Source organism: Hypomesus nipponensis, chromosome 21 (assembly GCF_054491055.1).
Source record: "Hypomesus nipponensis isolate SF chromosome 21, ASM5449105v1, whole genome shotgun sequence".
Taxonomy (NCBI): Eukaryota; Metazoa; Chordata; class Actinopteri; order Osmeriformes; family Osmeridae; genus Hypomesus; species Hypomesus nipponensis.
In genome coordinates this window covers 10,388,407-10,510,302 of record NC_140381.1, presented here as the reverse complement: position 1 = coordinate 10,510,302, position 121,896 = coordinate 10,388,407, and the positions used below count along the sequence as shown (strand labels likewise).

The 121,896-nt window shown below is 44.4% G+C and overlaps 10 protein-coding genes and 1 long non-coding RNA gene across 23 annotated transcripts; 5 read left to right on the top strand and 6 right to left on the bottom strand.

Annotated features, from left to right (window-relative positions):
• Window positions 1-2,578: 2,578 nt before the first annotated feature.
• actr2a (actin related protein 2a) lies at window positions 2,579-11,282 on the bottom strand. Its single transcript, XM_084684826.1, has 9 exons — window positions 11,124-11,282; window positions 9,099-9,209; window positions 7,369-7,584; window positions 6,575-6,647; window positions 5,875-6,011; window positions 5,490-5,639; window positions 3,872-4,017; window positions 3,481-3,613; window positions 2,579-2,927 (listed from the first exon to the last, which is right to left on the bottom strand). The coding sequence occupies exons 1-9, from the start codon at window positions 11,169-11,171 to the stop codon at window positions 2,757-2,759; spliced, it is 1,185 nt and encodes a 394-aa protein (XP_084540952.1). The 5' UTR covers window positions 11,172-11,282; the 3' UTR covers window positions 2,579-2,756.
• Window positions 11,283-11,904: 622 nt separating this feature from the next.
• LOC146237945 (ras-related protein ORAB-1-like) lies at window positions 11,905-15,466 on the top strand. Of its 2 annotated transcripts, XM_084684830.1 has the most exons (6): window positions 11,905-12,086; window positions 12,929-13,001; window positions 13,088-13,183; window positions 13,290-13,385; window positions 13,616-13,747; window positions 13,936-15,466. In XM_084684830.1, exons 1-6 carry the CDS (start codon window positions 12,073-12,075, stop codon window positions 14,131-14,133), a joined length of 609 nt encoding a protein of 202 aa, XP_084540956.1. In that variant the 5' UTR covers window positions 11,905-12,072; the 3' UTR covers window positions 14,134-15,466. The 2 variants fall into 2 exon arrangements, with proteins under 2 accessions (XP_084540956.1, XP_084540955.1); XM_084684829.1 differs by lacking the exon at window positions 11,905-12,086 and having other exon boundaries at window positions 12,484-13,001.
• On the top strand, window positions 14,364-27,511 carry LOC146237944 (SERTA domain-containing protein 2-like). 2 transcript variants are annotated; one of them, XM_084684828.1, is made up of 2 exons: window positions 14,364-14,440; window positions 25,263-27,511. In XM_084684828.1, the coding sequence occupies exon 2, from the start codon at window positions 25,267-25,269 to the stop codon at window positions 26,293-26,295; it is 1,029 nt and encodes a 342-aa protein (XP_084540954.1). In that variant the 5' UTR covers window positions 14,364-14,440; window positions 25,263-25,266; the 3' UTR covers window positions 26,296-27,511. The 2 variants fall into 2 exon arrangements, with proteins under 2 accessions (XP_084540954.1, XP_084540953.1); XM_084684827.1 differs by lacking the exon at window positions 14,364-14,440 and adding an exon at window positions 20,152-20,558.
• Window positions 27,512-28,251: 740 nt separating this feature from the next.
• aftpha (aftiphilin a) lies at window positions 28,252-37,580 on the bottom strand. 4 transcript variants are annotated; one of them, XM_084684822.1, is made up of 10 exons: window positions 37,421-37,580; window positions 34,156-35,881; window positions 33,544-33,707; window positions 33,199-33,325; window positions 32,787-32,843; window positions 32,159-32,281; window positions 31,732-31,795; window positions 30,862-30,945; window positions 30,213-30,336; window positions 28,252-29,723 (listed from the first exon to the last, which is right to left on the bottom strand). In XM_084684822.1, the coding sequence occupies exons 2-10, from the start codon at window positions 35,836-35,838 to the stop codon at window positions 29,579-29,581; spliced, it is 2,571 nt and encodes an 856-aa protein (XP_084540948.1). In that variant the 5' UTR covers window positions 35,839-35,881; window positions 37,421-37,580; the 3' UTR covers window positions 28,252-29,578. The 4 variants fall into 4 exon arrangements, with proteins under 4 accessions (XP_084540948.1, XP_084540949.1, XP_084540950.1 ...); XM_084684823.1 differs by having other exon boundaries at window positions 31,732-31,792; XM_084684824.1 differs by lacking the exon at window positions 30,862-30,945.
• Window positions 37,581-37,624: 44 nt separating this feature from the next.
• Window positions 37,625-40,340, top strand: LOC146237942 (uncharacterized). 3 transcript variants are annotated; one of them, XR_014740514.1, is made up of 3 exons: window positions 37,625-37,666; window positions 39,048-39,140; window positions 39,337-40,340. It is a non-coding gene; the product is annotated as an uncharacterized LOC146237942 (long non-coding RNA). The 3 variants fall into 3 exon arrangements; XR_014740515.1 differs by having other exon boundaries at window positions 37,660-37,795; XR_014740513.1 differs by lacking the exon at window positions 37,625-37,666 and adding an exon at window positions 38,103-38,235.
• On the bottom strand, window positions 38,453-45,376 carry LOC146237941 (galectin-related protein-like). Its single transcript, XM_084684882.1, has 5 exons — window positions 45,139-45,376; window positions 40,026-40,100; window positions 39,822-39,910; window positions 39,384-39,567; window positions 38,453-39,135 (listed from the first exon to the last, which is right to left on the bottom strand). Exons 1-5 carry the CDS (start codon window positions 45,169-45,171, stop codon window positions 38,992-38,994), a joined length of 525 nt encoding a protein of 174 aa, XP_084541008.1. The 5' UTR covers window positions 45,172-45,376; the 3' UTR covers window positions 38,453-38,991.
• Window positions 44,905-62,561, top strand: LOC146237940 (E3 ubiquitin-protein ligase pellino homolog 1). Of its 3 annotated transcripts, none has more exons than XM_084684879.1 (7): window positions 44,905-44,934; window positions 55,539-55,725; window positions 57,043-57,172; window positions 57,483-57,584; window positions 58,633-58,830; window positions 59,104-59,292; window positions 61,000-62,561. In XM_084684879.1, the coding sequence occupies exons 2-7, from the start codon at window positions 55,640-55,642 to the stop codon at window positions 61,582-61,584; spliced, it is 1,290 nt and encodes a 429-aa protein (XP_084541005.1). In that variant the 5' UTR covers window positions 44,905-44,934; window positions 55,539-55,639; the 3' UTR covers window positions 61,585-62,561. The 3 variants fall into 3 exon arrangements, with proteins under 3 accessions (XP_084541005.1, XP_084541006.1, XP_084541007.1); XM_084684880.1 differs by lacking the exon at window positions 44,905-44,934 and adding an exon at window positions 48,195-48,408; XM_084684881.1 differs by lacking the exon at window positions 44,905-44,934 and having other exon boundaries at window positions 55,120-55,725.
• A 237-nt stretch (window positions 62,562-62,798) lies between these two features.
• Window positions 62,799-74,307, top strand: vps54 (VPS54 subunit of GARP complex). Of its 2 annotated transcripts, XM_084686180.1 has the most exons (24): window positions 62,799-62,919; window positions 64,286-64,463; window positions 65,009-65,250; window positions 65,560-65,644; window positions 65,794-65,828; window positions 66,150-66,281; window positions 66,726-67,111; window positions 67,573-67,699; window positions 67,854-67,883; window positions 68,198-68,305; window positions 68,457-68,512; window positions 68,822-68,918; window positions 69,297-69,718; window positions 69,917-70,046; window positions 70,334-70,515; window positions 70,664-70,776; window positions 70,898-70,961; window positions 71,087-71,192; window positions 71,323-71,410; window positions 71,802-71,923; window positions 72,045-72,125; window positions 72,312-72,419; window positions 72,525-72,619; window positions 72,824-74,307. In XM_084686180.1, the coding sequence occupies exons 2-24, from the start codon at window positions 64,316-64,318 to the stop codon at window positions 72,927-72,929; spliced, it is 3,063 nt and encodes a 1,020-aa protein (XP_084542306.1). In that variant the 5' UTR covers window positions 62,799-62,919; window positions 64,286-64,315; the 3' UTR covers window positions 72,930-74,307. The 2 variants fall into 2 exon arrangements, with proteins under 2 accessions (XP_084542306.1, XP_084542305.1); XM_084686179.1 differs by lacking the exon at window positions 67,854-67,883.
• A 1,073-nt stretch (window positions 74,308-75,380) lies between these two features.
• Window positions 75,381-84,867, bottom strand: LOC146237938 (UTP--glucose-1-phosphate uridylyltransferase-like). Of its 2 annotated transcripts, none has more exons than XM_084686182.1 (10): window positions 84,656-84,867; window positions 82,984-83,099; window positions 81,633-81,740; window positions 77,985-78,170; window positions 77,640-77,773; window positions 77,099-77,396; window positions 76,604-76,801; window positions 76,113-76,355; window positions 75,907-76,011; window positions 75,381-75,800 (listed from the first exon to the last, which is right to left on the bottom strand). In XM_084686182.1, exons 2-10 carry the CDS (start codon window positions 83,080-83,082, stop codon window positions 75,693-75,695), a joined length of 1,479 nt encoding a protein of 492 aa, XP_084542308.1. In that variant the 5' UTR covers window positions 83,083-83,099; window positions 84,656-84,867; the 3' UTR covers window positions 75,381-75,692. The 2 variants fall into 2 exon arrangements, with proteins under 2 accessions (XP_084542308.1, XP_084542307.1); XM_084686181.1 differs by lacking the exon at window positions 84,656-84,867 and adding an exon at window positions 83,951-84,264.
• Window positions 84,868-85,647: 780 nt separating this feature from the next.
• On the bottom strand, window positions 85,648-91,656 carry LOC146237937 (malate dehydrogenase, cytoplasmic-like). Its single transcript, XM_084686183.1, has 9 exons — window positions 91,499-91,656; window positions 90,593-90,691; window positions 90,288-90,384; window positions 89,138-89,313; window positions 87,855-87,977; window positions 87,530-87,706; window positions 86,749-86,862; window positions 86,292-86,381; window positions 85,648-86,104 (listed from the first exon to the last, which is right to left on the bottom strand). Exons 1-9 carry the CDS (start codon window positions 91,499-91,501, stop codon window positions 85,982-85,984), a joined length of 1,002 nt encoding a protein of 333 aa, XP_084542309.1. The 5' UTR covers window positions 91,502-91,656; the 3' UTR covers window positions 85,648-85,981.
• An 18,307-nt stretch (window positions 91,657-109,963) lies between these two features.
• Window positions 109,964-115,104, bottom strand: LOC146237936 (homeobox protein OTX1-like). Of its 2 annotated transcripts, XM_084684999.1 has the most exons (4): window positions 114,704-115,104; window positions 112,567-112,742; window positions 112,062-112,213; window positions 109,964-111,420 (listed from the first exon to the last, which is right to left on the bottom strand). In XM_084684999.1, the coding sequence occupies exons 2-4, from the start codon at window positions 112,661-112,663 to the stop codon at window positions 110,635-110,637; spliced, it is 1,035 nt and encodes a 344-aa protein (XP_084541125.1). In that variant the 5' UTR covers window positions 112,664-112,742; window positions 114,704-115,104; the 3' UTR covers window positions 109,964-110,634. The 2 variants fall into 2 exon arrangements, with proteins under 2 accessions (XP_084541125.1, XP_084541124.1); XM_084684998.1 differs by lacking the exon at window positions 114,704-115,104 and having other exon boundaries at window positions 112,567-113,432.
• Between the last annotated feature and the right edge of the window lie 6,792 nt (window positions 115,105-121,896).

The following is a 121,896-nucleotide window of genomic DNA, read 5'->3' as shown; positions in this document are numbered from 1 at the left end:
AAAGGGAATCACTCTTGTGTGGAAAGGCCATTGCCTTGGAGACCTTGATGGGTGGGAATTCCAAGCTCAGCTCTACGGCAACGATGCACATCAAAGAGAGCGGCCGAACAGGCTTGGTTCTGCAACGGTGCATCTCCAGAAAAGCTCCAAAGTTCCATCCTAAATCCCCCCTCTCACCCCACCTAGCATTCCCCAAACTATATACAAATCTTTTGTACTTTTAACATTCTATGCTCCTATCACATTTTTGCCATAAATACAACACTTCTTTTATGGTCAAGTCTGGTCAAAGTGTTGACAACAACATACCACACACTCCACAAATCGAGTCTGTATGGTTGGGTGCCAAAAAGGAAGCCATTACTCAAGTAAACTCCACTTGTCTCAATTTAAAAATAGGCAAAAACATTCAAGAGACTGTAGATGTGGTGAAAACCTTTGTGGTGTGACAAAACTAAAACGAGACTCTCTGTCCTAAATGTAGAGCATTCAGTGCAAACCCAACTTGGCACATCATTCCAAGAACACAGTGATGGAGCATCATGTTATGGGGATGTCTATGCCCACCTGTTATGATAGATGGAAAGACAAATGGAGTGATGTCGAGAAGATCTTTGAAGGAAAACCTGCTGCCAGCATTAACTAGGATAGTGGTGCACCTTTTAGCATGACAAGCCATGGCACACCGCCAAAACAACACTGGATAGGCTAAGGAACTAGACAGTAAATGCCCTAGAATGGCCCAATTAAAACTCCTACAAAAAGTGTAATGAAGAAGTTGCGGCAAGATTGCTCTGATAAAATATTGCCAAATGTAGGTTTCCAATTTGTACAAACCTATCTCAACACTCACAGTGCTGTGAGTGTTTCCCCCAAGCATTTCAGGTGGGTGATTTATGTTTAAGTTTTGTATTTTTCCTCTTTCTACTAGATGTATTCCCTTAAAAGTGTGAAGTAAGGTGTGTGTTTACGATTGGGAAAAATCCTTATGTAAATGTATAAATCCCTGAGGTTCTCAAGGCACTGTATAAGTATGTGAATGTTATTCATGTCCCTCCCCCAATTCAGTCTTATTTGGGAACACTGTCGACGACAATGTCACAAGTATTTATGGTGACCACATGTTCCCGTCTGAAAGACAGAGCACCACCAGGTACTTATAAATCACTTTGCTTTATTTAAATCAGCGGTAGGCAGTTACAGTATGAACAGAAACAAAACTAAAATCAAAAACAAAAGGAAACAACCAAAATAAGATCCAGCTACAATAACTGCACTTAGCACTGGATGACCGTTTTGCTGAGAGAAATGTAGACATATATATTGTGTATGAAGTGCGGCCGATATACATATGAGAACCAATAGGAAAAAACGTAAATACCAGCTTTTACGCGGTCTTCATGTCTACTGACACCAAATTCTTATTATTACAAATATTTCAATACCCCACAACAAACCCCCTTTCCCATTTTTACCCAAGACCCACAAATTAAATCTTCAATAGTGCCTGAGACCAGAGAAGAGTTCCTGTTGGTCTCAGAATAATGACTTCCTTTTAAAAACCGGATATGGTTTCCTTTTGCTCTTAGCAACTGATCTGAGACGTGTAGTTTTGTTTTCCTCATAATTGTTAAGGATGTGGATATGATAGAGAAGATCTGCATCTAGATCAGTCACTAAGGGCAGAAAGTAAACTAAACCTTCAGACACTACGACTTGTTTGTCCAATAACCATCACGGTGTCCTTTATGCAACCCATTCTCACTCTTTAATTGAGAGAGCAATGGGGAATAATGCACTGCAAATAAACAAAAATAACATACAAACAACAGTCCAACAGAAAGAAGGCAAAACATATCCTCCAAAAACAGAAAGCAAGTCGGCAAAGTATGTGAACAAAACTTTAAAGAAAAGATGACCAGTCCCCTGCTGGAATTTAAAACATGACAGATTATGCCATCAATGGAATGAAATGCCTTTTATATCGTGAGGGAATGGCAACTTATTTGTATTTATTTTTTCCTTCTTCATCAAGCTCTGTGTGATCCATGGTGGCTGACTGGATTTCATAACCGGATATCGAGGCGAAGGAGATCAGAGAGACCCCAACACTGACCTCTCGTGACCTCCTCACAACCTTCATAAAGCGTTACTTCAAACTTTAGTCCCCCATCGATGCTTGTGTTGGATCAATGAGATCAATTTTTTTGGGGAAAAAACAGAGTACCCGTCAAATAAAGGAGCATCAAGAGGAGTAAGCAAACATCCTGAAAAAAAAAAAAAGACAAATATAGGTGTAAGGGAAGATTTACAAAATGGGGCGGGACTGCCTCGACAAGGGCCCGTAAATCCTAAATTCCCAACAACACAGGGCATTTGATAGCCTTTACAAATGGATCACTAATAATTCCTGGGATCACTGTTTGACTCAATAAAGTAGGCAGGCGATTAAAACTATTCCCAGGTGAGTTGTTGGCACTCAACCCCGAACCCCCACCCCCCCACCCCCCAAGCCCTCCACCCAACCCCACCTTTCAACCCAAACAACCTGCCCCCCCCCCTACCCCCCCCCCCCACACACACACACACACACACCTCCCTCACTGAACGGCGGCCATAAAAAAAAAAAAAAAAAGGCTGAGTGAAACGAGGAGAAAGGTTGCGAGTGGCTGTGGAGAGGAAGGGAGTGACCAGTGGATGTCAGGTGGACGTGGAGGAAGGAGAGGTGGGGCTGAGCCACCTCTGGAGGGGCCACTCTATCTGACGGTGACTCCCAACTTCTCCAGCACGCGCATCCCCTTCTCCTGGTACTCTTCTCGCGTCAGCCAGAAGTTGTCCTTGTCTTTCATGATGTCTGCCAGCACGGCCCCGCCCAGGAACACCATGTGCTTGCGCCGAGGGGGGTCCTCGATCCGGATCTTGAATTTCTGCGAGGAGACGGAAAATAAAACGGGTGGCGCGTTAAGAGGAGGAGGAGAAATGTCTATTAGTCCACCCCCCCTCTCCCTCTTACTAAAAATAGGTGTTAGATTGTCTTATAATTACAGGTTGGAAAAGCCATCTCCCCGAACGAGGAGAAGGCCTTTCGTTGCAGATGCTGCAAATGGGCAATCATTGTGCCAAATCGGGTAAGAAGCGTCTTGGGGTGCCAGGAAAGCGGACAATGAGACATTATGTTTTCATCTCGTTGTCAAGCGCATGATTTAAAAAACGGTCCCATGACAAAGATAGTTACTCCTCACTGTTCGAGGCGAGTTCTTGACTCATAGCCCCCCATTTGAGACAACACTGCCTCCTGGTGGCCCATCAAACAACTGCATCACACCCTTTCACAGACGTTCAGCCAAGCATTCTGACAATCTCCATATACTGCAGGCTGTAAATGCAGTTCATACTCCGATGTACCTCAAAACATGCTTGAGATATACATGAGTAACACGGGTTTGCGACGGGCGCTCATGTTTGCCCTCGCATTCTCACCGAGAGCTTATCGACGTCTCCCTTCAGCACGCGCTCCAGGTACAGCTGTTTGAGCTCGCGCTCCAGTCGAGAGGGCAGGCCGGGGTACATGGTGGAGCCGCCGGACAGAACGATGTGTTTGTAGAACTCAGACCTGACGGATGAAGCAGAAGAAGAAGAACGGGTGTTCGCGAAACAAGGCATCAACCAAAGAAGAATGTATAGGAGGACAAGTTGAAGCAAGAAAAAAAAGAGGAGAAAAAAAAAGAAAGAAGAACAAGATCAGAGCAGAAGCGTTGGGGTTAGGCGTCGTTATTTCGGAGGGCTGCGATATTTCCACATTAGTAACTGCTGACGTCTGCTAACGGTCCAACAGAGGCGGACGGAGGCAGGGAGGTCAGTCGCGAGGTACCTGGTGTCGATATCGGCCGCCTGGATGGTGTTGAAGAGCAGCTCGGCCACTCCGACGCCCTCCACGTTGATGAGGTGGGGCTGGAACAGGGCCTCGGGGGCCTCAAACCGCTCACCTCCGACCTTTATCAGCCTGCCATCGGGGAGCTGGGGAAAGGAGGCGGACCACAGGGTCAGCCTACACGTCAACACCACAACCTTACGCCTTCCTTGGCGTTCTCCTGCTTTATATAAAGTCGATTTGTTTACCTTGGAGAGTAATCCAACACTCCGGTTTCACCTTGACCCACGCTTTTATATCAGCAAAAAAAATGCTTTCAGGTGAAAGGTTGTGAGTTTTTGTCATTCATTTTGTCATGAATATGCATTTTTGGGGGGGGTTCCCCGAAATGCTCAAAGTGATTATCTCAAGTATCGTACACAACCCTTCCTTGTGATGAGGAAACAGTACCCACAAAGTGCACCACTATGTCCCGATTTCTTGTAATGTTTTTAACCACTTGGGCCAAAAATATATAGGATTTTACCACCATATATTTTGAGCAAATAATTAAAATCAAGACCAGGATCAATGTGTGGGAGTATTAAACGTTAAATATTTGGTTTCAAAAAAACAAAATTGTGTGTAGATTAACAGAACCATAAACAGTGAAGTAAGCAAGACTGGCTTCAATGGACAGTGTTGTGGCAACCAAAGACAACTTTGGACTTAATTCCACTAATCTGAAGTGGCTTAACAGTATACCGGTAACGTATGTCTACGTTATCTGGCAAACATCAACAGACCAGGTTTGGACAATGGCTAGCTGGCTAGCGATACTGAGGAGCTAGCCAAACTCTGTGGACGAAGCTCCTGACACAGAAGACCTTTTACAAAGCGTGACGGACCACTGTGGGAGGGAGCATAAAGGACCCATTGACGGCTCTGAGTCTGGAGACCAGAGAAGGAAACAGAAACCAGTACAGCACGTGGCGTGGGAGTCTGGCCTGCACAGGAAATGATGTCAAGCCCGTGGATGGGCCGGGAGGGGCGGGTTGGGTAGAGCCCTTCTTCCAACGCTACAGTGGTGCTCCTTGTTCCGTCCCGCCTCGGGCCTGCGTCTCTAGACGATTTGGGTCTGGGGGAAACGGGGAGGTGTGCCGGACCTCACGTACGGAAAATTCCACTCCAATGGTTTACATCTCGGGGACTTGCGGCTCTCTTGCGGTTTACCTCGGAGTCGTGAAGGGATGTGTGCACGTGGTCGAGTATCCTGTGGGCTCCCAGAGCTCGCTTCAGGAGGTTCCCTCCCCACCCCTAGACAACGTGGTCTCCACTCCTCTCCATTTCCATTTTGACCCTGACCGTCGACCCATTGAACCCGGGAGATGTCAACGGTTAACACCTAAACAAACTGCCTGTCAAGTATGAGGTTGTCCTCAACAGGGGAACAAATTGGAAGGGCTACAAAAGAGATTTTTCACCCCTCAACCTTTCCGAGGCTTCTACTGTAGATAAGTCGAGACAAGAAAATGGAAGTGGAAACCCACCGTTATCTATGACCACCCCCCTGTTTGCTAGGAAAGAACCGTAGAAACCTAAGCAGTGAGGTGGGAAGGTGTGGGGTGGCCATACTGACCGTGTAGGACTCCACGAGCACGGTGGTCTCCAGGGCCAGCTTCTGCTCTTGCTCGATGTTGTAGCCCACGTAGCACAGCTTCTCCTTCATCATCCTCACCGTCTCAAAGTCGGCCGAATGGTTGAAGGCGTAGCCCCTCAACAACAGCAACTGGAGAGCAGTCGAATAAAGAGCCACAGGTCAGGGAAAAAAAGGCCTCTCTTTGTGCTGCCTCGAAGAAATGACGACGTGAAATGTGGTTGTCAGGGTTAGGTTTTACAATGTTTCAATGGTAAACCTACCCATGTCCCCATTGTGAACACACACACACACACTTTTTTTTAATGAAACACGTGAAGGGAAGAGTGGCCAAGGAAGCCAAGAGGTGGTGACATTGAAGGCTGACCTTGATGAGGTAGCGTGTGATGTCCCTTCCTGCAATGTCCAGGCGCCTGGTCAAGTGGGGCAGCGAGAACCCTTCATACACGGGGCAGATGTGGGTGACGCCATCGCCGGAGTCCACCACCACACCAGTCAACAGACCTGAAGGACCACAATAACGGCCATGAGTACAACCCTAACTATCCTTCCCCCTTTATTCTGCACAATAACATTCACACGTAGTATTGCTTGGAGCCGATGACCATCGTGAGCAATAACATTCCCTTACACGGCGCGTATTTTCCGCCGCAAACAAAGCGCGCATATTTATTATCGACGCGGTCTGCCACGCGACGCCTGTGCATGAGGGGAAAGTGCGAGGCGACTCCTGGCGACTGCAAATTCGACTCTCGTGTCGCCAGTGAAAGGGTCATACATGAGGGTCGCACACAGGCAGACTGTGTTCCTCCCGCAGCTGGGTCAGACAGAACCCCATGCGGACAGACACGCTCTCTCGTCAGCAGTCTTGATCTTGGTCAAGAAAGATCACAATGAAAGCGGGTATTTGATGAGGACGGAGGCTGAAGCTTCACTTTGGCTCACTTTGTAGTAGGCTCTTTAATATCTGCTCCACGTAACTCGGTGAGGTCACATTTTGCGGTCTCCCAATAGGTTACCCATCTTCTTTTTTGTGGCCTCGGTAGGCTTTCAAGTGGTAAACCTACCTTGAGCGTAGAGGGTGAGCACAGCCTGGATGGCAATGTAAACTCCTGAGAACTGGTACGTCTCAAACATCACCTGCGGCAAGACAGAAAAAAAGTGTCAATTCATTGCTTAAAAAAAAAAAAAAATCTGTCAATTGCCATGGACACAAAAAGCATACACAAAGGACAAATAACCCAGAAATCATAAACGTTCCTAAAAAATCTATTTTATAAAAGGTTTATAGTCTTTGGATGGGGTTCAAATGGTTGCCAAGGGCACCACGCATTGAGCTCTGTATTGACATCCCTCTGAGGTTGGCCTTATAAACAGTGACTGACAGCCACAGAGAGCGGTTGCTAGGGCTGTGTTAGTCAGAATACATGACAGTTTGGAGATGTACCCTCCTCACCTCTATGGCGGGGTTTTGCCTAGTTGGCATCGAGAATAACTGCAGTGAGTCCTTAATGTACAACACATTTCACTATACCTGTTTTAAATGATCAAACACATTTGTGAATAAAAGAATAAATGCAGTGACAGAACAAGTTTTAAGTGCCCACTCTGAGTGGGAAGTATATAGGGGTCATCCACCTAAGACATGGAACCACTGCTTTTGCTGATCCACTATTTAAGCTTCAAAATATCATTTTAGTTTCAGCACTAAAGGGTCTGGCTTGAGGAATTAGAGTGTTAAACAAAGTCCTCCCCCCCCCCCACGGATACATTTTGTAATTGCCGGTGCCATGTCCGATCGCAAAAATCGCCCCCCCATTTTTGGACGCGCACGCGAATCGAAGCGGTTCCGCGCACCCACCTCGATGATCTTCTCCCGGTTCTTGGTGGGGTTCATCGGCGGCTCGGTGAGCAGGATCTTGCAGTTGCGCGAGTCGATGTTGAGCTTCTCGGGGCCGAAGGTGTAGTCCCACAGGTGCTTCATGTCGTCCCAGTTCCTGACGATGCCGTTCTCCATGGGGTAGTTCACCTCCAGCATGGAGCGCAGCTCGCTCGCCTCATCCCCAACCATCAGGTCCTGAAAGGAGCATGTGTCCAAGGTCGAGTTAGCCGGAAAGGTTATGGCTTCCGAGCGGTCTAATAGCCGCGTGGAGAGTGCGCTGCAGACCACGCTAGGCTCGATAGATGGATAGAGGATTAGGACACTGGGTTTGTCATGTTTGCACATGCATCACCTCAAAATGCACTGCAGGACACACTTGACGCAATCCCTCAAAGAGGAACTCGATCCACGCCTCACAACTCACATGCCACAATACATGAAAGACTCGAGGCTTTTTGTAAATGGAAGTTATTAAGCACACTCAGCAAACTCCTACTTTGGTCCTGCAGTTCCTCACCTACAGGTCCCTCTTCTTGTGTTGTGTGGACATTAAGTATGTGATCAGTGTCATGAGGACAGTGGACTGATGCAAAGATTGTAAGGCTGCCAGATTGTAAGGCTGCCAGATTGTAAGGCTGCCAGATTGTAAGGCTGCCAGATACCATCACGATTTCCTTCTGCAATTATTGCTGTCCGAGCTGCAGCCCAAACTATTTCACATGTTCAAATTTGTTAGTCAAATGTTTAACAGGAAATACAACAACAACAAATGGTTGGCAAGACGAACATAGAAGTAATAGTAATAGAAGTAAGTTAATGCAAAACAATCCACAGAGGAAAGGCAATCCATTTAATTTGAGAGATGACAAGCTGGCTCACCTCTGCCTCTAAAGAGCAGACAACAGAGCCTGAGTAACTGAAAAAACTCACGCAAGCACACCCCATTCACACTTACCATCTTTCTGTTATTCTACCTCAACCATAGAGAGAGAGAGAGAGAGAGAGAGAGAGAGAGAGAGAGAGAGAGAGAGAGAGATAGGTGAAAGAAGGTCAAAAGATGGAGGAAGAACAGAGGCACTGGGTCACCTGTGAAATGTGGATGTGTGTGTTTGTGAAGCATGCTCCACCTATTTGGAGATAAATATGCACTTATCAAGATGAAATGTTTATATGAGTAACACTATCCACCTCAAGGTCAGGTGCGGAATCTAGAATAAGTCAACAAATTGGGAAATATTTATTGTTCTGCGCGTGTTCCCTGAGGACACCAACATAGAAAGATACTTGACACAAATTATGGATGTAGAAGGAATGATCAAATATAATTGTGAGGTGTATCAGAGTAACATGCTGCATTAATCAAGTGGTTGGTCTGAAAAGGAATCAAGAGGGCATCTCTGGGCAAATGGTCGTTTTGTAGTCTAGTAGGTTTGTTCCAACATAAGTCCACAGGCAGACATTTGAGCACTTCGCTCTTCATTGAGTCAGTACACATGATTTGGGTACGTGTGAAATCAGAGATCAGCAAATGAATGACACTAAAACAATTTCCTTTCAAGGAAAAAATAACCCTGACTGACAGGAATGATGCAAGTAGACTTTAGATAATGGGCGCCAACACAGTTTGGTTTTGAACGCAGCTGGTTTGTAAGATCTGAAACACACGCATTTCTTCAAGTAGCCTATAGATGTAGCCTATGGAGTCTTACCTTGATTTCAATGTTTCCCACTTTGGCTGTGGAGCGAATGATTGGCCTGCCAACCAACGCAGGGAATATGTGCTCTGGGAAGTTGGAGCCTGCATAGCCGCACTTGACAAACTATGATAGAAGGGAGAGAGACAACCATTAATAAAGTGTGATTGTCTTTGCTGTTTAAACTGCAGCGCCCACGCACATTTTGATTGTCTCGGCCTTTGAATTATTTGATTGATTTACGGTTATACGTTAGGTCTACAAAAATATACATTCCTTCCTTCATTGACCAAACATCAGTGAATATACAGGGAAAGGCTGAGGGAAAATTACTGTCAACTTTTAGTCTTCATTATAACATCGCCTTTTAGACCCTTGACTGTGCCTAGACACATCAATAGTGCAGTAATGCTCCAGTCAAACTGGCCAGAAGTTACAATCCACTCTAACTGGCTGAGTGTCTGAAACGTTTCAGAAAGGAGGGAGGAACAAAGCAGTGCTATCAGTTCCAAATCAATTCCAGATCTGCTTCATCTGCAGCATATCTGAGGGATTAGGTAAACCATACAACGCTTATATCCTGTATCTTCTAATGTATTGGTTATTAACTGCCTTTTCGTAAAATCAAATGTTTTAACATGTATACATTACTGCCCAAGAGGTATTGTGGACTTAATTACAAGTTATTAATTTAGTTTTAAAAAGGATCAAGTTTAATTTACACAAATATAAATGTTCGGTCATATCAATTTAGCTATAAATAGCCACCTGGTAGCTGCAAGATTCGAGCAAAAGGATGTAGACTTTATGACACCCCGTGTAGTTGGTGTCAATTCTTTAACCCAAAACGGTGCTGACTATTAGAAAAAATATATATATAGTTTACGTTTGGTTATCTTTATATTTTTAATTGATAAAAGAAAACCCAATTGGAATTAATTTAACCGCGACCGACATATTTATAAGCGAATAGTAATTGTTCTGATAACTCCTTACATGGAAGAAAGATTTCTTACTTCCTCACTCTTGAAGTATAAGACATGCGCTCTACGATCTACAGTTCGAGACCACTTCATACTAGCTCGTAATAGATAACACATGTGTCATATATTTCGCAGAACAGACATTAAAATAACCCTTGTATAAAGGTAACATTCTTACAATGTATAAGTTAATCAGATTGTATCCAAGTATTCAATTAAACGCCAAAGATGCTGTCAGACACTTCCTATAAGTTCAAAGGAGGTTCGACGAGGGCGGGGCTATAAAGTCGACATCCTTTGTGAACAGTTGCTAGGTATTTATACTATAGAATGTCAGAAGTGTCTGTCGACGTGTTTATTTAAAAAAAAAATGCATTTGTTCTTTGTATTCATTAAAAATGTCTGTCCTTCCACGTTGTATTGGTGAGCATGAAGCATGTGGTGACGGTCAAAGGGAGAAGCCGACGAGCTATATAGCTCGTGCTTCCGTTCTGTATGGCCACAAAGATACCACAGAGCCGTACAGTTAATTCTACAATGTATCGACCATGGCACAATGATGGCATTTAGGTGGAATTGACGGTGAGAATAGAATATAGTACTGTTTTGGGGGCGCCAACTACGATGGTTTACTTAAGGTATATCATCAGGTAGCCAGCTAGCTAGCAGGCTAACGTTAGCAGATTTCAGTTCGCAATGTCAGCAGGAGATAAAATCTTAATTGACAGCTACCCTTATTTGGATTTACAGTAGTTACAAAACAGTCTGATAGCTAATACTAAGATGCATTTGGTCACATTCAACCTAAAACACAAACGTATATACATTCGTAGAGAATGCATCGCTAATTCAGCAGATGAAGCTGACAGACACATTCCTTTGACAACCCACCCAGTCAACACTAGCCACATAAGCTAGCTAGCCAACGATGAAATAGGCTAGTAAGCAATGTTACTTCCTGTTTCTGATCATTCTCATCTTCACTGTCAAAATTGGCCGCAGATAAGCCGGTATCCACAAATTATCATGACGTACTGTGTTCTGCATAGTAACTTACCCCGGTTCCATTGTCGCAAACGACTACTTTTCTTCCCTGGCTGTCCATTTTTACGAATCCTGAAACCAGTAGCCCTCCTCTGCACAACTTTCTTCGTCAAGGCGGAAATCACCACCCCGGCACTAAAGCAAAAGGGCTTCTTCCGGAATGTATGACACATGCCCATGTTGCACACCACCTATGAGAGTAAAGTAGTGGCAACGCCTTTTTATACACCTTTATGAATGTCTGTTTTCTTTGCCCAAATTCGATTACAAAAAGAATACAATTTTGCAATTTCATTTATATATTTTTTCAATGTTTGTTCCACATTTTAAAACAGATTAGGCCTACTTCGAGGTGGTTTTTAAACAGAAACAGACAGAACATCTACGGTACCCAGTGAGTCAGTGGTCAACTTCTGTTCTTAACTTCTGCAGTCTCTCTATCCTTAAAATGGTAGGGATCAACGTCTTTACCATTTAACAAATGGTGCAATTTGTTTGGACAATTCGCCGACTGTAATACGTTTCTCACAACAACTATGGTTCCAAAACACTTTCTTATCATCTAACTTATTCCTTATAACATCCAGCTTTTAGAAAATACCCTAATTTGGGTTTACGTGTAGTAGGTAAGGCTGTGATTCTAAATCACACGATGTGACATTCATGACATTGTACTGACCCTGGCTGGTAAGAGACCTAGACCAAAGCACAGTTTCGTTCGATTGTGTCCCTGTGTATGCACACTACAATATCCATGATCCTCTAAGTTTGGTATTTCCTGGTGAGCCTGGCAGCCATATTTGATTCGATTATGCTGTTCTCGCTGCGACAACCTAGCAAACTAGTTTAGTTGTTCTAGATTAAAGGCGTTCGTTTTCAGTGGATTATATATATATCAAGGTTATCAACGACAAAGAATAACAGTACCTGAAGTAATAACTGATAATTGTGTTTAGTCAACGATGAATCCTGAATAGTAAGTGCCACTTTTTGGTGACGATGACAGCTTGGTTTTAGTGTAAGGTTGCTAGCTAGTGTAGCTCGCTAGCGTTTATGTAAAACCAACGTCAGCTGCTTTGTCTTTTTACTGACATAATGTACACACTGAGCGATAGCAGCTAGCTAATGTCATGCTAAATGTAGACCACTTGGACGTAGACACGTTAGAAGTAACGATTTCAGATGACTTTAATGCATTTTTATGTTAATACTTTGACAGATCAGTCGGAATTCGAGTACAAATGTTAGCTAGACTAGCTAGCACCAGCTAGCGAACTACTAGCAATAGACGCTCCTGTGCTAGCCTAGCATGTCCATAGCTATTGGTAAATCGACTTGCTTTGTTGATGTTTTGCTGTTAGCAGACTAGCCTAGTTTGCCAGCTGTCTGATGAAGTTGTTGACTGCTAACACACAACTGGCTAGTCTAGCTTAGCTCAACTAAGTCATGAGCCTAAATAACTTGACATTTCAGTCTATTTAACACTACTACTCTAACTTTTACATCACATACGATAAGCAAATGTAAAAGAAAGTGAGCTAGTTCTTAATCTATGTAGTTTTAATTAGCTAGACATTAAACTCCAGGGGTAGAGCTCACTTTGATCTCACTAATTTCTTACAATTGGACAGTTACCGTAGAATATAGACTACGTTAGCGAACATTATTAACTACTTTTATAACATATTGCGGTAGCCTAATATGTAATGCGCATAGAGTATAATTTATCCTGTATTTCTGTTTAAAATGATATTTGTTTTAAATCGTCATGGACACTTTGGTGGCGAAATATGTGATATATCTGCCCTGCTCTTTTAGTGACTATTTATTCAAGCTGCTTCTAATCGGCGATTCTGGCGTTGGAAAGTCATGCCTCCTTTTGCGGTTTGCCGTAAGTACTGCCTTACATGTTGTGTGTGTAACCAGCCTTCGACGTTCCACGAATAGCTGAACTCATACTTTCGCTTTCCCCTCCAGGATGACACCTACACAGAGAGCTACATTAGTACTATTGGAGTGGATTTTAAGATAAGGACCATAGAGCTGGACGGGAAGACCATCAAACTTCAAATCGTAAGCAAACAAGGGAGTAGGGCACATTGATTGAGTTGTGTTCCCTTTAAATGACACATTTGGTTGTGTTTTGTCTCATGGTGTGACTGATTTCACTTTTCTTTAGTGGGATACAGCTGGCCAGGAACGGTTCCGCACCATCACGTCTAGTTACTACAGAGGAGCACATGGCATTATTGTAGTTTATGATGTCACAGACCAGGTCAGTTGATCCTATTCTTTCTCTCACCCCCCCTCTCCCTCGCTCTCTTTCTCTGTCTATCTCACTCCCTTCATCCCTCTCTCTCCATCTGTTACGAGATCTTATAATATTTTCCAGATATGTTTAGTAATGTGCATAGGATGCATGTTTACTACTATGCATTGTGGATTTAGATGTTTAGGTGCTGAGTTGACATCTCCTGTATTTCCCCCTTCATTTGGCGTCTCCAGGAGTCCTTCAACAATGTCAAACAGTGGCTACAGGAGATAGACCGTTATGCCAGTGAGAATGTCAACAAGTTGTTAGTAGGCAACAAATGTGACCTGACGACAAAGAAGGTGGTGGACTACACGACGGCCAAGGTATTGATCAAGCAGGCCGTAGGTGGAGGGGTCAGCATGTCCTGACATTTCCCATTGGTCTATTTATCCCTTCATCATCACCTTCCGTCCTTCATTCCTCTCTCTCTCTCTGTTTTCCCTCTCTCCCCCCCTATCTCACCCTCTCTGGCGTTCTCAATGTTCTTCTTCTCCCCTGGGTCCTTCGTCAGGAGTTTGCTGACAACCTGGGGATCCCCTTCCTCGAGACCAGCGCCAAGAGTGCCACCAATGTGGAGCAGGCCTTCATGACCATGGCGGCCGAGATCAAGAAGAGGATGGGCCCCGGCGCCACCGCCGGTGGCTCGGAGAAGTCCAACGTCAAGATCCAAAGCACGCCAGTCAAGACTTCCTCTGGGGGCTGCTGCTGAAGCCTCAACAACCCTAATGCTCTTCCACTCATCCCTCCTCCCTCCACCAACCCCCCACCCCCACCCCCCTCCTACCTCCACCAACCCCCCCCCACCCCACCACCCCTAACCTATCTCAAAAGTTAGCAAGCTCCACAGGGATGGAAAGAAAGAACAGAAATAGGGTAATAGAAAGTAAGTGAGAGAGAGGAAGAGGGAGAGAGGGAAGACTGAGAGAGGGAAGACCGAGTGACCTGGGTTGTAATTGTGTGTGCAGCCGCAATACCAGAAAAAAAAGTCCCCCCACCTCCAGGTCAGCAATAGAACGGTAAGCCCATCCACAACTACATAAACGACTGGGCTTGTTTTTTGTTTTGTTTTTTTTACATACTAACCACGTACACACACATTCATACATATATACACACACATACATGGATACATATATACATACCAATAATTCTGGCAACATTGAATTCAAATTTTAAATGCGTATAAACAAATTATGAATGAGAGAAAGTTAAGTAAAACAATAATTTGCCCAACATGCTTCAGGTAGAAAAAGTCATTTTTCTAAGATGGTTATGTATTATTTCACTGTGTTCAGCAGCATGACATGGACTGTATAGCCTTCCAAGAAGAATTAGTAAGCTCTTCAATTGTTAGCACATGCTTAATTAGCATCATGTATGTCGGCCCAACAGATCACACACATAATGCATCTGGAATGCGCTCATGACGGAAGCACATTTTGCGCAATGTCATCAGTCCAAATATCTTTTTGAGGGGCGGGGGGGAACATTTAATGTCATTTGGTCCAGCGTCACAATGTTGCCCCCAATCGATGTGCCAGTGCCTTGTGTGGCAAGATACAATATGCCTTTGGCGCGCTGTGTGGTTTGCATATCCTTTATGCTTTATAGAATAGACTTACTAGCGACTTGCTCTTATTTCGTAGATGGGTTAATTTATGTGATACAGTAGTAGGAAACATTCCTGTATATATTAGCCAATGTGTTTTTCTTTGTCAGCTGACATCCATGATGCTACATTACCATGGGCTACGTTAGCGGTGTTGAATGCAGTTTGTTTTTTCCCTCGGCTAATGTTTCTCAACCAACAGCACAACAAAGATTCACTATCCAAACAACAACAAAAAAAATCAAATCTTCAAACTGTATATATTTATACATATATGTAAGAGTTAACTAATCCTGTAGAGAAGCAAGTGAAATGAATGACATGACAAGTAGCTGGAATTCATAATCTCGGCACGTGATCTGTGGCTGCGGACATGACATTTTTGTGGCACAATGTCTACTATTAAACAATGAAGGAGATCTTTGATAAACAATGGTCTCATTGGGGTTTCTTTCTATACACATACACACATTCTGAATGCCCTTTTTCACATAGCATAGTTTCTAAATGGAAAGTATTCCTACACTGCAAGGTACAATGATCTTTGCCCTAGATATAGTCCCCACTACAGCGTGCTGTTTCCATTTTTCTTTTTTTATTGAAACTTTTACAAGCCTGTTCCAACACATCTAAACTAAATGTTAATTTTTACCTACAGTAACTTTACATTAATTAGTGGCTCATACAATTATAAATAGATAACTAGTATACCAATGTTTCACTACACAAAACAAGCCAAGAGTTGTCAAACCACCTGGGAATCAGTTACTGCTGTGTGCCAATAGAGGTCACCATTAGCTCTTGTTGGCCTGCAGGCCTCAACATGTCTCTCATACTGCAGTTGCAGCACTTGAAATCTGACACTGAAGTTTACCTATTACTCAGTTATTCCGTTCCATCATCACACTTTGCAAACATCTTTCGGAAAGTACAGTGACTTTGCCATGTATCAGTCATTATTAACTTACTAATATATGAAGGTTTATGTTGAGATTACCATCAAGTGTTGCTGGTGGAAGTTATTGATACCCCCATAATCTGTACTGCATTTTAACTTTTGTGGAATTTGCATTCTAAAACCAACAAGTCTGCATGCCAGATCATCCCGCGATCGGTACACATTGTGTGCCAGTTTGATTAACATCTGGCGCACTCAACAGTGCGGTCGAGGTGGCGTGATGCCCGCTGCTCCAAATGTGCCCTGGTGTTACCCAACAGAGCCCCCTTAGACACAAGCACCCAGACTGAAGAAAAGGCACACTCTTAGCTGCTTGGTGTGCTGCTTGTGCCCTCCCCCCACTAGCCCTCCATAATTATGTCAAGCAAGCATAGTAAAAAAAAAAAAAAAAAAAAAAAAAAAGCCATGTGAAGTCAGGTCCTTGTTCACCCACAGTCCTCTCTTTAGGCACAACCCCAATTTGCTTTTAAGTGAAAACAAAACATACATTCAGTCAGTCAGTGCAGACAAAGAGCTAGATGTTTTGGTGTGAGGTTTTAAGGGAGTGAGGGGGCGGAGAGAGGAGGGGTTAGGGAGATGGTTTGGAGCGAGCGGGGAGTGTGTGGGGGGTGGGGGGCAGTAGTTGGGCCTGTTTGCCGGCTTTATTTGTTCTCGGTTGCCGGGCAATGGAAGGGGGAAAGCATCTGTGACAGCTGTAGAGGCTGTAGCCTTTCACCCAATCTACTGAAGAAGCCCTGAAGGTAGAATACTAAAAGAGAAAAGGGAGGGTGAAGAGACGGAGAAAGGAAAAAGGGGAGCTAGTGAGCCCATGTGTGAAGTTCAGTGTGAAGAGACAATACCCACTTAGCTGAAACGGCAATCTGAGCTGGGTACATGTTTAAAAAAGATAGTCAAACCCCCATTATGTCAACTGCGACTCGTTCATCCCCTACTCAGCCAAGTAGCTTGTGCACTTGGTTAAAGCGTTGCCCAACAGTTTGTAGTTTAACATCATCAGATTCTGTTGGAGGTGTCAGAGGGAAGGGGGGGGGGGGGGGGGGTGACACTGTGCCAAGTCCAACCAGTGAGAGTGCGCGCTGGCCCAGAAGGGTCCCATTTGGATGCTCGACACCCTCCCGAACAATAGCCAAGTGTGCAGCAAAGCACACAGTAAAGTCCTCTGTGGATGATTCAGTGTTGAGCAGGCTGCTCTGACAACAGCAGTCCGCGATGACTGCCTGCGTGGCTGCGTATGTTCCGGTTACAGTGGACAGCTCGGAGCATTATGCATCAAAACTGTGTTACTGTTCGACACTTTGGCCTAACGCTCAAGCACCCATGAATTTTAATCTGCATGACGAACGGCGCCTGACTAATTTGAATGACACCTGTTCTTTTAAAACTAGGCTTCCTACTTATGTTTAATTCACACCTGTTTTTTGTTGTTGTTGTTTTTTTTAGCTGATCTATATAGGTCAAGACAAGCAAACAAAAGAAACCTTACTTCTTTTGGTTCGTGATGTCACGAAGAGTGCAAAATGGTTTGACTTGAGTGTTTACTTAACCTACATTGGCATATACATTCCCCCGGAGTAGTTACTCAGCCCGTAAACAGACATAACTCACTCCTGACTGTCCCAATAGACACAGTCATTATCTTGTCCTGGCTAATGCATAGCTAAACTGACTTGTAAAGTCACATCTCTACTGTGCGTCTTAGTTTGTTTTTAACTCAAATAAGTTGTCGTCTGTTTGCGCTGCTGATCTTTAACACTGAATTAAGCTAAGTAGTGACCTCCAGGGAAAATATTTGTACTGTATTTCTAGAACAATACATGCTATCTAAATGTACTGTCAAGTCTGTTTCTATTTTAATTTGGCTGCTAAACGAAAGACTGTTCTACTTTTAACCTTCATGCCCAACTTTCTAAAGATACACACTTTTATTTTCATTCCTTGGCCTGAATTCACAGCAGTTGCTTTGGTCAAACTAAATCAACGATAGGTGGTAGGACCAGGTTAGAGAAAAAGAGAGAAAAAACACAAGGGGATTAATGGATGCTTGTCACACAGGAGCTAGGTTTAAAAAACACTGTCGCTCATTTTCTTATCCTTGCGTGGGCCCCTTAAATGTTCTCCCGGTGCAGGATGGAGAGGAGGGTGGGTGCAGGGTTTCTCAAGAGTTACACTTACATTTAGCAGACGCTCTTATCCAGAGTGACTTACCGTAAGTACAGGGACATTACCCCCGAGGCAAGTAGGGTGAAGTGCCTTGCCCAAGGACACGTCATTTGGCCAGGGAATCGAACCGGCAACCTTCTGATTAATAGCCCAATTCCCGAACCTCTCAGCCATCTGACCCGCTGAGTTAATTCCAAACCTCCGTGGCTCTTTTTTAGTTGGAGTCTACATATCTGTACCAATGGAGGGGGAATTTGGGAAGGGAGCCTGCCTCGATTTCCGTGGCAACGTGATAAATAAAAAGAGTGCTTTGTGCCAGTCGTGCGTTTCTGTGTGGTGGAACAGGCACCAGAGGTCTCTGTGGCAGGGGCTCAAGCATTTACAGTCAAACTAACTCAGGACTTGTCAAATATCAAACCAGTTCTATCTTGGGGAAATAAATTCACTCATGTTTTAGTCTGAAGTCTCCCCCCCCCCCCTCCTCCTTTTCAGACTATGCTTAATTAAAATTGCTTCCAGTTGCTTAATAGTACAACCAATCACACTCCACATCTTGGTTTTTGTCTCCCCGTTCCTCCAGTCCAGTTGGGTTCCACCAAAGTTGTTTAGATTCAATTGCTCTCGGATCGGTCGATTCAGAGGTAACCCCGAGACCTCCATTGCTCACTCAAGCCTATAAAGTTGTTTCCATGCGTAATTACAAGCCACGCGTAACAAGATGTCTATTTCCTGCAGTGGGACCTCTGATTGGGCCTGAATTATGGTCCTAAAGCCCCTCTGTTCAGTCAGGTCTGTGGGTGGATGGTGAAACATGAGAAGGTGACCATGACCACGCGAGCCCCAGCAGAACTGTCTATCTGAACCGGTGCCAAGCCCAAAAATAGGAGAGAGGCTCTGGCTGTGGCAACCCCAATGCCCTCTCTCTCGCCCCTGCCTACAAGACAGAGGATTCAGACCTGGCTGTTGCGTCTTTCCACCAGTGTCTGGCATTGTCACCTCAGCTGGTGTCCTTCACTGTGTTGAATTAGCGGGGGTAATTATCAAAGCACAGTTTGTAAGACAAGTCCAATTGCACAGTAGTTGCAAAAGCTAAACACTTCTGGCCTAGGGATTTGGTGGTACTTTCTTGTTACTCTGCACAAGCAAAACGAACAACCTTTGTCATCAAACAATTTTCCATCCAGCATGACTTAGACCTCAGGGAATTCCCAGTGGTTTCTATCATAAACGGTATTGCACGCTATATCTGATGGGTTAGGATCTTGTATCTTCTGTCATATGGGATGCCGCAAGAGCAGTGGATGATGTGTATCCTTGGTCACAGATGGAATTACCACATCTCCTACCTCTGTGAGGGGAATCAGCTGCTGGCTGGTGTTGGAAAATCCACTGCTTTTTATTCCTGCCATCTGGTGGCAATTATGTCATGCTCGGCCTAACTTGGGGGTAACCACCATACTACTGAACAGCTGCCTGAGAATGGAGTAGGATTATCACGTCATTCTTTCCAAACTGAAAAGTGTCCCCATACATTGTTTTTTTTAATACTTGTAACCAGCCCTTTTGATGCCCATTTCATTCTGTATTAGCTCCCATTGGTTCTAAGAAATGTTAAAAAAAAAAAAAAAACACTTTAAAAAAAATTGATATAATTGTCTCCTGATATTTTGCTGTTTACAAGGCAAGTATGTCACCATAGGAGGAAGAATGGACCATCTTCTATAGCCATGTTCAGTAATGATTTTAGTAAATTAGTTTAAATATTGATTTTTATGCCTGGATTTAGGTGCTACACAGGCATCTTGTAAATTACAATATGGTAATTCTTAAAGCATATAATGCTTCAAGCTGACAAAGAGAGCTTGATTTTTTAATACCAAGATGTCCAAAGTTAAATTGCTTGGATGCTTTGCATATTTGTGGTTGCACACTTGCAGTGGGTGTTGTTGGTAGGATAGCCTACTCGTAAGGAAGCCTTGGTGACAAACGATTGTGCTGAATTACAGGTTTCATATGTTTGGAAATATACGTTCTAAAGATCTTACACTGATTTGAGATTAAGCAACGAAAGATTCCAAGCAATTTTAATGTTTAAGGAAATATTTTTGTAAGTGAAGAAGAGGCGGATCTTATCGAAGTAAGCACAGTCGGTTGAGAACGTAACTTCACTTTACGTCATACTCAGTGCCTGCTGTTCTGTGAACGGTGGTGGTCGGTGACTGATCTCCTCGGCCTCCGGTAGCTCGCCATTGTGTCAAGATCCGCGACTGTCTGGAGAACACCGAGGATAATGCAAGTGTAGAGCGACAGGAAGAGTTCGATGTCCATCTTTCCTTTCCATATATTTGTTCTTGGCGTCACATTGACCCCAATGCCGGATTTGAATCCCTTGCTGGAAGTACATGTGGTAAGTTAATGATTTCACTGCTTGTGCTACTGTTCACTCGAATGAAACATAGTTCGCCATAACGAAATGTTATATATGTTCAGGCTGCCTATATTTGAAGAAGTTAACACATTAGATTTTGTTTCTCAATTAACAAAAATATTTTGTCGCATTTTATCGCTGGGCTGTTGTCTTGAGCATTCGTGTAACTGCACAAGCGCAGCTTTTGTCAGGTTTTACAGATATTGGCCATAATGACACATTATTTCACTGTTTAAACATTTTCACACATCTGTGCGCCCGCAGTTTTCTCATTTCGAAACATTTTGTTAGGCATGGCCCCCAGTTCAGAGAGCGAACGTTTGAGTACTTTGTGGCAGGTGGCGGTGAGTAGGCTATGGCGCCCCCATCACAGCCCATATCTGTGGCGTTTGGCTTTGGAGGTTGGGGGCAGCTGCTCTGACAGGTTTCGAGATGGGTCACCAGCAGTTCATGTATTGAGATGATTAAGCTTGCCTACTACAAAAATTCGAAACCGTCCGTTAAGACATGCCTACTAAGCCAGAAGTTAATAATGGATGTAGGCTACAAGTGCAGATGGGTATTTGTGTAAATTACTGTATTTGTCTACTCACAGCCTTAATCATTCCTGTTCACTGGAAGTATTTTTTTTAATGACGGGGTGACAATGGTGACACCCACGCACACCGTAGTTTCGGTTTTCATAATGGACTCATGTTGGCCTACAACAACGACATGATAACTTGTTGGGGCCATTTAAACGAGCAATAGGAGGGGCTTATCGCCAGTGCAACTTTGTTCAGTGAGAACTGAAGTCCATGTGGGTCTTAGTACAATTGCTACTTTGTGAGTATTATGTAAGGTAAGGCTGGGGGGTGTTTTTTTTCACATTTGAGACTTGTCCACAATGTGTCATAGTTGTAAGATATTGACAGACTTGTTACGTTTTGAGTATTGCAGTATGAGTAGTCTTTTTTTAATGAGCCATGGATTCTGGAAGCGAAAGTATAAGGCTGAAAGTTAGGTAACTTAAAACCCACAAAAATTAAGGTTTACGTAAGCCTTTGTATACATTCTCAAACAATTTGACACGCCTTACAGCAAAACAACTGTGGATCCTGCATTCTTAGAGGAACTATTGACTTAGTGCCTTTTCCTTAGACTTTTGTCAAACTCAATTTTAATCTTTGGAAATATGGCATATTTTAACAATGTTAGACCTGCTGCAAGAAATAGCAATGCAGACTGAAGACATCAGTAATCTGATCTTGAATTAGGAAATCATTGTTAATTACTGACATTGTCAATGGAACATTACAAAGATGGCCAAATGACAATATACAGTAACTCTTAGCTAAGGGGAAGGAAAGCCTATTAAAGCATTCACTTTTAGTGACTAAAGTCCACCTTCCTTCAACCTCATGCTGGCTGCCCCAGTTTCCAGTAATGTGTTTGTTCCTTTTTTCATTTCTTAAAGACAAGAAAGGAAGTTCACCTAAACATTTCAGCCAAATTGGCTCTGAAAGCCCCTCCTTTCTGCAATCAATCAAACTAACTCACCATCTCCCAAACACGTCCCAATAAATCAGGTCTACAAGCACCCACTTGCCTGCACGAGCAACCTGGGCAAACAAAACCTAATGCCAGTCTGCCTGGCTTCTGACTGTGGTTTCTCGCATGACCAGAGCCTAACAGTGATCCTTGTCTTCTTTAACTGGTATGGATTATCCTCTTCCAGGAACCTTGGGGCACATTTAAAACAAAAATAAAATGCTTGCTCAGCGTACATGCAGGTAGTGTGGAAAAACGACTATTAAGCGTTGATGACTAATTCTCAGACTGTGCTGCACGGCTGTGTACCGCGAGGTGCCAGAATTGCTTAGTAAATGTGCCATAAACAATTTCTTTGTCTTTGATCAAAGAGATCTACAGGCCACCTATTCGGGGTGACAAGGCCTGCACGGCAAGAGATGGGTGGGGATACGGCCTTCTCCTAGCGCTCCAACCTCCTTTTGGAGGAGAATCAAGTGACACTTCGCTGTCGTTCAGGACAGATGAAGCGTTCCGATGGAGCGCGCCAGGCGTGCTGCGTTAACGGCTGATTATTGATATGGCGGTGTGTGAGAATGCACACGTTCCGGGGGTTCGAGGGGAGTTCACACAGGGACATTTGAAAGAGGTGCGCGAGTGCCATTGGTGTAAGCTGGTTGAGGCCTTGAGCGGGGTATGGAGATGGGGTAGGGGACTCGCCATGTTGCAGTAATGGTGTTGTAACCGGACACCATTCCTTATTGTTTTGGTCAAAAGAAAGGTATGTGGCCTCCTTAGCTCTGATGCCGCTGCAGCCTTTCGCCCTATGGACAGCCAATGGCTGTCTTAACCTCAATCTGATTCCCCCCCTCTCTCTGTCTCTCTCTCTGTCTCTGTCTGTCTCTCTCTGTCTCTCTCTGTCTCTCTCTCTGTCTCTCTCTCTGTCTCTCTCTCTGTCTCTGTATCACTCTCTCTTTCACGTTCCCATCCTCACTTTCTTTGTTAGCCCAGTCCACTCTATTATCTCCATCCATCCTTCTATCTCCCCACCCATCGCCCATCCTCAGACAGTGTCAGCAGATGGCAACCTCGAAGGGCCCCACGTGTGAAAAGAATGAGTGAGCGGAGCAGTGGAGGGGGGGCGGGTGGGGGTGGGGGGGGGGTGGATGAATAATGCTTTGGGATGGGGGAGGTACGTGGAAGATATGTCCCGATTGGTATTTTTGTCAAGACGTCTACCGCACAGTGTAGCCTACACCGTGTGAACGTCACACTGCTCCTCTCGCGCGCGCGTGCGGAACTCGCCCTCACCTTCACTTTCATCCCTAAGCTGCGGCACCGGCTATAGCAGGCGGAATGGAGAAACAATTTGTTCTTTCTTGCCTCTCTACTCCAGCTCTCCCCCTCCCCCTCCTTCTCTCATCTGTCCATCCTCCCTCCCTCCTCCCTCCCTCCTCCCTCCTTCCCTCCCTCACTGGCTCTCTGGATTCCCAGCTGACCATGTTCGTCATGGTAACAGGCGAGCGTGGATCTTGCCACGGCAGCGCTTGCACTTCCTGTGTGTGTGTGTGTGTGTGTGTGGCCTAGGGGTATTTGGTGTGCCGTGCTCACAGTATTCAGAGTCCAAGATTGGTGTGTGTGAGGCTTTCAAATAGTCTCTCTTTCTCTCACACACACACATACACACACACACACACACGCACGTTCACACTGAGATATAGGTATGCAGCAGAAGAAAAATAGGCTTATGAAACAGGAGTCCCGAATCTTGTCTTTTTCTCTGGCTTTCACAATGGCAGCACATTGCCCAACCAGTCAAGAGGCAAACTCTAACAGCCTGCTCAGTTTGTGCAGTGGGATAGAATTACACATGGCTGAAACAAAGCTCTCCGGGAGAGGTGTACTCCATCTTAGGTGACAGTTTAGCTTGGCCTAGTGTACGGTCTTGTGGGTTGTGCATCAGAGTATTATCTTTTACTATCTTTACTGTGGATTTCCCTCCTTTCTTTGCCTGAGGACACTTGACACAAAATGAGAGTGATAAATCACAGACAAAACGGGTTAAGCTTTGATTGGGGATGTTAAAAGGCTCCAGGAGGCAAGACGTGTGATGTAGGGAATCTTTATGGTGGTTTTTGGAGGAAATAAGATATAATAATCCATTGAGCAATGTTTTCACCTTGCGTTAGACAGTCCACCTCTGGTGGCGCTGGTGTCTTGAATATGCCCATATTTGACCAACAACTTTGAGGCGACGTGTCGATCCGAGCGCTCCCGTCGTTTGGACGGAAGCCGAACATTTCCTGTGCTGACATGTGTCCTGTGTTCTGATTGAGTCAAGTGTGTGTGTGTGGGGGGGGGGGGGGAGGGGGAGGTCTGCCACCCACGAAGTCAGCTGACTCCACCTCACACGGGAGCCGGTCAGCTGATGTTCAAACCCACCTCTAAACCCCCCCACCCCCCAACACACCCACACACCCACACACACACAGTGTCAGCGGCTGTGTCTGCTCGACAGTCTCACTTTTTGTCACTTGTGTTTGTGGAGGAAACGGGCCCGACTTCCAGGAAACTTCGCTATGAGGAACGTTAGATGTTTGAGTTCCACTAAAGCTGTTTTTGCCGAAAAGGGCGCGTGAACAAAGGGGCTTTTCTCCTTGAGCCTCGCGTTGAACTGTCAAGATCTCTTTCCTATCAGTTGTCTCGGTAGCGTCTCACTTGTGGAAAACTCTTGAGGTTCCCGTAAATGACAACTTGAAATGTAACTTGACTTGTATGTCACGTACTGTCTTATCTAAAGGAATGTTCTGATAATAAAGTGTCAGTGTCAGTGACAATATCAATGTCAATAGTTTGTTGGTGTCTGGAAGGCAGCTGTAAATCAGACATGGTTAGGTCCTATTTGTCAAATTTTGTTGACTTCACTGTTAATTTCATAATATGCAGCCTTAATTTTTTTGTACACATTATCCTGGGATGGCATATTTCCTTCCAGATCCCAATCATAACTTTGATCCAAAAAGTCACAAAAGGGGCAAAACACAAACTTTCCAAATGAGGCGAAACGTACAGCACCGTAGTGTATGTACTGTAGATGCATTACGAGTAAACGAGTAAATGATAATTGTATCAAACTAATATATTTGACTGACGAAGCTCCTTTCTGGCCCACAGATATATGTTGGGTAACGGTGCGAAGCGCAAACTGGAAGAGGATGAGTTGGAGGACGGCCGGAACGTTCTGGCAGCGGGGGGTGGTGGACCATCTAGGGCGTCCTACACCCTCCAGCGGCAGACCATCCTCAACATTTCCCTGATGAAGCTGTACGGGCCCCGTACAGCGGCCGAACCGGGCCTCAAGCGCCGTGTCCTGATCAACAACATGATCCGCCGCATCCACGACGAGTTCAAGGAGGAGGGCGGCCTGAGGGCGCTCTTCTTCTCCGTGGCGCCCGCCACGCAGAGCGTCGCCATGGAGGAGGACGAAGGCTACCACGAAGCCCCGCACTCGCCCTTCGGCGGCGTCCTCTCCTCATCGCTGCCCGGCCTGTCGCCGCTCGACGCCTGCCTGACCCCGGCCTCGCTCCTGGAGGACGACCCGCCTCTGTTTTTCGCCTTGCCGCCGTCCTCGCCCCACCCCGGCCTCCACCCCCACTCCTCTCCCAGGCCGCCGCCCCTGCCGTCGCCCAAAGACAGCTTCGCCTCGGCCTTGGAAGAGATCGAGGAGCTGTGCCCGACCTCGTTGACGACTTCCGCTACCTCCCCCTCCCTCCCCACTCCCTCCGCTCCCTCACAGACTACCCGGGTAGCGTCCGTGGCAACAAACATGAAGGATGAGGGGAAAGCCCCGAGCCCTCGGGGTCCAAACCCGCTTATGCAGGAGGAAGGCAGCGCTGCGAAAGCCGCCGAGCCCCTTCCACCCAGCAATACAGACACATCGTCCTCCTCCGGGGCCTTCCTCACAGACTTTGCCCTGGACGACATTCTGTTCACGGACATCGACACCTCCATGTATGACTTCAACCCCGGCGGCTCAGCCCCAAACTCCAAAATGGCCCCCGTGGCGTCTACAGATGACCTTGTCAAGACCATATCTACCTTTGGCGGGGGAGGGGGGAGTTCGCCCTCCCCTCTGTCCCAAAACCAGACGTTCAAAATGGACCTCGCTGAGCTGGACCACATCATGGAAGTGCTGGTGGGGTCTTGAGTGACAGTTTGATACACCAAAACAAATGTCACCTTTCAAGGTTACTAAAAAAAGTCCCTCCCCCCTGTACAGTTTTATACTCATGTCCGTAAATTGTAAAAACAATGTCATCATCTTGAGTCTTTATTTTTTATTTTTTGACTACACTGTGCATGCAAAACAACAAGCTTGCTTTCCAGAATGGAAAAACTGATTTTGAATGTATGGAACGCATTTCTTATTACTGTCTGAGTGCCTTAGAGTGTCAGAGTCCCACCATTCTGCTTTCAGTTTCTCAGCGACTTTTGTTTCCATAATGCATACAAGCACAGCTCACTCTGGGAATGCAGTATTTCTTATCGAGCAGTTGCATCCAAAATTCTAAGGCTAAGGAGGGTGTTTTTGCATATGCAGTATGCATTATAACCTTGTAGCGCTTCAGTTAAACCAAGCCAGTTTTAACGCACTTAATGCACTGCAAGCATGTGCTTAAGGTCGCTTGATGTTTGAATTGGTTAATACATTTTGCAATATGGCTTAAATACTTCAATGTTGTCATTTCAACAGGCTAAAGAAATTTGTCATGACTTAGAAAATATTTGATGACTATTTAGTCAGAAATAGATGTTATTAGTTGATACGATGCAAGATGTTTGACTGAATTGTCTTATCTTGATTGTTGAAGTGTTACTTTAACACTGAATGCTGTCGTCTACATTTTATCCATCGATTATTTTAAAAGTTCAGTTATTTAATCAAACTTTTGACACGGTTGTTGTCAGTCTATGCCTTATGTTTTTAATTATTTGGAATTTGATCAAAATAGGATTTCTACACTAGTCTCATTTTTTACAGTTCAGAATTGCCGCCAAGAAATTACAAATGGTTCATTAATTTTATTTGAAGTATTACGAAGTTATTTATTACCTTGCATTTACAGTGTACATATATTTATTCTAACATGACACTAACATTTTTGGGTTGTACAGAACATGGAACGTATTCAGCTAGAAATATAGACAAGTGTATAGTGTGTGTAATGACATGCTGTGGAACATTTTCTTATGTGGGAGAGAAATCAGGAATTCTTGGGCTTTACCGCTGACTTTGAATCTGTGCCTTGTTCTATGCAACATATATTCATTTGTCAAAAAAATTATGTACAATGTGCATACTACCTTGATGCAATTACACTTTTGTAGTTTTATTTTCTACAATAAATTGAAAAAAAAGGAAAGTGTGTTGTAGTATTACTCCTGTGGAGGTGCAAATGGAACCATTCTCCCGATCCTTTGATTTTGCCAATATCTCAAGTTCACTGTACTACGTTACTAAAACATGTATTTCATAGCACAGTGATAGTATTATTTGTAGTATGGTGTAGGGGTGTACGGTATAACTTTACCACACCATTGAATTTCCCCATGTTGAGTTCCCAGAGGAAATTGTTGCCAACTCCACCTGTGTGTTATGTAGATGTTTTTGTGAAAGTGTCCCAGACACTTTGAAAAGGGTCATTGAATGCAAAACCGAGTTTACCTTGTCATAGTTGAATAACGACAGTTTGGTAGGTAAAAGACATACAGTGAACCTCAAAGTCCATTGAGACCTGTTTCCTATGCAAATCTCACAATTTGAAACTGCAGCTGTAAAATGGGCGGTTTCCAAAAAAAACACAAGTTGACGTAAACTAACCAGTGTGCAGGTTATCTAAATATTCATGAGCATACCACAAAAGGGAGAACCTAGTTTCATTTTAGGGCTATTTCACAGGGTTGCATTAGGGCACATAAAACAGCACCCAGGCCATTTTCAGCCCAACCAATGTTACATATCTTACTAGGAGATCTTAAGGAACAGTGTGAAATACCCTATAAAATCATTATATGACCCTTTTAAAGATGTAAGAAGGGAGAAACAAGAAATGAATAGCTGCTATATATATACATAGTCTAATGCAATGACAACAATGCCGTATTTCTCTTAAATTATTTTAATTTCTTGTGTACACTAAAAGTAAATTTACACACTTAGTCTGAAAAGAACCCGGGCATGCATGTTAACCTTTTTACAGGCTCATCACGTGATTCATTTTTTCCATAGGAATTTTCCCATACATTTTACAGTCCATAGTTTTACTGTACACAGTCTAAAGCCACAGTGAACTATGATTACATCCATTTCATCTTTACAATGTGCAAAATCCTCCTGGGAACAGGTTGAGTGGTACAACATAACAAATAGCAAAAGAAATAAAGAAAAGGGAATAGACAATGACAGCGAAACCACAAAAAGCACTTCATAACTATAACTGTAACTGAACACATGGAAGCAGAAATTGGTCCCATAATTCCCTTATGATGTACATCTACCTCCAATCAGCTACTGATGTCAGAATTCGTTCAGTGTTTTTTGTCAGTGGTTAAAACCATAAACATCCCTCTTTTCACCTCCCCAAAGAAAAAATTGAAAAGGAAAGAGGGAAACAAAAATTGATTATAAAAAAATATATATACTAACACAAAATACAGCCAACTGACAATGTCATAGTTGTCGACTGACTGGTAATGGGAGGCTACAATTGAATCACAAGTAACCAACGGGTGTACTGGAACAACAGCGCATTTTAGCCTTAGGGTTAAGAAATATGGGTTAAAAATCTAGGCCCTATGTAAAATGACTAAAGAAAAACTAAGGCTATTAACAATGGGTAAAACATTCAGCTGGATTTTGCAGGCAGTGTGGTTTCAAGTCATTATATATCTATGTATTTATATATTTATATTTGTATAAGTATATAAGTTGTATATATTCCATTTTAATTTATTTGACCTTTGCTTGAAGAACTTAAACCAGTGTTTCATTTTCCACACAAAGACAAACATGTATACACTCCCAGCACAAAAGAATAACAAAAAATCTCTAATAGTCCCTGATTATATACACATTGATTCTCCTATTATAAATGATACACCTTTTCTAGGACCTTGATCTATAAATTAACAAACAAACTAACATCTCTGTAAATAATATTTTCACTCCTACTATTAATGCAGCTTGCTCACAGGCTTGGCCTGTTCCAGGTCTGACAAAGCCATTTCCAATATTGATGGACAAGGTGATAAAAAAAAAAATTATGATTAAAAATCGACTGAAATAAAAAAAGTTGAGAAAAAGGAACGACGGGTAAACGACGATGGCCACCGTAAAGTCAAAGAGCAAACGACAGGAAGCGACAAGGTGGTGATGGAGGAGGAGGAGGAGGAGGAGGGCTTTTGGGGGAGTTTTGAGGGGGGAGGGGGGGTCAGTCCGACATGGGTTCTGAGCAGCCCAGGGGTGTAAGCGTGGTGGGAAACATCAGGACCTTGGCCTGCATGAAGGACAGGTCAGGCAGACACGCAATCACCTTCGCCGCCTCCTCACTCAAGTTCTCCTCTTTCCGGGGTTTTCTGTTGAGAAAAGAAAACAAGATTGTTGACCTGTGCTTCTAAACCATTTCCTTTTGATGCAAGCGATGATGTTATGGCCATGTTAAATAGATAAGTTATCTGGGCTTACAGGCTGAGAGAGTGTAGGCTGGACTTTGGCCCTCCAGCTCAATGTAAATGTAATAGTAGTTAAAGTTAGGGTGTGCAAAATTGTGGATTTTGAAAAAAGGCTCCATCTAGTGTTTCAACATCTCAGTGTAAAGATAGGGCATTTGTTTTGGCCATACAAAAACTATCCCTGACCCCTTTTCCTTTGGTCGATAAAAAACCCCCACACCTAAGCTATCACTGCATATCCCATATGCAAAGTCTGAGACACTCGGACAGCAAATTTGAGGGATTAGACAACCAATCAAATCAATTCCATTTCAGACCACATTTCAGACCATTGATTGGTCTGTTCATGTCTCTCTTTGTCTACCGTGACATGCTATTCTAACGGTCACCCACCTTGTTGAGGTGCTGGTTTTATCCATGGTGGACATAAGGCGGGCAAAGGCATCTGCCACTCGGCTTCCAGAGCCACTGGGATCCATTTTGGCTGTGGTCAACTCATACAGCTCCGGGTCAACTCCTTTTCAAGCAAACACACACATGCACACAGACACGCACTAAATGGAATTGAAAAACATTTGAGCAGATCAAATAACTTGCTAAAAGCGACTTTGTTTAAAAAGTTCCTCGCTCGGGATTAAATGAGTTGGCTACTGAAAGCCTCATGATCATGCCACCCCGTCATCCATGCATTGTCTTATTCCATCTGTTAGACCAACCGATAAAAACAGAATGGGCTTGATTTGGAGAAGAAAAAAAAAGCAGGCAAAAGAAGAGTCAGTCAATTGGAAAAAAACATTCATCATTAACAAGAGGAAACAGTAGAGAAAAGGAAAGGAAGGGACTTCTGACCCAGCTCAAATACAACTTGCAAATACTTAACAAATATTTTCGGTGCTCGGTTTACCCAAATCGGAACTGTCCAGAAAAATCTCTATGCGTGTGACAGACCCTCACGCACCTCAAATACTTTCAGGTATTTACACGTTATGTCATCCATGTATTTCACCCCGGCTGCCAGGGAAGAGAATCCTGTGCTGCTGACCTGGGATGGAGGTGGAGCCGCTAGAGCCAGAGTCCTCCACGGGCCCAAAGAAATCGAGGTTGAGCAGAGAGGAGCCTCCGCTCGCTTGACATTCAACATGGCGGGCCGAGGCGGGAGAGGGTTAACAAACGGAGAAGAGTCAGAGAAGAGACGCACATGAAGACATGCTGCTTGTTATTAGTCGAAGAGGGAGTTTAAGTGGCGTGAAATGGAGCCTTGTTAATTACAAAAGTGAGTTCTGGAAGATTTTTTTTTTGGGGGGGGGGGGGATTGGTGATTCGCCGTGGATGGTAAAAATAACGAATGGTGATTTGTATTGCATAGTATGTCATTAAGAGGTTTTCAATATTTGACAAGTTCAAGTGAGAGAAAGGTAGAGGGAGTGAGATTCGGTTTGGGGAAACAGCTGCTTTCACTGCAGTCATAAGGAAATGGTTTGATGAACAGTGGAGATGTCAAATTCAGAGATGGATATAAACATCAATCAACTCAAAGGACTAATGCCAAAAATCACATTATATTACTAATTAAAACGTAGGCAATACTCCATCAAAAGTCACCCTTGTTTTAAACACAATCACTTCTCATTTTTAATCGGTCTCTTTGATTAGTCTCTTTATAACAACTTCATCAAGCAATCCACTTGACATTTATTATCTTTACCTTGAGTTACAGGGACTAACGAGCATAGGGAGTGACGACAAAATGGAGACTAGTAAATGACTGTGCTATGAATATAAAGAAAAAGCCAGCACAGAAAGAAAATAAAGGAGTGGTGGAGAGAATAGACTGGTTGGACTCCTGTCAGGAGCCTGGGGGGAAACCTTCAAGGCATTGGGTTGTGGAGGTGGTTTGAGGGGAGGGACCTACCATCCAGGGGGTTAGTAAGGCCACTGCTGCTCCAGTCAAACTGGACGGGCGGGAGTGTTTCCTGCTGACAAGAGGGGAATGGGCGTTGGCCGTGAGGAAGGTGGCAAGCGCTTGGTTATGGAACACAGCTAATCATCGACTTATATATGTGCAGGGTATTGCACAAATCTGATTTCCACTGTAAATCCACTTCAAGATGTAGCTAAGCTTCACATAGAATGTGCTGTCAAAACTATTGCAAACGGGCTACTCTGTGAAAAGGACATACTGTACAGTATGTTAAATATACAGTATTTACACACGGTAACTTCCTTCACTTAATCGTCATTCATATGTAATCATGGATCAACAATTCTAGCATGCATGAGTCGGGCAGGTGAACTCAAATGTCTTGCTCAGCTGCGGGCCCTTGGATTGTTTGGGCTACCTGCGCTGTGTCCGGGGGACAGGTGCTTATCTCAGGGGCCGCTGGAGGCGCTTGTGCTATGGACGCAATCATCTCAGCGGCCGAAATGGGTTTCACAGGTTCTTTGGTGGGTTCCAGCATGCCCTATGGTTTATAGAGAAAGACGGGGTTTCAATATCAGGGTATTAAAAAGGGGATTGTCATTTTATTCATGCCGAAATGTTAGCAGACACAAATCAGGCCATGCACCACTGGTGTTAACACAGTAGGTATGAGGCCGGCTGAAGAAAAGTCATGTAATTAAATGACGGTTCCTTTCGCAAGATATACATGTAAATGAGCATTATATAACATATGGTTAGTGGATATGTGTCCTTCTGCAAAAGTGGGAAAACAAACAATTCATAGTCAGGCTTAACATACCGTTATTGGCTGGGTTTCCCAGATTCGTAAAGAAGCTCTTAACGCTAAGAGCTTCTTAAGAACGTTCATAAGAAGCTCTTAGCGTTAAGAGCTTCTTAACGAATCGGGGAAACCCGGCCATTGTCAGTGACTAAAGTTGACGTTTTGAGATCAATAACTGATAAATGAACCCCTTGGTTTTGTCTTTCAGTTCCGAGCAGAGAGTCTAGACACAGGGTCAACTCACCAGGCTGGCAGCATACATGGGGACGATCACTGGCTGCTTCTTCTGACCTGTGAACAGCTGTGGAGGAAACAAAAGAGAAAAGTTACAGTACACATTACTAATAATGATCAAGAACCTGCCACTAACCATAACCTTAGCGACTCTTTGATTGTATCCCAACAGAGTTGGTGTTTAAAAATCAACAGGGCCTTAAAAAAAGCCCACGGTTGCAAGGATTTATTTGGACAAACGGGAAATTAAAACATTGCTCTGCTCGTGTAACTGATAAGCTACAACTGACACAGATGACTGATATTAAGGTGTCCTTTCAGAATAGTTTTGGGCTGCACGCCAATGCTGAGACATTCATAAATTAAACAAGGTCACAGGAAGGGCGGAGAGAGTGAATCGGATGACTGCCAGCACAACTCACAATGTTCCTGGTGTCGATGCCCAGAGAACAGAGCAGGGTTTTGTTGCTGTGGGAGCCCCCCCACTGGTGCCTCAGACCAAAGGAATTGTGGATGTCCTGCAGCTGCCTCCACACGTCCCACAATCTCCTGCAGACGCGGAAATCAGATTCGTCAGGATTCCAAAGCGATGGAGGACTAGTCAATACCGCCAACGTGATGACCCCCCAACTACAACTACGTCATACCCCTTGCACCACAGAGTCACAAACAACTTCCGACACGACCCGGAAATCGCACGACGCTGTGCTTTGGACAGAGAGGATATCAAATGTTACCGGGGCTACCACGGGAAAGATCTCGCTCACCTGTTGTTATCTGTGGCGCTGCCCTTCCCATCTTCCTCCTGCTGTAACCTCTCGGGAGGCTCCAGACGGGTCTTCAGGGACAGCACCTCCTCCCCCACCAGAGGGACAGGTGTCTCTGGGAAGGTGGCCTGAAAGAGCTTCTCCAGGCGGCAGGACAACGATGCCTAAGAATGGAACAGGCACACAGCATTTGGTCCTTTCGGAGACTTTGACACATTCGTCCTCTCCCATAGCCCACGATATGAGCGCATTTCCACAATGATTAGCGAGGATGGAGGCTCACGCAACGGGCAGAAGCTGCCACTGCTTTTAGTTAAGTGACCAAACATGTATTTCAATGATAAAGAGAAATGGTTTAATCTACTTGAGGGTCTGGAATACCCTGCCAGTTTACATTCCTGAGGGAGGGAAGGGGGGGGAGGAGGAGGGCAGGTGTTGGCCCTGTGCTTCGGTTATAAACGTCATCAAGTGTGTCAGACATGCCTTTCGAGCGCCCAGGAGCAAGGATGGTTGAGTAAAGCGACATGAAACCTCAGCTTCACTGGAAAGGAAGACAGTCCTCCCCAGCGTTGCTCAAAAGCATTCCAGCTACGCAAGCCAAAAAAAACTCACCGACAGACTCTCCCTCCTACTGGTGTCATCCCTGACGGATGGAAAAGATGTCCCAGCGCCGCTCTCTTGCCACTCGTCTTCCCTCTTCTCCGACGGCGCGGCGCTCTGTTCCCCCCCAAACGCCGCCCAGGAGTCTCCCTCCCCTTGACCTTGTTCTGGCTCGTGAAAGGCGTTCCAGCCGGCGTTGGTGTCCCCGGCGACGGCGGCCGAGCTAAAATCGGCAAAACTGTCGCTGCCGGGGAAATCGGGGAACTCCTCCCTGTCCTCCGTGTCCTTGTCGACGGGAGGGTTTTGGGGGCTATCGAAATCGCCAAAGTCCTCATCGTCCCCCAGTTCCTGCGCGGGTACAGCGTTCGAGCCGGCCGAAACACGGTCTTCCTGCATCTCGGGCTGTTCGAAATCGGCGAAACCCCGTCCGCCGAACGAGCCCACGTCCCCAAAGTCTCCAAAGTCTTCGTCGTCCTCGGCCAGTTGACTGTGGCCGACGGGGGTGGCCATCTCCTCCTGCAGGGGTGGTGACGGTACCGAACCCGTAGTGCTCATGTCCCCATACTCCTCTAGGGCTTCGGTCGACAGCGGACGTCCGAACGACGTCTCCGTCTCCGTCTCCGTCTCCGTCTCGTTTCCGGAACCCTTCTCGTCCGCTTGCTCTCCTTCCCCGTCTCCGCCAGCGTCTGGCGAAACTCCGTTCTCCTCGATGAGTGCCTCGTCTGACCCTTCGGAACCCGTGCCATTCTGGGCCACGGGTTCCCTAGTGCAAAGTGCGTCCGAGCTTGAGGGCTCCGGCGCAAAGGCTGCGTCCCTATCTTCAGTGTTGCCGTCCGTGTGAAAAACCCTGTCCCCATTGCTCAGTCTGTCAGGGGCCGCGGCAGGATGACAAATGGAATCGGGCCCCGGAGTGTCTGCGTTGGTTCCGTGGCAGTCCCTGACGATGTCCTCTGAGCCGCTCTCCTGCCCCGTGTTTGAATTCCGTCGGTAGGCCCCTTCTGCACGACAATCGCCCCCCTCTGTGCAATCCGTGTTTTCACTCGGGTTGGTCGACTGGCTGAGGTGTCCTTGAATGTCTGCATTCGAAAAAGCGGCGAAATCCGCAAAATCGTCTTCTTCCGGGCTAGGAGGGCACTCGTCTGGACTCTCTGTGGCGGTTCCTTTCGGGTGAGGGTGGACAGCATGCTGCGAGGAGAAGGGGATTTCCTGCACTTCGAAAGAGGCAAAGCCATTTGTTAGGACTTCCACGACACCGCCATTGCAATCCGAAGGTTCGTTGTCAGTTAGGGTATTCCTGTCAAGGTCCAGAGAATTCAAGTGATGGTTGGGTGGCGAGTGGTCAGCAAGCCTTTTCAGGTCCTCAGTGTTGACAGTTCGGTCAGAAGGACTGCCATCCCCTCCCGGCACAACCCCATTGGTCTTTGAGAGGTCTTCTGCAGGACCCCGACTTACAGAACCACAGCTCAGGTTAGAGTTTGCAACCACACCTCTGTTGTTGAGGAGCTCGGGCGGCGAGGTGGCGGTCAAGGCTTGGTTCTGGTTGAAGGTAGCTGGGGTGTCAAACTCTGTGAAGCTGACACTGTTGGGGACACCGGAAAACCCACCAAAGTCACCAAACTCATCGTCCTCTTCTTCGGCACCGTCCTCCATAGGGGGTGGAGAAGATGAGTACATACGTATCACATCTGGCTCCATGGTCCTGAAGCAATCACACACGTCCTTGAGGTTACAAGTACCGCTGTGAAGACAGGGAGATGCACTTGTGTTAGTGTTCATATGATGGAGAACAGCGAGAAGCAAAAACTTCTTAAATTCCCTTACAGGATTTGGAAAATGCAATAAAAATAAAAATACACAATTGGACAGGTTAATCCTTGGAATACAATAAGGATACTGATACTAAATGCTATACCAATGACTAATCCATTGCAATCTGAGAGGTTTTTGGAAGGGCAGAGGTCTCTTGATGGCACTCTTGGGCCTTACCTATTGCCCTTGTCTATAATTGTGTTGCTAACGGCTTAACTCAAATTAAATTACTGAGGCTCTCTGGACTTAAAGTGGACATATTGTTTTCAAATGAACAGTAATCAAGTGCTAAGAGGGAAGTAGAAAACTTAGCTAGACCTAACAGAAAGTGATCCACTCTAACTGGGTTAAAGCAGAGAAAACAAGGTTTAGTGTTTTCTGAATAAAATCACATGCATCCGTTACTACGGGATGACTGAATTGACCCCAAATAGGAATAATATAGTGTACATTCTCTGTGCCTTTTCATGCAAATTACAATGTTCCACTTTTGATCCTAAATACTATGGAGCTTGATTTTATTTTGTAAGTGCAACATTACCAACTAGGCTACGTTAAAACTTTTGGTGAAGAAAAACAAATCAACGTTACCGATACCGCGATTAAGCATGATGGACCATATGTTTTCCTGACATACATTCAAATCCTTAACAAGTGCTAGTAAAAAACAAGAAAGAAATGAAACACTTATCCATCAGCTTTTGTGCCACCACTTGGTATGTTAACTAACTTAGCTATAACTAGTCAAGACTTCAAATTAAGGCTAATGGTCACGGTCTCCTGTCAGTTTGTTGTGATGTTTGACAGTTTCAGTTCAGACAGTAGCTAGCTAGAGCTAAATAGCTTGCTAGCTTGGGGAAGCTACTACCTAGCATTATGTGGTGTGCATTCGCACTTATTACCTTCATCTAACTAGGCATTTAAAATGTAGATTTAGCTACCTAAATAATCATATATTATTATAACATTATCTCACTATTATTATGCTCACCATAAATGAAACCAGGTACTACAGCACCATTAGAGCTAGCTAGCTGGCAAGCTAGACTGAACTGGCTAGCTTGCTTTCCAGCTAGGCCACGGAAAACACCTTAAAGATCCAACACCAGCCCAGACAGGATTGGGCGAGGACAGCTAGTCTAGCTAGGCTAGCTGAAACCTACTAGCTACAGCTATTATTACTGCTACTGCTAGCAAAAACACAACACAGGTCATCATTGCCCGCTCACCACACAGTTGGCTTTAGCGAGAGAGGTTGTCAGTCTATGGTTACAAATGTCAATATCATTAATTAAGCCTGCAACAAATTATGTCGCTATGTTTCTTAGAAAGGATTATACACTTTCTTAGCTATCCAATGCTAGTGCTAGCATCATTACCAAGTTTGCAGCCCAGTAACGTTAGCTAGTAGCTAGCTTTCAGGTGTATCCGGGTTTGTTACTGCACACAAACACACAATTAATCATACCTTATTATCTTGACGCTTCATTTTCATGGTTCACATGAAGTAGACACTTGCTATAGAATGTAGATCATAGCCAGCGAAACATTACGTTGGGAAACGGTTTGCATTAAAGACAAAACTATTGTTGAGTCAGCCGGTTATGATGATCCTACTTTGCTTTCTCTCGTCGAATATTACCCAGCATGCAACAAGAGCTTTGGTGTGGCAGGCAGGCAGGACTCGCCCACTGCTTGCGAGGCAGGAGACAAGGTAAGTCTTTATCGTTGTATGTCCTAAACTTTAGGACCTAAACAGTACCAGAGTGGTCTAAAGATCATATTACAAGGAGGGATTTCCAACTCTTTTGAATCATCATTAAATCAACTTCACCTATTGCAGGTCAGTGTCTTAATTATGTAGCCTAATCAATTTCATTCAGGTTGCTGCAATCTGGTCCACAAGAATTATTGCCAAATGCTTAAAAAAAGCTACTTACCTGCATTCTTAACGTAACTGATACAGCTCAAAGTCTTATTAATTATCATCAGTTAAGAAGTAGCGATTAAACAGTGAAGACAAGCCCCATGAGCCTCTCAGTGTCTCCCCGGGTGCCTGAAACGAGGGCCTGGCGCAGAAACTGGTGGTCCTTGAACCTGGCGCAGAGCTCCAGTGTCACGTTAGCGGGCATGTCCTCTGCTGTGCCACAGCCGCATGTTAAACTGATGACAAACCTGAAGACCCACATAAACAGTCCCAGAGTGGTCTAAAAATCGTACTACAAGGAGGGATTTCCAACTCTTTTGAATCATCATTAATCAAATCAACTTCACCTATTGCAGGTCAGTGTCTTCATAATGTAAACAATTTCATTCAGGTTGCTGCCATCTGGTCCACAAGAATGATTGCCAAATGCTTAAAAAAGGCTACTTACCTGCATTCTTAACGTAACTGATACAGCTCAAAATCCTATTCACTATTATCAGTTAAGAAGTAGCGATTAAACAGTGAAGACAACTGAATTACACGTAACTATTTAATACAATTAAAATAAGACCAAGAGATTGATGGGACAAGCCCCATAACAGTCACTTATTTATCTAATAAATAAACATAGTTGAAACACACCCAGTGATATATCATATCAAAGTCACACTATATTTGTTGTTGTTTACCACTAATTTAACTGTTTGCCTACCACTATTTTCTGACTGTCCATTGTTAGTCATCAATCTGTTATCACAGTTGCTTACTTATTCATGAAAATACATACATTGATTAAGTCTCATTTGACCAGTAAATGCATTAAGGCATAACACAGACACAATTACAGACAAGGGCATCAGTATCAAAAAATGGATGATCTGGTTTGGACATTTTTAGTAGGCTATACTTTCTGTCCAAGCCTTGTGAACTCAAGGCCATTCTGAATAAACAAAATCACACATAATTAGCTGCATGATTCAATGCTGCTTGAAAGGCTATTTGTTGTTGACGTTTTGTATTTTTTTGTTTTGTCTCAAGATGCATAGGAAAACATTGCTTGCATGATCTTAACTCTAGTGAGGTCCATTCAATGCTAACTTTCTTTTTTTGATTCAACCCAGTTTGGTAATTTTAACACTCCCCTTGATCCATAATGTATCAATTTCAGGGAGTTTTGGCACTCTGTGGTAAAAGTCAAAGAGCTGGTGTCCATCCACGAATATACGGAATCGCAGCTGTTCACAATGGATCTCGATCTGAGGTTAGAGAAGATAAAGTTTAAAGTCATTCTGTCTTTGGCTTCTAATAAATCCTCTGAAAACAGTTAATCTGGCAGTTTGGGTTTCCACAACTACTTCCATGTAAAAAAAATCACTTTAATGTGGTTTAAAAAAGTCACTTTAATGTTGTCAAAGATCTTTGTTCTAACTTGTTTACTCCTCTCCTGTTTATTACAGGATTCTGAAACAGTGATGTAACAAAGGCCACAAAGAAGTGTTTGTACCCGGAACGGCTGATCCCCAATGAAGGGGAAGTAGGGGATGAGCCTCTCAGTGTCTCCCCAGGTGCCTGAGACGCGGGCCTGGCGCAGAAACTGGTGGTCCTTGAACCTGGCGCAGAGCTCCAGTGCCACGTTAGCGGGCATGTCCTCTGCCGTGCCACAGCCGCATGTTAAACTGATGACAAACCTGAAGACCCACACAAGGAAAGTGTCTTATTATTGGGTGTACAAGCTGTAAACAAGGCACAATCTCTCTCTCTCTCTCATATATTTATGTATTAGTAGTATACAGTAGTAACTGGCCGGGGATTTAATCTCAAAAGCCTGCCATAACTGCCCTTCTATCTGGACTGCTTGGGAATCAATAGCGCTAGTAGAATGAGGTATATTCATATCATGACAATAGCCTACTGTTCATATCTGAGAATGAGTTAGACCTACTTGTTGGGGTGAGGATCCACAATTCCCATTACAATGACTTTCTTCCCCGGCCTCATTCCACCTCTGACACAACCTCTGAAAGGGACCGACTAGGCACAGACATATCACACACACATTTTTTTAAAATGTATTCCTTATAATCTGTTGTCCATTGTCTAAATACAGAATAGATATCTTGCCAGGATTTTCTCATCATATTCTTACCAGATAATGTTCAGGAGAGATAGGTCTACATTTATCCACTTTACTTCTGTTAGAATGGTCATCAGATACATAATTCTTTAGGGGGAAAAAGAAAGTATGAATACAACATTAGTTAGCCAATTTATTGATGTTTAGATAGTTATAAGCCTAATGGAAACTAAAATATTTGTTGCATTGGATGGAAAGCACTTTTTACAGCTGAGACAATACACTAACGCTAAGTCAAAGCATCTTTTATGTTTTTCAGATGGGTAAACGCAAAGCTGCATCATCTGTCACAACTTTTGCAAGCTATTCTAGCTACATGATGTCCTGAGCCATGTAGTGATAGTTGTATATATAGAAACTAACCACTAGGTGTCAGTATTATTATTATACTTACCGGAAATATAGACAGACACAGAGTTAGACCATGACATGTGCTGTTGCTGTTCCTGCTCGCAACCTGCAAGTGAATTAAAGATAAGTTTACTTACAAACAGTTTCTTCATTGAAATAAGAAACATTACATGGTACCAGGAGTGGGGTTAATCACCAACATCGACAGTCGTCATGGAAAGTGTTAAACCGCCTGACGCTGTAAACTGGACTGGAAACATTGATCACGAATGGCGTATGTTCAAGCAGAGATTCACGCTGTACTTGCAAGCAGTGGGCTTGGATGGAGCGTCGGATGCACGCAAGATTGCATTGCTTCTCACCGTCGCGGGACCTCAGTCAATCGAAGTGTTTAACACACTCGTGTTTGCACAGGCCGAGGACAAAGGCAAATATGACGTGGTGGTGGAAAAGTTTGATGTGCACTGCACACCAAGAAAAAACGAGACTTTTGAGAGGTATGTTTTTCGCTCTCGTCTACAACAACAAGGAGAGACGTTTGACAGTTTCTTAGTTGATTTAAAGTTGAAAGCTAAAACATGCAATTTCGGACTGTTGCAAGATTCAATGGTCCGTGACCAAATTGTGTTCGGCATCAATGATAAAAAAGTGAGAGAGAGGCTTTTAAGAGAGACGGAGCTAACCTTGAATGAAGCAGTGCGGATATGTCAGGCCAGTGAGATAGCTATTCAGCATGCTAAAACCTTTGGTGAACTTACAAAGATGAGCGGGAGTGACAATTCAGCCGTAGCTGCAGTAACAGAGAAGCAGACAAGCGGAATGAGTAAACTGAAACAGCAGAAAGAACTGTTTAACTGTAAGAGATGTGGCAAAAGACACATGCCAAAACAGTGCCCAGCTTATGGCAAAGTCTGTGCTAAATGTAAAGGGCAGAATCATTTTGCCAAACAATGCTTTTCAAAAGGTGGACAAAGTCAAAGAGAGCGTGTGCATGCAGTGGAAGAAACATCCCTCAGTGACACATTCTTCGTTGGAATGGTGCAGAAGGCCGATATCAGTCAAGAAAGAACAGAACAGGCTGATGTGAATAGTGTTGCACGGGACAAGTGGATGACTGCTCTGGAAATAAATGGAGTAACAGTATCACTCAAGCTAGACACAGGAGCAAAAGTCAATCTGATCTCAGAGTATGATGTCAGAGCAATGAAAATCAAGCCGCGCATAAGTCAGAAAACTGTGCAACTCAAAGCCTATAATGGCCAGAACATTCCAACAAAAGGAACATGTACTCTCAGAGTAAAAGTTAAAAACGGAGAACATTACCTCATGTTTGTGGTTGTTCCAGATGGCCATGATTCTGTGTTGGGAGATAAGGCATGTGAAGATCTGGGTCTGGTAAGAAGAGTATACACCATAAATAATGGAGAAACACAGAACAGTGTGGAACAAATCGTGAAACAGTTTCCAGACATCTTTGAAGGGTTTGGAGTATTACCATTCACCTACAAAATACAGTTGAAAAAAGATGCCCAGCCAGTAGTTCACGCACCCAGACGGGTTCCAGCACCACTTCGTGAAAAGCTGAGGCAAGAGCTGGATAAAATGACAACAATGGGAGTCATAGAAAAAGTGGAAGAGCCTACGGAGTGGGTTAATTCAATGGTGTGTGTGAAGAAAGCCAATGGTGATCTACGTATTTGTATGGATCCAAAGGACTTGAATGCAAACATACAGAGAGAACATTATCAGATTCCAACACGGGAGGAAATTATAAGTGAGATGGCAGGTGCTAAGTTTTTTACGAAGCTGGATGCATCTCAGGGCTTTTGGCAGCTGAAACTACATGAGGACAGCACGAGGTACTGCACATTCAACACGCCCTTTGGCCGCTACTCCTTCTTAAGGATGCCGTTTGGAATTTCCTCAGCTCCTGAAGTATTCCACAGGGCTATGGAACACGTAATCGAAGGCATCGAGGGTGTGCGTGTTTATGTGGACGACATTGTATTGTGGGGATCCACAATAGAACAGCACAACAAGAGGCTCATGGACGTCCTACATCGTGTAAGGAAGTATGGGCTCAAGTTAAATAGGAACAAGTGTCAGTTTGGAGCGAAGGAAATCACGTTCCTTGGAGATACGCTGTCTGAAAGGGGTGTGGAACCTGACAAGAGTAAGATACAGGCAATACTCAAAATGCCCAGACCCACAGACAGAAAAGCGGTATTGAGAGTGATGGGGATGATCAACTTCGTTGGGAAGTTCATACCTAATCTGTCTTCAAAAACTGTTTATTTGAGAGAACTGTTGTGCGATAAAGGCGAGTTCAAATGGACAGCTGATCATGACCAAGAATGGGGACGACTGAAGACTCTCCTCACCACAGAGCCTGTTCTGACGTTCTTTGACCCGACAAAGAAGACAAAGATCTCGACGGATGCATCCAAAGATGGAATGGGTGCAGTTCTACTGCAGGCGGATGGAGAGAATTGGAGGCCAGTCGCATATGCCTCGAGAACGATGACTCCGACGGAAGGTCGCTATGCACAGATTGAAAAAGAGTGCCTGGGCTTAGTGTATGGATTGGAGAAATTTCACGGCTATGTGTACGGCTTACCAACATTTGTGGCAGAGACAGATCACAAACCATTAATTGCCATCATTAAAAAGAACTTGAACCAAATGTCTCCAAGAATCCAGCGAATGATGATGCGACTGCAGAGGTATGATATGGAGCTAATGTACACTCGAGGGAAGCATCTAGTTCTGGCGGACGCTCTTTCCAGAGCTGTGGAACAGAGTGTAAATTGTGAAAGTTCCACAGAGGCTGATGTAACTCAACATGTGAACATGGTAGCTGAAGCTCTTCCAGTCACAGACACAAAACTCAAACAGATTGCAGTGGAGACTGGAAAAGATAAATGTCTGCAATTGGTCATCAAACATCTGAATGAAGGTTGGCCTGGAGGACAGTGTGCTCAGTACTACAACATCAGAACAGAGTTGAGTGTTGTTAATGGATTTCTGCTAAGACAAGACAGGATCATTATCCCTCAGTCACTGCGACAGGAGATGTTAAAAAAACTGCACGAGGGACACCTTGGGGCCGAGAAATGTAAAAGAAGGGCTAGAACTGCAATCTACTGGCCCGGAATAAACGCAGACATCGACAAGATGGTGTCAACCTGTGATACGTGCTTGAAGCATCATGCTAAGCAACAAAAGGAGCCAATGATCATCACTGATCCACCGGATGAACCATGGCAGAAAGTTGGGACTGACTTATTCTTTCTGGACGGAAGAAACTATTTGCTGGTGATAGACTATCTGTCAAATTACCCAGAGATTGCGTTGCTATCCAATACATCTTCTGCTTGTGTGATAACACACATGAAATCCATCTTTGCGAGACACGGCATTCCGCAGGTGGTTTGCAGTGATAATGGGCCATGCTACAGTGGAAGGGACTTCCAGAAGTTTGCTGAGGAATATGGGTTTCAACATGTGACATCGAGCCCATTATATCCGCAGTCGAACGGAAAGGCAGAGAAAGGAGTTCACATTGTGAAACTACTACTCAAGAAAGCAGTGGACAGTCAATCAGATCCTTATTTAGCTCTGCTGAATTACCGTGCTTCTCCACTAGAACACGGTGTGTCTCCTGCTGAAATACTGATGGGGCGCAGATTACAAACCACACTTCCGTGCTTGGCAACACAAAACAAGAGAAAGTACCTGAAAAGAAAACAAAAGCACCTGAAACTGAGACAGAAAGCGAACTATGACAAGGCATCAAAAAGCCTAGAACCACTCTCCATTAATGACACGGTAAGACTTGAGGATTCCAATACCTGGACTAAAAAAGCCACAGTCCTGGAGGAGGTGAAGCCAAGGTCTTACACTGTCAGGACAGAAGATGGTCAGATCCTGAGGAGAAACCGGAGAAGTCTGCTGAAAACAAAAGAGACAGCAGAGAATACACATACAGGTGACACTGACTGTGCAGAGTCAACATCTGAAACACTTCCAGTACAGCATCACAATGAGCAAGCTACAGAAATGCATTCACCTGTGCTGAGAAGATCCGATCGCACAGTCAAGCCTCCTGATAGACTGAACCTCTGAATATTGCTTAAACAGATCAGAAGCATTAGAATGTTCATAAATGAAAAGATAACAGAAAATGTAATCAGTTGATTATTGTTACTTTGATGGTAAAGCAAACAATTCTGGAGATTGTTATTTGATATTATACATCCTGTATAATGGGTACAGTGCTTACTTAGTGGTTAGATAATCTAGAAGTCATTAGTTGTAATAACTTGTTCTTTATGTCTAATGGAGAGAGGATGTAGTGATAGTTGTATATATAGAAACTAACCACTAGGTGTCAGTATTATTATTATACTTACCGGAAATATAGACAGACACAGAGTTAGACCATGACATGTGCTGTTGCTGTTCCTGCTCGCAACCTGCAAGTGAATTAAAGATAAGTTTACTTACAAACAGTTTCTTCATTGAAATAAGAAACATTACAAGCCATAGCCTAACGGAATTATGACGGGAGGTAGGCTAGTTGTACTAAGTTGGACCACATTCCACTGAAAATGAGTGTCAAAGTAGCTTTGCCTCATCGGTGACTTTTGTTTTGAGCCCATGAGTTCCAAGGCACCTGATTAAGTATTTTAGACAATTGTAATGGAAACCTTTAACAAAAGTATCAGCTATTTCAATAACATGGAATACGTTTAAACAAATATGACCTACTTACATTTGTGTCCTTTACTGTAAACCCTTCCGCCATCTTGACCAAGTGAATAGGCTAATTGCTCAGCTGAGCTGCGCTCAACTAGTTTGCGCTCCTGTCGGTCTCTTCAGATAGGTTTAAGCGCAGCTTGCTAGCCCAGGTAGGAAGGTGTGTCAGCAATGTGATGCTGGAATTTGGTATACAATTGCGAAAGGAAGCTGTGTCTTGCCTGCTACCCACTTATTCTACTCCAAGGGCTGACGCAGTCAAACATTGTAATCCTAGTCGAGTCCTTAGTATAACTAGCTCTGTTTGTTCTCTTTATTTTGTATTTTTTACTCCGTCAATTACTGTGTAGATGGGCCTTGACCTCCAGCCCCGGCCATAATTTAGGAATAATTTGAGTACAAGCGAAAGAGGAAGCCATTATGGAAAAGCATAAAAGAAAGAAAATATTGATGTTGTTAAACAATTTATTGGAGAAAACCTTGCAAACTCATTAATTACATTTTTTATATCGTCTCATTCCTTCAAAAAGAGTGATGGAGTGCAACTTAATTAGGCTATAGACTATGTGAAATAATTGAAATAATAACAGAGTTTCGGATTAAGAATTTAATTAAAAGGCCTTCTGAATAATTAATATTTAGGAAAGATACCTGTAGGCCTATCTCTGAGTAAGTAGCCTAACCTATAATAGTAGATGCTATATTGAAAATATCTGAAATATCAGGGCCTAATCGTCTGTTTTGACTTTTATTGGTCTGTGCAATTTCACTAAAAGAACACTAGATGGAACTATTTGTTAATTACGACATTCCGGCCCCATGCAGTACATTCGCACACAGCTATGCCTGCATGAATTATAAATGTGCTTGCCTCCTAACCATACAAGTAGTCCTTTATAATTAAGCAATGACAACCCTAAACAAATACAATATAGTGCAGGTGTAACCTTGGACAAATGGCATTGGATCACACTTGTATACTAAACACAGGCAGAGCGAAACGTCCTTCTGAACGCCTCATCTTAGATAGTCACTGTATTCAGTGACCTTGATGAGCCATGGATAAGATATCAGATAACCAGAGCACCTGGTTGATAGAAAGACAAAGAAAGAGCGAGAGAGACAGGCAGTCTGACAGACCAAGAAAGAGAAGAGAAAGAAAGAAAATAAAGACACAAAGCAACCGGGCTGAGTTATAGTCAAATGAATCAGTCAATCAATACTTTGAAGATTGTATTTCCACATAACAAGATAAAGATGCAGATAACAATGACAAACACAGAAGACAACATATGTGGTTACTTTAAAAAGGCTGTCGCATTCTCAATGTCACTTTTGATAGTTTCAATTTTAGGTCATAAATGACAGAGGTGTTTGGCTGGTCATTCAAAAAGCGGATTTGACAGTCAAACATATTGGTTCTTAACCAAAGTTGTGCATGGTAACTTCCCTTTCTGACAAAGTATATCCGGAAGTGATATCAATTCACTTTCAAGTATAAGTAGGCTACAGTTCTTCATCATTGTGTCCCAGTGATGATGTGTCAATAAACAGTTAGTGTTAGGAAGAACCATTAAACACATAATTCTCCCTCTGCAACTTGAGCATGAGTAAAAGAGAACATTGAAAGGACATCCGGAAGAGGTTATTAAACATCAGCATCATCCCGTTCAAATTGTGTCATAACCAGCTTTTTTCCCCTTTCCTTTAACTCAACAAAGCTGTCATCACCCACACAATACAATTTCAACCCACATAGCCCCATAAAGAGGTTATTGTGCAGTGGATTCACTGGGATGACTATGCTAAAAAGCATATTATGCAGCTATTGTCTGCATTAGTTTTCCTCCCCCATCCATTCCAACTGTGCTGTTCAAAAATGAACTATTGGGAACTTAGACCATTGGAACACCTTGTTTTTTGTTTGTAGGCCTACAGCACACCCAGGATATGTTCAAGCACAAGGAACGTCTCTATCTCTCTTGCCTTTTGAGACACACCCACATTCACAATCTGCACTCACAGAACACACACCCTCACACACACGCATTCACACACTCTCATAGACTGAGGAATTAGGCCACTATGGAGATGTTATTTGTGCCTTCCAAATTTGGGAGTTTAAACTGCGTAAACATAACACTGTTCATGGTTACAGTCTCCATGGCAGCATGACAACACCAGACATGGAACGGTCCAAACATTTGGCAGTCTGGAAATTCAGTATTTGCTAGTCTTAGCAGTTCACAACATTTTTATTACGTAGCCTAATACCATGGAACTAGCGCTGGATTATATTCTTAAGGGTGTGTTCACAGGTTTGGTTAAATTAAAACAAACTCTGGTGCGATATTGCTCTGTTAGTGCGGTTCATTTGAACAAGTGTGAACGCTGCCATCTGAACCTTGGTGCACACCTAACAATCGGACCTTTAGACTGCTTGAAAAGTAGGCTAGTGTCTCGGTCCACTTCCAAATGAATCATAAAAGCTGTCCAATCAAGTTGTGACCTTATCCTTATGCCGTATGTGTTTCTGTTCGGAGAGAACACGACCTCTTAAAAGGACTCAAGTCTGCGCTGTTGCTATTGGATTGGTAGGCCTATGTGTTTTTATGATTCACACGCAGTGATCACCTCCTTCAGGTTTGTGGACAGGGTGTGCAAAGCGCTTACAAAAACAAAAAAACAATGTAGAAACGCTATAGGTGCGCAGTTATGTCATAACCTGGGTGTGAAGGGTGTGCACGCGAATGTAGGCATATCAGTGTGCCTTGAGAGTTTATAAAATATATAAATGTTGATGTAATTTAACTTACACAAATGAGATACAAGGACCTGTTCACAACAACTTTCGATTGTATTATTTATTTGCGCACACGTGCGTTTGCAAGTCTAACGAACTACAAAACCCATAGAGCGTTTCGAAGTGTTTAATGACGTAACCCAGTTTGCGGCGCTTGGCGTGTGTGTGTGTGTGTGAGAGAGAGAGAGAGAGAGAGAGAGAGAGAGAGAGAGAGAGAGACAGACAGAGCGAGACAGAGAGAGAGAGAGAGAGAGGGAGAGAGAGAGATAGAGAGAGAGCACCCATGCTACTGACTCCGTGATTGCTAGATAAAGTAGAGTTTGAATCTGAATAGAACGCAGATTAATTGTCAGTTGATAATACATGCTGAACTATTGAGACTTAAGGTCTGAACACGCAGGAGCTGTTTTATGATTTTTGTTAACCCCGGTGTTGGATAGCCCTAGTTCTGTTTCGTGCGAAACGATGCTTTCAGCCTGTTAGGTAAGTCGAGTTGGTGTTTAATTGTTGGGATTTCGTTTTGAATTTATGGGGAGCAAGCATATTGTGGGAATCCGGTTTCTTTGTATGAATGCATACTTTTACTCAGAAGGATGTCCGTTTTATTCACTCGTAGACCAATTGAAAAATCATTGGTAAGTCAAAGAACAATGGCAATATTTCCCTTAGTCAGCAATAATGTTACTGATGTTGATTTTGTTTGATATCACATAGCACAGCCAAGCGATAACTTATAAGTATTTAACTACTTATTAATGAAATTGGTATGGTTGTCTTTGTTAAACCCATACAGCACTTTAAAATACGCGTTGAGTGTTGTTGGTTGTGTACTATAAAGGGGTCTCTCTTTCCCTTGTGCGGCTGACAAGCCGGTTTGGCTCGCTCAGGGAAAGCCCAGCTGGGGGCTATTGTTCCGACAACATAAACTGATTTGCATGCATCATCTCGCTTGAGCATCTGGCTTCATGAGCCCCTCTTTTGTTCCCCGAAAATTTGCCCCATTTGTTCAACTGCCCAGTCACATTTATTGCAGGTTGTCGTTTGCAATTGTAGTGCTTTGTGTGCTTTATCATTCTCCATGACTTTCGTCTATACTGTATACTTCTGCTAGCATCCGTTGACACTGCCTTCCAGTTGTCCTGAAACGCCTGACTGCTCCTTACTGTGGACTGCAACTGTGTCTGTTTATAAATAACAGCATCATATCACTATCCCCTGGTTTTCCATTCCTGAAATGGCCCAGATCTCTTCCTTTATTGAATCATGTCTGTGGTTGGAGTACTCAGAAAACCTGATAACAAGCTCTCACCCCCTGGTATGACAGCATTTTCAGGAAGGATCATCTTTCACTGACATCAGTTATACAAGTGCATTTGTTTGGGGACCAAGCCTATAGGATGGGTGTGTATTGCGTGGCTTGATTGGGGAATAAAAACAATTGTGGGGTGACCGAAGGTTATTCAGTGTGAACAACACAGGATTTCAGAGGACAGCTATTGGATAGTATCAAGTTACAGTTCCTCGCTAAGGCAGTCAAAATGGGTACACGTGGAGTTAACAGCTTTACTTGAAGCACTAAAAAGCCACATTAGTACTCATTCATACTGTCAAAAGTCTCACAAGGACCTACTTTGACTTACATTTATGAATGTTTATGTGGGACTTCTTGCTTCTATGGAGTGGTTCTACGAATGTCCCAGTGCCTATAAAGGGGCCTCTGTGTGTACAATGAGGGGTTTATTGTACAGGTTCGTACTCACAGTGTTTGGTTTGTAGGTTTCTGAGACTTGTTTGATTATATGTGTAACAGAGAGTCACTGAACAAAAGATCCCGCACGTCAACTGACCGCTTAAACCTTCTTGTAATTAAGCTTGATGAATCAGCATGACGTTTTTGCTGGCATCCATCGCAGCTCTGTCCCAGAATAGGCCGTAAATCCGTCTACTTTCGAGGTCTGTCTCAGACCTAGGCTTTGCCAGAGTCAAGCAGCAAGCCCCTCTGAACTGTCTCTGGGGATACAAAGGCATTTTTAATTGTTCTTCTCCTCCCCACATTCCTTTCTAGGCTTCCGCCCCTCCTTTCTTCCCTCTCGTTATCAAACTCTGGTCGATGTCTTTGACAGACTCATTCATGGGCAGCTAAAATCCACTGCCTGCTATCTCTCTCTCTCTCCCTCTCCGTCTCTCCCTGAACTTGGGAGAGGGTCTGGCCCTTTCCGTTTCTGGGGTACAAGGAAAACACAGAGCTCGGTTGTTTGTTTAGTACCCCGGTTCAATCATTTGCACCAGTCAGACTGGTCATGACCGAAAGGAAAACATTCAGCATTCTAAGTATTAAGTAAGGGAAATTGCTCCCTTTGACAATTCTGTAAAAAAAAAAAAAAAACCTTTTTAAGGAAAGAAGAGAAATTATATCTTAACAATAAAGAACCTTTTCCTTGAATAGCTTGTTTATATGTCTTTGGGTGTTGTGTGTGACTCTCAATAAATAATTAATGGGGGTGGCTGAAATTTCAACTACCATTATCCATCTGCTCGTTCGGCACGGTCCAGACGTTATTCCACGTAGTGAGGCTAGCTGGCAGCTCTCCTTCTCCCCGCGATGCATACAATCGAAAAGCATACCTCTCCGTTTAAATGAACTGGAAAGAGTCTGTCTCTCTCTTCCTCGATTTCCCTCTCTCTCTCCACTGCTCAAACACATTTTGTCCGTCTTCAGCAGGCCCTAAGCTTATTAGCTCAGGGTACTGACCCCTTTATGAATGGTAAGTATTGATGTGTGGTGTTTGGAACTGAGTTTGCCCCTTCCGTGATAATCTCTTTTTAGAGACGGACGGGCTGTAAAATCGGTCACTCACAGATGATAGTGACCCTTTCATTCGTTCATGAAACATATCACCTCCAACCTCTTTTAAATGTAGCATTCGGACCTCAGTGAAGTGTTTGTAAGACCTATGCCTCATGGGACTTGGCCAGGATACATATCTGTGAAGAAAAAGAACATTTGCCAACCAGCAAAAATGGAAATGGGAACTTTGCTTTGTTAAGACTGGTTGTTTTTGGATTTACCGTCTTCCGGTACATTCCCTAGTTGTGTTTATTGGGGCTACTGAAGGATTTGTTAAGCATACACTTGCAGAGGCTAATGCAGAATTTGTAAAGCACCCTCTTGCAGAAAGAGCATTTGTTTTGTACACATTATTTTTCTTTGTTGTAATGCTGCTTCCCAGTAAAACAGATTGGTCGGGTTCTGTGACACCACAGACAGCCGTGAGGTCGATATTATTCATCCCAACAGTGGGACCGGAGGTTGTTACGTCTTAATCACGGGAGGCCTGGGGTGCACAAAAGTGCTTCTGTTGCGGAGAAGTGAAGTCACTTTAAAAGTCGTCCTCCTTGTCTCGTAGAGGGTGGGTCTGTACTAGCTGTTAAGCCTGCCCCATTATCCAGTTACAGGGCAGTGAATGGGCCTCTGTCCCCTGTAGTTAACTGGCTTTATTCATGGACAGGGAATAAACAGAAAGTGTGACTTCGAAGGATGCCTCCTTTTCGGTTATCCGGTTGGCATTATCTTGTCTTTTGATTTTATTTTTCAATTGCCTCCGGGGGGTTACATGGTGTATAGTAAGCAAAGGTGCCACATTGTTCACTGGTGACTAAAAGTGGTCTATTGAAATATAGGCTGATCTGGTCTAGTAGCCTGCAATGCACAGGTGGCCAAGTCTCTGTGATGAGGAGGATGGTAAAGCGCTGGGTCATGTCATCATCTTGGTTAGCTCATTAAGACCACTAGTATACGATCTGTGGTTATTCATTGTCGGGGAAACAATCTTGATACCATCCCTTAGCATGGTTGGTGTAATACATACGAGGATAGTAGATATATGCCGGCTTGTGTACTCGGTTCCTGACTAGGTCTACCTATATAGAATAATTCAACCTGGCATCCTTTTTGGTCTTTCTACCCAGCTACTAATGCTCATTCTGGGGAGACGACAGGTTTATTTTATCCCTGCTGCTAGTCTGATTCTGGCACGGTCTGCCTAAGGGGCGGAGCTGTGACATGGAACCTCAGAACAGTGGTGGTACTATCTCGCTCTTTGAGGTGTTGGCTGTTCCGTTTGGCACACGAGGTCACATTCACTGGCTGCCAGTTCTGTCTGACAGCCACGGGTGAGCACGGCGTGAGCCTCATAGGATTTATTGATCTAATAGCTCGCCTAGCAGGACAGTCTTTGTTCAACCCCAAATACGGTCAAAAAGTGTAGAAAAGAGAAGTGACCTGCAGCATGAAACCTTTTTTGGGGTGTAAATAATTGCGGCTTGGTACTAGTTTTGATCTTTTTTAATTTGTGGAGGCTTCTAAACCTGTTTTTAACTCTGCAATAGGTGGATTAATTGGTTAAATCCAGCACAATAGTTCATAACTGATATATTAAATATGCAGTAATTAACCTAGCTAGTGCATTAATAACAAGACAAGCGCTTTCTCAAACAGATGGAGAATGTCTCTGTTTAGAATAAGAGAATGATGTACAACCAATATGAAAGAAAAAGGGTTGTTAAATGTTGTTGAAACATTCTAATTTAGAAAAACTCACAACTACATGGTGTCACCACTCGAGTAAGTGGCAATACTGTCATAAACGCTCATCAAATTTGACTATGAGGCATCAACTGTGATGAATGTAAAGGTGTAAGTGTTTATGGTGGCTCTGCAGTCTCTTCATGTGTAGTTGGTCCACTGGTATGGTGGAGGTGTTTCACACCTGTTGGAGGTGTTTCACACCTGTTGGAGGTGTTTCACACCTGCAACAAAAGTTGGCAGACCAACCATGCAAAGCTTGGCCATGATGAAACGTTAAGCTGATTTTAGACGACCAAGAAGACGCCAAAAGAAGCTGATCTTCTGGTGATGGATCGACGCGGAGCCTTCTTGGACGAAAGAACATAGAGTAGGTCCAACATGTTGATAGCTTCAGAAAGGAACTGATGGCTAATTCTTAGTTTTGGAGGTATGAGGCCTACTACCCCAAGAAACCCTCGTTCTCCTTCGATCAAATGGCCGTTTTCTCAGCTGGAACATCCTGGTCCCTATTTCCCCCTCTTCAGCCCATAAGAAGTGCCAAGCTTCCAGCATGTGGAGCGACTTTGAGAAGTACCCAAGACATGAACTTTCAGAATGGTCTCCAGGAGCCTGACCTCGCCATTCCTGTGTGGGACTTGTGTGGGAGATATACGAGACCAGGACCATGGCCAGTGAGAGACCAGGAATTGGATTGTTTTTCCTTCTTTACTCTTTTATAGCATTTCCGGCATTTCCTTTTTCTTTGTTCAGTCCTATTGCGGTCTCTGACCTTTTTGCATCAGATAACTGGTTAGACCTTTATCTAACTTTACCTGTACTATTAAGTCAGCCACTGGAAAGTATTTGCCATCTAATAACATCTGAATTGAAAATCTGTCAATATTGAATCATCCTGCATTTCAGAAGCACTAGACTAATGACGTAGAATGCAACACCGAATATGTCATTACTTACACAGGAAGAAGCATTCAATTAGCATGTTTTTACCCTTTGCACCTGAATCTCAAATTATTCAGTTCTCACACTACTTTCACACACCATCATTTATAATTAGCAGGCAAGAAAAAAAGAAAAAAATGGGAACTCTAAGACACACCCACAGATCTGTAACACGCAGACAAGTATTGTCTTACTCAAGTGGGATATCTTTCTGCAGACAGTCAAGGTGTTAGTTACCACCAGATGGTGGTTTCTGATTAAATCTAACAGACACATCTTCAAACGGTGATCTGTCATAACGAAATGAGGAGGAAAGCCTGTTTCTTGGTCTCTTTTGCTGAAATGACTCGATTGTTATCTGTTGGCAGTAGTTTGACCTGTAATTGAGGCTTTTTGGGATCTTTCATCTCTGTTGATCTCTTTCCTTTTTAGTTTATTTAAACCTTTGTAGACACTTTTCAGATATTTTCCTCTTTGCCTTTGCTGGCTGTAAAGAGTTGATAACGTTTTTTAGTGTATTTTACACATAACATCCCAAAGTGCTTAACAATAATTTCAAATGCCACGGGTTGGAGGGTAACCTTTTGTACCGCTAAAACGTTGTCCTGAATCAAAAGTCCGCAGAAGGCCAAATAACGAAAGCTGGTTCACCTGAGGCCGATTTATGTGGGCCACACCTCCATAGCTGTCTGATAACTGTCTGGTCTGTATTCCAGGCGGCCGTGCTCACAGTAATCTCCAGATCTCCATGGTGACCTGAGGCCATAGCAGACCCTGAGAGGCCACCAAGACCTATTAAGACGCTGATTGTGGAAAGCATTTAGGCAGATGGTGGTAGAATTTCCGTGTTACTTTCTGTGGAACTGTCTAGGCATTGACCTTTTTTATTAGTCATCGAGATGTCTTAGCTCTCAAGTATTGTGTTGCTTAAAGTTCACTTTCAGCATCCTTCAAGTTTCAAACATCAATACCCCTTTTCTTTTTCCTTTCCTCATGAAAAACGAAGGTAGCAAACAATCCTTAACAATTGACTAATCACACACTCACCCAACCCCACTGGTCTGTTTGCCTTGCTTGGCCCTCACATGAACTCCACAACAGGCCCAAAACAAAGCAGGGACGAGGGCTGTGTGTCCTAGTTGTAAATACAAGTGTGTTGAAGCCTTTCTATGTTAGAGTGTGTTTGTGTTAGCGTGTCTCAACTAGCGGCGTGTTCCCGCAGGGCAATGAGTGGATTGGGATTGGTTCTGCAGGAGCGTATGGTCAAGGTCAGCAAGTACCAGGGGTCAGGGGAGCGGGGGGCACATCAAACCATGACCAGTTCCTGGAGCTGACACTAACACTACTCTCCCCACCCCCTCCAAGCTCTTGTAGTGCCGCACAGCTTAAGGCTACCAAAGGTTGACCAAAGGTCACATTGGTTTGGTCTTCCTTTGTTTACTAAGGAATGGTGTACAAGTTTGATTAACATTGGCTAACCTGGGTTTCTCACTGATTTGTATGTGAGAAATATCTGGTAAAAACTGGCTAGAGTGGATCTTGTGCATACACACACACACACACACACACACACACAAACACACACACACAAAGCAACACTCAAAGACAGCCCTGTAGTATCTCTGGGCTGAAAATGACAGGGGAGAAACATACATGTTTTTACCTCACGAACTTCCTGCTACAATGTGGGGAGCTTGCTCTCTGAACTCTACCGGTTGTTGCAGAACTAAAGATTAGTAGTGAGCCTGTCTAGATGCGAGGGCTAAAGGCTTACCCTCGTGCGATACACTTGAATGTCATCCTGTTCCTCCCAATCTGCTTCCTCCGTATTAGCAGTGTGTTGCTTCTGATACTAGTCCTTTAAAAAAGTAACTATGTGCGTTTGGTGACCATAAGAGTTAGCTTGTGTGTCTGTGGCACAGCGTCAGATTTGGGCATAACGCACACAGTTAGAAATCAATGTGTTTGTTGCTTCTGTTTAGTCAGTTAAGCCTTAATAACGAGCTTTTTCGTAATCTTGATGAAGATGTTTGTTGTGTCTGCTGCCTGCCTTGGACGAATTTGCTGACGAATGTTTTGTCTGCAGGTTGAGTGTGGCGTGAAAAGCGACAGGATGACTCGACTGTGAGGATAGGAGACTGAGGACGTGTTCATTGTGGGAGAGCCCTCCTTCCGACAGCAGCACCAATGTTCTCCCCCGACCAAGAAAACATCTCCACCACGACAGCCTCCACCAAAGTGCCAGTCAAATACGGGGAGCTCATTGTTCTGGGGTAAGAGCAAATTCATTCCACATGGAGTTAAGTATGCAAGCTGAAAGCAAGGGTGAGATCCAAAAGAAGCAACCTCTCTGAATGTGTGAGTCCGGTGGGTTAAGTGACACTGAAAACCTCTTGTTACTTATGAAAGCTCTGAAAACACACAGAAACTGTGAACACCCTTAGGATAAGACCTTTTATACGTTTATGAGTGGAATGTTCATGATTCTGGTGTAAAACTAAAAAGTGAAAAACACCTTTATCTTTCTGTGTCAACCGCTCTTTGAAATTGAATGATCAATGACAATGACTATGTAGCATTGGCCTGATCTACATCATTTGATTTTGGGACTCTGTGTTTATTCGTTTTGAAAAGTGGAGCAACACTCCATCTAAATCTAGTTAAATGCATATAGACTTAACCACTGGGAGACTAAACAATCGACTGCTGCTGACTTCCTGATTTCAGAATGTTTATTCAAGCAACCGAGAATGTTTGGTTTGCTGTACAGAGGGAGGTTGTTAGCTAAATTGTGGCTTTTGTGGTGCTATAAGTATTCTTTTACTCTGACAAAGGCATTCCACATACATTGATGCAGTCTATGAAACCAAGTTCCTACTGTACATGGAACCTAAATAGCGGCAATTTTATTTTAACTCTGGATTTAAAGATGCCAATTAGGGTGCAAAATAGCTCAAGAGCAGTTAACTGTTAATTCCCAGACCTCCGTATGCCTCTGTAGGTGGTTGGTGCATACGTTTATGAAACACAGGAAGCCCTTGTTTTCAAACATATCCCTGCTCAGTCAGCCACTCAGAGAAAAAAAATATTTACATGGCCAGTTGCCAGCAGGGGTTGGTGACCAAAGGTAACCTCATACTAGAAATGCTGATTGGGTGTAAGAGGATTGGGCATTGTTTTAACGGAGCTCCCCATGTAACAAATGCAAAGTTGATGGTGAGTGCGATCCCATTCCATGAGGGGATTCATCCTTTCAGTGAGAGACCAGCGATGAAGAGACCCACTTTTGGAAACATGCCCACTTTTTGTCACGATTTGCTCTTAGAAATTAAATTGTGGCAATGCAGCATGCATGTGTCTGTCCTAAATTGGACACAGGATCTTGACAGCTTTTTGTTTCATATATTTGGATTGATTAAACTGTATAAACGTGCACACCCTCACGTAATACAAATATTGAATTCAAACATTTGAAAGATGACGGAAATCAGCTGCACTCACGATATGCACTTTTGGACATAACTTTGGATACAAAATGTATGCCAGCATGGAAGCTTGACTAAGAGGTGCGGTTGATCTTTTCTCCTCAGGTACAATGGCTCTCTACCCAACGGGGACAGAGGAAGGCGTAAAAGCCGTTTCTCTCTGTGCCGGAGACCAAAGGCCAATGGCGTGAAACCCAGCACAGTGCACGTAGCCTGCACACCTCAGGCAGCCAAGGTGACAAAGTGAATCCGAAGAACACAGCGTTTCACGAAAGCACTCGTCAACCCTTCTCGATTATAAACTCTGTAGTTCAGTGACAAAACACTGAAACGAAAGATGGTCCAGGTGTTCAATAGTAAATACATAAATAAAGGATACACATGGTAACGACACAATTACTCATTATCGTCACACACATACATATTTGTCTTACTGTCTCCCTGCCTGTCATTATCAGTTTTTCACATAAGCCCACACACCCACGCCAGCTCTTGTTTAGCTATTCCTTGCTCCCCAACACATATTCTTCTCTGCGTGTCTGCAGGCCATCAGCAACAAGGACCAGCACAGCATCTCCTACACACTGTCCCGGGCTCAGACGGTGGTGGTGGAGTATACTCACGACAGCAATACGGACATGTTTCAGGTCAGTGGACTCCTCAGTGACCACAGGGTCTGCACAGTCGACGTCTATGGGATTGTTCACTGGAGTCAACCCATTCTCAGGCAAATAGACTTCAATTTGTTCTTCCATTCCGTACTCGTGAGGCAGAATATTTGGACTACACTGGCTGTATTGACCTCCTTAATACTATACCGTATTTGTGTTGGTGTCCCTTCTTTGTTTTGCACCTTATTTTTGGAATTGATTGTTAATTCTAAATCACCTCATCCTATGGAAAGGCATGTGCTTTGTCTCACGCAGCCAGAAGTTATGGCAAACAGATCCAACCAATTAGGTCCTAAGCTGGGGGTTCCCTTAACTGGTCCAGCATGCAGTTTAGCCCACCATATGAGTGTCACACACATACCATCACTCACAGAATCTCGTCTTTTAGCTTCCACCACCCTGAGTCTCCCTCTGTCTCCTACCTCACCACAAACACACACACACGCACGCACACACACACACACATACCCCATGCTGGATTCCTTAATTGATTTAGCCTTGTGTGTATAATTAGTCTTTCCACACTGCCATCACAATGACAACGATAGAACATCTTCTGTTTGCTCTCCTCTTTCTCCATCCCGTCTCCAAGTCTTAAGAGTTGTTCCAGCTATTACTTGAAATCAATTCTGTCCATAACACCACTGCTAGCTGTGCTCCCATATTATTTTTATGCCTCTCTGCTTTTCGCCTTTTTTACACACACATCTTTTTAAATGCTGCAGTGTATATGCTCACTTGGCTTATGAAGGACAAGAGTCCAGCCCAGTCGGACTCCATGTGAGCTTTGGTTGTGGAATTATCCAGTTCATAGCCCTGCCCCAGTAGTCATCACTTGTTTCCTTCTACTAAAATCATGTACCTGATTATCCCTGACATAAAAGGTCTTGATAGGTTAAAGCACGAATACTGCAACCTTCAATGAGGTAAACTAAGGAATGACAAACTGGAAGTCATTCAAAGGGCAAAATGGCAAGTCAAGTGAGACAAACGTTAACCAACAGCCTCCATTGCCGTCTCTCAGATCGGGCGGTCGACGGAGAGCCCCATCGACTTTGTGGTGACAGATACTGTTCCCGGGGGCCAGAGCCACGGCGACAGCCAGTCGGTCCAGAGCACCATCTCCCGCTTCGCCTGCCGCATCATCTGCCAGAGGAGCCCCCCGCACACGGCGCGCATCTACGCCGCAGGCTTCGACTCGTCCAAGAACATCTTCCTGGGGGTGAGGAACACGAAGCGCCGTGGAAACTGCCTGGGTTAGGGTTAGTCCTGCCTTGTCCGTGGCTGTCGTTGCTTTTCGAGAGCGACTCTCTGGGGGCGAGACAGGTGTTCCGGCTGCGCACTTAAAATGCGGTTGGTTGCATTTGAAAGGCAACAAACTTTGTTGTGGGCGTTTGTTTTTCGAGTGGCTTGATATGTTTTCCTCTTGAGAGAATGGTGAACTCTGACAACTCGTCCAGAAATTGGCTGATATACATCTCACTTGTCCTTCCAGGAGAAGGCAGCTAAGTGGAGGATGCAGGAAGGCCAGATGGACGGGTTGACGACCAATGGCGTGCTAGTGATGCACCCGCGCCATGGCTTCACGCAGGACTCCAAACCAGGCCTGTGGCGAGAGATCTCCGTCTGCGGCAACGTGTTCACTCTGAGGGAGACCCGATCTGCACAGCAACGGGGCAAGATGGTGGGTGGCTGGACGCGCACACAAACAAACATGTGTGTGTTCGGGTTTGCATGCATGGCCTGTATATGAGAAAGGGTTACAGAGTGTTTCACTCTATTCTGTTTCTTCGGCACAAACACACATTTGCACAACTCATATTTGTGTGTGCAATCCATGCATGTGAAAAAGAGTTGTATATTGTCTAACTTGACCACTATCTGTGTCTCATGACCTCAAGCATACACACTTTGAATCTTGTGCTATCATACTGATGAAGAGTCTTGACTAGGTAGCTTCTAGGTTTCCATTGTTACCGGTGGAGGACATTGAACTGCTCTCATGGGAAGGTGCAGTGCTGTGCTGAATAAATGAAACTAAATTGAATGAAACTCTAAGAGTTTCCGCATTAACTTGCTGGCTAACACAACAGTGACGGTATGTAAGCTTTTGAGCCTCATGCATTGATTTAATCGCACATGACAAATCAAGTGCACCAAAGTATTTTGACTGTATTTGCACATAGGAACTGATCCAGGACTACCCTTGACTTTAGACTATACAGATACTTCTTGCAGTAGGGGTTGCAACGGTCAATTTAATATGTTTATAGATCTTGGATAACAAGTGAGAAATATGAACAGAAGTGGATTTTCAGCAAATGACTCAATTATTTTTTGTTGTAGTATGGTCTGAGTTTTGGCTATGCTGGTGGTCTATCGAGTTTCTTAGACAATGTATTTGTGTGTTTGTGTGTGAGAGAGAGAAGGGGAGCGAGAGAGAGAGAGAGAGAGAGAGAGGGAGAGAGAGAGAGAGAGAGAGAGAGAGAGAGAAAAATGAGAGAATGTGATGTCTGAAATCCTCATGATTTATATGATAGGTCTAGTGTGTCACTCAGTAATAACCCTGTAAAACTCAGACTGCAGAGCTTTAGTTCCCACCCTCTCACCCCCCCCCTCACTGGAGACCACACAGTGAGCTTGGGAGAGCCAGTCTGGATAGGTTATATTCAGCCATGTTTCAAAAGAACCCCATTACTTAACTTCATTTTGGGTCCAAACTTGTACACAACTTCACTTTGCCCATTGACTTTGTAGAGTCCATCTATCTGTGCCTCTTCAACAACTCGGTCAGTTATTCTCAGTAGTATGCAATCTGTAAGGAAATATCATAGTGTTAAGTAGATGAAGTGTGGTTTCTTCCCAAAATGAGAGGAAAAGGAACAGACCCACACCCAACCGGGACACCCTGGAGCGAGAGAAGGAGGAAACGCTGGCAGCAGATAAGAAAGGGAGGGGGGGGGGATTTTGATGTTCGGCGGAGGTCAATGGGTTTAATCATTGCAGCTCTGTGCCTTCCACTCTGCTGTATGAAAACTTTGGGTAAACCACGGCTAAGACAACAAACCAAAGGCCTTTCGCACAAAACCCCACAGGGTCCACTGCGGCGTTCGTCACACACCCCAAACGAACAGCATTCCCACACAAGCGGAATGGAGAACCTGTTAGTCTGGAGTTTTCTTCTCCTCTCTACCTCTCCCCCTCCCCCCATGTTCCCATCCCCCATCGCAAGATGTGGGTGGAAGGGGAAAGAACGTGTTAAGCGTTGCCATCTGCAGGACTGTGCCGGGTATTTTTACCAAGACAGAAATGAAGCGTCCTGCTCCATAGCTGGTGTTAGTATAGACTTGCAGGTGTTTCAAGGTCTGACTGTCTATCATTTTCCCTTCAGGTGGACAGCGAATCCCAGGAGCTGGTGGACGGCTCCCTCATCGACCTGTGCGGCGCCACCCTCCTGTGGCGCACGGCCGAGGGCCTCTCGCACACACCCACCGTCAAACACCTGGAGGCGCTGCGCCAGGAGCTGAACGCCGGTCGCCCCCAGTGCCCCGTGGGCTTCAACACCCTCGCCTTCCCCAGCCTGCGGCGCAAGGAGGTCCTGGACGAGAAGCAGCCATGGGCCTACCTGCGCTGCGGACACGTCCACGGCTACCACGGCTGGGGCGGCCACCGAGAGGCCAAGGAGGAGGAGGCGGAGGAGGGTCGGGAGCGCGAGTGCCCCATGTGCAGGACAAAAGGCCCGTACGTGCCCCTCTGGTTGGGCTGTGAGGCAGCGTTCTACTTGGACGCCGCACCGCCCACGCATGCCTTCAGCCCCTGTGGTCACGTGTGCTCGGAGAAGACGGCAAGCTTCTGGAGCCAGATCCCGCTGCCGCACGGCACGCACACCTTCCACGCTGCCTGTCCATTCTGCGTGCAGCAGCTGGCTGGAGAGAGCGGTTACGTCAGACTCATCTTCCAAGGGCCCCTGGACTAGACTACTGGAAAGCCCATAGACTTTAAGGCTGTGATTTGACTCCCTAATCAAGCTATTGGTGGAAACCACCACAAGCTTTGAATTTTCAGAATTTTCTTAACTTAAAATATTTTGGAGAGCTTTGGAATATTTTTTGGCTTCTACTTACAAATGAAGTGACCTTTCCAGCAGTGCTGTTACTTGTTTGAATACAGTATAACTATATTTTCACAACATTATAACAATACAGAAAGCTACAGTACAATACAGGCTCAATTCTGAGGAAAAACATAATTAGCAATACAGTCTGAGGATGAATTGTGGAACTTGATGTTTGTTAGTGTATTTCCAGTTAGAGCAGAGACTAGGCTACTTTGTAACGCTAGCTGCTAGTTTTTGAAGTGATATTGGTGAATGATAATGAAAATGTTTCACATAAGTAATATTTTTTTGGGGGTTGAGACATGAAAGTGCTTTATGTCTCCTGTTTCACATGAATTTCAACAAAGTATCTTTACATCAGAATGTACTACTGTGCATAGCCTACGCATACAGAGAATGTTATACAAATTAAAGTGACATAGGCTTGCCCTCCAGGTATTTTATTCACGTTTGAAGTGAGTGGTGTGTCATAGGTGAAAGTGGAGTTAACCTTAATGATAATGATTACACTCATAAATGAGAAGAAATATTAAATGATCCACATGTGCCGCTGTTCAGAGCTAATGTACAGTATTTATGTGTCCACATTTTTTATCGAAACTGTCACCTTTATTTTAATGAAGCTTACTTTAAGCTATTCAGCTGTATCATTAGTGTGTTTTTTTGACCAACTTGCATTTATATTTGTATCTTTTTTTCCCATTTTAATCATGCTTTACCATCTTCACACCCAGATACCTTGATGCAGGATGTTGAGTACTGAAACAGCCTACTATTGCAGCTGTTGAGCAGGATTGTGTACCAACTGGAAATAATAAAAGTTTTTTTCCATTGTTGACATTTGCACGAGTGCTAGTTTTGTCCTTGTTTATTCAAATGTTCTGAATGGTCAATGAAAAGGTATTTGCTGAAGTCTTCAACCTAAAGAGTATCATATTCATGTGGACGAGGTCGTGATCAAGTATTTTTAGGATTGGATTATATTTCAGAACAATGAATCTGGCTCTTACCAGTAGAGGGCAGTGGTAATTTAGATTGGTCACGATAGGTAGGGACAACCACAAGGAAGAAGGCTTGCGCTGTGCATTATGGGCATGGAACCGGTGGCTTGATAGATTGTTTTTGCTTGTTCGTTCACAATGTTACCGTGATGGTGGATTGGAGTATCGAGAACTGCTGTGTTTCAAACAACAGGTACTATATGCATACGATTTTACTTGATATGTCGGTCTGGTGAAGAGGCCGGAGCTATCACTGCTGCAGTTTCTGTTTTGGTAGCTGTCAATGGCTAGTGAGCTAATGTTGGCTAGCTTGAGGTTAGCATCATTAGCGTCAATCAGTCTACGTGTAACCAGCTGGTGTAGGCCGCGTACTGCAAGTTTACCTAGGCTAGGTAATTGTTAGCTGGCTAATAACAATATTGCTAGGCTACATCAGACGCAGGCGTATTGAAGTGATCCTCGCGTTGCGTTAACTAGAGCTAATATTGTTAGCGTAGGTTGCCAGTTAGAAAAACGTTGACGGGTAGGTACTGTCTGTCTGTACTATGAAGAAGATTGGTGGCATAATCCCTTGTGCTTTTGCATCAACCCCAACATGACTGCCTGGGTTGGGACTGACAGTACAGTAGGTTAAAGGTAGCTTTACTACTAGCTGCACTAGTAGTAACGGAAGTTAACTTGGCTAACTAGCTTTGGTGATGATGGTGTACTCATCGATTTGCTACGCTCGGTAGTTTTCTAACTAAGCATTGATCAACAGATCAGTTGCATGGACCTTTGCCTAACCACTTCGATCTATGTTTAGAAGGTGCCCGCCCACCTATGATCCTAATCCTCAGACTGATTACACAACAGACAGAGGGTCTTCCCTCCCTAACACTAAGGCTTATCATAGTTTTAGTTAAATTGCAGCACTGTTTAGTCAGATCAGTCTTTTGGCCATGTGTGTTTCAGACATACATTACATTTTACATTTAGTAATTTAGCAGACTTGCAGTAAGTACAGGGACATTCCCCTGAGACAAGTCGGGTGAAGTGCCTTGCTCAAGGACACGAACGTCATTTTGCACAGCCGGGAATTGAACCGGCAACTTACTTGCCCGATTCCCTAACCGCTCAGCCACCTGACTCCCCTGCATGCAACCACAGTCCTTGTTTGAATTGTCAGGAAAATTACTTGTCGAATGTCAAGGTAAATGTCCCCAAAAGTGTACTGCACACAGCGAGATAACCTCTGAGCTTCTAAGACACTAACACAAACTGCTGTGCCTCTAACACCTGCTTATCCTTGCACTGATCAAACATGTTTTTGCCACTTTCACTTCCGTCATCAAGTGTTTGTGACAAGTGAACGCGGCAGAAGGAACATTTTGATGTCTTTGTTTCAGTTTCCTTTAGTCTGAAGCCTTCAACTTCAACTGGGTGTATGCACACATTGATCAAACGCTAACTTGAGAAACAAGCCGTTTAAATCTGTCCTACCACAAAATAGTTGTGGACTCAGTGGGTGAGGAAATCCTTGCTTTTAGTCGTTGACTTGACCCCTCTCAACCCCTCAGCTAGCCTCCCTGGAGGGGTGCCCCAATGACATGGCCTCCAGTCACAGCTCCTCCCCAGTGCCTCATCCCCGCGGTGGTGGCGGCAATGACGGGATTTACCGCAAGGACAAGGAGCCTTCCTCACGACACTACCGGCCCGTCCGCTCCCTCCCCGATGTGTGCCCCAAGGAGCCCACGGGTAGGTGGACCAAGCTACGTTTTATTATTATTATTATTAGTTTTATTATTATTATTTTCACCTTTATTTAGCCAGGTAGGCTAGTTGAGAACAAGTTCTCATTTATTACTGCGACCTGGCCAAGATACAACATAGCAATAAGATACATACAACAGAGTTTCACTTAGAATAAGCAAGCATGATAAGCACAGTAATTGCAATACTGTTTGCACTTGCTTTCAATAATGTTCCCTTTGAGAACTGGTCTTATGCGAAGGCCCTTGTCTTCACTTTCAATAAAATAGAAGCTTTTGTGGAGAAGAAAAAGGGTTATTTACTGTACTGTGTGTTAACAGTTGTGGATTATCATGATGCTTACGTCATTGTGTGTGTGTGTGTGTGTGTGTCTGTGTGTATATATGTGTGTGTGTGTGTATATATATTTTAACGTATTGTTGCTCCCCTTTGTTTTGTATTGTTTGTTTTAAGACAACTTTCTACCCCTATGGGGAAGGATAATGAAGATTTGAATTTTCAACATTTGAATTCCCCACATGCTCTTGCAGGTGAGGCCCGGGGGCTGTGTGAGGGCCCGTCGGTGGTGGCAGAGCACGACCGCTGGACAGTGTACAACTCTAAGGTCAACCTCCCCGCAGCCCTCAACGACCCTCGGTTGACCAAGAGGGAGTCGGACTTCTTCACCAAAACATGGGGCCTGGACTTTGCAGAGACCGAAGTCATGCCCTCCTTCTACCTCCCCAACATCACCAAGGAGCACTTTGGCCCCTACCTTCAGGAAACGGCTCAGGTAACAAGCGGGCAGGTTTAATTATTCAGCAGATTTGACAGAACCGGTCCAGCCTAGTCGGGTATCCGTTGCTCAACAGATTGACTGCTGTAATGTAGCTGCTGTTGAAAATGCGTGGAATTTTCACCGTACTATTCAAGCTAGGATTCTTCCCTTCTTGGTTAGCTTGTGTTTTTGAGACATCTTTCTTGAAAATCTGAGATAAACATTGTGGTTCTCATGACATGTAGACTGCATTTCATAGTTGATTGTTATTTTGACGGCACACTCGTAAGTGAACCACCGTTTTGCATGTTGACCAATCTTTAGAGGGAAAAAATCCACGAGCGATGCAGGAACATCTGTCCCAACAAGGATGACGTTGACGCAGTCCCGAGCATCACAAACAACCACGGTATGCATTATTGAACAGCGCCTCTGCCCCCGACACACCACAAAATCCATCTCTGTTCGTCTGCTGAGTCATAGCTGTCGGCATGGGATCAGGTTTTGTCCCATGCACTGAAATGACTTGATTCAACAACCCCTCCCTTCCCCCTCTAGACAAATCAAGAACGGAGCTGGAGCAAGTTCCTAAGGTAAATCTCCCTTTTGTCACATTCAACGTCAACATTTGCCAAGCCTTTTGCTAACCCCGCGCCTCACCGCTTGTTTGATTTAGGAAAATGACGGCTATCTCGCCCTTTACGTCTGTAGCTACGCCCTTGGATTATGTGATTTAGTCTGTATTTGCGGCAAGCTTTTGATGATTACCTATCCTTGATGAACAGTCCTTGAATAATAACGTGATTGATGCCTTCCAAAATGGCTTGTCATCCATCACTCATTACTCGTTCATAATGTGTGATGTCATTCCGTTTCTGTACTTGTTTACCCATAATGCCTCGGGTGAACCCCAGATCTTCATGAAGCCCGATTTTGCGCTGGGCGACCCCGCGACCTTCAACGCCGTCCTGCCGTGGTCGCACTTCAACAGTGCCGGCGGGAAGAACAGCCGCGACATGGCGTCGTCACGGTTACTTCAGGAAAAGGTGGGCTTGCTAATCTCGCCTTCTGGGAAACTAGTTTCATAACCGAAAGGCCCATTGATGCTTTATGTACACCAGAAACAATGTCATGGTATCTGGTGGAGAACATGTAGCCATGTTGGAGGACTTGTCCGAGGTTGTACAGAGCTGCTGAGCAGTTCTGATGTGAATTTCACTCCTCCTATCGCCTGTCTTGTGTCCCTTTGTCCCTCCTCTCATTATCTCTCATTCACCTCACTTACAATCTCTCTCTCTCTGTCTCTCTCTGTCTCTCTCTGTCTCTCTCTGTCTCTCTCTGTCTCTCTCTCTCTCTCTCTCTCTCTCTCTGTCTCTCTGTCTCTGTCTCTGTCTCTCTCTGTCTCTGTCTCTCTCTGTCTCTCTCTGTCTCTCTCTCTCCCCCCCCCCCCCCGTCTCTGTCTCTCTCTCCCTCCCCCCCTTCCCTTCCAGCTGAGCCACTACCTGGACGTGGTGGAGGTGAGCATCGCGCGCCAGATCTCGCTGCGCTCGGAGGCCTTCTTCCACGCCATGTCCTCCCAGCACGAGCTGCAGGACCGCCTGCAGGAGACGCAGCGCGCGGCGGCGGCGCTCCGCAAGCGCACGGCCGCCGTACACCGCCTCATGTGCCAGGGCCCGCTGAGCGCCCTGTGCCAGGCGCTGTCCCGGGCCAACCACGTCAGGCTGCACAACAAGCTGAAGCTGATGGCCGCCGTGCACCAGACCCAGCCCACCGTGCAGCTGCTGCTGTCCACCTCGGAGTTTGTGGGGGCGCTGGAGCTCATCGCCACCACCAAGGAGGTCCTGCAGCAGGAGCTGCAGGGGATCCACAGCTTCAGGTCGGTCTCCTGGGGGAGGGGCTTGGGGGACTTGGGGGAGGGGCTTGGGGACTTGGGGGAGGGGTTTGGGGGCTTGGGGGATGGGTTTGGGGGCTTGGGGGAGGGGCTTGGGGACTTGGAAGAGGGGCTTGGGGGAGGCCCCCCGTCAGTCATTCTGCAATCGGGTCATCTCCGTAGGGGGACAAGTTTAGACATGGATCGACACCTACAGTTATTTGTTTTTGTCTGACTACTATGACGGATATTTCAAGACGACAGTATCTTTTAAGCTTCATTTAAGTGTACCAAGTTCCACCCGCCCCTTACTTGGCCACATTTCAACAGGAGTTGGATGTGTTTGGTATTGACCTGAAGGTGGAGTTCCTTTCGGTTGTCCTCTTGTCTGCATTTCTGTCTGTGTTGCTCGTGTCTCTTCTACTCTCTCTAATGTATGTTCTAACTCCCTACACACACACACACAGACACCTGGGCTCCCAGCTGTGTGAACTGGAGAAGCTGATTGACAAGATGATGATCGAGGACTTCAGCATGTACTCCAGGAGTGACCTGAGCCGCAGCCTGGAGGAGGAGGGACAGGTCCTGGAGAAGGTACGCCAGCGCCCTGACTGGGCTCTAGATCAGACGCGCACGAGCCAAAATGGAGTCGCGCTGCCCTTGCATTTCAACATTTTCGCTTCAACCTTTTTAAACGTGAACAAGTGGCCGTTGTCAAAGCACCAAAAGGATGTTGTGTTTGTCACAGGTGCAAAACAAAAACGTTGTCTCTGTAAAGGTGGGTCGTTGAAACGGTCGCCTTGGGGTTTAGGAGTAAATCCATGAGTTCCAAACAATGAAGGATGATTCATGGTTGCCATTAGAAATAATTTAGTGGAGAAATCAATGTATTGATCAACTAATTGCCAAATTGCACTCGATTGTTTAAAATTGATTCAACCACAAAATTACTCCAAGATCTTGCCCAAATTACTGGTAAAATCGTTCCTTATGGCTTTTTCTAACCCATTTCAGCAATTTAATTTAGCAGATGTTGCAGTATTCACAACTAATCTTTTTGTGTGTGTGTGCGTGCTCACGGTACTGATATAGGACAGGCTGGAATCTCTGGTATTTGGCTTGCTGAGGCAGCGGAAGCTGGATTTTCTTGACATATACAGCGAAGAGATGATTCTGGCAGCCAAGAGCATTGTCACTCAGGTGAGAAAGCAGAGCTTGTTCTACGACATATTTTGGCGTCACATATGGAAAATGACATAAAGGAAACAGTAGAAAGTGTATTGCGTGGCTATTATTTTTTATTGAAAACAATATTTGAGCATTGTTTCAAACACCTACTCTAATTTCACAGTGTGTTATCGACTCGGTGTCTCATATTGAAGAAATTGACTCTGAAATTGTCAACAAGTGAGTACAAACATTTGCCCCTTGGCGTCCCTTACTATTTTCATGAATGCACAAGCTAAAAGAAATGGCTCCATTCAGACTCTAAGGTGTGACCAAACAATGGCATACCATTTCTGAAAAATCATCCCAAAAGGAAAGTAAAACCTTTTATTTTTTTGGGGGGGTGGAAAAAGAAAATGAGCTGGAACGCTTTCTTTTGTCACTCTCCCATTGTGCCAAGTTGTTAGACTCGACGGTGTTAAGGCTTCCATGCATGTGCTTAGGGAAACATTTAGTGAATTTGTAATGCGAACGCGCTGGTTTTTCCAGGCTGGCTGACCAGATGCGCCTCATGACGTTCCCCCAGTGGTTTGAGCTGCTGCAGAGTGTTTTTGAGAACTTCATCCTCTTCTTGAAAAGAATCAAGGTGCACGTCCACTTTATTTCATTCCAATAGCCTGCAAGCATGCAAGGGAGTCAAGTGGCTCAGCGGTTAGAGAATTGGGTTAGTAAGCAGAAGGTTGCTGGATCGATTCCCGGCTATGCAAAATGACATTATGTCCTTGGGCAAGTCTCTTCGCCCTACTTGCCTCGGGAGAATGTCCCTGTACTTACTGTAAGTCGCTTTGGATAAGAGCGTCTGCTAAATGACTAAATGTAAAGTAACCCATCAGGAATGCAGTGTGACACACAAATGGCTCCACCGATCATAAAATCATCTTAAATATGTAACCAATACTCGATGTATGCTGGTCTTTTGCATCTATTTGAACCTCGTGATGTGTCCCTGTGTGTTGGCTGGCAGGCGACGCTGAGTGTGATCAGGAACGTGGTGCTGGAGGTGCTGGACAGTAACCAGAAGAGCCGTCTGCTGGAAAGGGGGGCGGGGGAGACGGCGGAGGCCCCGGGGGCCCTGCTCCTTCAGGGGGAGGCGGAGCTGGCCTACCTCACCCACGAGGGCATGTTCATCAGCGACGCCCTCAACCAAACCCAGCAGTCGCCGGCCACCGTGGGCCAGGAGCAGAGCTCCGCCGTGGGGCCCAGGTCCCAGGAGCAGAGCTCCGCCGTGGGGCCCAGGTCCCAGGAGCAGAGCTCCGCCGTGGGGCCCAGGTCCCAGCAGGGACACCTTCGTACGGATGTGTGCGGAAGTGACTCGGCCTCTGGGACCACAGAGTCCTCCTCCAGCAGGGATCCCAGCTACCCTCCAGGAGGGGGCGCTGGAGTCACGTAGGTCTACACAAACACTGAAGTTGCAGTGCTACTGACTGACGTTGACCAATTTGACCACAATAACGGTCCCTGTAACACATGTGCCAAGGTCAACTATATTTAGTACCTGAATACTTTGTATACTCACTGCCAGAAAATGTATGTCTTTTTATTATTTAGCCGACTTAAACATGATGGTCTTCCCTCACCTTCCAGGTCTAACGAGGAGATGATGCCCACAGACCTGGAGCTCGGCAGGGTAGCCAATAACATCCAGGAACTGCTCTACACCGCCTCCGACGTCAGCCACGACCGCTGTGTCAAGGTCCTCATGGCCAGAGCCAAGGTAGGTCTTACCACTGGATCCCTAATTGTCCTGCTTGGAAACAAGTTTTTCCATTCGGTGGTCAGGAAAGGGTCAGGTTTCCCCACCATTTGCTCTGTAAATCTGATGGACAGGCGTAACCTTGCGCTCAGCTGCAGATCCTTCTCGAAAAAACGCATGTTTTTGTTGACTTTGTTTTGGAGTGCTCAAGTGTTTAGTCTGCACCTTCCCTCCCATCTCTCTCTCTCCTTCCTCTCTCTGTCTCTCTGTCTCTCCGTCTCGCTCTCTCCCTCGCTCTCTCCCTCTAGGACGGCTCTTTGGAGCGCCTGAGCTCGGCCGAGTTTGTGTGCCTGTCCCGGGCGGTGGAGGGCTTCGTGAGGGACACGGAGGAGCTGTGCTGCCGGCGCAGCATGTCCTTGCGGGGGGCGCTGCAGAGTCAGGCCAACCGCTTCGTCCATCGCTTCCACGAGGAGCGCAAGACCAAGCTCAGGTGACGGAAGGTTTACGACCGCGCAGGAACGGGACCAGAAAAACCGCTTTGGCTTCTGCCCGAAGCTCACTGTGTGTGTGTGTGTGTGTGTGTGTGTGTGTGTGTGTGCGCGTGTGTGTGTGTGTGTGTGTGCGTGCGTCATCCTCAGTCTGCTGCTGGATAACGAGCGGTGGAAGCAGGCCGAGGTCCCAGCAGAGTTCCAGGACCTGGTGAACTCCATCTCCGACGGCAGGATAACACTACCGGAGCGCAAGCCCATAGGTACGCGTGGAGTCCCTGTCGCATCATACTAGCTTCCAGTCTGTGGTGGAAGGGGGGTGTGAAGCAATCAGAGCGGGAAGTGACCAGGCTAGCTTTTAACCTGTGTCCTTGCACTCCCCAGCGTCAGAAGACAGGAAGCCAAGTGAATACTTACACATCGACGGTCAGAAGTATGCCGTCGTTGGGTGAGTCTGTCTGGAGCTGGGACTCGACTTATTTGAAATCGGCCGACAGAAAAGTCCTGATCGTTGCTGTTTTGAACTGTCGTGTTCCTCTAATAAGTCTCCTTTGACCTCTGCCCGCCCCCCAGGACTGTGTTGCTGCTGATCCGGATCTTTCTGGAGTACTGTCAGTGCGTCAACGACATCCCTTCCATCGCCACCGACATGCTAACCCGTCTCTCAGATCTCCTAAAGGTGAGATGCTACTCCACCACAGGCTGCCTGCCTGTCTGGAAGCCACGGTTGTTAAGTCCACCATGAAAATGTAGCATGACCTAGCTGCAACGAGAGCGCGCTGACTGTGGTGGTTTGCCGTCTGTGGCAGCACTTCAACTCCCGGAGCTGCCAGCTGGTCCTGGGGGCGGGAGCGCTGCAGGTGGTGGGGCTGAAGACGATCACCACTAAAAACCTGGGTGAGGAACCCACACGCTGTACTGTGTTATAACCACCACGCACGCACGCGCGCACACACACACGACATGCGAGTGCAGATTCCGAAAGGACGGTAGCGGGCCGAGCTGAGGAGCATCCACACCAGAACTGCCTCAAAAAATCATTTAAAAATCTTCTGATTCAGAAAGCAGAAATTCTGATCGCGTGCGTTCCACCCACCGAGTGAGTCCATTTCAAACCGCCTCGGTCTGCCAAATGAGCAGTTATTCGATCAGGGTGGCAACACCAGCCAGGCTCAGTGCCTAGGTGGGACTGCCACATGGCTAAACACTGACCCTGAACTGTCGCCAGTGGTAGTAGCCCACCTCTTAGGCCTTAGGTGACGTCCCTCACGTGTGCGTCTCTCCTCAGCACTGGCGTCCCGCTGTCTCCAGCTGGTGGTCCACTACATTCCAGTCATCAGAGCCCACTTCGAAACCAAGCTGCAGCCCAAACAGTACAGCGTCCTCAGGCACTTTGACCACATCACCAAGGTGGGCTGCAGTCCCAACAGCCAGGAACACACGGCGGCCTGGTTAGGTGGGAGACGTCTGGGATTTCAGGGAGTGTGTCTTGGGTCTGAAATTGAACGGTGGTTTTACTCTTTCCGGGCAGGATTACAACGATCACATAGCAGAGATCTCTGCCAAACTGGTGGCAATCATGGATAGCTTGTTTGAGAAGGTGCTATCAAGGGTAAGTTAAGACACTGCTACGTGGACTATTATGATATTGTTTACTATTAATATTGCGACGTGATATCAATAGTGATATTGAAATCTATGCACTGTTCTACTCACTGGACCCTTGTGATATCGGCATGTTTACCGTTGACTTGACATGTTTGTCGGTATGAATATTGACCTTTTTATCTCCTGACAGTATGAAGTCAAGGCCCCCATGCCGTCTGTTTGCTTTCGCAACGTCTGCAAACAAATGGCCAAAATGCACGAGGCCATCTATGAGCTCCTGCCCGAGGAACAAACACAGGTAGTGGAGATTCGCCGCGTCGTCTCGCCGTACCCCCTGTAGGGGAAAAGGCGTTCAAAGCGCACGTCGCAAACGCCTAATCACTTGCGCGTCTGCTTTGCACAGATGTTGTTCCTGAGGATCAACGCCAGTTTCAAAATGCACCTCAAGCGGCAGCTGGCTCGCCTCGGGGTGGTGAATGACGGCGGTCCACAACAGGGGTGAGTACTGTTATTTGTAAGACTTGTGAGGAAGGGGGGGGGGGGGGTCACTGTGCTTGTCCAGTGACTCCTCCGTACCACGGCCAAAAGGTTTAAGTGTAATTCATGTCTTATCGAAGACATATATTCTCGATGGCGCGATCTTTCTTTGTCGCCGGACATTCAGCGGCCATACTGACCGCCCCGCTGTCGTCTCCTCTGCAGGCTGGTGGGAGTGGACGTCGCCTTTTACACCGAGAACGTTCAGGCCCTGAGGACACTCGAGAAGCTGGACTTGAGCATGGCCGAGATCTGGGAGCAGAAGAGGTGATGGCTTTCTGCCGCGCGCGCGAAATGATGAACCCAACCACCACCACCACCACCATGCCGCCCGCCTTGGAGGGACTCAGTCAGCTCCTCAGGCGGAAAGAATCTGAACCAGAAGCTCACCCTCCTGGTCCTCCTCGCCTGCCTTAGGACCACGGACCTCACTGGCTGCAGGCCCCCTGTAGAGGGCGCTGTCTGGGGGTTGGTGGGTGGGTGGGGGACGGGGGGGAACTAGCAGAACTAGAACTAGACCGCCCTGCGACGTTGTGGGACCAAACCCAGAGATGTGCACAGCTCGCGGGCTCCTCGCAGACTGTCTCTGGGGCCGAGAGAACTGGGATGCGTCACCGTGCCTCCTTTTCAACTGCTGTCACCTCATCTCACTGTGTGCAATTTAACGAGATGGTTTATTATTACAGATGCATAACTTATGATTTACTGTCAATGGGAAAGCTGGCAAGACGCTCACCAGATTTATTTAAAAAAAAAAATTGTCCACAGCAGTAAACTGCGGGTGTCCTTGTAGCACTCTGCGACAAAAATGAAATACGTGGCCACTCCTTAAATGGCATTCAGACATGTGTGGATAGAAATGCAAAGACTCATTTTAAAAGGGTTGTCGTCAAGATTCTACTTGACAAGGCTCTCACTACTTTATCGCTTTAGAGAAGGTAGCATCTTATCAAAATTGATTAAGTATCTCTCAAAGTACCTGTCCTTAGTTGAGCTGCATTGATCTTTCCACTTGATTGCTCAATTCACAGCAAATCAAGCAGTCGCTCTTGATTAAATAATTGAATTAGTCATCATGAACAATTCAAAATATAATATATATACACAGTATTACTCCAACAAAGCTGGATGCTTGAGCTACATCAAGCATGAAAATTGGCTGTGAATTCTATAAATTGAATTTGTATTCCAAGTGACAACAATAGTGATTCCTTAATGTTAATTGTGTGCATGGACTTTTTGGTTAGTCTTTTCCAAGTAGCAAAGCTCCATCCCAAATAGTATCCTGTTTTCTGAACTGCCTGCCCCTGCACTGTGTTAGCATTGACACCTCATGCAAGAGGATCCAAGGGTATCAACAACAAAAAGCACCACCAACTAACTGCTGTCTTCTTCAAAAGTGCCTACTTTTGATAACTATCAAAGACTACACATCTGACTTCTTTACAACAGTGTACTGTTTGTTTTGAGTGCCTAATGTTCCTGTGTGCGTGCGTGAGAAAGCGTGAATGACTGGTGGGCCCTCATTGCTGCTCCGGTAAGAGATACATTACAAAGCGAGTGACAAACAAGTCTGAGAGCATGCCTGAGAACTACAAATGTCTTGAATCCCAGAATCATTTCTGAATAAAATATGAAACATGGAACTACTTAAGGATTGGACTATTTTCACAGCGGTCGTTCTTGTCCATCTGTTGCCTGAACTGCCATAGCTGACGAGCTTTAGTCTGCCTCATATTTTAGAACGGTGGAACATTGGTAAGTTAAGTAGGCCTACAGTATATAGCTACAGTGCAGCTGTAACAGGTAATAGTTGCCTTGTGCTATTGTTTGTGCAAGAAATGTGGGTTGAGGCCTTTTGTTTTCCTTTTTAGGCAACTTGCAAACCCCAAAGACCACATAGGGAAGAACAGTCCTCACCTGAAGTTCCCACAGAGATTTTTACTTAAACTATAGGCTACAGTTTTACTTAAACGTACATGATGGGTTTGCTACATTGGTAACATGAGTTTAACATCAATGTGTTCTGCATTGCCAAATTTCAACATGTGGCCAGTTAACAGGGTTATGAAGGTTTAACTGATGGGAATGATCTATTTACAAAATAGGCTGCATTTTCCAACACTGCCCAATTCTAATAAGACCAGTATTCTGACCACTTATCATTGTCAATGACCAATGATTCATTGGCTGTAAAGCTTCTGGAGTTTTTGTAACCTGTAAAAACTACATTGATCTAATTGTCCTTCAGTAAATTAAAATTTACAACTAATAAAATTGATAAGGTGCAATTTCACAATATTTGACTTCATGTTTGACTATTTGAGTCAGTTTGCATGTAGATGGTGCAGTTCCTCAATTGTTTATTATTTACTTTGACAAAAACCCTGGACGGTCTACATTTCAACAAAAAATAGATGAGTGCTTACATTCTGTTCCGCCAGGCAAGCAAGAATGTGTTCCACTGAAGATGGACACATCTTTTGCTTCAAATAAAAGCAATAATACATACCAAATGTTTAATCTGAAGAGGGTCTTTTGAACTCCAGCTTGTCCTCACACATGCAATTAGATTGCACCTGTTCAGAATTAGGCACATGTTTGCCTAACATAACACACAGCATATTACCATATCCAGAATATACATTGTTTCTAGCGTCATTCATTTTTAAGTACACGTATTATGTTGTGAGGCGCGTAAAAAAATGTAGGAATACAAATATAGAATATTCAAATGCACTTTTATTATAATTGGAGACAAAGTGGTAAGTCAAACGTTGAAACTCGGATCTGAATCACACAACCATGTAACAGCCTCAGAAGTGTTGCGTGTGATGTTGTACCCAATCACAGCATTAGAGAGAAATAACCAGTCCCCTTTAATGGGCCGAGGACTAGGATAATTGTGTCAAACACTGATATTTTCTTTCAAATCTGTAGGTCTCTCTTTCTGTAACAGTCCTTGCATTTGTTACAAACAAGCTCACACTTAGCCTTGAGTCTTGTGTGTGTGTCTGAAAAGGTTCTGAAGACCTCAGTGGTCAAGGATGCGCAAGTTGCCAGATACAATCTTGTTTTCCAGCACTGCTCCGGCAGGAATATCAATCCTATCTCCATGATTGGCGATGATGATAACCGTGCCCTGTGAGAGTTAAAGACATTCAATAAGTTGGTAAATGACTACACTATCACAGTTTTACACAGACATATCCCACCTTACTCACGGTGAACCGGGAGACAATCTTTACCTTGAGAGAGACTTGCTTTCCAAAGGTGACGTCTCCCGACACTGTGAGATGGTCCAGTTCCAGCATGTCGGGGATGCTCTCGAATCTGGTCAGGTAATCGTGGACCTACAAGCATAAAACAACAAAGTAAACATTGAAACTGGCACTGTGGCGCACAACCAATTACTGTGCGCAACCATATCCAGGTACTCAGTAGCGAAGGCTACCTTGGTGAAGGAGCTGCCCAGTTTGACGTGGGGCGTGCTGGGGAACTCTCTCTTCTTGCTCATGGTGAGCGAGCCGGCATCGAGGCTGTAGAGGTTGGACATGACCAGGAGCAGGTCGGAGGAGGTCTTGACGGGCAGGAAACGGCTGCGGGGCACGTTGACGCCCAGGGCGTTGTCGAAGCACTTGATGGCGGCGCCAACGGCCGTCTCCAGCTGGATCACGTTCAGGCCTCCGTCTAGTGTCTGAACAGGAGGATGCCCGTTATATCACCGTTTTTTTGTAGGGATAGTCAGACGTGTGATGTAAGCCCAATGAAGTTAATGGGCCTCTGGGCTAACTGAGATATGCTAGGATGACCTCTTTGTCGCAATGGAATACAATGGAACAAAAAACGACAGGCTTTTACTTCACTGTATTTCAACTAACATCTGTTGTCAGTCTTTGCCACTGTGGTTGTTGATAAGACTCAAATATATTCGTCCCCTCTCACCTTGGGGTTGACGATGATCTCCATGTCCATGGCGTTCTGCTCGTGCAGCCTCTTTATGGCGTTCAGTGAGATCCACAGGTTGTTGGTGTTGAAGATCTTGAACTTAGTGACCGATTTGAACTCGTCCACGTGGGCCTTGGGCACCTGGGAGATCTCAAGGAGTCTCAGCTTGCCGTCATACTGGGTAAGAGTACCGCCCTGTGGGGTACGAAGGGATGACAAAAGACATGAAACAAACATACTCTTTTACCCCTCTGCAGGAACTCCACAGACTGCTCCGACAGAGTTCAAGCATCTTTGCCACTCCAAATGGAAATAGAAACATCTGCAGGTATGTATTCAAGAGCGTTAACTTGATTTCCCTAAAGGCACAATCTCCTAGTCACTTATTGGTATCCATCATTCCTAACTGACATCCTTCAACGGTTTGTCTCCCAGCGTCTTTTAAACACCTGTAGTTCCTACGGCACATCCACCCCCCCCCCTCTCAATCACCTTGACATCGGCCCTGGTCTTGTCGGTGACCTCCATGACGAACTCGCAGCGCTTGTCGGCCGGCTGGCTCATCAGGTGGTTGAGGATGAACAGGTCCACCGTGGCCCCCAGGTTGTCGATGTTGGACACAAAGATGTACTCCTTGCCCTCCGCTATGAGCTTGTCCAGCAGGCCGGAGTTGTAGAAGCTAGCGTAGATGTCGCCGTGACCTGGAGGGTACCAGGCCTCGCTGTTCTCCCCGGTCATGCTCATATCTCGGGCGATGGGCAACAGGGACTCCTTGTTGATGCGGGGATACCTGCAGGGCAGGCGGTAGAGAGGGCAAGGTTGGAAAGGAAGTGGGCACGTGTCATTGAGGAAAGAGTAGTCCGAGATATTACAATCCCCAGATATTACAATTCGAGATTTAGAAGAAAGTGTATAGTAGTAGAGCATAATGTTGGTCTCAAACACCCAAACAAATGAACGGACCACATTCAAATATACACACAGACGTGTATATATCTATGTACATGTATGTTTGTGGATGTATACACGTCACCTGCTCTGATTGAAGGTGTGGATCTTCACCCTGTGATGTGCGTATTTCTGCAGGATCTTCTTGGTGTCCTCGTCTGTGTTGAAGGAGTTCATCAGGACCAAAGGCACTTCAGTGTTGAAGGTCTTGTTCAAGTGCTGAGGGGCGGAGACCGGAAGAGATACACAACTTAACGCGTCATCGAATCGTTTCGCTGCAATACATCAACGTTTCGGGATCTGCTTACGCAGTAAGGGAAGATTCGAGGGGAAATCTGAGTGATTTGGGATGCCTTTTTGAGCACACTACTCCTGAGCAGATGTTGGCATCGGAGCTAGGATGGGGTGCTCTCTCAGGTTTCGAGCGTACCTCAATCTGCTGGACGGTGAGGTCAAGGAAGGTGTTCTCATTGCGGACACTGATGAGACTCTTGGGGCCCTTGCATCCCATGCTGGTCCCCAAGCCTCCATTGAGCTTGACCACCACCAGCTTGTTAAGACTGGCCGCCACACTGTCTGGCAAACCCTTGGATTTGATATCTTCATAGGGCTGGATCTGGACAAGGGAAGACGTTTTGTTGAAATGTTGGCAAAAAGGAAAGAAAACGGTTTTAATTATTCACCAAAGCACAAGGGGGCAAATCCTGTTTCGGCGATTGGGGTTTGAGAATTTTAAGTGTATTATTTAAGTGGTTATGCTAACCTTGATTAGGACACTGGGCTCAAATTGGGATACTTCTGTTTGTAAAACAGAAAAACATCTAGCATGAGTTCATGTCTTTGTGCATGCTGGAATTAAATAGAGGGCACCAACGTTAGTTCTGAATAGGGTTAATGTGTGTGGATGGGGGAAGGGTTGGGGACACACTAGCTCCTGACTCTATTAAGCAGCATTGCTACGCAGTGCAGCCATGGCGACAGCTGTCTAAACCAAGAGCTTGTGGAATTAAGCACCGTTTTTTACTTGGAGACTAAGGCCCCCTGAATCACTCCTCGAGAAAGAGAGAGGCTGCAACACAGGCTGAAGTAATGTGTTTTGGACCTAGGGCTATGTCCGTTGTGTCAAAGTAGACTTTATAATAGTAGTAGTAGTAGTAGTAGTAGTAGTTGTAGTCTTTGGCTAAATAGCAGAAAAGACAAATGTGAGTCTGTTCAGGCAACTCTTATGCAAGTCTGTTTTCCCGTGCTCACGTCGTTAAATAGCTAGCTGAGTTAGTGAATAAGTTGAAATAAAATGAAAAATATGGGTCTTTAAAGAAGACTCCTTCAAAGGCCTATGTGTTATGTAAGGTTTATCATTATCATCTGTGCACAACATAACAAAAGGACCTATCTGAAAGAGCGATTTGATGCTCCAAGTAAGTAACACAAGAACACATCATACATATAAACATGAATTTTCTCCTCAATGGGAAAACAAGTCTTTCAAGTTATACAGCTGCCAAAATTCCCAGTTTTCACAACGTACAGCTAGAACAGGGAGGTCCCTTTAGGGGGGTCACCCTGGGACAAGGAGAAGGGACATTGAAACCTTTGGCCTTTTCTAGCCCTGAGCAGCCAACTAATGAAAGGCTGAAAGGTTTTCGACTAGGGGGACAAAACAAGATGGGTGAACATAGCTTGTGTGCGTTTCACATTCACAACTCTACCTCTTCCGGCATCCAGTCATAGGAGCAACACACAATCAGTCAGTCCTCAAACGTTGACCCCTTCACTACCTTGCATCATCCTAACCTCTTCCTCTAACTCCTTCCCATCTGCCAACCTCAGCACATGCAGATAAATGTGTGAATAAGCGCACACATGCACACACCTCTCCACTCCACACTTTCTGAGCTGTTGGAGAGAGTTGTGTTATGTCAGCGTTGGCATGGTAACAAGCAGACCTGATCTTCCTCCTGGCTCACACCTTTTCATAAGTATAAAATGAAAAGAACCTTCTCCCTCTCAATGTCACAGATTGGAACTGAATGTACACTGGTTCTTCAATTCATCTCTACATATTCCATGAAAAAAGTATTTGCTTAAAATCAAGTGAAGTACCGAATGGATTCCCTTGGTTGCTCTGGCTGTAGAGAATGGCTTCCTGGGAGCCTTTGTCATCCTCTGGGAGTTTCATGTCTTCTGAATACGTGATAAAACACTTGAACTCCTTTACTACTTGCAATAAGCCCAAGGCCTTCTTAAAGTGGACCAAAGGAAATCATGATACATAGAACACAATTGTGTTCATGTGTACCAGTTACAACGTGATTGGCTGGTATTTAAAAAATAGGTGTAACATAATTTTCCTCCTCTGTGTGTTTCCTGGCAACATCATAATTAACTAAAAGTATTAAATAGCCTAAACTTTTTTTTAAAGCATTCATTATATGCTGGACTAGAGAGTGTGGTTTCATTGCAGTCATCACTCTTGCATCACACTTAACATTTTTGAGTCTTATTATCTGTACATGGAAAATATATTTATCAAAGCCATTCAAAATAACTACAATGGCTAAAAAGGCTTAACAACGAAGGCGGCCATGAGAGAAAAAAAAGCACTGCTCCAAACAGACTAAGATTGCTTGGAACTCAATGATAAACAAGGTAACTTTTCCTATAAGCAATCCTGTCAAGATGTTCAAGATAAGGTTTTGCAATTGCCAAACTTGTGACCCAAATCGAACTGTGACCCATGTCCCCCAAAAAACGATGGCACTGTTACGTTGCAGACGCCCCCTGCAGTGTAACATACTAAGGTTGGAGTGCACACTACCAGAGAATACAAATGTCAGCCAAGCCCAACTCCCACACCCTCAAGGCTGGCGTTCCAATGCTGGGGGGGATCAGGCTATTCATAGGGTTAACCTTCTGTGTGCCGGGTATTTTGGGAACCATGGGGTAGAAATGGTGTATGGGGGGGGGTGAGACTTAGAGGTAGTGAAATGTCAATCACGTGATAAATGGCTTGGCAACAGTCTTTATACACTTTGTTCTTGTATCTGGTTACCTAGATTGGTTCGGACTGAGAGGTCCTGCTTCCTATCCCTGTTACAGGCTCGTGGGGGTTACAAACAAACTGGCACAGAACAAGCGACCATTCACACATAGACCCACATACAGTACATAGCCTGCTGTGGGCCTCGGGCCATCCGTGTGCGTTAATACATCTTAATACATGAACTGGATCTCTGAGGCTTTTTGGTGTTGGGGAAAGATGTCGATTTGTCATCGGACTTCAGGGTGGCTGGTTCATTCCTCTGCTATCCGTCCTTTCCCTCAAATCCGTTCTGTTTCAAATGGCGCACACTAGCTCAAACCGCTATCAGTGCTACTGTGTGTCCTTTGACGCTGAAGCTTCAAACAGCCACCCTGACCCTCTTAGCTATGCCAATTTCCACCACATGCACCAACCATCACATCCTAACAGCATAACTCTCTTTTGTCTCACCATCACGCTCAGAGTTTGTGTCCAACTCACATGGTCCACTCAGCTGGGGGCTGATGGGGGGGGGGGTCAGTGGGGCCTATTCTGGCTGTCTGCCCAGAAAAGGGAACCCAACACTGGGCTCTCTGTCCAGGTCTCTCCCCAGGCAAACAGGACCACGGTACCCCCCCAGCACTCACCGCCTGTCGAGTGTCGTCACATGACTACTCCCTGGACAGCCTCTGACCTGTCTATCTCAACCGGCTCAAAGACACCGCGCCGTTCCCCATCTGCTCAGCTGGGGAGTGGGGAGGAAGGGGGCGGGCTGACTAAGAACACAGCCATTTGGCCCAGAGATGCAATGACATACTGTTTCACGTTCACTGTTTCAGAGTGAGGTATGTGACCTAGAACTGTTTCTCTAAACTGTGTTTTCCTTGGATGAGTTACGATGATTCACGATCCATCCCTCGCAAAAGGATAAACCTTAGGTTGAGAATCAAGTGTTGAAACTTCCTCGCGCTAGTATGACCAGAGACACTCATGTCGTAGGATGATTAACGGCATAGATTGTTGGTATGTTATGGTATTTGGTGTAAAGTGACTCACCGAAGCCTCTGGGGGTCTGTGGATCTTGGCCCAGTCGACTGAGGGTCCCTTTGCCTGGAGGAATCTGTGGAAGAGGTTTCTGAAACCCTCAAAGTCCTTTTTGGATATCTGTAACAGCAAGGTCAAAAGATCGGTTTAGATAGACAAAACACATTCCGAGCCCCTTTAAATAGACATGGCCTCCTTATTGCAGGTCTTTAGGATTTGTTGCCTAGGAAGAGTCCTGATAAACAACACAGCCTAGTACAAGACGAAATAATGATTGGAGTCAAAACATCATTAAAAATGCCTTTAAAAAAGTTATACAGTGCGGCTTAATACATTTGAAAGGGGCCAACTTGGGAAATAACTGTGGAACCAGACTAAATAATCTCATAATGATGTTCACTGTCTTATCTCGTCTGTAACTGAGCGTGTCTGCTTTCATGCAACCGTCTGGCCTTTAATCTTCCCCTGCCCACTCCCAGAATCAAAACTACTGCCACCATCCTTCGTTTGACCTCCATTTAATGGCTTTGCACTCCACAGCATTGGTAAACACCGCCAGGATAATGATTAGCACTCCTACCCAGTTGATGTGCTCTACCTGTTCCTGTGGCCTCTGGGCTTCATCATGTGTTTAATTGCACAGCCCCCCCCCCCCTCTACATCTACAGAGAGAGATAGAAGCTTAACTTTGAATTGCTTTTACACAGGGTGCAGGGTGACATTAAAGTGGGAATCAACTACCCACACCTTCCTGCAGAGAAATGGCTGGCTCAAACCTGTGATTGACGCTGCTGTTTTCTTCTTTTTTTGCATGCATCAGCAACCTAAATACAGCCGTTTAACTGCTTCCAGAGGCAGTTGATAAGTTTGTTCCATTCAAACAAATGAGGTGTTTGTAAATAGCACGTATTGGATTGGTAATTGGAGTACGGCTCACAAGCCGGGAAAGATCCTATTGCTTTTCGACCGCAGTGAGAAAAGTATGGATGTAACTGAAAACCTCCTGTGCAGAATAACCACGATGGGGTAACAAGCCAAACAGCTGGGAGGGAACGCAACAGCAAGGCAGAGTCCAAGTTGAGAAATCAAAACGTGTGTAAGTATAAGAGAGGGACCCATGAAGAGACCCATGGGTCATTCACCTTCCCAAGGGTACATTCCAGGGACCAGAACACATCCTCCCTTTTAGCAGACGTGGAGGGATACACGTACCCAACCGAGCCCACCCCCAAACACTACATTGTAGCACTAAGTCCTCCCTCCGCTATTGAGCTCTCATCAAAGACAGCCCTCTTCGGTCACATGTTAATGTGATTGGACAATAACGTTTTCGGAGTGGTAAGAGGCCCCCAGACGAGCCCACCTCTGCCTCGGCACCCATGGTGGTGGCCCCTAGCTTTTCCAGCTCCTTGTGCATGGAGCTCTCCAGCTGTTGACGCATCTTCTCCTGGAACTCGGACATGGCTCCTTTACTGAGATCTGAGGGAGGGAGGGAGGGAGGGAGGGAGGGAGGGAGGGAGGGAGGGAGGGAGGGAGGGAGGGAGGGAGGGAGGGAGGGAGGGAGGGAGGGAGGGAGGGAGGGAGGGAGGGAGGGAGGGAGGGAGGGAGGGAGGGAGGTGTGAATGTGAGAGGAAAAAAGTGGGAGGAAATGGGAAGGATTTTGTTTAGTTTCCCAACATAACAGGACAGGAGAGAGATATTTTCAGTTGTGTGTTTACTCAATCTATCTTAATAGCTTTTTGTTTCATTCAGGAGAACGTTTTTGAGTCTGTTTATAGCGTGGAAATGCAAAGCATGAATAAAATGTGCAAAATTATGTAAATTGTCATCTCCACTATGTGATTATGTCTGTGCTGTATTTTGTATCCCTTTAAGAATCCACTTGAGTCCTTGAAGATGTTTTTCATTTCACATAGTTTGTTGGTTTCTTAAAAGAAACACAAAGAAACCATTTTCTTTGTGCCATTTCCGAACTTAAAAGTTAACTTAAATATTCACCCATTGACTCCAAGGCCTACTCAACTCAACACAATAACAGTAAACTTGATTACAGAATACATGCAAGCACTTGACAGCTTTGTGTGGATGAAATGCAACTTCCATTAAATTGCCAATCATGGTGTTGTGTGACAGTGAGAACACAATCAGTATTCATCTCACGACACAAAGGATGAAAAAAGCTGGAAACTAAATCATAGCAAAGTCTGAATTAAATAACTTTGTCTGTACATGTCAAATGAAATAAATTGTTGTGCGTCTATCTACCAAAAACATACAAATTGAATAGTTACTCTTATAATGCATAAATAATACTACCCAATAGAACTTACCAGCGGCGGTAAGTGACATCTTGGGATATTAAGGTAAAATTTTAGCCGTAAAGGTTTTCTCGCACAAAACACCCCACAAAAAAGTCCTGACAATCTTCGTATTACAGTCTAATATTGGGTATAGAGCAAATCATTCCTAATGAGATGCCCAGAAATAAGTAGTCCACGAAACAATTCGACACTCCATCAGTTGCAGAAATGTAACGTTTGCCCACGTCTCCTAGAGGTGGACTGATGCACCTATGCAAAGTGTTGCCAATTGGTATGCAGTTTGCGCTGTTTGGTCGGTATTATTTGGAAGGCAGGAGGCAAGAGGGGGTAATCATATAAATACATATTTTATTTATAAAGCACGCCCCCCCCCAACACGTCACAAATATAAGGGCATAAACAGTATTTGACGAGTTCATGGGGTTCCACAGCACTGTTGTATTGCCTACGTGAAAATGATCCACCCCTTAATGACAATGCTGTTCGGCCGTTGGATAGTTCCATGTTGACTTTCTTCATTGTCAAAGGGGCGGTATTCTCGGCCATACTTAAACAGTACATTCAGCACACTCGTACACAAGGTGCAATGGGTTGCCATGCTGTTCTCTGCAATATAATATAGCATGAGCAGCTTATGGGCAGCATAATTCCACAAGAAGCACGTTCTCAAGCAACATACAAGTCAGCGGCCGTTAGATTGCATTGGCTACCCACCTTACACAATTACTGATATCCTCTAACTCCAAGGACAAGGTGCTTGGTTACTTTACCTAGTTTGTTTTCAGACAGTACTCTGTCAGACAAATTAGTAATTTAAAAAGTGCGATTTTCTCGCTTTTCTCGTTCGTATTTTTCTCTTTTACACAGGCTCCTTGGACCACTTCTAGAGGTTATGGCAAGCATTTATACGCCCAATTAAACACGGAAATGTCGTACTTGGATTCTTGACATGCCGGTGAGAGACAGCATGGATTGGTAATTGTGTTAACCAATCAAATAATGTAAAACCCTGTTTTGTCCAATCAGAATGTAATTCAGGTGGGTGGAGCTAGAGTCGGTCATTCAAGACTCAAAAATAATTTTTGAACTTTCTTTAAAGTTGTAAAGCTAATATTGTCATCTCATCAATGTAATGACTCTAAAATAATCGATTATTAATTTCTTTACAGACATTACAGGCTTGGGTTGTCTTTAAACCGTTCACTACTTGTTGCCCATTTTTATGTTTACTTAACATTGCCCCCGTGTGGTGTTATCACTGCACGTTACCTGTGGTTGAAAGTTAAAGCCTAACTACGAATGTTTATTTAATGCACAGCAACCATCTTAAAAACTGAATACAATACCTAACAAAAGGGAAATTACTTTTCAAAGGGAAATAAATATTTTTCTTGTGGCTTTTTAAGTTCACTCTACAGAATACGCTGACAATTAGTGGATACAATGCAGAAATTTGAAGGGCTTGAACACTAAATGATCAACATATATTACTCTTATCTTCAACATGAAATACTTAAGCAACACCATTAATTAACTACAAATCAAGGCTAAATTATTCACAATTACATGTGAGTTTCTTGTCTTTGTGTATAGATGGATTTAGGAAAGGTATTAATCCCCTAGAAAAATATACATTTATTGTTGACCACTTAAAAAGCTTGAAGTTTAAGACACGGCATCCATGATCCACCACTAACCACAGCAAGTTTTGTCTTTGTTTTATTGTTGGATAGCACGTTCCAATACACATTCTGGACAACTATTGTGCGTTACCATCTACCGAAAGGACATTCTTCAAGTGTCTTCCTACAAAGCCAAGTTGCGAATGTAGTAATTACATGAGTTAATCTCCAACTGTTGGACCACACACACAAACACACATACATACTGGGGAGGAAAACACACAAGAGGCATGTCACGGACGCAAGAGTGGAAGGACGATGAGGTTGTTGTTTTTTTGTTTTTTTTTTACAGCCGCGAGTCAGGAGGTTTCTGGGTGTCTAAGTGCTGATGCTGCTGTGTGTCTTCGGGTGGTGCCAGTCACTGGGACAGGAAGGACAGGGCGGTGTCTCTCTCCTCCACCAGCTCGGCGGCGGTGGCATCCATCTTGGCGCGGGAGAAGTCGTTGATGGGCAGCCCGTCCTCCACTGTCCAGCTCTTGTTCTGTGGAGAAGAGGACCGGAGGATCGAAGAGGGGAAATATTAAAAGGAATCCATTCCTGGTAGGTTGTGGTTGCAGACATTAAATAACAGTTGTCAGCTTATAAAGATTTGGCGTTATACATTTCATTTTCACTACTTCAGCGCAGTGTTAAAATTGTTGTCCCCCTACTAGTCATTTGAAGCCTACCTTGATGTGGATAGGGAATGAGTAAATGAGATCTTCAGGGATTCCGTAGGAGTTTCCACCAGCATACACTCCCATAGAGATGAACTCGCCCTGTTTGACAATTATTTACATCAGAAAACTGTTCGTTCCGCTGATGAAAATTCAATATAATTCAATTTAGGCATCACAAACAATACGATTTATGTTGTAAAAACTAGAAAAAAGCACCCGTTTATACTGTTTTTGAAAGTATACTTAAATTTAAGTAAATAAAATGTCTTCTTATAACCACAATTCATATTTTCCAAACACAGTGAAAGAGGACATGATATCAAACAATCACAGATTGGTTCTTCTTTGCGGTGGGTGTGTCAACTCCTGGTCTTTCTTATACCCAAATGCTACCACACCACCTGCCTTTACCCCAACTTAACCACTCTACCCAAACGTCCAACCCCAAGCCGGCACCCTGACTGACCTCACGAGTGCCAAACCAGATGTCCCTCATGTGGTCACAGATGGCCTTGGCTGCAGACATGGCGCTGGACAGCTTCCTGGCCTTGATGACGGCGGCGCCGCGCAGCTGCACTGTCTGCAGTCCAGGAGAGGAGGAGGAGGAAACATGGAGTGAAAAGAGGGGGGGGGGGGGGGAGGAGCAGGGAGACAAAAAAAAAGGAGAGGGGGAAGGAGGATGTGAATAGGGGGTGAAGAAAGCCAGAGGAGGGAGAGAAAAAAAGGGGAAAATGAGGGGAGACGACAAACAACAAAGGGACAGGATAGAGAGAAGATAAGAGAGAAAGCGTATCAGTAACTCCCATCGTTACAAACTGCAAAGAGAACATGACCCTGGACCAGAATCGCTCACGGAGACCCCCCCTCACAGCGAAAGCCCAAAGTTCAGATAAAGACACGAGTGATAATGAGGCAAAAGTAAACACGCGAGTGATAAGATACGCAGGTCTCTGAGGAAAACATCAACATGTCACCTACGAGACGTCATTGCACCAGTTAAACATCTCAATTGTTTGCATCTTATTCATTTAGCCGATGCAATTATCCAAAGTGATGTACAAAAGTAATATTAATACAATACAATAGTGCCTACAAAATGTACAGTAGAAGATCAAGATTCAAAAAGTGCATCGTTCTAAAGTATTTCAGTAGAACAGACTCGTTTTGATCATCAGATACGGTAAGACCACAAACGATACTCTAGCCAGAACCAGACAAACTAGGCCAGTCAATGACGCGAAACTGACCGAGATGAAGTCTCCCTTCAGCCAACTGTCGTCCTTGACCGCGTCAAAGGCGGACACCTCCTTGCCATGGATGTTGACTTTAGCATGGTGGACATCGGGGTACTGGGTGGAGGAGTGGTTCCCCCAGATGATGACGTTCTTCACCTTGTCAGCAGACACACTGCAGCGCATCGCCACCTACGGGCAGGGAGACGTGCAGCTGTTATACCTTCTTTTTCACCATTGTTTTTTTTTGTAAACCGACGTACATGGAACTACCCTTAAAGGCATTTACATTTTCTGTGAAGAGAACAGGCATGAATCAGTGTGTGTGACCCACATGTACCTGGGAAGTGGCCCTGTTATGGTCGAGGCGAGTCAGGCAGGAGAAGTTCTCCTTGGGAATGGAGGGAGCAGACTTGGAGGCAACCAGGCAGTTGGTGTTGGCTGGGTTCCCCACCACCAGGACCTGAGAGAGGGCAAGGGGAGGGATGGAGGGGAGGGCAGAGGTTTGAGGGAGAGACTGAGAAACTGTTCTTTCACAACAGCATCCATGTCCTCTTATCATGGAAGACAGTAGATATAGATACAATATCTTGACAAACAAACCAGATTTAGCGCCATGTATTCTTGTACACTGTGTAGATATAGACTGTACAAGGTACACTGGTTTATCCACACGTCAGAGTGTAACTGTGAATTATTTGTGATATTTGTTTTGCAAATAAAATATGGCAATAACATTGCCAAGGAAAATGTTGTTTTCCTGACAGAGCCAGCCTTTAAAATAGCCGAAATAGCAGTCACATAGACAGACCACATTCCGCTATAAATCAAGGTCAAGCATGAGATTAATTTAAAGGGATTGCTGGGTCTATATCTCGCTGTGTCTCCAACAATCGCACACCATGCTCATGTGCCAAGGAGACTTGGCACCATAAGCACTTAGAACAGGCATTGGTTGTCTATGTTCTCTTAGCCGTCTTTGAAACATTCCTAAAAGGAAAATGTCTATCCTTAGCCTCAGAGAAGGTGGAGAGGAAGCCTCGTTTGTCACGTGACGTAGGGTTGTGTGGAGGACCATGTGACACAACTGAAAGTATGTACACACTACACATTGAGAAACTTTGATCCCCGGCTTTGCAATCTAGCTGTTACTCACTAGCTTACAGCTCTGCCATGAGGGAAAACCTGCCTCGATATGTTTGCTAGTGGACGGGCGTGCATTGTAACAAGAAAAGGCCTGGAACCCAATCTTGAACCCTGTCAATTTGGTTAAGAAAAGCAACCAAAGCAGTTTGGTCATACTTTATGGTCATCTTAGGAGAGATGTGGAATCAGTTTCACTTCCTCTGGGTGCATTCTCATCACTAAACTCTTAGATTCCAACCAAGCCCTGACCTTAAAAGCAAGAAGAGATTAAGAAACCTTTAGCCTCACTAAAATGCTTCAATGATCCCTGAAGGCCTTTGGTAACCATAGCTTCCAGCTAAACCTGTTCTTTGTGGTACTGTTGTGCCTTCATGTCCTTCAAATATTTATTGACCGTCTCAGCAAAACACAGGTGCAGTGGCCGCACTGCTGCAGTGGCGTCTGGGCACACAGACAAGACAAGAGGCAGGCCGGCACCTTGACAGTCTTCTTGGCATACTTCTCCAGGGCGGCTCCCTGGGTCTTAAAGATGGCCACGTTGGCCTTGAGGAGATCCTTCCTCTCCATGCCCTCCTTCCTGGGCATGGAACCCACCAAGATGGCGGCGTCCAAGTCCTTGAAGCCCACCTCCACCTTGTCGGTGGGGATGACCTCTGTGGGAAAGGTGGGGTGTGGAAGAAGGGAAAACTTCAGATTTTCGATCTATGATTTGTATTGAGAAGTCCTGCATTGCGTTTGACACGCATTGCCCTTCTACTCCCAAAACCCCTCTAAAGGAAGGATGAGGGGTGTGTATGAGACTCTTGAGTATGTTGACAATGCCATTCTTAACATATTACATTACAACCTATTTACACAACGAGTCGACTAGAAAGTCATTTAAGACTGAATAGAGATAGACCCATGCTTTAGTTAAAGCAGAGTATACATGTTGAAGGTTACCTCCATTGAGCCTAATGGTAATCTAAATGCAGTATAATCATGGAGGTGAATTAATGAGATGGGAACTCTCTTGGCAGGAAGCCATGTTAAGGCAATATTCCACATTAGGCCTACGTAAGGCACACTAGTATCAGGGGAATTCAGTGTGTTGTTACCTTAACACACTCAGTTCAGTAGATTTAGTTGATAAGTGATGTTGGAACTATGGCTTTTAAATGATTATTATCAGAATGAACTTCAGTCGGTTGCTACTCATTGGTGCAAGTGATGCCAGGAAAACACCGCCCCCCCTATTGTTGTCCCACCACTTCCAGCATTGGTTGAAAATTCCTTAGGGGCCTTGAAAATAGACCAATAGGAGGCCTTCTTGCCGACACTCCCACAAACTTCCACTCCATGCTAAGCATTTTAAATATGGTACAGATGGGGTGAGATGATCCACTACAGATAAATCATGCCCCCCCCCCTAACCCTAACCCCCCCCCCCCAAAAAAAAACCTGAACTTTATGTTCCATGTTTAAGAAGTGCATATGTTCTCACTCAACATACTAAACCAGAGTCACACACACACACACACACACACACACACACACACACACACACACACACACACACACACACACACACACACACACACACACACACACACACACACACACACACACACACACACACACACCTCACCCTTCAGGAGGGGGAGAGCACAGTCCTGCAGCTCCATCACGACCCCCTCCAGGACTGGCAACATGGGAGGGATGTCCAACAGGACCAGGATGATAGGCTGGGGATCGATGATGCAAAACCAGTGATGACTGTGCAATGGAAGTTTAAACCCCCCCCAGTGTTGGGCAGCAAATGCATCCATGTATTATTCAGGCACGTTCTTATGTAACAAACATATTACAACATCCATCTGCTTGGTTTCTGGAGGACAGCTGATTTGCTTGCAGTGTGTGATAGCGGTTTATATAACTGTAAATCAAGATTACCTGGTCCTTGCCGAAGACATCTCCCTTGGCAATGCTGTACAGAAGAGAGTAGGCAATCTGTCCTGCAGCGCCAGTCACCAGAACACGGATTGGGTCGGCCTGCAAAAAAAGGACATTGGAAGAAAATTGCACCATCCGAATGTCATACACTGCGGTGATGACCTACATCGCTGTAACCACCACATGAAGCGGCAGTAACTGCATCAGACCGCTTTGTTGATTATGTATTTTTTGTATAAAATTTCAACACCCACACTGGTCGACAGTTGCACTGAGCACAATGGTGCAATAGCCTACAACAGCATTATCACTCCCGTTTTGTAAATATATTAATATAATGGGTGTAGCTTTTAAATTGCAGTTGTTATTTTTAGTAGCTATAATCCTCGATAGTCCATGCAACTTGAATGAATTAATGTATCAAAGATGACGATGCAATCTTTAGCGCATGTCACGCGCCACTGTTCATTGTTTGTAGCTAACAAAGGTGACAACCGTAAAAACAGCAAGCGTGAAACAGTGGAAACATAATCGGTTATTTTGTATGGGAAAGGCTAACTGCTGATAGATTCAAGCATCACTTCAACTCTGAATTCTCACTACGCAGTCAACTAGCATCATTAGTTCATTCGATTATATAGCTGGACAAAAGGCAAATATCTGGCCTTCAAAAATGTATGAAGGGTAGTGCTACTAGCTACTAGGAAGCAAATAGCTTCAATAAAAACCGGTACAGTAAAGCGATGATTCTAGCAAGCTAGCTGCGTTCCATCCAATGTCAAACATAAACTAAAAACAGCAAATTGGTAGACACAAAGGAACAATAGTTTCGAGAATTGCCACTTATTTTTATGTGACCCGCTGAATGCACCTTTAAAACAACCATCATTAATGCATCCATCTTACCATATTTAGCTTAAGACAGAAGATCTTCCACGACAACAGAAACTACTCTCCCTCTTCGGACTAGACAGAAGGGTCACCTCTGTGCTTGCCTTGAAATATCGTGCGAGAGCAGCACTCGATGTTAGCCTTGCCTGGGATCTGTAGTTGAATGCTAACTAATGCTGGTCTTTTTATCCACCCTACTCCAGAAATAGAACACATTGCCCATAAAGACCCGCTTCAGCGCTGTCGCTTAACCACGCCCAATGTTACCATCTATGGAAGAAGGTTCTAAAAACGGTGAAAAAAAAGAAAAGGGCATCGTTCAAAAAATCTTAACATGCATCCTTTACTGACGCTTAGGGTTGTTCAACCAGCATAAAATATCACCCCACAAATTGGTTGCTCATAGCCTGTTTAGTCAGAGGAAAAATAGATTTAACACAACTTTTCGATCAGCCACAAAAAAGTGGCATTAACATGTAAAGATAGGGTTTTTCAATGAGATACACCTATTCCATCTAATCAATAACAATCCAACTAAGAACAGATACAAAACTAGAACACTATTAGTGGTGACCTCACTCTCATTGTTACTGTAAAAGGTATTTGTTCCTCCACATTCCCTTATCTTAATATTATTTATTTTTTTACCAATCCCTCTCACCCCCACCCCGCAGGTTGAGCTGTACACATCTGCCAGGTCGACAGTCTGCCAACATTGGCCCTAGTCTCCAAAGTCTCCTATGATGGACCAAGCAGTTCCCAGTTCTTTTCTGCCCACACCTTGTCAACCTGTGGTGTTGTGCTGTTCATATGCTTTCCAGTAGGGATGGGCGTGGTTAATCGAATATCCGGATATCCTAAAGTAAGTTAGTATTCGAATACTTTTTTCGAATACTTATGAACGCCTGCATTCTGCTGCGAGTCTCCTTTCATTTCATTTGGCGCTACAAGAAGCATAGTGTCCTGGCTAAGCAGTACCACGCAACAACCTCAGTTCCTGCAGTCTTTTCTACGCCGGCCTGCTCGTAAATCGACTCCGTACTAGCCTCTCCCCTGAGCATGTTTACATGCTAATTCTCCGGAATAAAAATGCGTATGGCTGATGCAGTTGTGGCTTATTTATTTTCTTACCAGTAGCCATGTAGAGCTAGCGTAATTGTCTGTTTATGTTCGCAATGTGTGGTGGCGCACCGTATCCTAGGATTCCGGTTCCAAGTTAATATCCAAGTTAATATGCAATATTTCTCTGTGTGTCTTTCGTTTTTATGGAGGATATCCAATGTGTTTAATTTAGTCCAATGTTGCCTACTTTTTATTTCACATAATAATAGGCTAATCGCTTTTCCGACAAATTAAGAGCCTATAGGCTGAAGACGCAGCGTTTTTTCAAGTTCATTGTCTTTTCGTCATGTTAATAAATGGATCTTTCATTTGTTTTCTTTATTCAACCCTTATTTAATCTAATAGTTTAACAGTCCCAAGTATTGCCAGAATGTGTGGTGGTTCATGTGTTTACTGTATGCTTTGCGTCACGTCAGGCTAATTACATAACAGAACCACATTAATAAAATAGATTATCCGGATATTCGAAAATAATTTTGGATACTATTCGAATAGTGAAATCAGTTCAAATCTCCATCCCTACTTTCCAGCCCTATGGCGGACCACTGCCTAAACTGGCTAGCGCCAATGCGGGGGGCTGAAAATGCTCAGAACTCTTGATATCTGTTTCAGCATCCATTTGAAAAATCTAATTTCCATCTCTGCTCTGGGCTGCATAATCTTATAACATTACATTGTGTCCAGTCTATGGTCTGCACCACTCTGTGTCACCAACCGTCTCTCCAATCCCTCGTTGCATTGCTCCTCCAAAGGTTTCTTCCATTTTTCTCTCTGAGTTTGTCTTTGTCCTCTTCTTTGAAGGTCTAGGTTTATATGCAGTTGTATGGGTGTATGTAAAGCTCTCTTTTTGTTTAAAAAGGGCCATACAAATAAAAATTAATTAGATTAATCCTCCATAAACCACTTCCACTGAAGATGCCAAATCAATGGTTCTTGCAATGTGCAAGAAGTGACATTATCAGAAATGGTCTCATAATACAGTCTGCATTTAGGCCAGACTTTGTTACCATGAGTTAACATTATGCATATCTGGGGAGCGAAAACTGTCAACTCCCCCCTTGTGGTTGCACCCCTAGGGTGCACGGAGCTGTCCATGGTGCTAATCTGCAATAGGCACCTCTGTCCTCAACCAAACACTATCTGACCAGTTGGGGTAGTCCATGAATTAATGATGATAAGGTCACACTGCACCGCTGAGGACGTCCGTATACATAATGAATCAGAGGGCTTAGAGCTTGATACCTTAGATGACGACTGTGATGTATGTATTTTAATCTACGCAACATGCATTCCAATGCAAATGTAATCTAACAAAGTGTCTAAATAATGCGTTATAAAATGTTATGTTCCAAGTGTTTACAAAAAGAAAACAATGCGTATGACATGTTGACTTTCAGACAGGTCTATGCTCGAGTAGTCAAGGAGGACCGTCTTACCTGCGATGATGCCGCTTGCACCACCAAATACATTCCTGTCAACAAAGTTAACATTGTGAGGACTTGTGTCGCTCGTCCTGTGTTATGAGTTCAGTCGAATAGAGTTGAGGGTAGCCAGCCAGGCAAGTCAGAGACTCGGGTACCGTGAAAACGGTGCGATAACGTCAAGAAACGTGAGCCCCGAGGACAAAAAACGATCAGCGCTATGCAGTTATACCTGCATCCGGTCTCGATCACTCTCACCCGGGGAGTCACCCACCCTGCTCACAGTCACAAGCAGCGCAGTCTAGTCCGCTAATAAGCTTTAGTGTACAGAAATAGATTGACTGCACTGTAATCTTGTGGTGATTGATCATAGCACATGCAATGTAGTAACCAAGACTGGACATGGGGTGGAGAATACATATTTGGTGACTTCGCTACATCCATAAGCAGTGTATGAGTCACATGAGGACATGATGATATACAATTGCAGTTGCAGTAAGCCTAAGCATGCTTGTACGATGCGCCAAATGTTTTATCTCGACACACACTGATATCCGTCAGACAGTGGCGAAAATCTGCTATTAATTTATTTTGTTAATTTCTATTAACATTTTCTCAAGAGCAATTCCTGAGGGGGACACCAAAATGACTGCTGTAACACAGAGCCTACATTATAATATGTTAAATGTATATTATGAATATAATTTTGATTTCCATACGTTTACAGTGATTTATTGGGGGGGACAAATCATATATTTCCCAGGATGGGGGGGGGTCATGTGGCCCCTGTCCCCCCCGGGATTTCCGCCTATGCCGTCAGATCACAATCCGTTCATGACAGAACTGTTGTTGATACTGTTGTACTGTTTAGAGTTTTCTATCCAACTCATTGATGCTCGTTAGTCAATGTGGTTATTTAGTATGATCAGTGTCCATAGAAAAATGACTAGGCAGCATACATATGACTGATGTCATTGAGAATCGAAGCATGATCTGAAACCAGACAGCTGTGTACCAGCAGAGGGCGCTACTTGCATGATACAAAGTTGATCACCCTGAAACGGCTGTAAATTATGATTAAGTGAAGAGCCAATAATTATCTGTCAAGGCCATTCTGGAAACGTTTGCTTTTATCAAAATTCCGATCTGGAATTTTATATCTGATGACAAAATGCACGTAAATACACTCTCACCTGTAAACTATCCTGACATATTTTATCTTCCAACAACAAAGTGAAGACATTTAGGTCATATGATGCAAAGGAAATGCAGCTGACATAATCAGCATGTCTTTACTTGTTATGTCTGAATTCACATGGGGTTGACTGTGACTCTTGACTGGAAGGTGAATTCTGGCATTCCACAGTCATTATTTGCCCTGACAATGCATGATTAGGCAGCCTTGAGTAGTTTGCTCAGCGGGTTTCAACCTGCCAACCGTCAGTCAGTCAGTCATTGTGTGTGTAATACACTACACACACAAACTCACACAAACACACACAAACACACACTCAGGCCTATTCATAGACAGAAAACCACTCCAATCACTCATCAATATGGTGGAAATATTAATTGTGAGTTGTTTTTAATGAGTGGGTTTTTCCTCCTTGGCCTCCTCTCCAGTGTTGGCGACTGATGTGTTAACAAAGCACCATTTCAAAATGACTGACAAGTCATGTTACCTGTAGAACGACGATAGAGGCATGGCCTGGCTTGTTTACCACATCTCTCATTACTCCCGGTATTGTCTGCCCTCCAAAACCCCGGTTTGACCTGTCAGTCAATGAGACAAGCCTGAGGAGAACTGTGGCCTCAGTTGTAACCTCCCATTCACTCACGCACATATCCACACACGCACACAAACACACACACACAGCAATGTACAAACAGATACGCAGGATTTCCGACATACGGAAGTAAATGTTCTCCACAAATACATTGACCTACACACAGACACGCTCATGCGCCTTAAAGGAAAAACAAGTTTGTGAAGTAACAATTTCCTGTGGCCTCCACTGGCGGTAATTACCCCACTCAGTGAAGAAGTCTTTCAGCAGCAAGCTTAAGCTGACAGAGCAGGGGCGGAATGTGAGGAATGTGGTTTTTCTGACCACTGCACTGGATATTAGCACAAGCTTTCATTGCTCGACAGTTGAACTTATATGGACAAACAAGACTTTTAGCAAAGTCAAACCAAACTAGGACTGTTTATGGGTGCAACTGGAGGCTAATTCTTCTTTCGACAGTTGTTTGTTATGTCTTACAAGCCTTTTCATGTGGGGATTAAGAATATTTTTGGGCCTCTATACGCCACAACAATGCCAAAAAGATATGCCAGACAACAGACAAGGAGGGCGATTGCATCAACAGAGACAGTTACCCTGGGTAAGAGCTTTGGGTGTTAGGTACTACTAAGACATGGTACATTGTGGGAGTTTCTCTTGACTCTAGGTTGAACTGTGGCGTCGGTGATCTCACCTGCGATGGCCGGTTATCTCCACCCCTGAGTAACTCAGATAGCAGTTCCATAACAACTGCCAGGACAGGACAGTCAATGTCTTCACCGCCACCCCTATCAACCCAACACGGGTCCGCCATTTCAGTGCCTCCCCAGATAGTCACACCATGGCTGCAGAAACTCTTATGCAACATGGAGGCGGCTGGCTTTGTCTGCCGTCTCCATGGGGTGACTGTGAAGTAGTCAGTGGCCATTGCCATTACCGCAACAGTCGATCCATATCTCTGCGAGAGTAACAAGAACACGGAAACATTCCGTGGGGGATTTGGAGAGTGGATTTGGGAAACAAATCAAAACCAAGGATTAAAAGTGTGGGGACATTCAGATGGTCTGATAGGCAACATCGACAAGCAGACACGGTCTACCACCTTGGTCCTGGTTGTATTGCCTCACTGCGAGTTTCTATTGTATGTCCTGAGCACTTGTGGGTGATGCATTTGTGGCATGTTTTATTGGGATGGCAGCGAACGCCGCCCACACCCATTTTTCCAGAAAAGCATTAGTCACTTAGCAGTTGTCATCTGAAACCCCAACGAGCACCTCACTGGCTCCTCAACCGAGCTGGCAACCTGTCACTCGACGAAGAAAAACCTTGTCGGCGTTCCAACGCTTGGCAACCCTATCGGATAATTAAGAGCGGTCACGCCCCACAAACCCCTCCCCACCCCCCTCAGCCCCCTTCCCACCCCCACCCCTCTCGCCTTCCTTGGCAACTGTATCCTCTCCGTCGCCTCGTCTTCCTCTTCTTCTGCCAATCACACTTATTCCACCATCTGCCTGGGATGGCGCTGATAGAAAGTGCCCTTAAGTGCTGGTGGTGAGCCAGCCTTGTTGTCTATATGGCCTCTAATGGTTAAAGGTTTGGATGAGAGTCTAAGGAGAGCAGATTCTTCCACTAGGTGTTCTTCAGCCCAGAGCATCTTTGACACAGAGTCCGTGTGCACTGAGACAAAGTGAAGCAATGTGAGGAATTCCGGGTCTGTCGGACTGAATCAAAACTTTGTGTCGGTTGGAGCGGGGGTGTTTGTGAATGGTGTGTGAGTTCTGACCTTGCTCAACCATTGGGAAATTCGATGTTCCTAAATCCGATGACATCTTCTTTGATGGGAATTTAAATGTTGCTTTATCTTGAGTTTGGAGATGTTGCCATGATTATGCAGACCTGAGATGACATTGGGAATAGGATTAATGGGGTTTGATTGGGCAGTCTACTGAGCACACAGCTTGCTGGTACGATCAATTTAGTACTATATTAGTTAAGCATTACTGAACAAAAACTATTACGGCACATCAATAACATGCATTCGTAGAGGGTACAAAGCTTTTTTATAAAGCTAAACCTACAGTCTATTATTACAGTCTTCATTGATTGTTTACTATAAAAAGCAGTGGTCAAGATTTTGGACACAGACTAATATATATCTCATGGTCACAAAATATCTACATTATGGATTAAATGTGCATATCTATTGACAATATAGAAGAAATATGATATACACATTTTTATCCAAAATTAAATGAAATATTGACTTCCATTGTGGTGTTCAGGATGTCCTGCTCTGTGATGGCATAGTGTAAATACTATACCATAATACACATCTGCAGAAGGCCTCCATTTTATTGTGTCAATCAATCACTAAACAAGGAGTGGAAGGGAGTCTCCGGTTAAATTAGGAAATTGTTCTGTGTGCCTTTGATTTTTAATTATCTAGAAACATACCAGCATTGCACACATAGCCAAAAGGACATCGCACCTAAGTCACCGACAAGGATTTAAGTGTTAGTTGACCCTGCATAGACTTTTGCAATTACGGTGTAAAAAAGGAAAAAAAGAGGGCTAAAACTGTTTCCTTGTGGGACCCCACAACAAATAATCCTGGTCTGTATCAGTTAAGTACAGCTAAAATCTTATATAGTGCTATGGTATCAAAATACCTATACTAATTTTGTTAACCTAGCATGTAGACTATTTATGTACAATTGTGTACAGTGTGAATCAACTCCACAACAACTGAAACAGCAAACTTTGCAAACACAAAATGTACAATTACAGGAAATTAATTAAAACGTATGTATTGTCCTACACAAGAAAGATAAATCAGTGACTGTTAATACTACAACCACTCCTCAGAAGAGAAGGTTTTAGTACTACTATTATTATGTCTTCTGTCACCTGGCCCTGACTAATCCTCTTTTGTGTCGTCTTCATATATTTGGATTCCTCAACTTTTTCTCCTAACTCTGCAATGAACTTTTCAACCCATCAACTCTGATTCTCTCCTGAGGGACAAGGCCGGTCCTTCAGGGGTTCTCAGCCTCAATGACATTTCAAGACAGTTGTCTTTCTAACACACACACATGCAGACACACCCACACACACACACCTATACTGTCATGTCACCTCATGCTTAGCCCCGTGGCCGTGTTGGTTATGTAGACTGTCAATGAACTCTGTAGATGACAGACGTGTATGTACTCTCTGTCATACAGGTTCGCACAGTCAACAAGGATAGTCAACAAGGACATAACAATTCAGCAATTTGACAATCTTCGGTATGCGTTAGTTAGGTTCAAGCGGATGCCTCTAGAGATGTCATGCGTCGAGCTGAATCAGAGAATGACTCGCTTACACGCACGCGCACATGACCTTATGAACTACGTAGTGCTTATGTCTACCTATTGCTGTCATTCAGACACACATTCTTCTCGCTTTCCCTCCTCCCTTCCCCCCTCTCTCGCTGTCTGTCTGTCTGTCTGACGGTGTCCGCCCAGAGCCCTGGCGCCACTCTGTCCCCGTCCCCGACCTCAATGGGAGCCCTGCGCCACCACGACTGTCTCCTCCGGAGAGCATTGTGTCCCCCTGTGCTCCTCCTCAGCCTCTACTTTCTCTCCTTTATGTCGCCTTTCTTCTCCGCTCTCAATGGGCGGCTACCCTGAGGGCCACAGTGACAGCGAGAGCTGAAGAGAGAGGGAGAGAGAGAGAGAGACAGAGAGAGAGAGAGAGAGAGGGAGAGAGAGAGAGAGAGAGAGAGAGAGAGAGAGACAGAGAGACAGAGAGAGAGAGAGAGAGAGAGAGGGGTAGAGAGAGAGAGAGAGGAACAGAAAGAGAGAGGAACAGTGATGTGTAGGAGAGAGGGAGGAACAGAAGGGAAGGGAAATAGAGAGAAGGACAAACAGAGAAAGAGAGAGAGAGCACTGTAACTTTAAACTAGGAATTAGTGTGACGCAAATTGGGGTTAGATGTCAGCTATATCTCTGTTATAGACCAAAAAAGTACATACATCATTGGTGCCAGGTATAGACCATTTAAAGAGGATATTTTGGTAAAGATTATTTGTATGTCAGTCAAAGCTTGTTGGCTAAATTATGCTGCAGGCACGCAACAAGAACACACATAGGTGGCCTAGAAGGATCCGCCTGGGCTAGGTCGGTCTATCAAACCTAAACGCATTTGTCATCCGTCTTCTTCAGACTGTTTATGTGTAGCATTATCATTCAAAGATCCAGCATTCCCTTAGGGTATGTACCAAAGGTTAATCAAAAAAAGAATTGTTTGATGATGAGTGGCAGTTAGATTGGGCACTCTACAGTACTGTCTACCCCTTGGCTCATCAGTATTAGTTTTGATAGGAAACATTTAGTTTGCATTGGTAAACTTCGGTATCGCGAAAGCAAGAAAGAATTTGTCAATGGTTGAGGATGTGTGTCAAAGAAACAAAGTAACTGTTTGAACATCGTAAAAAATAAATAAAATAAACGCTGAACTTTCCCTGTCTAAAGTCTGACAGACAAATAACAATCAAATAAAAGTCAAATAACAATGGTATTGTATTGGCAATGGTATTGGCTTTTATATGTGTCTACTTTGCCCCCCATGTCTCTTTATACCCGCTTTAAAAAGAAAATATACACAGTTAGTATTCCACTTTATGGACTCGTTTACTCGGCTGTGGAGAACCACAAAGACCCAGGACTGAAAAAAACAGGAAGAGTTAACAGGAGGGAGTGCAAGAGGAATCCATTCACTTGAGAGTGCATTGATTCATAGTTACCACTAGAGGGAGTTCCTGGCACTCACATTGGCACACGACACCGACTGGGGTCCCCCGATCCTGAACAGGTGCCCCTTCAAAGTCACAATGACTCTCTGTGCAATCCTTTGTACTAACCAAACTACACCATTGCTTACCTTAGCATAGCTGAACGCCACTTATGTCCACTGTACACCACAGACTAGTGCTTACCATTTGAATTCTTCAATGTGGGGATTGTTGAGAAATGTAGCCATGTTAATAAAGTTGATCTTTGTGTCAACAACTTTTTGGACCAATCCATGTATGAGCCAATCAGGCCAGAGAGATCTTAGACAACATGTGCGTGTACCAAGCCACACTGCATCCCTGCACAAGCTTGCTCGTTCGCAAACACGCTCACACAAATACACACTGCCGTCTAACTCCCCCTCACAACACACAAGCGTCTTTTGTATCCCACGCAGCCCCTCCAACAGCAAGGTAATCCCAGTCATAACCAAGTCCTTGCCCGGGCCCAGAACTATTTTCTGAACTAGACTGCTTTCTACAGAGCAATTCTTCTCATCATTGCAATCCACTGCAAGTCCTTCACAGTTGTCCTTGTGCCACGATCAGGGGTGTCTCGTTGTGGCAGAAGAATACAATTGTGGAATCATGTCAACATCGAAGAACTATTTAAACAACGAGGACATTTCAAGGCAACAATATATGCCTCGTTACTCACAATGGAAAAAGGTGCTTTCCTGGGAACCTTTTCTGTTCCCACTGTCTGATCTGAGATTGCCAACCGCCTCGGACGAGGGCTCGGGTCGTCATTCCAAGAAGAGGCAGCATCATTCTATCTATCCTTCCCACACAAGTTTAGGGGTTAGAGGGCAACAAAATGCAGGGAGGCTCTCTCTCTCACCTCCATACATCCACTCAGCCGTGTGCGATGACAGACAGGAGGGTAGACGGCCCAGGTGAAGGGCGGGGTCAAGCCTGCTCAGCATCTGAGAGGCACAGAACCATCTCCTTCGTCAGGCTATAATATACATATCACACCCACAGCCTACGCATCCTCATGCACGGCCACGACCCAGCCCATTGTACAGGACAGGGGACAATGAGGAAATGAACCTAATTTAATGGGGGATGGATGGATAAAAGAGAGAGAGAGAGAGAGAATGGCTGGAAATCAGCTCACGCTCATCCTAATGAATACATAAAGGCGCGGGTCGGGGCCCTTAACGTCCCATCAGAGTCGGAGCATTACGGCGGCGTAGTTGGGCCTTTGTTGTGCCACAGACGGGGGAATATGAAAGCAATCTGTCCTGTAGCGAGGCTGGCTGCAGAAGCCCGGCCCTGATAAGGAGACCCCCTGGCCTCCCCGCTAGTGTTTGGTCCAACGGGCTAAGCTTCGCCTTTCTAATCCCCTCCCAAGAAAAAAAAAGAAAAAAGTGCTTTGATAATTTGCTGACCAATAAAGCTGGAACTGGGGTAGAGGTGTCAGGGAGGTTGGCCGGTTGAATGTGTGGGGGGAGGGAGGGCCGAGGGAAGTGTTGATTGGGGCGTTTATTGGGTTTGCGTTTATCAGTTTCCGTGATCTGGCCGTCGGTTAATAACGTGCGGTCGGGTCCGGGTGTCCGTACTGCCTTTGGTTCTTTGTGTCGGTCGTTTCTTTTCACTCTCTTTCACTTTGTCTCTCTCGCTCTCTTTGCTTTTATCAGCGTAAAACAACTACTTCAAAATGGAGGGAGTCTGAAAGGGCCTAATCCTGGCGTTCGGAGAGGTTAGGTTCAAAGGCTCTGGAGGTGCCACTCAGATTCGGGGGGTTGGCAAGCATGACTGAGAGCAGCAGGTAAACACGTCCATGACTGGACTGTTACCATTGCCCCAAAACCTATACTAATGATATGGCATCACAAATATTCACACTGCAAATTAGTATTTAGGTTTAGGAGAGATACCATTTCCCCCTTTAACTATGCAAAATGATTCCCCCTTTCCCAATGTGGAAGTGGAAAAAATGTATAAGATGTGAAAAGTAAAAAAGAGGAAGAACAAATTAATTTATTTTGGCATCCTGCTGTATATTTAGCCTGTCTGGGAAGCGCTGGGGATTTATTACAGTCTATCACCTTTTTCTTCACTTCAGGAACATTAAAGTCCCCTACCCTGCATCTTCCTCTAATTAAAGTGTTTGTTGTCATACTCAGATCCGTGGTGTGAAATCAAGTTAGCAGTTTATGTAAGAGCCATGGAGAAAATCAAACACTTTGTTCATCAGAAAGACAGGGACTTCAATCACTCGGAGCTCGTATATATGTTCCCATTGTTGAGTTTGCTATCTGCATGCTAAGCCAATTTTCTACTTAAGTCTCCCGGCTTTAAAAAAAATGTTATTTGGTTCCATATGTGGTCTTAATTCTTACCCCTCACTGATAAGCACAGCCATGGCAGACAGAGAAAATATATGCCCAATTATAGAGGAATTTAAATTCCAAATCGTTCTTGGGAGGACCAAATAATAATGTTAATAAAAAGTCAAGGGAAAATGTATTTTGAGGTGCGATGGTCCATTCCAAATGCCAGAACCCTGTTCCATGGGGACCACTGGGCTCAATGATTCAATGTGTTTAATACTCAAATTCTAGAGCTTGGAGACAAAGAGTGAGAAAAATGAGAAAATTGAATGCGTCAGTTCACTCGTGACAAAATCAGAGGATTTTCTCCACATCTATGACTATTTTGTTAATCCGCACATTTCCAGCATTTACACTTTGAATGTGACTTTAAGCCATGAAACATGCTGGCATAAGGGGTTACCAGAAAACAAAAGTCTGTTTGGTTAATATAGGCCATTGATATCACTAAGTACCACTATCGAGTACATCATCCAGCTGGGTCGAGGCCTGTGCATATGTAGCCAGTTGGTGTAGTAGGCAACAATGGTTCAAGACCCAGGGATCCGGACAGGGGCCCAGGCCAGCTGCAGCTGGCCAAGCCAAGGCTGGGGCTCTGTGTCTGGGGCAGGTGTGGCTCGATGTGGACCTGTCTGGTGCTCTAGTGTCAGAGGGGGTAGGCAGACCTGGCAGAGGCCTGGTTCTCTGTGGTTGCCGTCAACATAGTGCCACCTGGCCCCGTAACCCCCCTTCCAACCCCCCTGGGGGGCCACAAGATCTGGTCCAGGGGGATAACAGAGGAGGAAAAGAATCCAATTCCTTATCCCGCCTGGCAACTGACTTAATTCCATTTTTGGCAGCCTACGACGAGGCTGTCGCTTTTTGCCTGCACTGCCTGCACTGCCTGCAGCTTTCCTCCGGCACCCGGGAACGTCTGGTTTTAGGATAGACGCATTTCTTCTAAAAGGAATTCCCGTTTAAGGAACATTTCACAAAGTGCCGTGTGATAACTTCTCTAAGGGTTTGGAGGGAGGGGGGAGTGGGAGGGGGGGGGGTGGCTCGTAAGGGGGGGCCTTTCCAGGACCCTGTCATGACCGTCCACCGATCACAAGGTGTCTCCTCTGTCACCCCCCCCCCCCCACTCCCCTTCCTCCAACCTCAGCCCCCCTCCCCCCAACTGCAGTCACCAAGCCCACATCACAGGACATCACAAAGATAGCAACAGTTCCAGTCCACTCCCCCTCTAAGGGCCACCGCCGAGCTGGCCAAATTGAAAAGGTGGGGCCGGGGCCCTGGACCATGAAAGAGGATAGAAGGGGAAGAAGAGGGAGAGAGAGAGAGAAAGAGAAAAGAATGGAGAGACAAGAGACAGAGGGGCGGCCGGCCTTAAAAGGACCCCATCCCGATCACTTAAGAGACATGAGAGGGGAGAGGGGGAGAGAGTGACGAGGGGAGAGAAAAAAGAACAGAGAGAGACAAATTATTAACACTCCCGCGGCCACTTTTAAGACAACAAGGGGGTCGGGGGCGGGGGAGGGGGCAGCGAGAGGGGCGCGGTAGTGCAGAGGGCAGAGAGGGAGGAGGGCACTGACGTTTCACCCAGTGGGCTGCCCTCTCCTTTAATTAGCCACCGGGGCTAAATGAACCCCCCCCACCCCACCCCCCTAGAGACCAGGGTAGACCAGGGGAGAAGAGAGGGAGGGGGGCATTCTTGCACTGTCACATCTCCTCTCAAATACTGCGCAGGGTCGGTTAGGTAAACCCAAAGGGTTGCCCCCATGCAGAGTCTCCTAGTATGCCCAGTCCTTCATCCGATTCTGTTGTTTTCATAATGAGACAATCCAATGAAGTGTTTTCTGCTGAAGCGACGCCGTTCTTTTGGCGAGATGAAAAGGAAGTTACCGGAAAGCAGTGTGTGTAAGGGTGGATGGTTTGTCCCTTACGACTTTCCTCAGACTCGGACTAACGATGACATCCCATCACGTGAATGACTTGATGGAGACCGAGACCTACTTAGTGGCTCGGACTGGAATCAGCCCTTCAGAGAGAATGCGCGCCATGTAACGACATCTTTTCTTTCATCCCTTTTCATTCACTAGTGGCCTGTGCCTGCGGGCAATGACACTACGTCAGAGTGAAGGTCAGACACAAAAGGACCTATATTGCTGAGTCAAGGGCGACTGTCCTTGATATGAAATGTGTGTGTGTGTGTGTCTTTTTGTATCTGCATATGTGGGTCTGTCCATGCATCATGTGGTATCCCGTGGTGAAGTCCATATGTCACTGCACTCTTTCAAATGGATTCAATTTAACTGAGATCTCATCTAGATTGTGGGCCTCGAGACTTTAATTCTTTATTTTATAATTTGCTCTTAATCGCCTTCCTCTAAACTAATGATAAGAGCAGATCTCTCCTTAGGCTAAAGCCCCTCATTGTGAGCCCTTAAAGCTCTTAAATAAATAAGATTAGTGCATATCCCGTGTTACATTTGTGAATAAAAGCAGTCATATCTGATCTGCTTATGAGCTGCATTATCGGCGTCCTCTCCAAATGGTCCGAATCGTAGCCATCTCATCTCTCCTCTGTCTTTCCATCACTCCATCTCTATCTTTCTCACATCCACTGGTGTCGGTGTATTCACTAGAGTGCACATGGATCAACTGCAATGCGACGGATCATTCTAGTGGGAGATGGATAGCAAATAAAGGATCATGTCCCAGGGGTCTTCGAAAGAGTAGGCTTGTTCCTTCCCTGGTATTTTTGGACTTACTCAGTAGCACCATACAACACTCTCTAAATCTGAACTCTAAGGCTGAATAAACTCCCATGGAGAAATGACCTGACTAAAACATGACTTCCCTGAGTGAACACATTCAACAAGGCCATATGAAAGGCCGTCAAACGTCTTTTGGACACATTAGCTGCTGTCTTTGGTGCCCGGTCTTAAAACGCCGGTGTTTGTTTATGCTTGGCCAGCGTTAATCCCAGGTGCCTTGTGTTGCGCTGAGCTGTCCGTCAAACTGTGACAGCAACACCGAAGGGCACCTCAAACCTGGGCTCTCGCACGCGTGTGGGGACAGGCCACAAAACACCACAACAAAGTCTACCACAAACAAATAGATTCCTTTCTTTGCCACAATTAGTTCTATAACATCAAAGTGATGGTTGAGCTTGCGCAGCCAACCGAACGAGATACTGCCTCAAGATTTAGGGAGAATGTGTCATTATTTACTATAAACATTACCGGCTTGGATGAAACTGGTGTCAGTTAAGACAAGTCCAAACTTTCCTTGAGCTGTAGATTGGAAATTCTAGTTTCCGCATCGTTCACATTAGTAATTCTTTTATTCAATGTAGCTTTTATCCACGGCAACAAACAAATACTTAAATACCTTGAGATGGCTAGTTTTGAGAAATGAGTACAATATATTTTGAAGGTCTTGCATTTTGTATCATTACTCAAGGACCTATCCTCAACATCTCTGCTAACCAGCGAAATACGCCACACGTGAACACGTATGTAGAGTTCTGCGTAGGCCTGAGTGAAGGCTTCCTGCATGAATCTATCTGGCCTATTCATTGACGTAACAAGAAATTTTGTTTTGCCTGAAAATAAACAGGTGTCTTTTTCTTCAAGCAATAGCCTAGGTGTATCAAGGTTTGGAAATGGACTTCAATGCACAGCTCAGCAACATTTAGAGTGCTCACATTCCCCATAGCACTCCAAGACTCAAGTTAATGGGGATCGCCTGTAAGGCACTGGTATTGAAAATGTTTTTTTCCTTCCTTAAGTGTTAATCCTTGGGAAACTTCCACCCGTATCGGTTTGTTTGAACCGAGCCACTGGCTATCCAACTAAGCACGGCCCCCAGTCATCTGAATCATTAGATTAGGCTTAGGCACGGCCCAACAAAGAGATTCCCTATCGCCATTTGTTTCAAGGAGAGGCCCTGGTTTAGCTCCCAGATCCTCAGAAGTAAGAGCCACTTGGAGGCATTACTTCCACGCAGGGTATCCTCCATGATCCACTGACTTCTGTGGGTTAAACTTTACGTGCCGCATTCAGTAACAGCTGGCCAGATATCTGTGGTCAAGGGGATGTTGACTTGGAAGACCTCGGATCTCATCCAAGCTACATCAAAACCATGAGTAACTTGTACTTCCATATCAATAACGTTTTTTAACACCCTGAAACACAACATGGGCAACTCACAGTGTCCCCTATTGTCCTCATGCAATCTCTCATCGTTGCTTTTTTCTTTCACAATGCTTTTTCCGTCGCTGGCTGACTTGACTCGTTCTCGAGGAATAACGAGTTGGGGAATATTCATGGCGGAAACCTCCAGATTTGCTTTTTAAGTAGCGGAGGAGCCATTTTGTATGAGAAGGAGTCCTGGACATGTCAGGGCTGTTGACAGTCTGTGCTCAGGATTAGCGAGACCGCGGCACGGCGATCCCTAATCCCCCACTGTATCGTAATCTATTTACCCACCATGCAAAGGGGATTTCCATATGAAAATATACACAAGGAGCTGTATACTGGAAGTGCACAATATCAGAAGCCATGATTTGGCTTTTCCTCCCTTTATGTGTTGTTTTTTTTCCATCTCTAAAGCAACACTGCTGGGTGGTTGTGTTCAGGTTTAGAGAGTTGTGGGGGAAACGGGATGGTCCTTTGGGGCCTCTCTTAGAAAAACATATTAGAAGTGTAGAGGATCTTGTCAATTATCAGCATTTGGTTCTGACAAGGGCTTAACAATGACATGGTGGTTGAAAAGGAAAACAACGTACTCTAGTTCAGGCCTGCAGGACGCGGGCCTATTTATGTTCAGAGATTTATCGTCTCTTCACAGCGATTGCCTCTAAAGAAGCACAAAAACGTTAAAAAAAAAATCTTCTCATATCATAACGTATTGTCCTTATTTACTCTTTACTTCAACTTCTGAACCAGTCACACTATTTAGCTTTTTATGGGGCGTAAAAAATATATTATATTCATGCAAAAGAAAATGAAATTATTTCCAGGGCTGTTTGTGGTGTGAAGTACAATGCTTCTGAGAACCACCCCAAAACAGTGAAATGTTGACAATTCACAGATGCCTAATGGGGGCCTACAAACTCATAGCCCTAAGTCTGTTGTTGCTGTTATTCGAGGGATGACTGTTGGCTACAACCCGTATACCCATCCCATTTCTCCAACCAGACGGCCCTCCTTCACACTCAGCCTGACAGACAACATCTACACATGCAAAAAGTTTAGACGGCTGTCACGGTTCAGGTCGCGGACGCCCTCCGCGGGCAGGTCACCAACAGGTTTCGGTGCAATCAAGGAAGTAGCTTTGTTCGCATTGGCCACGTCCCCACGGTGAATAATTTAGGTGTGGGACAGGAGCCGGGCCAAAGTGCCTTGTTCTCATACGTACATGAGTGCCTACTTGAGAGGTTACTTTGAAGTATTTCTGGAGCATAGGCCTGCGCCTTATTAGGAAAAGGAAGCGTATCTGTCGGAATGAACTTTAGCCAAGGGCCTGAGGTTTGAACTGTCTTGTGCAAGTCGCAGGAGTTGTTTTTACATGTGCTGAAAGCAAAATGCAAGGGAACACGTTCATCATACTTTGAAAGTGTGTTCCACTCCGATTAACTGTCCAGGGTGATGCCATGAAATATTTCAATCAAAAAATGTACCTTTGATATACTTTATGCACATTTTAAGTCTATCAAAAAATATGATCATCAAATTTGGCTCATGAAGTAGATCTCAATTTGCTTATGTTATTCTATGTCTCCAAATGGCCATGGGCCAAAAATATACACCTAAAAACATTTTCAATTCGCAGCGCAACACACAAGTTACCAAACAGCAAATGGAACTGCCCACCCAAAGGAGCTGATGTCGTGGTAACGGGACATCGAAAAACAGATGTTTGGGAGATGAGTGTTCAGCAAAATGAGCAGCCTTGATTGCCTGAACATGGTCAGAGATTAGCTCTTCCTTGTTCAATGCAAATGTGATAAATCCCAGACCTGTTTGCGGGAGGAGGGGAGAGGAAGGGAGGCTGCACACTGGCGCTGCCCAGTGGGATACAACCCAGGCAAACACACGCCGTGTAGGCTGCTCCTGGGCGCCATGTTTACCTAAACCTGTTTGTCCAGCTGGTACACACGGGTGTGGAACACCGCAAGAGACGAGATGGCTGTTAATTAAAAGCGTGATTTTGTCCCTTTTTTCTCTTAGATCAACAAAATTATACATTACTGTCAACATGCAAACATAGATGCTGGGATTGCAATGTACATGTTTGCTAACCTGACCAGCTCTGATTGAAGCTCTGTGGGGGCTTGCCCACTGAGATTATATCACAGGAGAATGCAGCCTGAGCAGGAAAATAGCTGGACTTTCCTGCATATGATTTGCCATAAGCTTCTATATTGCATCAAATAGTTGGACACACCAACACTCAATTGAAATGATGTTAATTAAAAGTACAAAACAAGTCAGTGCATTTTCTCTGGAAAAGAACCCTAATCTTATAAAACAACTTGTATATTAAAAAACGAGAGAGTGCCTCAAGCACATGCTTTAAAAAAAATTGTTGTTGGCCTATAACTTATCGACATGGATCTGGACCTGGACGTAGGGTAGAGAGATACCAGTTCTTAAATAGGAGAGTGATTGCAATGAGTGGATTCCAATTCCCATGCTTGACTGCAGGTGCATGCTAAATGAACATGTGAATTAAAGACAGTTTAGTCTAGTTCAAAAACAATTTGCTTCAAAGTATAAATTCTTCATTAATTAGATGTATGTAAATAGGAAAGTGCAAAATCAAATGTTCAAAGTTTTCTGGGGAGCAACCACAGAAATGTAAATGAATCCCATGTTTGTTCTCATGTCTTGTAAAACATGACAACAAAAAACTTTGCAACAAAGTGTTCAATCCTGTTTTCAGCGAATCTTTATTATAAAGACACGAATGTACATTTGAAATCTCAATGGAATACTGACATTGCGTGTCTAATTCACATTTCTTTGTAAAGAACAATAGCAAAATATTTGACCTTATAAACAAGTGCTGCAATTAAACTTCCAAAATACAACACTACAGTCCGGACAATGAGTTATGAACAATATCCAAGTTGAATTCAACATAAATTGGAATATCAGCAAAATGAAAAAAAACAAAAACGATAGCAGCGTCATGATTTATTAAATGTCAAGTCTGATATGGGTGAATCACAATTGTAATTATTTCACTTGACGTTTTATGACAAATTGTGATGCTCTACTAATTGAGGGTCAATAAGAGTATTTAAGCAAAATCCAAAACACGCGGTTCCAGCTCCAACGCAGAATAAGGGGAGGGAGTAAGGCCTACATGAGTTGAGCTCAATAGTGGCTCATTGTTTCAAAAATATTCCTTGTTGCCCTAACTATGGGTATCTGATTAAAATTTACCAGTAAGGTTGTTCTAGCTATAGATGATTTATTTCTAATGGCAAAATAAAACACAAGGCCAAATGGACATGTCGTGTTATCTGTTTTCTTACACGTAACTTAAAAGGGTCCTGGTAATTGTCTCTACATAACTTCTCAACGTTCGGAAGAGAATGCTCTTCAAAAGAATACAACAAAAACGAGAACACTTCTTTGAAAAGGAAAAAAAGAACAAGTCACAAGACTTGGAATCGCCAGGAGGCCTGGTCTTTGTAGTCCAAGCAGTCTGAGGCATTGAAGTTGAGTTTCCACGAGGAGGCCGCTGCGGCCGCCGCTGTTTGTTCTTTGTAATCCAGACAGTCTGAGGAGTTGAAGGCCAGGCTTGGCGCACTGTAGGCCTGGTGGTGGTGGGGGTGATGGTGGTGGTGCCCTGAGGTCTGGCCTATATGGTGATGCGGGTGGCCAGACATGGAGGAGCCCGTCATGGGACTGAGCTGGTGCGGGTGGTGGGGGTGGTGGTGAGAGTGCATGGGGGCCAGGTAGGAGCTGCATTCCACCCCTCCGAAGTAGGAGCCTGAGGCTGCGGCCGGGTAGCCCTGACCGTAGGCCGCCGCCGTCTGGCTGTAGGACACCGGGTATGAGGTGGTTCCTCCACCGGCCGATACGGACCTCTGCATGCAGGAGGCGCTGGTGGAGGGAGTGGGGTCAGGCACCGGGGGAGGTGCAGGGGCCGGGGAGATGGGCGCGGGGCTCCAGATGGAGGACACAGGGGCAGTGACGGAGGTGGAAGCGCTCAGGCCTTGGCCTCCGTGGCCCGACGTGTTGGAGCCGGACGAGGCCGAGGAAGAGGAGGAGGAGGAAGAGCCGGTGCTGGACACAGCCGGAGGTGTGAACTGGCCACTGCTCTCTGACCCCGTGCTCTCCCTTGCCGGAGATGACTTCTTCTTCGCTGGTCGAACCTTGGCGCTGTTCCCGCTCTGCTGCTGCTGGCGGCACTTGGCTCTTCGGTTTTTAAACCACACCTTAGGGACAAAGGCATAGAGGTCACCTTCAGAACATTTCATGTGAGACAGGTCAATGTCACAATCCAGATTTATAAAAACATGTAACCTTTTTGAAGTTAAACGTGCAGGGGAACAAATGGACCTTTTGGTTTTTAAATTCCAGTAAAATGCCATTTGGCCAGCACAGAGGTAAAAAGGATCATTAATTAATCAAAAGAGAATTCTCTTTTTGAATTCAGGAGTTTTACATTCCAAGGTCATGCCATTAAATTGTAGTGATGATCTCATTGACAGCCTCTACCTGGGCTGGGTGCCTACTGCCCTGTCTACTGTGTACATTTCTCAGCTAAATCGCTGAAACTGTAGAGGGAACGGCCATAATTGCCATATAAGCCCGGGAGAGGGGCGCTAAAGCTGGTTACATAAAGGCTCTCGCGCCAGTTTCAAAAGAGGATACAAAAGTTCAAAGGATTGTCCTTTTAAGTGATTACTTTTGTAAATTATTTTCTAAATAACAAGTTATATATAAATTATTATAGACCTCGAGTCCATTAATATAACTAGCTAATGGCATAATGAAATAACTTCACATAAGGTGATCATTTGTTGTTAAATAGAGTGCTTTTTTAAATAAAAGGCCAACAAATTTCACTACAAACCTGTACTCTAGACTCTGGCAGATTTATTTTCAACGCAACCTCTTCTCTCATGAATATGTCCGGATAGCGCGTCTTTGCAAAAAGGGACTCCAAAATGTCCAACTGAGTACGCGTAAAAGTTGTTCTTTCTCTCCGCTGTTTCCTGGGATTACCTGCGAAGGAACACACACTCAATTAAAAGTTCTCAAAGTATTTTGGTCCTACAACATCTCACGAATAAATATAGTAGGCTAATATTTGTCAACTGACGATCCTAACTAAATGCTTTATAAATTATTGTTTTAGTGATATTTCAGAAATGGTCAGTTCTTCCTAAGTCTTCAAAGAATATGTATTTTTCTTTGTGCAGACTTCCGCGCACCTACTGTACAAGTCAAAAGTTTGGACACATTTTCCCAGTCAAAATGCAAAATGTGTCAAAACCTTTGACTGGTAGAGGAGTACTCCAACACCAGGCTGTGGGCCTAGTTCGACAGACTGTGTATTTCCCTTACTCCTTGCTTACCTGGATAACCCACGGATGGATGCAGAAGGTCCATTGTCGCTCCACTGAGCCCCAGTCCGTTCATGCCGTACGGGGCTTGTTTGAGGTATGACATCATGCTAGAAACGGACACGGGGAAACCAACGTCAGCGCGAAAAAAATCGATTTCCCCGATGTTGCAGTCCGTCGAAAGGTCCCTGTGTGGAGAGGCATGATGAGTATAGGCCATAAAATCACTTGTTGAACTGAGATACAGTGCAGCCTTAACATGCTAAACAGGGCAAATCTGTAACCTAACTAGTTAAAAGGTTTTCGAAATGCGTCAGGAGTAGATGTAAAAATAAGACTATAAGACTAAAACTAAGATCACAGGACAACATTTTTCTTATATCTCAAGTATCAACAAGCAAAAGGAAATGCCTATTCTGGCCAACTATAAACAAAAACAAAACTTGACACGAGTCGGCGGCAAAAACTTAAACTGATAATTATTTGGAAATAATAAATATAAAGTTATCACGCCCCATAATAGCAAACAAAATTACATATAGCCAATTGTGTGGCATGTTAATAGCAATTTATCCTTATTAATCGAAAATTGATTCTTTGTACAAAGAAATCGGTTGGTTACCGACATCCCAAACAAAGTATGACATGACGCGTTAACATGGCTAAACGATATCCAATTATAAACTCGGGTTGCAGTCATCCATCACTACGGTAAAGAAATAATTACGGGTGAAATCTGTCGCTAGTCGTGTGTTAATGTCATTTGACACATGACTTATTATGGCCAACTTAGAAACCCTTGTTTTGATGATGGCATTTAGCTTTAAAAACAAACAGCCTACATTAGGCATCATGTATTAATTATTGGACAATTAATTGCTTGGATCAATAGGAATTGCCCCAATTGAGTAACATTTTAAGGAAAGGTTTCAGTCACGGCGGCTTACATAAATCAGGTCATCAAGGACTTTCCAAATAATTATACTACTAATTTAGCACATTTTATGGCATTAGCAAATATGTTTCTACGAAGTGGGAAAGTCCGAATATTTAGGCCTTGAACACTCCTATTGCATCAACTTATTTCGATGCTATGGGAGCGTTTAAGACGTATCCTAAATGGTATCCTTTTTACCATGTTGTTTGATATTCCAAATGTTGGGCCATAGGCTATTGTGGGCCTATACACTGGTAAAGCATTTACATCTTGCCAACCCGAATATAAAAACCTATATGGAGATCTTGCACTCTGCAATTGTGCCATGTTAAATATTTGTTTTCAACTAGTACTCCTTTATGTAGCTATATCTGGTATTATACGATGGTATTATACAATGTATAAGCCTGCAGCAAAACATTGTAAAGTTTTGATTTGTTCTCTCTCCACCAAGTAGCCCCTGATGGCATACACACAATCTATCTGAATAAGCATTTACATAATAGGTGGGGGTCGTTTAGATAGTTATTATGTAAAAGTTGAGACAAATAGGTTTGGTTATTCACTTCATTGGGTAGCAACAATCAATATATACCGCCTTTAAATAGACCTACTTGGGCCCACGCTGAGGACACGGACCGGCTGATGGATTTTTATTGAGGCGTAAATACGTGGCTGTATTTCCATAACCGCAGGAAGGAGTTTAAGCAAATGTAAATGGTTAAAACTCTGTGCAAATGAACTCCATTACAATTCAGATTAGACCTCCAGGGAGACAATTAACAGAGCAGGTCTTATCAGCAAAATAAATTAACAACACCCCAAACACACATTCGGTCCCCATTTTTCCAAGGCCTCAGAGCTTTGCCCTTCCAAATCAAAGTGCGCCAACCAAACTTGAAGTGGTACTTGCATCATGTCTACACCATACGAATAAAATGTTCAGTAACTTATAGGATAATTCTCGCATTAAATCTATAGTATACTCTTAAAACGAGGACGACTGTTTTGAATGAATAATTTACCGATCATTTGGAAAGGATCCTACCTTGCGTAATTACGCAAAGCATGCCAAAGTTAAATATCACAAATAATAGAGGGCAATTTCACAACAAGACAATCCAAGCACTATCATGTGATTTACATAGGCAACGTGTAGGTACAATTTTAAAAATTATCAATAGAAACCATAACAAATATCGAAGAACTCACCTTATCTTTCTTTTTTCGTCGTTTGTATTCCCTGTCTCTGTGTTCAAATCGAGAAGATCCCGTGTATTAAAAATATCCACATTAAGAAAAGTCTTGAAAACGAGACAACCAAGATGCGTACACAAATGGACGAGTTCGTGCCTGTATATGCACACTTAAAATGTAGTATATTGCAACTGAATGCCCTTTATAATTCGAAATTAATGATTCGTCTCAGAGGCAAACTTCTGCTTTGAAAATCCAAAACAAAATCAAATCATCTTTGCGTCTTGCACTATGGTAAGTTGGTTGCCAATGTTGACGGATTGAGATTGATCACACTCTCATACCCTACCCTTCTATGAGCGGAGAGATACATGCGCCCACTTCATCCAATCCCAGCGCCTGTACGTCCTTACAGGCGACAGGAATATCCAGTCAATTGCGAGGGTTGCAAGAAGGCCCCTCCCCTGCAAAATATAAAGTAATACTATACCACGTGAGCGCATGTAATTGATTAAAGTCACTCTTACAGCATAGATAAAAATACGAAACTTTCACTTTGTTTTCTGTTTCAATTAGATCTTTACTTTATTTTTGCCCATTTTGTTTTGCGTAAACGAAACAAATCAAAGAACAGTTTACTGCATCTGGACAATGGAGATGAAAACCGGCCTGCTGTTATGTTTATACTTTTAGAAAGAAATTGGCAACAATTCTAAGAAATTATGCACGTCATAAAAATGTGAATATATATGTATTTGGTTTTACAAAGCTGCAGACTACAGGACAATCAAACCTAATGGAAATGTGTAAAATGCAAGCTTGTGCCATTGATTGCAACAACGACAAGTCTTGATCACTAAAAGCCGCATGTTTCGTATAGGCCTTCTGCACAACTTGAAGTAGTCTTACAAAGCTGTAGCTTTTCTAAACACTTTCTGGAGGCTCTGATTTAACCGTGTAATATATTTTCATGAATATTAATGATGAGATAATCCTAACTATGATTTCTATTGCAAAATAGAAGCGGAGTTCAGTCTAACTGGGCTAATCTCTCAAGAAAGCTCTGACATAAATGTTACGATCAATTTCAGTGCCGTCAATCAATGTTCTATTACAGTCCTGTGTAATGGTGTAAATGTTCTATTAACTGTTGACAATTCACATTCACAATTATTTTCTATGAAAATATTTCTATAACCAACTGCTTGGTCAAAAACTGTTCCATTTGTTAATGTCTGAAAATCAAATCAATCAGAGCTGTTAGAACCTGAACAATCGCCTATGTGAAACAAACATTTTAGAAAAAAATACTATTTTAAATACAAGTCAAACCAAAATATTTAAAAAGCATACTTTGACGTTTTAAATACTCCCTACATAATGTTATGAACGTTTTACAACATTCCAAATTATTTGGGTTTAGAAAGCTGATAGCTGACATTTTAACAACAGAGTCAAAAAAAGTTTGAAATTGAAGCAATGGCACGGCGCGTAGGCCTCTAAAACAATACAAACTCTTATTTCCTTAGCTAATCTCAGAAATTCGCGACAACCTTTGTAAGGTTCGGCCACCACACAGGCCTGTCAAAGGGGATGTGATCGATTGCATGTATCAAGATATCAAATAACAACGCCATTGTTGTAAAGGTACTGGGGTCTAATCCCAAATTGCAGTAGAATTTTCTTAATACTAAGCCCGTAAATCCAGGGATCAGCGCGTCTGAAGAGGTGGGGGTGTAAATTTTGTCTTTTTAGCTTCTAGGATTGGAGAGGGTCGTGTATGTTGTCGGCGCTTATTAAAACGATGATGCATAAAGTCCCAAGCTGTCAGAAAGCTTAAGCTGGAGTTGGTACTCTCTCGGCCTTTTTTGAACACTCAACTGCTGCGTCTGAGGTTGTCCAAAAATCCTTGTGATCAACACCTGTGCAGTATTAGCGACTGACTTCAAAGTCTGAACATCTGCAGTGTACAGGGCAATCTACCCTGAGAGAAACGTGCCCAGGTAGGCTATGTCTAGCAACACGACAACACCAGCACTTGACTCTGTGTTAAGATAACGCTGATTGTTTTGTACTTTTTTTAAATTTTGTTTTATATTGACTTCATCAAGGATAACAGACGCTAAAAGGATTTTTTCTTCTTGGGATGCAAGCAAAACGTGTTGCATTGCCCAGCGCTGGAAATATAAAGGTATATATAGGCACGTACTGCGGAATTGGGAGGTCGAAGACGCACTTTGGAATAATAAAAAAGGGTTTGTCATGCACGATTTTACAATTATTATTTTAAGTTTCGTGAAAATTGTAGCCTATTATACAAAAATAGTATGTCCATGATTGCAGACCTTTTTTAAAAATGGGAAAATAATATATTTTCTTCTATTGATTTATGTAATTTATGTTATGTAATTTAAGGTAACAACAGAATTCAAAATCTACGCTTACAACTAATAATATCTAGCCAACTACTGTATGTCAATATCGCATTCAGGCCATTCCAGAAACATTGCCAAAAGTTGTAATTAATACACTTTTCATTGAGGCAGGGCAAGGAAAATTCATCCGATTTCCTCAATTCATAACTGCATTGTTGATATACATATGGACCCGTGCCACAGTTTCTGTCACAGCTAACCAGAGAGAAGACTACACATGTCAAAACGTCTTTGAATATGATATCTTATGCATGAGAGTGCTGTTATGCATTGTAGCCATCTATGCCATCTAAAATTATTTCACATTTTGTTAGAAAATGGTGACCTTTCTAGGACCATTTTAAACCACAAAATCTCCATCTGTTCACTTAATAAGCAAAACAATATCTTATCTTTAAATCTTAAATCCTTAAAACACTTGGTTTAAATATTGACATAGGACAATATACATTTCCATATATTATAAATCTGAATATTTCAAAGTACACTTAATCTCTCCATTAAAGTTAAACCAAATATGAACATTCACAAATGTGGAACTTCAAAAACAATTATGGGCATATATCAATCAAATGCATTTTATGGCATTTTGTATTCAACTTGCTCATGTAGTATAATTGTCCCTTTATGACTCAAGGATGTTGAAAATTCAAAGCACTATTGCTTTGGTTAATTGGTTTATTACACAGTAATAGCATGTCTAAAAGCAAACAACACGCTTTTAAGTTAAAATAACAACAAATTAAAGGCTTTGATGTCTGTCTCACATTGGTCCCCTGTGCAGAAACATTATAAAATGAATCCAAGTAAATGATCAATTATTGCTTAACCCTTCAAACTAAGCATTTAAAAAGCACAATTAAGACAAACAAATAACCTATCATCTTCCCATGTAAAATGAGCAAAACATTGTAAATAGAACTTGAACCACGTGACCAGCTGTTACTAGGGTTGACGTGTGCTGGTGACTGTAAACATGTGGAGCTCCAGCATGCATGGGGATGTACTGTACTTTACACAGCGCTTGTGTTTGGGTCTGTAATATCACCTGGCTCCTGTACAATGGAGGTACAAGCATCAGGTCCCCACTAAAGGCTCTGAGAGACGCCACCTCTCACGGGTGCACTGGGAGGTCATGTGCTGACAGGTAGGCCTGCTGAAGATACAGCTGTTCTCCACACTGCCCTGAAGCACAGAGCAAACAGGATCTAAAATGGCCAAAAACAGATTGAGACATTGTTGGTGTACATCTGACCTTAATATGGATGTACCGGGTCTGGAAAGGATAAACCACATCTAGAGGTATAGACCACATATAGGGGAATAGCCCACATGAGACTTGCGGTTAATAATTGATGTGGGGCAGAGGTTCACATGTCAGTCTGCAATAAGTACAGTTTGTATTTGCAGTATTGTTATCTTATGTAGTTTGTTATTCAGTGTAGCGCTAATGACACCAATGTTTGGCACGTCATACATACAATTCCCCGCCATAATCTCCCCGTCCTTTCCGTTTATTTTATTGTAGGTAACTAAAACAGATTTACACACCCAATGAACTACTTAACAAACCTAATTAACCATTCATTAATCGTATCTGGTATGTTATCAAAGAATGTGTCTCCACTCTCCAGCCTCAGAATGAGACCGATTTCCATTTCAAGTGTGAAGATGGAATAACTAATCGATCGAGTCTTTGATTTTGCGACAGCTAGAGTGGATGAACAGGAAGAGGAAATTAAAACAGGATTATTAGTCACTCAGTCAGCGTCAAGTGCAGAGCACTAAAAATAATGCATAACAGTACACGTGTAAAGTCAGACAGAGCTCGAAAGAGACAGAGGTGGGGAAGTGAGAGACAGAGAGAGAGAGGGAGGGAGGGAGGGAGAGAGATAAGCCAGGGAACAGAGGGGAGCATGTAGCTGTCCGTCACAGGCCAGGCCGCCCCGCCCCTCTCATTAGGAGGGTAAACAATGAGGAGGAATGATGAGAGACACGGCAGAACAAATGAGGAGCAGGAGGGAGAAATCAGACACCAGCTTTGAGATGCCACAGCCACTCACCCAACCGACCCGACCCAAGACACCACACCGCTCCACCTCCAGTCTCCCCCCCTCGCCCCCCCCCCCCCCCCATTGCAACCCCCCCAAAAACAGAGAGGGGAGGGGGCGGCTGAGCAAAGAGTAAGGCAACTTCCAATCCTTTTAGGATTATGCCCCCCCCCCCTCCCCCTCCCCCCACCCCTCCTCTCCCTCACTCTGTTCCTTGCTCTTTCACTCTACTGCCCCCGGGCAATCACGTTAAAACTTGCATGGCCAGTGCTCATTCAGATATCCCTAACAATGCGCACCAGTGGTAACCATGTGAGCATTGGCAAGCCACACAAGAATGCGCAGGTTCAGTTCCCCGTGACCCTTCATACGCGGAAAAAAGAGGAGAAAAAAAATATATATCGAGGGCGACACGGCATTTCTCAGTTGCTTGGCAGAGGGGAGAAAAAGAGTCTTTAAGGACTTATTTTGACGAACATAAAACCAGGTTAAATCTACTCGTAAGTGTTTTGGAATGGGCCCCGTAATGATGCATATTCAACTTGGCTTGTCACTACCCAGGAAGTATGGAAGCCTGTGTATTTTAGATGTACTGTCATGTTCCAGATACCGATCATGACACATGCTGTATAATTCGTTTTTTATTCAAATTTTAAAATGTTTAGAGCTGGCTTTGTGAGTTCTGTGATTGGGAAAGCACCATTTCTAAATGAGTATTTCCTCTATCAATGTACAATAAGGGTGGATTCGCTTTTAACTCTGGGGTTACCTGTTCAACAAAGCAAGGGGCAAGATCAGACAAGACAGGATAAAGAAAGTGAAAGAAAGAAACCTGAGTCCAAAGAGAAGACTTAGGCAGAACTAAGTTGATTGCATGTCGATGCACCAGCAACATATCAATTGTCTTTCCAATGTGAATGTGACAAGTTCGTAAAGACTGAGAGTTGCTCGCGAGTAAAGGAAACCGCAACGCAATCCATGCAGATGTGTAAATGAACACAAAAAAGTACATTTGAGCAGATGGATGAAAAAAATAGTTGCAGATAATGACACCCCCCTTCCTTCCCTCCCTGCCACCCACCACCACCCTCCTCCACTGTAGTTTAGGATGGAGCCAGAGAATTGCCACCCGGCCTTATCTACAGTTCCAGTCAACTAGAGGCCCTGAAAGAGTTTGCACCATCATCAGAGCTGGCCATTTGATAGGATTCTGGCACTGCACCTAATCAATCTGGGGGCATAGAGCTGCCAGAAGACCTGTAACAAAGCTCAAAGAGCCTCACAAATAGCCTAGTCCAAGGGATAAGCCCCTGCACAGGATTACATATTGATTTTGAACGTATAAAAAAAGCTTATCATATAAAACCCGCAACGGACTACAAAAGTAGGGGAGTCTATGCATGAATACCCCCTTTAACAGAGAAGCATCAACTTTCAAATACGGAGAGCCTGAGCATGAACCAAAACATAAAAAATGGCGGAGGAAATCAATGGCAGACATGGGGTGGTGGAGGATTGTGGGTAATTCTAGGCAAAGGGGTCAGTAGACGGCTGGTGTTGTCCTCAAAACAATATTTGGTTTTGTGATTGGGCATTCAGATTAGAAAGATGTTCATTTGTTTATGTACCTGCAACACTGGAGTGTCTTGGCTCTCTCCTTGCCTGGTAGGTCTCACCTTCACCTCTTTGCACTTTCTTTATGATTGACAGCTCCCCATCAGACCCAGCAGTTAGCCACAAACACACACACACGCAGCCACAGTAGGAGGGCAGATGCTCGCATACACAAACACTCACACACACCTTCTCCCCCATCGTCTGTCAGAATGCAAATGCAGTTAGTGTAGGGAGAACCCATATGTTTGAGGTATTTCTTTAGCATTTTAGACCGTTTTGTGTGTGTTTGTGGGTGGGGGGGGGGTGAGGGGTCTTATGGGGTTTGGGAACAACCGCCCACCACCCCTTCCAAAACCGTCTAGAGGAAACAAACAGTCATGTCCTTGGGACCAAAGAAAAATTACAAAATACAGCTGTTCCCTCTCCATCAATAATCCCCACTTTATAATCAGGAGATTAACTGATATCAGGTGTGCAGATGACTGGCGGGTGAACAACAACAACTACAAATTTGGGACGTGGAAAAAAAAACAAGAGTGTGGAGTCCCCTAAGCCAAGTCCTCCCCTCAAACTAATTAGAATTGATTTATTATGGATCGGGTACCTTATCAGGTGCATGAGGGAATTACCATTGCGAGCCAAAGGGTTCTGGCAGGTCGCCGTCGAATGGCAAAATCAATCTGTGTTGAGTGACTGTACGGAGCTCCATATTGTGAAGAGGACACAGTGACTGGGACCTAATGTTATCCTGCTTAAATGTATGCAACCTATCTGTTGATTATATGTAATCCTTTTCAACTTTGAGAGTACAATAATTGTGAATAATACAATTTGTATTATTTGACTTCCTTTATTCTGTGCCCGAAATGACATATCAACTTCCAAATGATTCTAAAGAGTGAACATGAGCAATAGTAATATGTTGACCGACCATGCAACCATAATCTTATAAAATACATTATCATTAGCATTGACTACCTGCTTCCTTATGCAAACTGGATTGAATACGGAACCTTGTTGAGGCTCTCCAGTACACGCTTGTTTCTCCCTGGGCAACTTGGAAAAGTTCATCAATATGTTAATGACTTAATCTTTAAACACTTAA

Coding starts and splice junctions, on each gene's coding strand:
- vps54 (XM_084686180.1), top strand. CDS start 64,316: ATGGCCTCCAGTCACAGCTCCTCCCCAGTGCCTCATCCCCGCGGTGGT. Junction 65,829..66,149: donor AGCTGGAGCAAGTTCCTAAG/GTAAATCTCCCT, acceptor GGTGAACCCCAG/ATCTTCATGAAGCCCGATTT. Junction 68,919..69,296: donor TCTTCTTGAAAAGAATCAAG/GTGCACGTCCAC, acceptor GTTGGCTGGCAG/GCGACGCTGAGTGTGATCAG.
- LOC146237937 (XM_084686183.1), bottom strand. Junction 87,707..87,854: donor ATAACAGGGCCACTTCCCAG/GTACATGTGGGT, acceptor CCCTGCCCGTAG/GTGGCGATGCGCTGCAGTGT. Junction 86,863..87,529: donor TGAAGGGAGACTTCATCTCG/GTCAGTTTCGCG, acceptor CCTGGACTGCAG/ACAGTGCAGCTGCGCGGCGC.
- LOC146237940 (XM_084684879.1), top strand. CDS start 55,640: ATGTTCTCCCCCGACCAAGAAAACATCTCCACCACGACAGCCTCCACC. Junction 58,831..59,103: donor CCAAGAACATCTTCCTGGGG/GTGAGGAACACG, acceptor TTGTCCTTCCAG/GAGAAGGCAGCTAAGTGGAG. Junction 59,293..60,999: donor CACAGCAACGGGGCAAGATG/GTGGGTGGCTGG, acceptor TTTTCCCTTCAG/GTGGACAGCGAATCCCAGGA.
- LOC146237936 (XM_084684998.1), bottom strand. CDS start 112,774: ATGGCCTATACTCATCATGCCTCTCCACACAGGGACCTTTCGACGGAC. Junction 112,214..112,566: donor TCCATCCGTGGGTTATCCAG/GTAAGCAAGGAG, acceptor GTTCCTTCGCAG/GTAATCCCAGGAAACAGCGG. Junction 111,421..112,061: donor TGCCAGAGTCTAGAGTACAG/GTTTGTAGTGAA, acceptor TTTGTCCCTAAG/GTGTGGTTTAAAAACCGAAG.
- LOC146237945 (XM_084684829.1), top strand. CDS start 12,879: ATGGACACTTTGGTGGCGAAATATGTGATATATCTGCCCTGCTCTTTT. Junction 13,184..13,289: donor AGACCATCAAACTTCAAATC/GTAAGCAAACAA, acceptor ACTTTTCTTTAG/TGGGATACAGCTGGCCAGGA. Junction 13,748..13,935: donor TGGACTACACGACGGCCAAG/GTATTGATCAAG, acceptor GTCCTTCGTCAG/GAGTTTGCTGACAACCTGGG.
- actr2a (XM_084684826.1), bottom strand. CDS start 11,171: ATGGACAGCCAGGGAAGAAAAGTAGTCGTTTGCGACAATGGAACCGGG. Junction 4,018..5,489: donor TGCTCGTGGAGTCCTACACG/GTCAGTATGGCC, acceptor TCCTTTCCCCAG/CTCCCCGATGGCAGGCTGAT. Junction 3,614..3,871: donor GCGGCCGATATCGACACCAG/GTACCTCGCGAC, acceptor TTCATCCGTCAG/GTCTGAGTTCTACAAACACA.
- aftpha (XM_084684822.1), bottom strand. CDS start 35,838: ATGGAGCCAGATGTGATACGTATGTACTCATCTTCTCCACCCCCTATG. Junction 32,282..32,786: donor CCATGTATGCTGCCAGCCTG/GTGAGTTGACCC, acceptor TATAAACCATAG/GGCATGCTGGAACCCACCAA. Junction 31,796..32,158: donor GTCCCCCGGACACAGCGCAG/GTAGCCCAAACA, acceptor CCCTCTTGTCAG/CAGGAAACACTCCCGCCCGT.
- LOC146237938 (XM_084686181.1), bottom strand. Junction 81,741..82,983: donor CCATGGGTGCCGAGGCAGAG/GTGGGCTCGTCT, acceptor TTGCTGTTACAG/ATATCCAAAAAGGACTTTGA. Junction 76,012..76,112: donor TGGGCAGCTCCTTCACCAAG/GTAGCCTTCGCT, acceptor TTATGCTTGTAG/GTCCACGATTACCTGACCAG.
- LOC146237941 (XM_084684882.1), bottom strand. CDS start 45,171: ATGGCGGAAGGGTTTACAGTAAAGGACACAAAT. Junction 40,101..45,138: donor TTACAGTAAAGGACACAAAT/GTAAGTAGGTCA, acceptor TTCCCCCTAAAG/AATTATGTATCTGATGACCA. Junction 39,911..40,025: donor TCTCTCCTGAACATTATCTG/GTAAGAATATGA, acceptor GTCTGTGCCTAG/TCGGTCCCTTTCAGAGGTTG.
- LOC146237944 (XM_084684828.1), top strand. CDS start 25,267: ATGTTGGGTAACGGTGCGAAGCGCAAACTGGAAGAGGATGAGTTGGAG.